At 50.9% G+C, this 112,420-nt stretch overlaps 1 protein-coding gene and 1 long non-coding RNA gene across 11 annotated transcripts in view; both read left to right on the top strand.

Moving 5' to 3' along the window:
- Positions 1–27,012: 27,012 nt before the first annotated feature.
- IL1RAP (interleukin 1 receptor accessory protein) lies at positions 27,013–106,917 on the top strand. 9 transcript variants are annotated; one of them, XM_088132365.1, is made up of 13 exons: positions 27,013–27,105; positions 27,652–27,784; positions 40,805–42,137; positions 55,938–56,008; positions 64,581–64,866; positions 69,903–70,095; positions 72,632–72,800; positions 75,842–75,913; positions 80,358–80,487; positions 81,902–82,050; positions 84,467–84,616; positions 87,177–87,320; positions 105,367–106,917. In XM_088132365.1, exons 4-13 carry the CDS (start codon positions 55,939–55,941, stop codon positions 106,104–106,106), a joined length of 2,103 nt encoding a protein of 700 aa, XP_087988491.1. In that variant the 5' UTR covers positions 27,013–27,105; positions 27,652–27,784; positions 40,805–42,137; position 55,938; the 3' UTR covers positions 106,107–106,917. The 9 variants fall into 9 exon arrangements, with proteins under 9 accessions (XP_087988491.1, XP_087988488.1, XP_087988496.1 ...); XM_088132362.1 differs by lacking the exon at positions 40,805–42,137 and having other exon boundaries at positions 105,367–106,916; XM_088132370.1 differs by lacking the exons at positions 40,805–42,137; positions 105,367–106,917 and adding an exon at positions 96,561–100,137.
- A 3,996-nt stretch (positions 106,918–110,913) lies between these two features.
- Positions 110,914–112,420, top strand: part of LOC148213492 (uncharacterized) — a 6,789-nt gene continuing 5,282 nt past the window's right edge. Inside the window, exon 1 of one of the 2 annotated variants that reach the window (XR_015794433.1) lies at positions 110,914–111,709. This is a non-coding gene — a long non-coding RNA (uncharacterized LOC148213492). The other variant, XR_015794434.1, reaches the window with a different exon arrangement.

Genomic DNA, 112,420 nt, shown 5'->3' with positions numbered 1-112,420 from the left:
ATCACTCGCTCTGGTTCTTGCAAAGGGAACACGGATAGTCTTCGCAACCCTCACGCTTAAAGGTAAATATTAAGCAGAACAGCATACTTCAGCCAATGATTGACTAATGGCCATAAACCAGGGCAGAATATTGCTCTCTTGATGATGGTTGAGGTCAGAAGCCTGTCTCCACTACCCCATCCTGGGCAAAATGGGTCACTACTTTTAGCTGGGTTCTCCTGATTCACACATGGCTTGGAGCACCTTGGTTCAGCGGCCCCATCAGGTAAAAACCTGGACTGACGAGGCAGCCAGCAAATTCAAAAAAATCAGAAAGTGACTGAGAGAAAGAGAGACCTGCATCAGAAAAACAATAAAATAAAACTGTTTTATTATTATTACTTTATTAAAAATTTACACCACCCAATTCCCAGTGACTCTGTCTTTACCCCTAAAGAAATAGGTATCTGAGTTTAAGACACCCCCACACCAAAGAAACTTGGGATGGGAAAAAAATCCTTCTTGTATTACCATAGATTCAGTGAACCGCAGGGTGACTGTTCTGACAGTAAAGTATGTTGGGGGAAAATGCGAAAATCTTTCATGCAAAAATAGTTCGAAGGTGATCTGCAAGCTTCTGTTCTTCTTCTGACCTTGCAGTGCTGAGCACCACAAAGAAGGCCCCCTTGCACTGCCCCGAACTGCTCCGGGTTCTGCTGCAAAAATGAAAACAGAAGAAAAGTGACCCCCTCCCTATCCGACATGCAAAAGGAAACTAACATTCTTTGCCAGCAAATGTGTAGACCAAGGTTTCTCAACCTTGGCCGCTTTAAGCGTTGTGGACTTCAACTCCCAGAATTCCCCAGCCAGACCCAACAAACAATAAACTCCCGGCGAACAGAAGATGGATAGACTGATGTGGATAGATAGGTAGTTTTCCTGCAAAGAAAGAAGTTACAGATATGCAGAATATGTGTTTCCTGCATTTGTCTGCCATCAAGGCGACCCTGTATGTCGACACTCCAAGGTTTCCGTCCCATGCTTTCCAAGTCAAAGATCAAGGCCAGAGGTGGGCTTGTGTCATGACACTCTCACACCTGCAAATTGTAGCTCCCAGCCTCGCCAGCTGCAGCTCTCGTGCCGTGAGAGGGAGCTGCCAAGCTGCCAAGCTGCCTTTCCCCTTAAGAGACCCATAGGAGACCAGGAGGCAGGATGAGGTGGGGTGGGGGGCTGCCAACAGCAAAGCTGCCACATTGCAAAACAAGAAGCTCCCTGCTTCGAAAGACGCCGCAGACGAGCCAGAAATTAACTGTTTCAGTTCCACAAGGCAGCCGGGGTTGGCGGATCACGGAGGTCGTTTTCCTCCATTCCATGCTGGCTGTGGAATTCTGGGAGTTGAAGTCCACACACCTTCCAGTGGCCAAGATTGAGAAAGGCTGCTGTAGGATATCTGGAAGTGCTACCAGGAAGGTATGTGTGTATGCATGTATACGTAATAGTCCGTGAGAATGACCTCGGGAGACAGGAGGGAGAGCCACAGACTGGACAACCAGCATGTAAAAGGTGTCTCAACCCACACAAGGAAAAGGGACGTGGGAAGCATCTCAGAAGGGACTCTCCCTAGTTTTCTGGAGAGTTACAATAAAGATAGAGCTAGTACTCTTGGTTGTGCTTCTTGCCTGGACTATCTCGCAGGGCTAACAATATTTATGTATTTAGAAAACGTATATGTTCGCCTACCTTACAGAAGATAATCCCAGGCGGCTCATAATAATATTAAATAAGAACAGAATAGATAAACCCCATGGTGACCACCACACATCCCAACCACGAGGCCACAACATCACATAAACTCTCCATCCTCCTACGTACAGTCCACCTTCCCGTAAGCCCTCAGAGCATAGGGTAGAGGTAGAGGGCTTGAACCTCTAACTGCCCAGAGTCACTGGGAGTCAGGCGGTATATAAATTTAATAAATTATGATTATTAACCCCATAGAAGAACATCTGGCTACCTGCATCTGATGGGTTCCAAGTAGGACAAAAGCAGTCCCATGGTGCCCCTGGTGGTCAATGGAGCTGAAAACACCATACAGGTAGTCTTCGTTTAGTGACTGCATTGTTTAGCGACCGTTTGCAGTTACGATGGTGATGAAAAAGTAACTTTACGGCCCATCCTCACATTTATGATCTTTGCAGGTCTGTAAAGCAAAGGAAAGCTGAAGCCAGATCGTAAGCACAATCATGGGTTCACTTAGCAACCACTTCGCTTAACGACCGAGTTGCCGGTCCCAATTGCGGTTGCTAAACGAAGACTACTTGTACCGGAGATACGTGGTGGAAAGAGGGGGGTGGAAGTCTTGTAAAACCCCGAACGTGGGGCCGTGACCTTATGCAACATCTGTATCTCTCTTCTGGGTCTTAAGGGTTAGCCCATTCTGAGACCTTCAGCATCCACCTTTCAGAAGCACCGCTGCCACCTGCCACCGCACACCTGCACAGGTGAGCAGGTTGAGGCTGCTCGCTTTCCACGCCGCTTGGCGTGTAAAGGGCCACCCCGGCCAAGCTCCCGGCCGAGAGCCGCCTGGCCGGAGGGGACGTGAAGGGGGCTGAAGGAAGCAGGAGGTGCAGCAGAGGAGGAGGAAACAGAGCGGGAGCGACCGAGGAAAGAGACAGGCGAGGCGCAGGCTGATCAGGCGAGCAGCGATTGGGGAGCCTCTGTGATCACGCTCCGGAAAGAGAGCAAGGCAACGGGGCTGCCGACAGACGCACCTGCGGAAGGGGGGCCGCGTTCCCATTCACAAGCCACGCACCGAGTCTGTGTCTTTCCCCCGCCGCAACCTGGGCTTTTCTTCCTAAATTAACTGTGGCACAAATCAAGCAGGGACCGGTGGGAAGATCGTGTTGCTGCCGAAATGTTTCTGCTTTTGGAAAAAGCCTGCCCGTCGTCAGCCAGATTCCAGATTGATTCTCCTCTTTTGCCATTATTTCTCTGCAAGCTGTCTCTGGGTTCTTCTGCAAGATATTGCTATCTGGGATGCCAGTAAACTCCTCTCTAAATTGCTTCAATTACAGGCAGCCCGTCCCATGCACCCTCTCGGCCATTGGTCCGCGGGCAAAACAGCGTCGGAAGCATCCAGAGCAGTTGCGGGCCGGCCCCCAGAAGCACATTTTACGAGCCGAACCCGACGGCTCCGACAGGCTTAGACTGCAGAAGAAGGCTGCGTCTTTGCTGTTAAGGGGCTGGAAACCCCAGCACAGCTCCCCACGTTCTCTGGGGCTTCTAGAGCAACCGCCCACAATCTGGGGAAGGCCACACGTGCTGAACTACCCTGCCCATCCTCCCCAGCTAGCACGGCAATGGCCTTGCTCTCATCCTTGGGGTTCCTTCCCACTCTACAATTCCAGGATAGTCGTGAAGGGGATTACCGTAACTCCGTCCAGCTGCATTCGCTCTCTTCTCGTGCCACCCGTCGCTTCGCCCCTCCAGCGCTGAAAAGCAACTTCGACACGAGTGCCGTTCTTTCTCGCTCGGGTAGCATCTTTAGAAGCCAGCCCAGCCAACACCTCCGCTGACGTGACGGCAAAGCTCCTAGAAAGGTGTGCGTAACAACGCTTCATCTTTCAAAGTGCCCCGAGGTCTTCCTCTGACTTGTGAGCAGAGATGATCGCTGGATCCCATTTTACAGCAGGGCGCTACTGAGGCTCTTCTGGCAGAACAGAGACCTGGGCCGACCCCGAGGCCCTTTCTCCTGCCTTGCCCCAGCCGGCCTCTTGGCGCCTTCGTGCCTTCCAGTCTTGCTAAGGGGGCCGAGGGACCCCGTCTGGCGAGGGACGTGATCGAGAGCAGGGAAGGCCAGAAGTCTCCAGGCTGCAGTTTTAGTCTGAGCCCATTCTTCACCAAAGACCCAAAGTGACCCGAGCCACACATTACATTCTGCCATACCAGCGACCAAGGGGGGTGGCGGGCAGCTGGCATCGTCCTGCCCCCAGCTGTCCCTGGGATCGAAGCCCAGACATTGAGAAATGGCGCAAGAAGGGGGCTGCCTGGTCGAGATTTCGAACTGGGCCGCCGAAAGCTCTCGCGCACCTGGCTGCCCCTTTATCCCTGGCATTCAGCCTTTGGACTGCTGGCCTATTTGCTTTCATTATTTAATAACGGCTCCTGGGCTTGGAGACCCCCGCAGGCTTTCCTAACATTTGCCTAGCCCTCTTCCGGAATACCCTAATTCTGCAAAGTATATTGCTCTGCCTGTTTATAAACTCTTCTCTGATATAGTCCATGCATGGGTTGTCTCTGTGTGTGTGTGTGTGTGTTACACAATTGACATGTCTTGGCTTAACACACACAGTTTTTCTACTGAGCCTGGTTTTGGGCTTTTATACCCTCGTAGGTGCCAACACCAACCTGGGCTGATTTTGAAAGCAAAGCAGGGTTGGGCCCAGTTGGGCCCTGGATGGGGGGCCACTAAGAAGTCCCAGGGCTATAGGCTAGACTGAGAAGCTGCGAAAACAGCCTGAAAGAAGAGGATGGCTACTGTGGTCAAGAATGCCACGTGGGCATATGACCGTGGAGCTTCACTCAGAGGAGATGGCCTTATCTAAGTCAGTGGCACCACCACATCTGGGATATTGGGCGTAGTTCTCATTAGGGATATCGTGGAGCCAGAGAAGGTTCAGAGGAGGGCAACTCAGAGGATCCGGGGGATGGAGCAGAGAAAGACTTTGACATTGGGGGAGGGCTTAGTCTAGAAAGGAGGTGAATGAGAAGGGACATGATGGAGGTGCATGCAGTTATGCATGATGTAGATCCAGTGGAAAAGGAGAAGCTGTTTTCCCCTTCCCCAAATATTAGAATCAGAGGTCACCCATTGACATGGAATCCTGCAAAAATCAGGGCAGACCAAAGGAAGATTTGTTTTAAACACAGCACATAATCAAACCTTGGAATTCGCTACCATGAGATGTGGTGCTGCCCGCCAGCTTGGCTTGTTCCCAAAAAGGGTTGGAGCACTTCATGGAAGTCCTGAGGACCAGTGGCTCTTAGCCTTGATGGCCTGGGTCTGCCCCTGAAGGCCATCTGCTCGGAGACCAGCGGGCTTCCTTGGGCAGTGGGTGGGCCACTGGGAGAACGGGCTGCTGGACCAGATGGGCCGGGGGTCCCATCCAGCGGGGCACGGCTGACGTTCTTATGATACTTTCATGGTTTTGTGTACCTTTCAAATTGCCATCCGTTCATTCTTTTCCATGAAGCTGCAACGGTCCTTTCAAAGGTCAGATTCACGGAGGGATGGCGGGAGACCTTCTCCGGCTAATGAGCATACAGGCGGGTCAACCTCCGGTGCGCCTGGTCTCTAGCCTGGAAGAGCAGGTTCTCTCTGACTCACGCAGCCGATGCCTGTGTCTAAGCTCCAGATGGTTGCCTTCGGATTTTAAATCAACTTGCAAAGTTTAATTGCAAATGTGATGTCTGAAACTGTTTCAAATTTAGCCCTGTGAAATTTGGCCAGATTTCAGGAAATTCAAGTACAATTGCTCCTCTAAATATTGTGCAATCTGCTTGATGGTTTTGAATGAGGTCTTTGTATAAAGTCCAGGACCTTGTGATCTTGATGTCACCATCTGATCTTGCAATCATGGAGGCTGCTTTTACTTGCTCTCTTGTTCTTAACGTGGCTGTATTGTCCGAACCTTGCCATTGTCTTAACACGTTTGTGACCTAGGCTATCATGCTAAGCCGGAATATGATTTGTTTATTCAGATTCCATGTGTTATAAGAACACAACAATCATGGTTACTTTAAAAATATTATATTGCCACTGAATGCAATGGAAGCTACATGAAAAACACTGTCATCTCTCTGTCAATCATAGCCCAGGAGCCACATGGTCATACTTAGCACTCAGCATTCAACTACCTTATTAGACTAAAATGGGGTTGGCTAGTAGATTTAATACAACACACTTAACCTGTTTCCGGAATTCACCAATTTCCTGGGTTTGCACAATATAGTGAAGCATAAACAATGGGGTAATTCAATAAACCATTGATTGATGAGGTGCCATCAAGTCGGTGTTGACTCTTGATGGTGTAAACTCTTGGCAACCACAAAGTTAGACCTTGTCCAAGACGATCTGTCCTCAGCCTGGCTTTTAGATCTCTGTTGTAATCAAATCCATCTACCACCTTGCCACTGGTTGTCCTCTCCTTCTCTTTCCTTCCACCTTTCCCAGCATTATAGCCTTCTCCACAGAGTTAGGTCTTCACATAATGTATCTGAAGGAGGATAATTTAAGCCTGGTCATTTGCGCCTCAAGTGAGATCTCTGAGTTGATTTGCTCAGTGATCCATCTATTTGTGTTCAGGGCTGTCCATGATCTTCTCAGGAGTCTTCTCCAACACCAAAGTTCAAAAGCATCAATACTCTTCCTAACCTGCTTCTTCAAAGTCCAACTTTCACTTCCATAGAGTGACACCAGCGCCTGCATGATTCTGATCTTTGTAGGGATAGACACATCGAAGCATCTGAATGTCTTTTCCAAGGTCTTCATGGCTGCTCTACCAAGTGCTTGTCCACAGCGTATTTCTGGACTGTTGATTCCTTTACTGTTGGTGGTTGATCCTAGAAGGCAGAAGCTGCCTGTCACTTCAGTGTCTTCAGGGCCAGTTCTAAAGCTACTTACCGCACCTGTCATCATTAGTTTGGACTTCTTTATATTTAATCATGTACTTAGACTTGAACTTACAGATAATTGACCTTTTCAACTATCAGAGTAGTAACATCAGCCTAGCATCAGTAAACCATGGTCAATAAGTACTATATTGTGTGAACGCAGCAAGAGAGGGAGAGCTGGTCTCTGAAGCCATAGGCTGCCCTTCTCCCCTGGACCCCAACTAGTATTATCTACTGGAACGGTGCTGCATAAATCCTGAAGTTCGTTAGATGGCAGTAAGAAAACGCAGCAACCTCTAAGTCTTTGCTGCCAGGTGTGGTCATCTGGCTTCTGGTAGCCGCAACAGAGTCACCCAAATTGCAGATCAGAGAAGCAGCGTCGGGAGGAATTTACCTTGTTGTGTGACTTCTGAGACTCCAAGACTGAAGTGCAACCCAGTGTCTGAGACTTCCAAAATAGCTTCTCCGGAAACGTCTCCTTCCCACTCAGTATCTGTAGTGTCTCCTTTTCACAGCCAGTTGGAGAAGATTTATCTCTCTGTCTGTCTGTCTACCTGTCATTGTTCATCTCCCTGCTGACATTCAGACTGTGTGTGTGTGTATGGGGGGGGGGGTTATGCAGAGTCCAAAGAGCGCCAGGCAGCCAGAGGAGGGAAGACTCCACGGGCAAGAGGGAAAGAACTCCCGTGTTTGCAAAGTCCAAAAAAGGAAAGGTGGTTTGGGGGCTGTGAAAGGCAGACTGGCCAGTGGGGGGGGGGGGGGGGAAGCCAGGTGGGGTTGGGATGGACAGGAGGGGCTGCCAGTAAGAACAAGGACCCCCACCTAGCAGTGTTGCATGGCAAGTCCCATTGGCTTCCTCAGGTCTAGGTTTCCTAGCCAAGGAAGGGGGCTGCCCCCTGCCTGGTTTCTCGGTTTCCTAAGGGCATCTCTGAGGCTACCCGGGCAAAGAAGAGGCTGGGCCCAAAGCCCTCCTCCCCTCCCCATCCGCAGGACTCCTCTTTCATCCTTCTTCCACCATCTGGACAAGCTCTAGGCCGGCCAAGAGACGCACGGCAGGGCGCCGGGACTGGGGTGCTTAATACGATTTATATCTAACTAAGAAATGAATGGCTGAAAATGTTGAGGCAAAGTCAACATTTGTCTGACTTCTTGCATGAGGAAGAGAGATGTTTTCATTGGTGAAGATTTAATACGCCACTGGTGCAGGGCTGGCCCGCCTGCCCTCCCTCCCTCCCTCCCTCTTTCCATCCATCCACCCACCCACCCCATTTCCAGATGAGTATTTGATCCTGCCACAGGCAAATCCATGGCAAGAGGCTGAAACTAACTGCTTATCAAACAGCGTAAGAATAATTGACTGTGATTAAAAGAGACGGGAAGAGTGGAAAGAAGGTCTCCTTGTACAATATCCTCAACAGCAACAAATGGACCCTAGATTAACATCCACTGAGCTTTGCAGGTCGTGTGAGCGCACTGGCTAGTTCTGTAACCGACCTGGTTCGGCTGTTGTGTGAACGCAGCCAGTGCAAGGCGAGCCCTGAGCTGGTTCAGCAGCTCCTTGGGGGTGTTTCTCTGGGCCAAAGCACACGTCCCAGACCCCCCCAGCCTTTGGAGGTTGGTGAGGCTGATCAACCCGCTCGGGATTTTGCTCGCTAGCCAGCAGCCAGAACGTCCGGAGGTCCAGGCTGGCTTCTCTGTAGCGAGAGCCGCCTCCCCGCCTGCCGAGGTCCAGAGGACCCCCACCCTCCTGCCCCTCCAGAAGGCCACGAAGACCCGGCCAGGAGGTGAGCTGAACCCAGCGCAGGTGTTACGGTGCCTGGGTCAGAGCGTGATGCGCTTTCGTTTGGGGGGTGGGCTGCATGTTCAAAATGTATTTATACTGGTCGATTGCGTAAGGTGGGTGGCCACGTACAATAAATCTTTTAAATAAATACATTTTAAATAAATAAGTAAAACACTGAGAAGGACTTGGGGGGTGGATTTTATAGCATCATCATCATCATCATCATCATCATCATCATCATCATCATCTGTGTAACAATACCAGGGAATAGTTGAATTGATGGAAAAGGAATGGAAAATGTAACAAAACGTCAGGATTTGCAAAGCTGACATCTTTGGAACAAAAAGTCAAGTGCAATAGCAATAGTTACTGGAGCTCTTGGATCCGTACCACCAAATATTTGGAATGGCTCTCCTCAAAAGAAAGACTTAAATAACATTTTTCATGATGCAAATGTGCTTGTCCAATCAACTGTGGCAAAACACTCAAAGAGACTAGTCAGCTCATGTCCAGCTTAGCACACACAATAACAACAGAGCTGGGTTATAAACTGAAAGCAAGCCGCCAAACCAAGATCAGATGCCAGAGGGGGAAATTGGATTGGAAAATGAAATAAATCTCTTTCAAAAAGAGCTTCGCCACCTAGGACATTTACAGCAACAAAACTGAAAAATGAGAAAATAAAAACAGGTGTGAAAAAGGGACACAATCTGGAGTGCAAAGTGATTGTAGAAGTCATGAAAGAGAGGCGGCAACTTCTAAGAAAATGGAATGACATGAAAGTAGGATCAAGCGATTCCAAGGAAATAGGCAATTTCAGTAAATCAACATTGGGATTTTCGTTAAGCTTAACTGAAGACACCAGACCAACTGAACTTCTAAAAATGAGGAAGAAATATATTGAATTTTGGAAAAATCGTTTGGGATAACTAGCCAAAACACAATGAAATGACCACAAAGATAGCTGATACAGAAAAAGAAGCAACGTTTGTACTCATGAAAAACACTGTACTAACGGCAGAAATTGTTGGAGGACAAACTAGGAAGATGAAAAACTGGATTGCCCCAGGAAAAGAGGAACATTGTGGATTTAATTTTATTTAAATGTTTCTTTGGGGTGTTGCATTCCCGTCTTGCAAATCGTTTCAATCAACTGTGGCAGCAAGACTGAACAGATGACTGTAGGCCGCGTGCTTCTGATCACGACAGACTGAACCAAGAAACGGCAACGTGTGAACAGTCATTGTGCACCCTCAACGGTCAAACTGCTGACAAGAATCGCCGTCAGTCACCTCCGCAAGCCCTGCACCCTGCAGAGCCAAAAGAGAATCTCAAACATCCCAGAGGTTGAAAAAAAGGACCAACTTTTGATTGGTAAAACAACATTTAAAAACCCCAGGAGGTGAAAAACAAGCCTTTATGTCTTGGATTAATTACAAAAAAGCATTTGATTCACTACCCTATAATCGGATTCAAACGAATGAGTAATTATAATTAAAATTAAGAAACTGAAAGCAACGGAGATGGTAAATACAGAAGAACTTGGAGAAATCAAAATCGAAAGAGGGGTTTTTTTTAAGGAGACTGTTTGTGTTGATTGCTTTTTAATATGGCTCTGATTCCTCTGACAATAATTCTGAATAAAATATTGTCAGACTATGAATTGCCCAAGCAAGCGGCAAATGTTTTGCATGTGCTCTACATGGATGATGGGTCCCTATAAGCAAAATCATCTGGAGAAGGAGAATCGCTTTCAGATGCAGCCCAAACCTCTGGGGATGACATCAGAACAGGATGTGGACTGGATACGTGGGCAGCCACGAGCAATCGAAAAAGGAAAAACTGAATAGATGGAATTGAGCTGTGGCACGCTAAAACCGGAGCCCCGTCCATGGAGGAAAGTTAGCAATATTTGGGCGCTTCAAAAGCAAAGAATACTTTGTGTGGCCAGGTTAAAAAGAAAAGCAGCACTGGACATATAAAGCAAGTCTGCGAAGTTTTGAAACTGAGGCTGAATGCTGATAATACGATCAACGCCATAAATGCTTGGGCTGTCCCTGTAATGCGCTCTACAGCAGATATGGCTGGATGCCCCCAAGCCGAACGAGGTGCTTTAGACTGCAAAACCAGAAAATGTACGGTAATATATCACGTGCTGCACCCAAAAAGCAACACAGATCTTTCAGGGCCATCTGAATCCATTTATTAACAAACTGTTAGAGGCTTTTGTAAGCCATGAATCAATCAGCTTCAGCAAGAGCTCTTCCCCGGCAATCACTTTGTCTGAGCTTTTGCTTGTGAAGAATCAGCACTTCCTTAACTTGCAAGCGGGGGCGAGAAACACTGACCACGCAGGCTTCGTAGGCTGACCGCACGGACTGGCTGGCTCTGACCCCTTGCCGAAGAAATGTTGTAAGGGAGCCCATGACTGGAGTAAGGAAAGGAGACGCGGCGTTCAGCTCCAGCTGCGGTTAGAGGGGTCCGGACAAGGGTCCGGAGGGGAACAAATGTTTACATCGTCAGCATGCTGAGAAGCACACCCAGAGGTGGAAATCTCATACGCTGATATGCCCCCCACTGGACTTCTATTATGGGATAGAATGCTTTTGTGTGCATGTCTAAGACGGGCACCAATCAGCTGATGACTTCCTTGCTTAAACTGTATAAAAGACGGTTTGGGCTTCATGAAGAGGCGCTCGATTTGGACTTGGGTCCTGAGCATGCCTCTTTGTTTCTGTGCAGAAATCAAGTGTCGGAATCCGCTTTCCTCAACTCTGCATGATTTATCGGCCCCTTGCGCTGGGTGACACAAACCCAGTGTTGGGATGGGCCAACAGACCGTTCCTACCAAGAAAAAACGATACTGGAGTTGTGGTTGGTTGCAAGTGGAGCAGAAGGCAGAGGATAAAGTCAGAGGCCTAAATGACTCCATAAAAGCAAGCAAAGAGAGGTTGCTAATAAATGTTGCATGGAAAACATTTGGAATGGAGTAGAATCAAAGGTGGAGTACGAAACTGAACAGTTCCAATAGCGAATGAAACATTGGACAGATACAGGTAATAGTCATGGAACTTGGCAATGGCTTCAGATTGGATCCATCAAGAAAGAAACAGAAGGCTTAATATCTGCAGCACCAGAGCAAAAACTAGCAACAAATGTCATAAAAATGAAAATTCAAAAAATTGGAAACAACAGCAAATGTGGTTTATGCAAAGAGAAAGATGAAATTGTTGACCATCTGATCCAGTGGGCCTTAAACTGTTTGACCCAATTACCCCTTTTCCCTGCCTGACCATGTAAAAACATTATGGGATGTCCAAATTCAGATGGACCAATATTTAGAACACAACATGCCAGACATCAGAGTAGCTAAAAGAAAGCATGTTTCACTCACGGATGTGGCACTCAAGACACCGGGTGACTAAGTGACCTAAGTCCTCAACTTCAATTGGAAAAGATTGTAAACAATGGGAACTTCACTGAAATACAGAGATTATGGAATAAACCAGCAAAAAGTTGTTCCCATAGTAATTGGGGCACTAGGAGTTATAACAATGGACAAAGATGACAGAATTAGAATTATTTGACCTCACAACATTTGGTTTAAAAAAAAATGCTTTGCTTGGAATAACTATATATTACAGCTGTATCTGGACCATTTTAAAGCTTTGGGATAAAGCTTGAATTGATCCTAAACTACCAGCACGTGCTGAGTATTCTTCAGAAAAGATGACATAATAAAATATATATTCGTGACCATGAGACATGGTGTTGGCCACTGCGTTAGATGGCTCTCAAAGGAAATCCATGGAGGACAAATTTGTTGAAGGCTGTTGGCCTTGAAGACTCCATGCCACCTTCAGGTTGGAGGAAACCTGGCAACAAATCCCAGGTGCAGAGGAACAACGGTGGGAACGGAGACGGTCTCCATCACCTGGTTGGCCGCTGTGAGAATCGAAATGCTGGACCAAGATGGCCTGTCCCGATCCTGCAGGGCTGTTTTTGAATTTTATTCTTCCCAGCAGTGTGTCAGTCAGCAGGACCACCCTCTGAAAACAGAATAGGAAGGGACCAAATGTGGTGTGGTGGGAGAATCTGGCAAAGACTGAGCTCGAAAGTGGGGGTTGCAGAGAAAAAATATTGCCCTTGGCCCCCAATGCATCTCTCAGAAGAACATCTGGGCAGCATCTGGGGAGGATGGCGACTGCTCCATTGCAATTCCCCGCCTGGTCATATCACCCGGAGTGGAGGGTGTGCAGCCTGCTCTGAACGTCCCGGTCCATATATACCCACAAATACACACGAATGAAGCAGGTTATGTCATTACACAGGAGACAGTGCAGGACCGCTGCTTGTAACGAGGTTGGAAAGCATTCCAGAAGCCAAGTTTTTGAGCTTGTTATGTTACTGTAGTTGTTGAGCTCTGATTTGTTTAAAAAATTGAACCTCTTGGAATAATTAGTAAATGTCACGTCCATATTCCTTTAGGTCAGTGTTTCTCCACCTTGGCAGCTTTAAGATGGGTGGACTTCAACTCCCAGAATTCCCAACGCTGGCTGGGGAATTCTGGGAGTTGAAGTCCACCCATCTTAAAGCTGCCAAGGTGGAGAAACACGGCCTTAAATTTAATGCCCTTGATTATTATGTATGATGCTTTCCCCTCCCTTTAGCCATCCCTCTTTCTACTTAACAGGGATGATGGGAGTTGGAGTCTAGAGGGCACTGGCTGTGAGAAGGGAGTCCTCCAACTTGGATCCCTTCCCCTTTCTCCAGAAGCTGCAGCCTGGGGCAGGCATGCCCCAATTTCCACCTCTGGAAAAGTGTCCCCTTCCTCCCCTCTCCGCTCTCCTTTTTGAACATTCCCCCCTTCCTTGCAAATATATCAAGGCTGCAGGCTTCGATGGGGCTTGCAAAAGCTCACATTTTGCCCTTCAGTCAAGTTGCTATGGCACTGCTTTGGTCTTTGTTTTCCTCCTTTGATTTCGGCAGATTAATCAGCAGGTGCACCTTTTGGGTTCTGGGCAAGGTGAGAAGCCCCTTCCGTATTTCAATGACCGCCCCCCCGGACTCGCCTCCATTACTGGCCTGCAAGACGGCCCCGTTGAGCTCTCCGACAGGAAACCCGTCAGCACTCAAGCAGGTTGCCAGGCATTAAAAGCTACGAAGGGGGCAAGGAGGTCCGTTTTAAGCTTCTTGGCTGCACAAACCCAGCCGTTGCAAGGAATTATGCCGGTTGCCTGACCCAGAACCTGCTTTGCACTTTCTATTAAGCACCTCTTTCGGCCCGTCTCTTAAGGCTTCTCGCTTGCCGAATGTCGAGCCCCTCCTGAATTCAGCCTTGACAATTAATCTCCCCGTTTCATGTTTTTGCAGGGGCCATTTATCAGCTGCATTTTTAGCATGCCTTGGGCCGCTGCCGGTTGAGGTAAGGAGCCCGCGAGAAAGGCCGTTGGGCCACGGAGCCGAGGGACGGGATGGGGAAGGCCTGGGCGTCTCCAGGTCAGGCGGGGGAGAGGCTTCCCCAGCCAAGAGCCGAAGGGGCAGAGGCCTGGCGGGGAGAGAGGGGTGAACCCAGCTGCCTCACAAAAAAAAGGGGACCAGGGTCCCTCCAGGGTATGGTCAAGAGGTCAAGATGGCGGCCACGAAGGTGCACTGGAAGCACATAAAAAATAGGCGATTCTGCCTCCTTCCACAGAGAAAACTGAAGTCCAGCAGCTGAGCATTTTTTTCCTTGCGGATGCCCACACGCACGCACACGCACGCACACGTGCACTCCAGCGTGACAAATGGGCTGGGTTCCCGAGCGCTGCTCGCCCTCCTCGCATCGGACGAGCTGCCCGCAGGCAAAACAAATCTTTCCCCTTTTCCTGTCACGGCAAACCTTTTCGAAAAGGTTGTGCGGGGAAGGGGGCTAAATCGCCGCGGCGCCACGAGGGGCAGCCGAGATTCGTGCCGTCTCCCTGGTCAGCTGCTGGAAGGAAGAAGCCGCCACGGACAGTCTGCCTGCGCTCTCACAACGCGGCATCCAGAGGAGGGCCAAATCCAGGGGTTACCTTCCGACACGCGAAGCCTGGATAGGATGAAACTTGGTAGGTTTCTTTGCAGTCTCATGGATCGTGCACACTTGACCCCCCTTGCTCAGCTCATGGTTCAGTGCCCTGCAGGAGCCCAGAACGTGGCTTGATTCATCAAAGAGGTTAGGCGTGTGGTGTAAATGCGTCAGAAGATGGTCCGTGCGAACCTTCCTGCGTGTCCTTCGGCTTTCTGCCCACCCAATTTTCTTTTGCAAAAATCCCTGTGGGTAGAATCCACTTTACTCCCAAGAACTCCTCTGAATTCAAGGAGGGCCCAGAGGCACCCCTGGAAAACTAGGACCGCCGTGCAGAAGACAAAGGTAACGTGGGACGCATCTGCAAGCTGGAAGAGCTTCTTTAGCATCCGTGCCCGCCTTGCGGAGGTTTTGAGAAGACCCCTTCAAAATTCCAAACCTGAATCCCAAAGGCTGGCAACCTTCATCGATGGGCAGATACCAGCTCTCCCAGTTCAGAGGGAAGGTCCTGCTACAAAGCTTCACTCCATTCCGACCCTGTGACATAAATAGCTATTATTACTACTATTAATATCAGTTATGGCTTTGCTCCCTGTATGCCCACTTACACATGTACATAAATGCAAGGGAACTGCAAGAGATGGAAACCTTCCATAAAAGTGTAGCACACACTCATGCACACTCAATAGCTTAGACCAGTGTTTCTCAACTTTGGCCACTTGAAGACGTGTGGACTTCAACTCCCAGAATTCCCCAGCCAGCCAGTTGAAGTCCACACGTCTTCAAGTGGCCACGGTTAAGAAATACTGGCTTAGACACTGTATTAGCAGAAGCATGGGAGAGTGCGAAGAGTCCCCAGTCCTTGCATTTTATAGCAGTGATGCAGTGAAGGAAGGTGGAGGGAAATGGAGAGGCTATGCAAGGGCCACACACAATGAAGGGCCTCAGCTTCCAATACAGGGAGTCCTTGTTTAGCCACTGCCTCATTTAGCGACCACGCACAGTCACGACAGGAATGAAAAAGTAACTTTGCAACCCATCCTCGCATTCATGACCTTTGCAGGTCTGTAAAGCAAAGGAAAGCAGAAGTCAGATGGTAAGCACCATTGCGGTTTCATTGAGCAACCACTTCACTTAATAACCGAGTTGCTGGTCCCAATTGTGGTCGCTCAACGAGGACTCCCTGTAGCATCGAGCGGCTGCATCCAGACAACACCCTTTACCAGGTCAGAGGGAAACTTAGCAGACAACATGCCCAGTTTGGTTAATGTTGATCTTAGTTTTTATGCAGCTTAGTGTTATGGGAACCCAGCACTATGATTCCAGAGAGTGGATTAATTTTGTATCTAAGTTAAGCAGGCTGTGTGACTGCAGCCAAGGAAGATGGTTATTCCTTCCCCAAATAATTGCATTACCCCGTTTGCCTTCTCCAGGAGAAGGGGAGCCAGCTTTATGACTCTGGATCAGCCTGTGGTCATCAAGAGGGGATTAGAAATCAGGAGCTGCTGGTGAGTCGTCACATCAGAGGAAATTGGTTCGGTTTTTCCATCTGAATTTAAAAGTGCTTCTGGCATTGGTAGTAGAACAACATCTGTGCCCATCCTGGGGCTGTTTTTTTTAATGCCTTTGAATTTGTTTTTTCAGTTTTGGTTCTACGTTCGAGGGTCTGGATTTTAACAGGAGAGCTGCTCTATGTGTAGGAAGGGTTTTTTAAATATATATTTTTAATGTCTACCATTGTGTAAGCCACCCAAAATCTTGGGATGGGGTGATAATAAATGCACCACCCTGGGCAGATATAATGGAGCCTTGATTCTTGGCTTGGGAACCTCGGGATGTGGCTCCCTTTCTGCTGGACCCCAAGGGACCCTCTTTTTTCCCTCTCCCAAGGGAGAAACGCCGTGCATGAACAAGGAACGTGCTGCTCACCCCTTTATGTGCCCCCACCCAACCCCAGTGCTGCTTTCATCTCCAGCTCCAGAAGAAGAACAGGGACGGAGCAAATTACAGGACACGTCCTGGCCGATTGCTTTGTCCGCTCAGGGAGGCTTCTGGCTGGTCCAGAAGCAGCTATCACTGAGCGCCACCATTTGTCACGAGGTGAATTGGGCAGAGGTCCTCTGGAGGCCACCTGAAGCCCTCTGCCTTCTCCTCCAAGCAGAGACCCCCACCAACAAGGCATCCTCTGCAAATAATATGTCTAAGTGATTGAATTACAACTGAAGGAATCAGGGAGAAGGACTTGCACCCCCTCCCCCCATTTCTTTTCAAAGTGGCACCGGGGTCCTTGGATCCTCCACTGCAGCCTTTTTCCTGGGCATGCAGTGCCCACCATTAACCCCAGAACAATCTCCCTCTTCTCTCTTCCTTGCTCTGCTGCATTGATTGATTGATTGATTGATTGATTGATTGATTGATTTTCCTGCAGGGCAGAAATCCCCTCTCGGCATTCAATTGCTAGCCCAGGGAAGAAGCCCCCATTTCTCTGTTTCCGTGCTGGTTTTCTTTAATGCTCTGGATGACAGACCCCTTCATGGATCACTGCCTTGTCGTGGCGAAGGGGCTTGCGTAACTCAGTGAAGCCATGAGCTATACCGTGCAGGGCCACCCAAGACGGACAGGTCATGACAGAGAGTTCTGACAAAATGTGGTCCACTGGAGAAGGAAATGGCAACCCACTCCAGGATCCTTGCCAAGAAAACCCCATGGACAATGTCAAAAGGCTAAAGGATATGATGCCGGAAGATGAGCCCCTCAGGTCGGAAGGTGTCCAGTATGCTACTGGGGAAGAGCGGAGGGCAATTCCAAGTAGCTCCAGAAAGAGTGAAGCGGCTGGGCCAAAGCCGAAAGGACGTTCAGCTGTGGATGTATCTGGAAGCGAAAAGAAGGTCCGATGCTGTAAAGAACAATATTGTATAGGTACCTGGAATGTAAGATCTATGAACCAAGGCAAGCTGGATGTGGTCAAACATGAGATGGCAAGACTGAACGTCGACATCTTGGGAATCAGCGAACTGAAATGGACGGGAATGGGTGAATTTAATTCGGGTGACCATTATATCTACTACTGTGGGCACGAAACCCTTAGAAGAAATGGAGTTGCACTCATAGTCAATAAGAGAGTGGGAAAGGCAGTAATGGGGTACAACCTCAAAAACGACAGAATGATCTCAGTGCGAATCCAAGGCAAACCATTCAACATCACAGTCATCCAAGTCTATGCCCCAACCACTGATGCTGAAGAAGCTGAAGTTGACCGGTTCTATGAAGACCTACAGCACCTTCTAGAACTAGCACCAAAAAAAGATGTCCTTTTCATCATAGGGGATTGGAATGCTAAAGTAGGAAGTCAAGGAGTAATCGGAATAACAGGCAAGTTTGGCCTTGGAGCACAAAACGAAGCAGGGCAAAGGCTAATAGAGTTCTGTCAAGAGAACAAGCTAGTCATAGCAAACACTCTTTTCCAACAACACAAGAGACGACTCTCCACATGGACATCACCAGATGGTCAAAACCGAAACCAGATTGATTATATACTTTGCAGCCAAAGATGGAGAAGCTCTATACAGACAGCAAAAACAAGACCAGGAGCTGACTGTGGCTCAGATCATGAGCTTCTTACTGCAAAATTTAGGCTTAAATTGAAGAATGTAGGGAAAACCACTAGACCACTCAGGTATGACTTAGATCATATTCCTTGTGAGTACACAGTGAAGGTGATGAATAGATTTAGAGGATTAGATTTGGTAGACAGAGTGCCTGAAGAACTATGGACGGAGGTCCGTAACATTGTACAGGAGGCAGCAACTAAAACCATCCCAAAGAAAAAGAAATGCAAGAAAGCAAAATGGCTGTCTGATGAGGCTTTACAAATAGCTGTGGAAAGAAGGAATGCGAAAAGCAAGGGTGAAAGGGAAAGATATAAGCAACTGAATGCAGATTTCCAGAGAATAGCCAGGAGAGATAAGAAGGCCTTCTTAAATGAACAATGCAAAGAAATTGAGGAAAACAATAGAATGGGGAAGACTAGAGATCTCTACAAGAAAATTGGAGATATGAAAGGAACGTTTAGTGCAAAGATGGGCATGATAAAGGACAAAAAAGGCAGGGACCTAACAGAAGCAGAAGAGATTAAGAAGAGGTGGCAAGAATACACAGAAGAACTATACAAGAAAGATCTTGATGTCCTTGATGTCCATGCTGGTGTGATCACTGACCTTGAGCCAGACATCCTAGAGAGCAAAGTCAAGTGGGCCTTAGGAAGCATTGCTAACAACAAAGCTAGTGGAGATGACAGTATTCCAGCTGAGTTATTTAAAATACTTTATTTAAAATTTATTTAAAATTTAAATAAATATTTAAAATGAAAGATGATGCTGTTAAAGTGCTGCACTCAATATGCCAGCAAGTTTGGAAAACGCAACAGTGGCCACGGGATTGGAAAAGGTCAGTTTATGTTCCAATTCCAAAGAAGGGCAATGCCAAAGAATGCTCAAACTATCGCACAATTGCAGTCATTTCACATGCTAGCAAGGTTATGCTCAAAATCCTACAAGCTAGGCTTCAGCAGTACGTGAACCGAGAACTACCGGATGTACAAGCTGGGTTTCGAAGAGGCAGAGGAACTAGAGATCAAATCGCCAACATTCGCTGGATCATGGAGAAAGCACGAGAGTTCCAGAAAAATATCTACTTCTGCTTCATTGACTATGCAAAAGCCTTTGATTGTGTGGATCACAACAAACTATGGCAAATTCTTCAAGAGATGGGAGTACCAGACCACCTTACCTGTCTCCTGAGAAATCTGTATGCGGGCCAAGAAGCAACAGTTAGAACCGGTCACGGAACAACCGATTGGTTCAAAATAGGGAAAGGAGTACGACAAGGCTGTATACTGTCACCCTGCTTATTTAACCTATATGCAGAGTACATCATGAGAAATGCCAGGCTGGAAGAATCACAAGCCGGAATTAAGATTGCAGGGAGAATCATCAACAACCTCAGATATGCGGACGATACCACCCTAATGGCAGAAAGTGAAGAAGAACTAAAGGGCCTCTTGATGAGGGTGAAAGAGGAGAGTGCGAAAGCTGGCTTGAAACTCAACATTAAAAAAACTAAGATCATGGCATCTGGACCCATCAGTTCCTGGCAAATAGAAGGGGTAGAAATGGAAGCAGTAACAGACTTCATTTATCTGGGCTCCAAGATCACCGCAGACGGAGACTGCAGCCATGAAATTAAAAGACGCTTGCTCCTTGGGAGGAAAGCTATGGCAAGCCTAGATAGCATATTAAAAAGCAGAGACGTCACCTTGCCGACAAAGATCCGCATAGTCAAAGCTATGGTTTTTCCAGTAGTAATGTATGGCTGTGAGAGCTGGACCATAAAGAAGGCTGAGCGCCGAAGAATTGATGCCTTTGAACTGTGGTGCTGGAGAAGACTCTTGAGAGTCCCCTGGACTGCTAGGAGGTCAAACCAGTCAATCTTAAAGGAAATCAACCCTGATTGCTCATTGGAAGGACTGATAATGAAGCTCAAGCTCAGATACTTTGGTCACCTAATGCGAAGAGAGGAGTCTTTGGAAAAGACCCTGATGCTGGGAAAGATTGAAGGCAAAAGGAGAAGAGGACGGCAGAGGATGAGATGGTTAGATAGCATCACTGAAGCAATGAGCGTGTAACTGAGCAAACTCAGGGAGGCAGTGAAGGACAGGAAGGCCTGGCGCGATGTGGCTCATGGGGTCACGAAGAGTCGGACACGACTTAACGACTAAACAACAACAACTGGATGACAGAAACCCTTTCCGTGCCCAGGGGGTCTGAAGGGGAACAGGACAGAGCAACCGCTCTCAAGCAGCCAAGTTTTCCACTCCGGAAGAAGTCCTTAGGAAACGAGGGAGCACCCTGAGCGTGTCCGGAGCAGATTTTCTGTGTGGAGTGGATCACTTGGGGCTTAATTGGAGGAAAAGGTGAAAGGATCTGGAGGGAACAACAGTTCCTGAGTGAGAACAGGCAACTAGCCAAAGGAACACATTAATTAGCACAGAAATATAGAAGGGGTCTGTTTGAGGCAAGCAGGCTGTAACAAGCACACCCAAGTTTTGTTTTCTGTGTTTTAAAAAATCCAAGGGGCCCTCTTTGAAAAGTTTATACTTCGTCAGTCCAAATGTTATTCCAATTCCCCAGGGGGCTGGATGTCCAATTTTAATCCAGAGGCACCTTTTGTTCCAAAACGGAGCACAAAAGCAGTGGCGGTGCAGAAATTGCGTCTTGTGTGACGCAGCTTTGCAACCACGTAAGCAAAGATCGGCAGGGGTGTCCGCAGAGGGTGGTCAAAGCAGTCAAGACGACAGCCACAAGAGCGCCATTGGAGCACTGCCTGTTTTTTATGTGTGACACACACAAAAACCAGGCAGCGCTTTGATTCCACTGTTGCGGCATCTGCCTTGACCTTTTTGACCACACCCTGGGGACACTCCTGCCGGTCTCCCATCCCCTTGCAGGCCAGTCAGGAGATGCCACGATGGCCCAGTTCAATTTCCTCTACTGCAGTGCGCTAAGAGATCTTCTTAAGATGCGAGAACAACGTTTGGAGCCTTTCCTGCAAACATCCTGCCTGGGCTCCTTCAGACCAGGCCAGCCCCGGGCAAAGGTTCAGGGCTGAGGTGGCCTTGGGTGTTGCGCGCACTGTCTGGTACATTTATGCTTCTGAACCCAGACAATGGGTTAATGCAATCACCAGATCAATTAAACCCATTGGGTGAATGCAGAGCTTGCGTGCTGCAGCATATCCACTCAGCGTTGAGATGGTCATCTGAATATTGAGATGAACGGAATCCCACTAAGTCGTTGCATGCATTTGGTGGTCTTGAGCATCTTTCGCTCCTCTCTCTCTTCTCACCGGTCAGCATACTCAACTTCACGGGGAGGTTATGCAGGGGTTAAGTCGACGAGCCTTGCTTTTAGGACCTTGGGAAAAGGGCAACATAAAATATTCATGGTTTGGAAAATGTTGGTTGAGAGCTGGGCCACACGCAAGCTCCAAATGTCCCCTTTTTGGCCTCCCCCAGTCCAGTTTCTGAACACTGGTGGAGCAGCTGACTACCTCTTTGGGACAGCAAACCTATCAACATGAGCATAGATTAAAAAGTCAACCCCCCTGCCCAAGCAAGAGGAATCCTCCCCTTTCAGCCCAGACTCCCAAATGAGAAAGCCCTGCCCCACCCATCTCCCCCTGCCCACCCCTGACCTTACGACCATCCCAGTCTGATGTTCTTCAGAAGGTTTGAACTTCAGTTCCTATTCAGCCCAGCCAGCACGGCCAGTGACCAGGGATGGTGAGAACTGCCCTACAAAACCCCAGGAGGGCAGCAGGTTGCCAAGGCCAGGCTCTGGTTTGACCCTTAGCCCACCAAAGCTCCTTGCCCACCCACCCCCACTTCAAATCACATGGATGAGCAGTGCAAAAAGAAAGCAGGCTTTGGGCACCAGAGGGTGCCATTGCATCTCAAAGCGTCTCACCCCTTCCACGCCCTTCCTCCTACTCTTCCCAAATTCCAGGAATAAGAAATGTGGGAGCTAAAGACTTTGCTTCCTGAGGATTGTTTCTGCTGGGCCTTCTTGTATTAAGCTCTTTAATAAAGTTAATTCTGCGGTGGGGGAGGACAGCTTTTTTAAAAAACTGGGGGAGGGGGGAGTTAGGCAGCTCGCCCCTGTTTTTCTCAGAAAAGGACAATCAGGTCAGTCAATGGGGACAAAGAGATGAAATCAGATCCCTGGCATTGCGCTGGGAATGTGCCTTCATGTCCTTTCTCTGAATCAGTGTTTCTCAACCTTGGGAAGTTTAAGATGGGTGGACTTCAACTCCCAGAATTCCCCAGCCTGCCATGCTGGCTGGGGAATTCTGGGAGTTGAAGTCCACGCATCTTAAACTCCCCAAGGTTGAGAAACAGTGCTCTGAATTTTGAGCTCTCCATGCTGCAAAGTGAGGATGGAAATTTGCACATCCCTTCCCCCAAGCAGGCAGAAGTGCTGCCTAAAAATGGCACAGGATCATTGATCTGCCCAGATGCCAGTTTAGAAGGCTTTATTACATTCTGAGCAGAAAAGCCAAACTCATCATCCTAATGCAGAAAACTGGACCCGCTGGCTGTTTCCACCCTGCTGCATCACCCCAGGGTTGGGATGGGACATCCCCTCCAGCAGAGGAGCCTTGGAGCACCCCCTTGCTATAGGCACAGCACCCTAAAAGTGGATGGTATCCAAGGGGAGCTCTTTTGGGGTATGGAGCTGGTCTCCACGGACTGTGTCCGAAACCTCTAGTTTGGCTTGCCCGTTCTGAATTAGCTTCAGGGCTGGGTCCTGGGAGGGTGCTTAGCACCCATATGCAACCAACCAGAGTGGGAGAAGGGGAATCTTAACACTAATGGGTCTGGATATCATTTAATATAATTTTGGACATCCATAGCAGTGCAGAGAGGTTTGCAAGATCTTGCTCAACTCCTGGTGTGTTTTCTGGCTGTGAAAGCTGGACCGTCTGAAAGACTGAAGGAAGAAAAGTCCCGGCCTCTGCATTGGGGTGCTGGAGAAAACAGCTGAAGACCCCTTGGTGGGAGGAAGGAGGAGCAGGACGCTCGCTGGCAGCCCCAAAGAAGACCCTTGATGTCACTGGAGAAGACGCCGACGCTTGGAAGCACCGAAGGCACTCGAGGAAGAGGTGGGCAGAAGACAAGGGGGCCTGGAAACCCACCGCTGGTGACCCAAGCAGGAGCTCCACGAAGCTGTTCCTGAGAGGGAGTCCTGGGGACGTGCGGTCTGTTGGGCCACAGACTCAGGAGAGACTGAACCACAACAAAGTCAGGCTCAGTTCTCGGTGAGGACAAGGTCACAGCCATGTACGATACTGAAGTGGTTTCCATTGCCTTCTTCCGGGAAGTTTGATTTCCCAGTCTGGCTTAGAGCCCTGGGATGTCCTTGTGGTCTTCCATCCAAGGACTGATCCAGACCAATCCTGTTCGGGTTGGCTGGGAGCAGCCACAAGTGGCTAATGGATGTTTGAGCATCCAGAAGAACACGGCATTTGCACCACTGCCTTTTCCTGCAGGGTTTTCTGAGTTACATCCTACCAAGTTCAACTGCTTTTGTTTAGATGTGGGGGGGGGGGGGGACCCAATATGGAGCTTGGATTGTTTTTCCTTCTTTTCTCAAACCCATGCTGCAAAATCTTGCCTTGTTTCCATTTCATTTTTTTAATTGCTCTCTTCAATTTAAGGCTCTGGGCATTTTTAAAAAAGAACTCTTGACACTGAATTTTGCCACGTGAAAGCTGCATCCGAAACTGTTGAGCTCACAGGTTTAATTCCAGCGAGCCTGGCCCTTGAGAATCGAGCTAGTCTCATCGCAGGACCGGAAGACGGTATCACTGGCACATCTAAGGTGCATTTATAACAGCGTAACTCATTAGTGGATTCATCAAAGTACAAAGTCAATGTTCTACCTTACCTTCCAAATCAGAAGTTGGGAATTTTGAGGCCTCAATATTTATTTCTTGGTTGGGGAGGAGGAGGAATGTTTAATTTAAAATAATGTGGGCTCCTTGAGTTTGCTCTTCCCATTAATCTCAGCAGGGGTGCTGAAATGAGAAAGCGGAGTAAATAACTGATGGGATTTTAATTGCACTTATTTCCCATTCTTTAATCTTCTACTTTACATGATTGAAACCACAGAGATTCACGACCAACACCAAACTCCAAGGAGACCTATGGAGCTGATACGATTGCAACGTTGCTGTTGAAGAACAAGCCTGAACAGGTTGCATGAAGGTCCCGGAGCTGGCCGGGGTGGGTTAAGCCTCAGAAAGGTCATTCTCCTAGCATGGGGTGCACAATCAGCAACCCTTGGAGTCCAGGGAGCCCCCAAATCCATGGGTATGTTCCTCCCAAGCTGCTGCTGTGTTGCAAGGAGAGGCTGGGGTGAATTTAATACATCTGGGCGCATTGTGTAAAGGTCTATTCTTTGTAAGAGATGAGTTTATCACTGTGTGGGTGTGTATGTATTTCCTTCCTGCGCTCAGTTCTTTGAATTAGTTTTCTCCCCGCTTGGCTGCACTGCCAGAAGTGTGACAGTGATAGAGCCATGGAATGTGAAAGGTGGAGGGCGATCATCTACTTCAACCCATTGCCAGGGCAGGAAACCAAGAGGACAGCGGCCCTGGCAGAGGGCCTCCGGCCTCTCTTTCCACACGTCTAGCACAGGAGAGCCAGCTGCCTCCAGAGATGTCTCTTTCATGGATGAACAACTCTGCTGGGAAGTTCTTCCCGAGGTCCAGCTGAAATCGACTTCCTTGTAATTTAAATCCCTTGCTTTTGTCCTGTTTGCTGGAACAGCACTGAACGGGTCTACCTCAACTTCTGCAGTTACTTGGAGATAGCCTTCATACCTCCTGCAGTCTTCTCTTCTCCAGGCTAAACCACCGACCCAAAGCCTTCTGGGGTTCCATGTCAGTCTTTCCTTCCAGGCCTGCTACCATCTTGATTGCTCCTCTCTGGGCATGGTCCAGCTTCACAGAGTGAAAGGTTGGAGAGGGCCTTTGACATGGTCTTGCATAGCCCTCCTCAGTGCAATGATCCACAGCTAGAGAATCCTCAAAATACGGCCATCCCGTCTTCGTCTGCGTCCTTCCTAAAACAGGCCACACCGATACGACCTTCTAGAGGTGACTGAGCAAGGGCGAATAGAGGGGAAAGGCGACTTCTCTTGATTCTGACACCTGACAGGTTACAGGTGGGATACAGCCACTCTTGGCTTATGTTCAGCTTGTGATCCACCAAAGACACCCTGATGAGGTTTGCATGTTTTCCTCCCCAAGATGATCCTATGGCCCACCCGATACTCGGGCGGTTGATTTTTCAACCGAAGTGCAGGACTTTGCATTTTTGTCCCTGTGGAAATTCATCTTGCTGGTTCCTGCCTATTGTTCCAAGTTGTCAAGATGTGTCTGGACCAGTGTTGCTCAACCTTGGCTTTGCTGGCTGGGGAATTCTGGGAGTTGAAGTCCACCCATCTTCAAGCGGCCAAGGTTGAGCAACACTGGTCCAGACTGACCTCCTCCTGTTTGCTCTTCTCCCTACCTTTCTGCTGCCTGCGAATGTGATCATCTGAATTTCTAACTCCTCATCCACGTCACCGATAAAGATGCTGACGAGAAGAGGACCCAGAATGGAGCTTTGCAGGACTTCACTTCAACCCTTCCTTCCAGCTCGGTGCAGAACCATTGACGCAGAACAGTGGGATACGATTTTTGACCAGCTCTGCACTCGGTAGCCTAATCCAGCCCCCATTTTGCCCTATTCTCTAGCAGGGGCTCTGGGAAAGCTTTGTCCCCTGCATTCCCCCCATGGGCACTTGATCAGCAGAGCTCATGTTGCTTTGGCATGGCTGATCCGAGCCCAGCTCGCCTGTGTTGCTCACTGCAAAAAGCCACACGTACGGGAAGGAGCCTGTTTGGACCGCGAAGGTGAGCGGGGTCCCCCCCCCAGCTCGGGGCTCTTCTGCAGCCCACCTCGTGTTTTGGCTTAGCACCTTCCCAAAGCAAACGTTTCCAACGCCTCCAACAAGAGGGGTGTCCACGGGGCATGGTCAAAAAAGCGTGGCAGGCGCGGTGCAATGGCAGCTCCTCATTATGGGTGTGGCACATAAGACCCAGGCAGAGCTTGGAAGACACCATCATGGCTGCCATTTTGACTTTTCTGACCATAGCCTGTGGGCACCCCTGAGCCTGGATGGAAGCAATAGACTTCTGGCCTTTCAGCGCATAGAAAGGGACGCTTTTCCGGGCGAGAAGTCGGACCCAGCGAGGGGCGGCCGGGCTCCGCGCCGCCTGCTTCTTCGACCCGGCGCTCCCCCGCGCGCTCCCCCGGGCAAGATGCCGCAGGCTCCGGGGGCTGGGCCGGCAACTTCGCGGCCGGTTCTTCTTTCGGGGGCCAAAGGGAGCAGCTCTTTGATCCCCGGAGGTGCGGCCGGCGGGGGGCGCGTTGCGCAAACGCCGGAAGGCGGGGCTGTTCCGCGGCCAGGCGGGGGAGGCCGGCGCCCCCCCCCGGCAGCGTACCTGGGACGGCGCCTCAGGGCGAAGCAGTCCGGACGTGGCCCGCCGCACGCCGCGCTGCTCCCCGGGCAAGTCGCCCCCCGCGCCCGCCCAGGGAGAGATGCTCGGAGTCGGACCCCGGCCGGGGGCCCCGAGCGCTCCAGGTACCCTCCCGCGTCACCCACGTCCGCTCTTGCAGGCGCCGGGAGCCCGGGTCTGCCGGACGCGGCATCGCCCCGACAGTCCCGCCGCCCCGCCGCCGCCGCGACTCCTCTGCTGTGGACGATGGGCGTCGTAGTCCACGCGCCGGCCCTTCCCCGCGAGGACTTGGCGAGCGCGCGGGGCTCGCGGCTGGCCGGCCGGCTAGCCCGGCCCGGGAGCCGCGGGGGAGGCGGCGCGGGCTCGCCTTCGCCGGCGCCTCCGCCAATCAGCGCGCCCGAGGCGGGGCCGGGCGGCGGGGAAGTGGGGAAATTTCGGAAGCGGCCGAGCCGGTGGTCGGTCGGTCGGTCGGTCGGTCGGTGGCTGGGCGCCTGGCAGGGTAAGCGGGCGCGCCCGCTGCCGGGGATCCGAGCTGCGGGCAGGCGAGGCGGCCGCCGGCCTGCCGCTCGGCTCTCGGCGGAAGGGCAGGGAAGGGCGGGGAAGGGGCCGAGGGCGGGGGCTCTTCCTCCGGGAGCAGCGTCCTGGAAGGCGGCGGCGGCGGCGGCCGTGCAAACGGGCGGGGCGGGGCGCGGAGTCGTCGGCCAGGAGGGCTTCGGAGCCCGGCTTCGCCGCCCCCGCCGCCGCCGGAGCGCCTTCCCCAGAGACCGGCGGCGGGAGGCAAAGTCCGAAAGTGAGCGGCGGGGCAGCGCCAGGCTCGCCGGCTCTCCGGCGGCGCGGCGCGGCGCGGCTGAGGCGGGGCAGCTGAGCCGCCGCCGCCGGCTGGGGATGCGCGGCACGGCTCGCGCTCTCGGAGCGCCGGTGCCCGCAGGAAGTTCCCCGAGCGCCCGGCGGGGAGACCGAGCCGCCCCCGCCGGGCCCCTTCCGCGCGGCGCCGGGGCGGGCCGGCGAGGAGCGCTAACCGGCCTGCCGCTTGCCTTCCCCGCAGGCTGGAGCCCGGAGCCCGCGGGGATGGCGCAGCCGCGCGGGCGCTGACCGCCGCCTCGTGCCCGGCGCTCGCGCAGGAGGGAGCCGCGGCCTTCGCCTTCGCCCGTCCGGCGGCCCGACGACAGCTCTGCGAGGTAGGTCGGCAGCTCTGGCGGGTGGGGCAGATGGGAGCTGTGGTCAGCCCGCGGCTAGCAGCCGCTCGGGAGAGGATTCCGTCGGCGCGGTTGCCCGGCAGGCAGAGGCGGCTGCGCTGACCTGGCTGGGTCACTGTGGCTGGCTGCTGCGTGGACGAGCTCCGCCGGGGCGGCCGGCGTGGGGGGCCGCGAGACGGGCCGCGCGGGAGCTGGACTGGGGGCGGTTGAATTGCCGGCGGCCCCCTGCCCGGGCGGTCTCGCGGCACTTTCTTTTCCCTCTCCGCTCAGCCTGGTCAACCTCACAGGGCTGGCATGTGTGGCTAGCGGGGGATCAACCAGCACTCCTGGCTGTAGGATCTTTGGGACAAGGGCAAGATTGCAGCCGGGAAGAGTCGCGCATTCGTGGGTTTGACCAGCTGGTTGTGAAGCAGGCCACCCTCGCCCGCCCAGAGCCCCCTGGTTGGCTGCCCCCAGTGAAGTCTGGGGTTGCACAATGGGCTGAACCGCAGAGCAGCCCCAAGGGATGGGCTCGCCTGCCGCGTAAGGCCCCCTCCATCCTCTCCCCGGTTAGCCTGTTGTGTGAATGTGGCCCTGAGCTCTTTAACTGACCTCATTAGCAGGCAGCCTCCTCATATGGTGGGCCTTCTCAGCCCTCGGTGTGTGGTGTGTGTCCCTGCTGAAGGCTTCCCTTCCCTTCCCTTCCCTTCCCTTCCCTTCCCTTCCCTTCCCTTCCCTTCCCTTCCCTTCCCTTCCCTTCCCTTCCCTTCCCTTCCCTTCCCATCCGGGCTGCTTCACTTCTCCTGATCTGGGCGGTGGGATGCTGCTGCTGCTGCTGCTGCTGCTGCTGCTGCTGCTGCTGCTGCTGCTGCTGCTGCTGCTGCTGCTGCTGCTGCTGCTGCTGGGGGCCACCCCCTTGTTCTGCTGGGCTTGTGGCTAAAACGGGCCTTCCTGGTTCGGCCTTTCCAGGGCTGCCACATTGGTCTCTGGGCGAATTGCCCGGAGCATCTGGGCCCTGAAGTTGGGGAAATAACCAAACCTCCCGCCACATTAGTTGGCTGCCGGAAGGCACACTGTGCCCAACCGTCGCTTTTGGAAACGATAAGGAAAAAGATGAGCCGAAGGAAAGGAGAGAGCAAAGAGGGAAAAGAAAATAAATCCGCCTCTGCTGGGTTGTGGATTTGATTCGGGTGCCGATGGAAGCAGCTGCCTTCCCAGGAGATGCCCGCTGTCCTGGCATCCAGCTGCCTTCCTTTCAGATGAATCTTTTGCCCGCTGCCTTCCTCCTGGCTGATCTTCCTCCTGCTCTGCCTGGATTTTATTTTGGAGGGCGCGCCTGCCAGCTGGGCCAGCGGCGCTTGGTGCTGCTCTGTACTTTGGTCCAAGGCAAATCCTTCCGGGAAACCTGAGCCAAAGAGATGAATGTTGGAAAGGAGCTCCTCCATTGGGAATTGGTTCTTCTCCCCTAAGACGGACTCCTGGCTTCCCAGCCGAGGCCTCTCCACGTGAGCGGCAGGTCCTGCTCCGTAGCGGCCAATCCCATTTACTCCCTGGGGTGTTTGGACTCGACTGCTCGTTGCATGAGATTTGGGTCTGCAGTCAGAACTGCCGTGCACCGTGTCAGTTATGCGAGTTATGACGACGACATTTTTTTCTGGCACTCCTGTGATGCTTTTTGAATATGCAAAGAACCTCGCCTACCTTATTTCGGGTTTGGGGAAGGCAAAAATCAAGCGAATTACAATGTTGGGACCTGTGCCTAAATTTTTCCTTCCTTCCTTCCTTCCTTCCTTCCTTCCTTCCTTCCTTCCTTCCTTCCTTCCTTCCTTCCTTCCTTCCTTCCTTCCTTCCTTCCTTCCTTTTACCAGCACCTGTGGTTGGAAGCGGGTCACGTGCACGCAATTCAGTGTTGTTCCCTGAGTCAGGCTTTGTGTTGGCTTGTCCTCTTGTGACACACCTGCTGCGCTTGTGGCTCTTGCCTCTGGCTTTGTGCCCTGTTGACCTCTTGCATTCTCAGCTTAGGATGTCCCATCTCAAGAATTCCTGCCTGGCAACTTCCCGCACATCGGTCGGGTCAGCTGTTCGTTGTCAACCCATCGTCTCTTGAATGGCTCTGTGGGTGATGTTTGTGTCTTTTTCTTGTGGCTGTTAATGCGAGAATGGGTCTGTTCCTTTTCAAAATGGACAGGGAGAGGCTGCCCTTTTAAGGGATGTTTCAACATGGCCCATCTTTGCTGAGGAAGACCCTGCCTGGGGGGCAAGGAGGCATCGCAGGCAGAACAATGTCGTGATGCATGAGATGTCGTTGTGAGCTGTGCCAGGTGGCGGCGTCCGGTGTTCACTGCTGTTGCTTGTAGAGGCCCATCATAGAGCTGTGGAGCCGGAGCCATAAGAGAAGCCAAAGATCATCTAGCCTGACCCTCTGAAGGGCGCAGGAGAAACAGTTAAACCCTCCATGAAAGGTGGCTCTCCAGCCTCTCCTTAAAAGCCTCCAGACATGGAGAACCCACGACACTTGTCCCCAGGCTCTTGCACGGATTTTATTGTTGGGAAGTTTTTTCTAATATTTGAAGAAAATGTAGGTAGCTGCAACTTAATACTCATTATTTCTTGTCCTAGTTTCTGTAGCCATGGAAAAGAGTTCTTGACTGTCTTCCCTGGAGCTTTCTTTTATGTACCTGAATCGGCTATAATTTCTCGGCTCAATTTTCTTTTCCCCAGCTGAACATTCCCAGTCCCTCGGCTCCCTGCACCGTCTTTGTGGCCCTCCACGGAACCTCTCCTAACCTGTCCATAGGGTAACTCTCTGGACACGGGTGCCCCAAATCGCACACAGGACTCCAGGTGTAGCCTCACTAGCAGGAGAAGAGGCATAATGACGTCACGTGTCTTGGATGCAAGCCCAGAACTGGGTTAGCCGTTCTGGCAGCTGTCTCACACTCTGTCTGTTGTCAGCGACCGCACCCAAGTCCTTCTCAGAGGTAGCATTTCCATGCCATGAGTCCCCCATCTTGGACGCGGCCCCTACATTTTCCTTCCCTAGATATGATGCCTTCCATTTCTCCCTCTCCTTTCAGCCCAGCCTCCCAGCCTGTCCAGATCAGCTTGGTTGCCAGGCTCCCAATTTTGTGTCCTCTGCACATTTGATAAGCAGCCCGTCAATCCTGTTGCTCAGATCATTGATGAAAATGTTGAATGATACTGCCCCCCCCCAAGACAGATCCCTGCAGGACCCCACTGGCTTCCGTGCTCCCGTTCGACCCAGGACCATGAATGTTGGCTCTCTGTGGTCAGCCAGCCAGCTCTATGCCATGCAAGCTGCACTCAGTGGAACCTTGTTGAAAGCTTCGCTGAAACCACGTCCTCCTGCGGATGTAGGTCCAGCTTCCAGTGTCCTGATGGAGGCAAGGGAGAGACAAGAGCAGGGAAGGAGAATGAGTTGTGTTTCTAGAGCGTCTGCTAACTGCCGTTTCCTGAGAGAATGCAAAGCATTCATGCATCGTGCTTGACTTACTGGATTAACCTATTTTTCTCGGTTTGTGCAATATGTAAAACCCTAAATTAACCAAGCTGGCTGGGTTCACACCACACGAAAAAACAAGCTCAGCCCTAACCCAGCTTAGCGTGTTATGGAAATGCAGCGGTTAGGTTTGTAGCTGGTCTGGCTACGCTTGTGGTTTGGACAGAGCTATTCTAAAAGGGTTGTAAAAGAAAGAGAAGAGGGAGATAAAAACAATTTTAGCAAAGGCTACGACGTACGAAGCACGGTATGCAAATGCCCTTTCTAGTTCCGGGTGAATCAAAATAAATCAGAACTTCATTTTTAAACCCATTTTAATGATTTTGAAATGACCTGTCTTTTGATGTGCCACTCTGCGCATTGAGAAAAAAAACTGAAGGGGAGGTGGCAAAGGGTGAAAAGGCCTTGACTGTGTGTCAAATCAACAGAGGTGGAACTGGGAATCTGATAACTCTTTGGCCTTTTACAAAGTTGGCCCATTACATTAAAATGTACTTATAGCCTATGAGAGACAGAAATCTTATCTGTGGGGGAGGGGGGGAGCCACCCCCTCCCAAAAGTTGTTTTAAAGAATCCCCTTCACGTGGAGGGCTCTATCTGCAGAAGCCAGATTTGTGTGTTTTGCTACTCAGATTCCCTTCCAAAAATACGCCGTTCTGTGTGCTAAAATTAGCAGAGCAGACAACTTACAGATAAGATTTAGGAAAACCCTGTTTTCATTTTTGGTGGCTTAGTGTGTATCGACATGTGTGAACCCAGCCCTTTTGTTAAAGTTATGATTCAGTGCATTAGGCAAACCCAGAAAATAGATTAATTCTATATGCTGAAGACCTGATGGAACTTGAACAGCCTGGGCTTGGTGAAGGGTAGGGTGTGGTCACGTGGGGCACAGCCCCAGTGGAATCCCCCCTTATAAATCAAAGGGGTTCAGTTCTACATAGCAGGAAAATTGTTCCTTGCCCTGCACCGGCTGGTTGGCTTTTCTGCCCAGAAACGTTTAAGGTTTGGAAGGTGTTGCATTAAAGGAAAACCCGAGAGGTGCGTGGATCAGCCCAGAGGCCGCGGCAGCCCCCCGCTTTCCCCAGCATCTCCAACAGGCTCCTCTGTGTAATCTTGCCTTTTGCAGCCGCTGGGACAGGAATCCAATCTTCGCTTATAGGTTATCGTCCGTTTCCGTCACGCATGTTTGAAGCATCTGGACAGCGTGTTGCTTTCCCGCAGAAAGAAGGCTCACGGAGTGTGTGTGTGTGTGTGTGTGTGTGTGTAGAAACTGCATGCACCGCTCAGGGATTTTTTCTCACTCATCAGAACAGAGGCTGGGTTTACACAATGTGGCAAAGCCTGAATCTGGGTGAATGAAACAGCATGGCTGTGTTCATGCAATATGTTGTGCCCAAACAAACTATAGTTAGATGCCATTGGGTCTACTGCAACTGCTCACCATCTTTACCTGTGTGCCTACTGCCTTATCTTCAGTCTTTTTCTCCTCCTCCTCCTCCTCCTCCTCCTCCTCCTCCTCCTCCAACCTTGCCCAGCATAAATATTGTTTCTAGTTTATCTTCTCCTTGCATCCTGTCCCCAAAGTAGGTGAGTTTCTGCTTGCTGGTCATTGTCCCGAGGGAAAGTCGGCTTCCGTTTGGTTCAGAGCTGCGATGATGGCCTGCTTCACGTGACACGCTAAGACATGTTGGACATAGGGATCAGCTCCCCTGAGCCAGGGGGAAGGAGGTGGTTGGAGAGGTGAAAGCAGTGGGAGCTTGGAGAGGAAATGTCCATGTTTTCTTGGGAGTCAGGATGCTGCGGGAGGAGAAATTGGAGCACAGCACTGGATTTCAGGAGAGCTTCCTTCAGCAAGGAGGGATCCCATGGAGACAATTCTCTGGTCAGAAGAAGCAAGGGATGGTTGAAAACGTCTTAAAACCAGGATACTGGAAGTACAATCGCACCCTATTTCAATGAGATGAAAAGCGTAGGTCAACTTGGAAAGCTCTTGTAGATACATAAGGAGTTTTTGACTGAGCTAAGAGGTGAAAGGGACATGCCTTGGAAATGAAAGCTGGGTTTTCCCTTCCTTCCGTTATATACTCCAGGGAGTTAATGTGGAGTCATTTTGAGTTCTTTTCTAAAGTTTGTTCATTTCCTGGCTTAAAACAGGTTTTTGTTTTCGTCACTGTATGGTGTCATCACGATCATCCCTGTGGTCCTCCACAAAGGCACAAAACAACTTAGGTGTGCAGGGGAAGCTAAAAGCAGCCATTTATGGCTAAGCCAATAGTAAAAGGAAGGAGAAGGAGTGGAGGTGGTGGAAGAGGGAAGAAGGAGGATGAGAAGGAAGAGAAGGAGTGGGACAAGAAGATGGATATAGAGAAGAGAAGGGGAAGGAATGGGGTTGGTGAAGAAGGAGAAGAAGTGGTGGAGGAGAAAAGGAGGATGAGGAGGAAAAGAAGAATAGGACAAGAAGAAGTTTGAAGAGAAGGAGAAGGATAGGATGGGCCAGGCCAGACTGGGCTGGGCTGACCCTGCCCCACCTAGAAGATTAAGGAAGCTTAGGGACCCCCTCCAGGGCCACAGCAATGACATCTGAGAGCCTTGAAGGAGCTTCTGGATGTCATCGTGGAGCTCTTTTTCTGTTCCCTGCTGGTGTAGTTTGTTCTGCAAACCCAGCCCATCATATTAGATCGTGGGAAGGTATATTGTACAAACCTGGAAAATGGATTGAATGTGTTGTGTGAAAGCTGCCAATGCGTTAGGTCAACCGGCGCCCTCCAAATACGTTGGGATTGTAACCTAGAGCATCCTTCCAGCTGTCCTGTGGGAGACCTCTTTGTGCACACTTGAGCACTGTCCAAGCACTTGTCTGAAATGTCAGAGGGTCAAAGGGGTCAGGGAGACTTACTTGGCACTCTCCCTGCAGTCTTCAGTCGGGAGAATCTTGATGCATTTTGAATTCTTTACTGTTTTCAAATATGTGAAAGGATTTAGCCGCTGCGATTTTCCTTGGCTCCCTGAACCTAGGGCCTCTGAATGCATTGGATTCCAATTCCCATTGTTCCCAGCCCAATGTGCACTTCCGGTGGCTTTCAGGTTGGGAGAGGCTGTTCCAGAAGGTGGTGATGGCAACAGATGTGTGCAAATGGCAGGGAAGGGAATCTTGATTAAGCGTGTGGAAAACAACAACTCCTGATCCTGGTAACTCCTTGACAGTGGAATAAAGCAAAAGGACTTTCTTTGCTGATCATCTTTCAGGCATCCAGAAACTACACTAGATTTCTTGTGTTCTTGGGGCGGCGCGGGGCGGGGGCGGTCACGAACTTCGAAGCACCTTTGCAGTAACTCACCAGAGCCGGGTGGCCAATAAATTTAAACAAATAATATATTAAAACTAGCCAACATGAAGTTGAAGGCAAATTTTCTGAGTAGTGTTAGATGCAGTGTAGACAGCTAAACCAATGAATTTTGCAGTTCAAGCCTCAGCGGCTTGGGATATATTTAGGGGCAATTCATGGCATCTGCAAGGGCCGTTGGATGGAAGAAGCTGGTCACGGATTCGGCTAGAAGAACAGTGCTGGCTGTTTGCATTTTGGAAAATGGTTTCTTTGGCCTAGTGACTTGGCAGGCATGAAGAAAGCTTAGAAACTCAGTTGAGTCATTGCTCTGGCTTTTAAGATAATACGTTCATTTGCTGTTTCCTTTTTTTGTTTGGGTTTCTTTCCCCCTGCAATTCATTAAACTGATTTCACAAGAAAAGAACAGAAAACAGCAAGCTCAATTGTCCCTCAACGGGTCTTTCTGGGAGGGTGCCAAGTCCTTGTGAAAGGGTGACACACATTCCTTCTAGCAAAAATCAGGAAGCACCTTTTCCAGTGAAAAGAGACACGCCTGCAGAAGAAGCATGAGAACTAACGCAGAACGAGGCTCCTGAGATCCAGCGCTGCTCAGTGGCCCAGAAGGTTGTCGTAGCTGATGATCCAAGAGAACTATCGAGGTGGCCCTCCGTGCGTCTGTGTTCCAGCACAGGTTATCTGCCCAGAAGACCAAGGCTGTCTCCCTGATACAGCCTTCAAGAAACCCTGGCCCAGAAAGTCAGCTTCACTGAGGTGCATCCAGAGCTGTGAGCTCACCAGTTTCAAGTCACCTTACTCATATCTGAGACTGGCCTATAATTAGGAAGAGATCTTGGGTCTAGGAAGCCTTGTTAAGGAGGGGTCTTATAAGTGCCTCCTGGGAGGATGTGCATACAGAGACATCAATCGCTTCCATTAACTCAGCTGGGAGAAGTGAGGGTTTGAGATGTGTAAGATGAAAAGGACACATTGGCACGCGATAAGCAGTTGCTGAGGTGGCCTGGGACGTGCCCCGATTCTGGAATCCCGGTTGAGGCCAATCCCACTGGCTTTGCCTGCAAGGAACCATCAAAATTGCTCCTAGCAAACCCCGGCTCTTCCGGCTCCTGTCTTCCAGCATCTTGATGGAGAAACGCCGCATGGTATGAGAGAGAGTTTGTTGCTGGCCTGTTTTATGTCCAGTTAAAAACAAAATAACCAAGCGAAAATTATGGGTCTGAAAGAAGGGCCTGCTTGATGCCCAGTTCAATTTGTTGAGGGAGTTTCTCTGATAGTGCTGCAACCCACTTTGCCTTATAGCAAGGCTGGCTGGGGAGTTCTGGGAGTTGAAGTCCACGCAGCTTAAACTTGTCAAGGTTGAGGAACACCGTCTTATCATGTTTTGTGCAGCTTGCTAGCCTGAATGCAGCCTGGCTCATCTCTGCCTGCCTAATGCACCATCTTGGTTTCTTGACCAGGCACAGGAGGTGACATGGTGACTTCCTTCCAGCTTGCTGGAGACCCTGTTGGTGGAAAGCTGCGGGAGAGATTTTCTGGCCTGCGTTGCGGCCAGAGACTCTTGGAAGCCTGGTGGTACCATCTGTCACCCAGGGATTGCCATCCCTGCCCACTGGCCACAGATTTGTCCCAGGTGGGGTGAGCCAATCTTCTTGGCAAGGGTACCTCGGCCAGATCCAGGGGGATGAGGTCATGCTTCCACCTGCGTTTTGGCTTCTCTTCTGGGTCTCAGTGTGATTTTGGATTTAGGCTGCAGAGCTGGGAAATGGTTAGCAGAGCGGGCCAGGAAGGTTGGTTGCAATGACCTTGACGCTCTAGGCTGGCCACCAACTTCTGCTGCTTGCAATGGAGGCCTGTACCGTGCAGATTGGCTGCGTGCAACCCGCCGCACGTAAGGACCTGGTTTAAATTGGCTCGCATAGACCCACCCTGCAAAGCCCTTCCAGAGGCTGCGCTTGAGGATCGGACTCTGGTGCAGGGCCTAAGACTTGAAAAAGTTAAAAAAAAAACCCAACGTGCGACCACCAACCCCAGTCCCTTCCAAACGTTACCACCCAATTTTAATTTTGAATGGGACAGAAAGGAAAACAAATATGTGGGAGGTCCTAGTGTGAACTGCCTTGAATGAATGAAATGCAACATTTTAATTTGAAGAGGGAAAGAACCCCTCCAGTTGAGCTTGACCCCAGGATCTTTAAGACCATGTCGTTTTCTTGACTGCAGTGTGGAAGAGCCTTGGCATTGAAATGTCCTGGTGGCGTCCCATCCAGCAGGCCTACCAGGCAGGAGTGTCCCTACTGCAACATTTCTCAACCTTGGCATGCTGGCTGGGGAATCCTGGGAATTGAAGTCCACACCTCTTCAAGCTGCCAAGGTTGAGAAACGCTGCTCTGTTGACTTTGCAGGGCTGGGCCCAAAGTCATCTAAGTCTGTCATTTGCTGTGACTTGAATATGCCTTCTGCCTGTCCTGCCTGTGTGGACTTTTTGGCAAGCGATCCCTGCTCTCTCATGTGGAAACTCTGGCCTAGGACCGGTTTGCCAACCTTCCGAGCTGCTTTGACTTTGGCTTGAACAGTTTTTCTTCTCTGGCGCCCCGCGTTCTCCTCTGAATTTTAATTGTAGGAGGAGAGCTGGGTTAATCTATGGTGGCCGAAAAACAGAAGGCGTCTGGTTGCACCGCTTCCGACTGGCCGACTTTATTCCAAGGCAGAAGCTTTCGTGAACAGCAGCTGCAGCTTATGAAATCTTCAGCCTTGGAATAAAATTGGCCAGTCGGAAGCGGTGCAACCAGACTTCTCCTGAGCATTTGAATGTTAATGTACGCCTGACTATGATGACTTGAGCCGGCGATTCATTAAAAGATCTCGGATGACAGTTCTGAGGGTGCATGAATTTTTATTTCGTGCGCCACGGTGCGCTGTCCTTTGTAGGCACCCGTAGAAAAAAGCAGAATATTCATTCGGGAGACAGCTGGATGGGTCCGTCAGCTTGGAGTGAAAATGGTTTTGCAGACTTCGCCTTCTGGTTCAGAGCTGGAACACGGTGTGCCAGGTTAGGCACGTTTGCTCCCTCGCAATAATTCCCTACAAAGTTTTCCCAGGTCTTCTCGGTGCGTGAGTTGGTTGTGGCATTTGCAGCAACCCGGTAGGGTAGGGGAGCATCATTGCCCTGGTCTGCGATGTGGCAGGTGGGGGGGAGGGAAAGGGATCTGCTGAGGTCAGCTGCTGAATCCTTGGCCGCAGGGAGGTTCGGAGCAAGGACTTCTGATCCCTCAATCCTTGCCTTCTCAGCTCGATTAAGGCAAAATATACGGCAGGCTGATCTTTTCCAGGAGTGGATTTACAGCTCTCAGCAGAAATTGCTGAAATATTTTGGATTCCGGAGGCCGGAATGGAAGATCGATGCCTGCAGATGAACAGGAATTCCTCAGTTCTAACTGGGGGGCAGTAAATATTCCAAGCAATGCCTCCTTTTTCCTCTTCTGTCTCCTCCGGAGGAATGGGACGGGTGTCTGTTTCGTTTGGCTTGATGCGCTGCTATCGAGGCAGGGGTCAGGACAAAAGCCGTTCATCAGTTTCCTGCGCTCTTCCTGTTAGTTGCCAGCTTGGAAACCGGTCTGTTAGTGCAAAGGGCCCAACGCTTGATAGGAAAACCAGACTGGCCACCCTCGGGGTGCTGGATTCCCTGCTGGAATAAAAGGGTGCTTTGAGTTTCTGAGTATCGTAGGAAGGGCTTGATTTATTTTGAAACTGCAGACGCGCCCACTCCCTTCGTGGCTCTGGATGGCTCACAAAGGTACCATTAAAAACATCCATAAAAAAAAAAATTAAAGGCACAGTGTGTAGAAAACACAAACCAACGCGGTAGCAAGAAAAAGGGTGGGTAAATAAATATATTTTAAGCCTTCTCATAAAGCATAATAAGGAGAGAGCTTGCCTCATTTCCAGCCGTGATTTGTTCCGCAATAAAGGCCCCGCTGTGCAAAGGCAGAATTTACCGTGGACGAGGCAGATGCCGCCGCAGAGGTCTACGTGGCCCTGGCTGAGTTCCTGATCCCCCGCCTGTCCTGAACTCCCCGCAAGGGAGGAAATGATTCCCACCTGCGTGCGCCAGCGGGACCTTATTTTACTTGCACACTTGCCTTGTGATTCGGAGGGAGGCCCAAACTTTGAAGGCTGGAATACTTTTGCACCATTCAGCCATTTGTTTGTTTTTTCCAAAAAAGTTTTAAAACTCGCTCTTTGACCCCCACGTTCCTCCATGTCCGACGTCATAGATTGTGACGCTTCTCCTGCACGGACTTCTGTACAGGGGAGAGCTGGATCTCGCACGTGCACCCCTGTTGCAGTGCCTCACGCGGCGTCCCCTTCATCTGCCGGGACTGCTGGCGGGGCGGGCTGCGTGCCTGAAGCACGTGGACGGATCCAGTTCGGATCCTGTCCCTTCCGCCTAGGAGGCCGGACGGGAGAGCCGCCCCGTCACGGGCAAGGCTGGGCTGGTCAGCAGGAGAGCGAGCCGAGCACCGGCAGCGTCTGGGCCCTCCAAGTCGCCGGAATGACGGGCGGCTCGGCCTCAGGAGGACGGGCAGCGGCTGTTCCGGGCAGTGAGACTGGGGGACCAGCGTGGGGAGGCGGGAGGGTGCTGTGGGGGGCGGGGCTTCAGTTTCCTGGGAAACCTCCGCGCAAATGCATCGCCAGCGGGGCTGGTCCCCCGGAGGCTGCTCCCTTGTCGGGGGTTGGGTGGGGGCCCAGGATGGGAGGCCGGAGGCGAAAGAGTGGAAGGAGGGGTTCCCTGGCCTGAGCGTTGCTTCTGCTCCGTTCGTGCATCAGAGAAGCCACGATTTGTATTTGATTTTGTTTATTATTGCATTTGTACGCCGCCCATCTCCCCCACAGGGTGACTCTGGGCGGCTTACAGTTAGAATGGAGACAGTAAGAACTATAAAGATACTGTATAAGTATCCGCACTTGAAATAACGAGTAACAATTTTGTATAAAAAGCCAAATACAATTCAAGATGATGGGGGCAGCAGTGCCGATCATCCCACCAACAATTCCAACGATGTGAGCCCCCATCGGACCCCCAGGCCTTCTGGCACAGCCGTGTTCTCACACTTTTTTGCTGGTTTGTTTCATGCTGGTTTAGCACGCAGTAACCCAGCCAGCGTGGTTATAATGTGGTTTGTTTCATGCTGGTTTAGCACACAGTAACCCAGCCAGCGTGGTTATAATGTGGTTTGTTTCATGCTGGTTTAGCACGCAGTAACCCAGCCAGCGTGGTTATAATGTGGTTTGTTTCATGCTGGTTTAGCACGCAGTAACCCAGCCAGCGTGGTTATAATGTGGTTTGTTTCATGCTGGTTTAGCACGCAGTAACCCAGCCAGCGTGGTTATAATGTGGTTTGTTTCATGCTGGTTTAGCACGCAGTAACCCAGCCAGCCTGGTTATAATGTGGTTTGTTTCATGCTGGTTTAGCACGCAGTAACCCAGCCAGCGTGGTTATAATGTGGTTTGTTTCATGCTGGTTTAGCACGCAGTAACCCAGCCAGCCTGGTTCATTCCATGTTGTGAAGCAAACAAGCAAATAATACTGAGCAGGGGTAAAATTATGCATATCAAGTGTTTCCGATGCTTGAAAGCATCACACAGATGTTTTGTTGTTGTAAGTGATATAACATTTATAGAAATTATTTCCCCTTTTCGCATTAATATTACTAATTATATTTCTCAAAAGTCTGGCGGTTGCTTCTCAACAGATTTGCGTAACACAGGGCCCTCTGCAAGAGTCTGCATAACCACAAATCTCTGGAAATTCTGGTAACCCAGCCACTATCTTGGTATGTTGGCAAGCCAGGTTGCTAAACTGTCATATAGTTTCTAATGCAGTGTTTCTCAACCTTGGCAACTTTAAGATGGGTGGACTTCAACTCCCAGAATTCCCCAGCCAGCCTTGCTGGCTGGGGAATTCTGGGAGTTGAAGTCCACCCATCTTAAAGTTGCCAAGGTTGAGAAACACTGTCCTGATGTAAACGCGGCCACTGCGTTTTGCTAACCCAGGTTCCCCATGCTGTGTGAATGCCTCTTCTGAGCGTATGAGCTTTATTCCATGGTTCTGAGCACTTGAAACAGGGAATCTCTAATTTGACTCCCACGTTGTGCAGAAGCAGCTGATGGTAAAGCTGGACCTTTGGATTTCTGAAAGTCAGGATGCAGCTAAAGGCACAAGAGCAGCGTGGGCCAGATTCTGATAAGCTGGCAAACCTGGATGTATCCTGCTGCCCCAAAGTGGCTGACGTGATACCAGAACAGCTTTCCCAAGCGTTGGATTTGTTGAACGTGTTGGATTTCTGGTCCGTAGCCTCACACCTAGCCTGGCCTTTCGGGAGCTCTGTGTGAACGTTCTTCCCTCGTGACTGCTGCTGACCTGAGATTGGGTCCTGCGCGTCCTTCCTTGGTCTTGTCCCCGTGAGCACATCAGCCATTTGACCTAAGTGGCAAGGCTTGGACGCTGGCCAGCGCTCCCTCTGATGTACTGCTTTGGGTGCCTTTTCTGAGAGGAAGTTTGATTGCTCAAACATTTGTCTGTCCCCTTGGCTGTGAGAAATTAGGGGAGAGATTCATCACGGAGAACTTAATGAACCATCCTTAATGAAATCATCTGGAGAAAACTCGCATGACATTATTAAACCAGAAATGTTGAATCTATCCTTCCCAAAGTTCTCCTTGGCTGTCTCTCCGTAGTTGATCTGTATCTTGCAGGCGTTATGATGTATCCCTGAGCCATCCTCTTCCTAGACCTTGGTTTCTGCAGAGATCCAGTAGTGTTTGGCATGGATGAGGTGGCACCTCACCCTTGACCTATGAAACACAGGCATTCTGATGCCACCTTAGCCACCCAGGGTCTCCCAGATGTTTGTCGCATACGATTTGAATTGGCTCTATATTGCCTTACCTTTGGCCATTGGGAAGGGCTCTAGGCAACACATTTAGAGGGTCCCCAGCTGGCCAAGGCTGCTCGGCTCCATGGCCTCATGAAAATGGCGACATCAGGGTGATGCTGCTTTCTTGCAGTTGTCTCATGGTCAGGAGGAACTGAATCCTGTTTGAGTCTTCAGGCAGAGAGAACAAGGGCAGACAATGTGCCGGGGCCTTATCCCAAAACCTAGGCAGGGTCCAGACAAAGATACCAGTGCAAAGATATGGGTGTGGGAAAGGCAAAAATTGAATTGTCTTTTTTAAATGCTATCATTCTAATTAAATAAGCTACTATGATTTCATTGTTTTTCTTTCTATTACAATTTTGGGCCAAACTTTGGAGAGGATCTGAGAGTTATGTGGGGCTCATGTTGTCAAATTATGTCCTTCAACTCCCTCCCCCGCCCCCACAATACATCCCTCCTGGTGTCCTGCTGCTTCCCCACGAGGGAGAAGAAGGTCTTCAAGTGTCCTTTCTAGGGTCTGGTGTGGCTGTTGACCAACCAAGTGGCACTGAAGGTCAGTAACCCACCACAAATCCAAAGCTAGGCAGACATTCACCCATGAGGGTCCAACAGAAGCTACCCACCAGCAAAGAACTATAAAAGTAGAGTCAGTAAAAGAATGGAGGTCAAGCATAAGTTAGAAGCTGATGCCAAGGTATGACGAACAGAAGCTGCCAGCAAAAGGCTTTTAGTGCTGAACTCCCACCCAAGGTTTACCTGTGGATCATTAGAGAGACTCTTGCAGATGTCAGAAAGAAGAACAAGATCTCATGCCTGAACAGATCTTTACTTACAAAAATGTCTTCTTGGAATCTGAGGGGAACTCTTGGATCTGTGTAAACAATCCCAAGCATGCTTCCAAGGGAGTATTTCCCAGAGGCTACGTCCTAGAAGCAGAATTATAGATCCAGCCAGATAACCATTTATGGTCTGCAAACATGGATAATGATTATTCCTCCTCCTCCTCCTCCTCCTCCTCCTCCTCCTCCTCCTCCTCCTCCTCCTCCTCCTCCCTTCTTCATGCTTATGCTTCATTCTAGTCACAGTTAACTGGTGGAGTTCATAGACAAATGACCATAAGCGGCTTTTTAGGTACTGCATCAACTCTGCTGAGTTTCTTCATGTAGTGATGAGTTCCTGGAAATCGAATTTAATTTGCTGGAATAGGAAGCTGAAAGCCAAGATTTCACAGTTGTGCTTTTCTCTGGCAGGCCATAACTTGCTGGAATGTGTTACTAGGTGTCATGATGGCCACCAATTAGGATGGCTTTAAAACTGGCTTTTCACAGTTAAGCATTCCTAATTTCCTGTGGTCCGTCTTTGTCAGTCTAATGACTGAACCAAAATTGGAATTGAGTAGCTCTGCTTTTTCTTTGTTACCTGTGAGTATTTTGGCATCTTCACTGAGCAGCTGGTGCCCTGATTTCTTGCTCTTAATGTTATTTTGAACTTATCTGAAGAGGTCCTTTTTGCTGCTCTTAGCATCCGTGGCTAACCTCAGCTGACTGTGAAGTTTCTCTTTCCTGATAAAAAGTTCTACAGTTCTGTGTCTGTACTCTTCCTTTCTAACCTAACATCTCTCCATTTCCTGTAAGTTTCCTTTTATATCTTCATTTTTCATGCAGCTACAGAGGCTCGTTTTGAAGTCCTCCATTTGTCATCCTCCCTGAAATTATCTGCAATTTTACTTTAATATCTCCTTCCTTAGGAACTCCCCCCATCTTGCGCTTCTTTTCCAATTAACTTCTCCTGCTATGAGCTCCTACTTAGCATTCCTCTGAGTTAATTAAAATCTGGTTTCCTGAAATCCAAGATACAGATGCAACTACACTCAGTTTGACTTCACTTCTAATAGCCACAATTGCAGGAGTGCTAAGAAGCCTAAGTTCCATGTAGGATCAGATCTGAGGTTCTTCAAGCCCAGCGTCTTATGATGGACCACCAGAATGTCTCTGGAAAGCCCACAAGCAGGGTGTGAAAGATACAAACCTCCCATTGCTTGACCCAGCATCTTTCTTCTACCTCTGTATGTAGGAGCTCATATTATTTTTGTTGTGAGGACAAGCATGACAAAGGTAATAAATGCCTCTTTGTGCATTAGAAAGTTCTCTTTAGCTCTGGACACTTAGTTGTGTCCAGAGACAGAAACTTTCCCATTTCCAACCTACGTTGGTTGAGTTTTTGCCCACAGCTGCCATGATGTTTACACCACATTGCCATGTAGACTAACAGTGGAGGCGTTGACCTTGCCTGATCAGTGGAATGCTTCCTCCACAAGTAGTAAATATTGATGAAGGACATTCTGCCCCAACCTCCTTTTCTTTGTAGGTATGAGTTGTTGCATACTGAATGTTCTTCATATACGGGCTTTGTAGGGAGAGTCTGTCGCTTCATGCTAGGCATGTAGTGTGCATACAGATGCTTTCAGGTTTAGTCTCTAGCTAGCTGGGTTGGGAGTAGTGGTTGTTCTTCTAAGGCTGGGGTGCAGCTTAAGACTTTTATATTATATCCCTCACATATGCTCAAATTGGGAATTGACAAACTGGTGGCAACAGGAACTTATAATATCAGTAGAAGAGAATATGTGTAGCTCAGAGTTGCATTCTGGAGTCCTTGGGGTTCTCTGAGCCTGGTTGCTTTCTTGCAGACGTTTCGTTAGCCGGCTAGGTCACGTCTTCAGTGCTGGAAGGGAGTGGGGTTTGCTCCCTGCTCATGTGCAATAGCTTGCCCTGCCAGTGTTGGTGGGGGTGAGGCTTTCTCACTGGCAGTGCCTGGATTAGGCTGCTGTTGGCTGCTTGATTGTCTGCCTGAGTTGGTAGTTCCTTGATCAGGGTATTGTTCACTGCTTGCTTGTTTGTCTGGACCACCAACTCAGGCAGACAAGCAAGCAGCCAACAGCAGCCTAATCCAGGCACTGCCAGTGAGAAAGCCTCACCCCCACCAACACTGGCAGGGCAAGCTATTGCACATGAGCAGGGAGCAAACCCCACTCCCTTCCAGCACTGAAGACGTGACCTAGCCGGCTAACGAAACGTCTGCAAGAAAACAACCAGGCTCAGAGAACCCCGAGGACTCCACAATTTATAATATGTTTGCGTACATGTAAAAAGCTCTTTAAACAGGGTCAGTGTGTTGGTCCGTTCAAGACTGGTGATCTGGCCATGTGCCGTGTAAAGCTGATAACCAGCATATTGAACTGGACACAGAAGCTCACCAGAAGCCAGTGTAGCTCACTGGTGTTATACAGTCATGTGAAAAAGAAAGTCCACCCTCTTTGAGTTCTATGGTTTTATGTATCAGGACATAATAAAAATCATCTGGTCCTTAGCAGTTCTCAAAAGTAGGTAAATACAACCTCCGATGAACAACAACACATGACATATTACACCATGTCATCATTTATTTTACAAAAAGAAAGCCACAATGGAGAAGCCATGCATGAAAAACTAAGTGCACCCTTGCTGCTTCCATCAGTATGAAGAGGCTGAGTAGCAGCCAGGCGCTGCTAATCAAATGCCCTTGATCAATTGGTCATCAGCAAGTGTGACTACCTCTATAAAAGCTGAAGTTTTGGGAGTTTGCTGGTCTCCAGTATTAAGGTGTGTGTTAACACAATGCCAAAGAGTCAAGACATCAGCAATGATCTTAGAGAAGCAGTTGTTACTGCCCATCAATCTGGGAAGGGTTGTAAGGCCATTTCCAAACAATTGAAAGTCTCTCATTCTACAGTGAGGAAGATGATTCACAAGTGGAAAACATTCAAGACAGTTGCCAGTCTTCCCAGGAGTGGACGTCCTAGCAAATTTACCCCAAGGTCAGACCGTGCAATGCTCAGAGAAATTGCAAAAAATCCAAGAGTGACATCTCAGACTCTACGGGCCTCAATTAGCATGTTAAATGTTAAAGTTCATGACAGTACAATTAGAAGAAGACTGAACAAGTATGGTTTGTTTGGAAGGGTTGCCAGGAGAAAGCCTCTTCCCTCTAAAAAGAAGATGGCAGCACGGCTTAGGCTTGCAAAGTTGCATCTGAACAAATCACAAGACTTCTGGAACACCGTCCTTTGGACAGACGAGACCAAAGTGGAGATGTTTGGCCATAATGCACAGCACCACGTTTGACGAAAACCAAACACAGCATATCAGCACAAACATCTCATACCAACCGTCAAGCACGGTGGTGGAGGGGTGATGATTTGGGCTTGTTTTGCAGCCACAGGACCTGGGCACCTTGCAGTCATTGAGTCCTCTGTATAAGTATTCTAGAGTCAAATGTGAGGCCATCTGTCCGACAGCTAAAGCGTGGCCGACATTGGGTCATGCCACGGGACAATGATCCCAAGCACACCAGCACATCGACAACAGAAAGGCTGAAAAAGAAAAGAATCAGAGTGCTGCAACGGCCCAGTCAAAGTCCAGACCTCAACCCGACTGGAATGCTGTGGCGGGACCTCAAGAGAGCTGTGCATAAACAAATGCCTGCAAACCTCAATGAACTGAAGCAATGTTGTCAAGAAGAGTGGGCCAAAATTCCTCCACAATGATGTGAGAAACTGATAAAGTCATACAGAAAACGATGACTTCACGTTATTGCTGCTCAAGGTGGTTCTACAAGCTATTGAATCATAAAGCATACTTAGTTTTTCACACATGGCTTCTCCGTTGTGGCTTTCTTTTTGTAAATAAATGATGACATGGTGTAATATGTCATGTGCTGTTGTTCATCAAAGGTTGTATTTACCTACTTTTGAGAACTGCTAAGGACCGGATGATTTTTATTATGTCCTGATACGTAAAACCACAGAACTCAAAGAGGGTGGACTTCCTTTTTCACACGACTGTATGTCGGTATTGTGAAACACCCAGAACTGCCTGTACCACCACATTCTGGACCTGTTGCAGCTTCCAAGTGCTCTTCAAGGGCAGTTCTCATCTTGCCCACAATTATGTGTGCTCATTGCATGCCATGAGTGCCAAAGGCCTTACACACATTGCAACACTTTCAGGAAAGACAGAGGGTTCACTGATTTAACACATTAACATGCATACATCTGAAGAGTTTTCTTCAAAGGGCATAAATGCTTTGCTGTGATTTATAGTCCCAGGAATTCCTTATCTGCTTTCTGCATTTGGGACTTCTGCTTAGTGATTTCGACTGCAAAATTAGAAGCCAGAATGATTAATCGCAGCATATAGTCTATAAAAGTGTTATTTTTGCAATGCGACCTTGAGAGGTTGCCTCCTTCTGTTTTATGTGCTTTTGTAAATGCACAAGGCTGATCACTGCTTGGAGAGGTTTCTGCACTGATTGCTCTGTCCTTTGAGTTTGTGGCTGCGAAAGGAAGCTCCCTCTTTGCACTGGAAATTCCCAGTGAACTTTAATAAAATGGGGGCGTCCATCGGAGTTGCCCCTGGAAGAGCCATCCAGCTGAGCAGAAGGCGCTTTATAGTCCCTCGCTCAGTGGAGCCCAAATGGAGCTGCGGCAATTTTCTCCTTTGTCCATTTCCCCCCAGAATGAAAAGCAGAAACGTTTCCTGAAAGGGCTGGAGAACTTTTTCTCAGCGTTCATTACATCCAGGAAAGCTCTGTGTCCCTCTCGCTTGCACAACTGTTCTTGCTCGCAAAAATTACTTTCTTTCCCAGTTTCAGTTCCTCCAGTTCTCTGGTTTCAAGGGTTTAGCCAAGACTTGGGTTCAGTTGCAGTGCTGTTCTAAGGAGATTTGACCTGAATTGTGGAGCAGGAAGTCTTGCCAGTATTTGTACACCCGAGAGAAAATAAGAGGAGATTATTCTTGGTCCTTGTGGAAGAGAGGCCCAGAAAGGCATTCTTTGGGTCAGTCTAAGATCTGCGTGCGTGTGTGTGCGCGTGCACACACACACACACACACACACACTGCTGTCATCTTGAGCTAGGTCTGTCTAAGTTGAGATCTACCACAATTCCATAAAAACCTGGAGACCGGATTAGCTCCAAAGCCGGTCCCGCCGCACATTTTGTTCTCACGGTTGCTGAAATTGTTCAATGGAAGTTTCATCAGGAAGTGGTGAATATAATGGCACCCTCTCCCCCAGGTTCCTATTTCTGACAGTGAAAGCTCTTGAGGACTTTGAATCCAGGCCCCACCTCAGGGCCGAAATCCAATTCAGGAACCCAGGACTGTGCAGGAACTTGCATGCAGACACGGGTCCGGACAAGCGTAGGAACAAGGGGACCTTTCCAGAGATGCAGCGAGCACAGCAAACAGTTATGCAACGTGTTCGGTCAAGTGGGGAGTGGCAACTAGTGAAAGGGGAGGGGTGATAGTTTAAACTAATTCTTGTTTAGAATTGCAGGCGTCATGTTGAATATGCCATCTGCATAGAAAAAAGGAAGGAAGGTGGCTTGATCAGTATAGCGACTCCTTAGCTCTTGGGATCCTGCTTTTCTTCAAATAGTCTTCACCTTCACACACACAGAGAGGCAGAGAGAGAGAGAGATTGAGAAAGTTCATTTTAGATCCAATAATGGAGAATTGGAAAAAAGGGACTGTGACAGTACTGTGACCAAGGGAAGTGTGTGCTGGCTGGGGAATTCTGGGAGTTGACATCCACATATCTCAAAGTTGCCAAGGCTGAGAAACCCTGGCATAAGCTGTGACCCTTGAACCCTGAGTCAGTGCGCCCTGGGAACCCCGCAGGAAATGAAGAGAAGTAAAACCGCAATGATTGTTATTGTACCAGAGGAGGAAAACACAAAGCCCTTGGCTTCGGTTCCAGGATGGTTACGGAGGGGTGGCGTAATCCTGGAGTGAGACAAGTGCTCGAGGTGGCACAAGGCGGAAGAATGAAGAGCCTGATCTTGGGGAATGAAAAGCAACCCCAGGAGGCCGCGAAGTACGTGGTTGGCTCAAAATGAGCCGTGCCAACTCTCTGGAGAAGAAGGAAGTAGAAAAGATGCAGGAGTCCAATTTGACTTCTGGGCAAGCGCATGGATGTGCTAGTGGCCGTTCCTCTTTCTCCTCCTCCAGCCTGCGACCCTTGTCTTTTCTTGGGATCTCTCCCCCAAACAGTAACCAGGTTCAGTTGTGGTTTGCTTTGGGAGATCGTCCCTTGACTAGGTGTGAGCAAGAAGGATTTTGACTTGAGAATCCTGCTCAAGCCTCTTCATCCCCCAAAAGGCTTCATTTTGCATATGCGTGCCAAGGAAGAAGGAAGGTGGCTTGTTCATCCGTGGAACGTGGCTCTCCGCTCTCCTGCTTGTGGAGCCACGAGCGGGTTCTCCCAGTTCTCAAGCCAAACTTAGGCCCACCGAGGCAGAGTTTGTGCCAAAATGGCTAGTCTGTGGAGGGATTTGATTTTAGCAGGAGCCCTTTTAGCAGAGTGGTAAAATAATATTGAGTAATTGACTAACAGAAAAATAAACACTTATAATGGGGCTGTCTTGGGTGCAGGCTATAAACTTGGCTTAGACATTAATTCCATATAAAGTTAAAACTAGACGGATTAGGAAATACATGAGGATGGGAGCCTCCCATCTAAACCACCTCTTGAGGAGAGAGAAGAAGGCCCCATTTTTGTCTCTTAAACCCAGAACTTCCTGGAACAAACAGCTGGCCAGGTGAGAAACAGATCCAGGCCAGGGTGTGAAGACCCTTCTCCTCATCTCTCTCTCGTTTGCTCTTTGCCCTCGTGGTCCAAACAGCTCCAAGGGGCAAAGAGGAGATGTCTCCTCTGCCACAGGCATGGAAAATGAGAAGGGTCACCGGGTGCCCAGACGGTCCGCTTGAAGGAGGGAGACGCTTCTGGATTCAGCCATCTCTCTCTGGTGTTGTTTGGCCAGAACGCAGATACTCCTGGGGCTTAGCTGACCGAGTGATGACCCCTTGGGATAGCCAAGGACACTAACCAGTGGCCTTGGACCACTCTGGCCACCCTCAGGCTTCTCCCATGCCTCCCTCTGCTGCTTTATCCAGAGCAAAACAGGTCGCCGGCCCAACTGGAAAGCCTCTGCGTGCAGCCCCCGCGGCTGCTGCTTTCATACAGTTCAGGGGCCAAGTGGGGAGTGCGCTCTGGCCACGGCTGGGGGCCCATAAAGGTCTGGGCCAAACCTGCTGTTTTTTCTGCCAGTCTCTAACTGCCAAACGGGGATAGATTCTCCAGTGCTTTAAAGCTCCCCAATGAAACCTGCACGGCCCGCAGCTTCATGGGCCAGCAGCCAGCGTAACCGTGCAATTTATTTCTTGATTAGAGCATTTTATATCCCTCTTCTTTTCCGAGCTCAAAATAGCAGAGGCGGGGACTCCCCGTGTTATCCCCAGGAGGGGCTTGGGCTCCCTGTGGGTCACCCAATTAACGGAGGGGGCTGCTGGGTGGAATTGCCCTTCTGCCATCCCAGGAAAGCCTTCCAGCTGCTGCAGGAACAGCCAGCCACGGAGAACAAAAACACGGAGGACGGAGTTTCCTTGCAAGTTTCTCTGAAAGCAGTTCGAGCTGGTGCCCTTCCAGGCCAGCGGCTTGCTCCTTCCAGAAGTGCCCAGGCGCGGCCAGTCTTTGCGTGAGCAGAGGCCGCTCCCAAATCTCCTAGCCCTTGTGGTGGGCTTGGCAGACTCTCTTCTCCCTTTACGCTAATTGAGCTGCGATGATCGAGGCGTGAAAAAAAGCCGAGGGTTGCCAACTGTGGGAGAACGTATTGCTCAGTCGCATTTTATGCATGCGTCGGATCGGGGGTGTTGGCAGGTGGGGTGGAAGAGGTCAACATGACGCCACCCCCGTGCACTCGATGCCCACCCTTTTTGATGGGCAGGGCTTTGATGGCCACCGTGGATAGCCCTGGCTTAGATGAAAATAGAAGGGGCGACACGGTTGGTCTTCCCCTTGAATTCAGATGACCGATTCCTGCAAGGTGGCTAACGTATGGCTGAACTGGCTTCACCCCCTGAACAGATCAGCTGAGAGACCTGGGGCCAAATTTGCATGGCGTCCTAAACTTGGTTCTTGTTAAGCCAACCCAGTTAGCTGATTCCTGATTGAGTGTCCTGAGTGAACCCAGAAAATGGACCAGAACAGGTCAAGCGTGTTGTGTGAATGCAACCTGAACACACTGTCCCTTCTTGAGAATGGGCAGGGACAAGAGGGGCTTGGGTGGCGCCTGGGTGGGACCCTTTTCCATTGCCCGGCTCATGGAGGTCTGGCTGCAAATGGACTCTGTCTCTGTACCCCAAAGGTTAGCTCTTCTGCTTCTTGGGGAATAAACCCACGTCTCAAATCGAGAGGGCTGTTAAAGGGATGGGACAGAGGATCTGATGTCAACTTCTGAGCTACGTAGAACTCTTAAAAGAGCAATTCGGAGGGCCCTATTTTGATTAGGGAGCACTAACCGCTCTGCGCCACAGTTCTCCGCCACGTAGAGAGCCCCAACGGCGCCTGGAGGGCCGGGTGTCGCTGGGTCCAGAGCCACCTCGAAGCTGGTGCGGAGGGCCCAAACCGCCTCTTTTGGTCCAGGGCACGTGCAGATGTTTTGGGCCCCTCTGTGGCGTCCTCGTCGGCGAGAGCCGCTCAAAACAAAATTGAAATAGATTTCCCGTGTTTAGGCTGAGGGCTGGTTGCCAGGGCATTTGGCTCTGGTTGCTAAGGGCTTGTTTGCTGAATGACAAATTGTCGTCAGGCCTTGCCCAGAGAAGGCTCGAGGTGCTTCGGGCTGCGCCAGGCCCTTGAGAAACAAAGGGACCCGGGGGGGGCGAGCGAGGGGAGGAGGGGTCGCGGGGCCCGTGGCCCAGGGAGGCCCTCCCCAGCACAGGTCTTCCCCAGGGTCCTGGGGTGGGTAGGGGGACGCCACGTCTAAATGGTGCAAAGGCGTGAGGGCAGATGACTGCTGGATGCTCCCCGTGGGAACGTCTCCCTGGACAATGGAGAGGCACCTGCCGCATTGCAGGAGGAGCCCGTGGGGAGAGGGCCTCGGGGCCTCCTGAAGTGGGGGGCCGGGAAAGCTTCGGGGCATCTTCTCCCAGCCTGGAGAAGGTGGTGCTGGAGGCCTCCTGGCCGATCGCAGCGGAGGCGGGGGGTGAACAGCTGCCCCAGCCTGGAGAAGGGAGACGAGAGGCTGGGGAGCTCGAAAGAAAACCCGTCCACTTATTTGCCGAAACGCTCCAGCTTCTCGTGCCTGGTCCGAGCAGCCGCGAGCCTTTGTTCCAGGCCGTTGTCGGCCCTTCTCCAGCAAGAGGGCTGCTCGGGCGCTTTGAAGAGGTTGCCGGTAAATAATGAGGCCGCCATTTCCTTCTGCTTCTGCCGTCCCCGTTTGCATTCGTGTTTGCTGTTGCTCTGGCCCTGCTCCCCTTTCAGAGGATCCCGGGTGGGACGGAGATCTGGATCTGCTTTCAATACTTCTGCTTCTCCTTGACATCGCCGCAACCCAGGGCCTTGCGTGACTCAGGGCCCCTGGTTAAATAATCTTCCCCACTTGCAGAAACCTAGCATGTCAGGGAGAAAGCCTACTCCCTGAGGTGATGGTTTTCTGCGTGCGGGGGCCTGCCTTACGCTTTCCCTGGCGAGGGAGCATCCCATCTTGAGCTTCCAGGACCAGAGATGGCGTTTCCTAGACTTGATGGTTGCTCAGCAGAGAAGACCTGGCTTGCCAGAAAAGTGCCGGGGGTTATACGGGGACCCGACAGAGTCCCCTCCATTTAGCCATCCGAGCTCTTTCCCGGGGTTATCCTTGTCCCCAGCGCGAGGGGAGGACGGGTGATCCAGTCCTCCCCAGCCCCAGGTTGTAGGGACTGGAGCCCCTAACTCTTCCCCGAGAGCCTTGGTTGGAGCGAAGGCCCCGTCCAGGCTGGTCCAGAGCGGAAAGTCCAGCTGAGACGCGTCCGTCCCTGCGTTAAGGGCCGGGGCTCCTGGGCTCTCGCCCAGTGGTGTGGCAGCCTCCGGCTCCCCTGGGCTGCCTTTGGGCAGGCGTTGAGCAGAGCTGCCCTGGTCTTTCGGCAGAGGCAGGCTGCGCTGCGCTGCTTGCCCCCCTCCCTCCCTCCCTCCCTCCCTCCCTCCCTTAATGAGCTGCCGGCATCAAGGGAAGATGGAGCTCGTTAGAGAGTCTGGGGGCTGCAGGGCCGACAGGGGCGTCTTTCACACGGAGCGCTCTGGAAGAGAGTGTCGGATGTGCAACCCGGGCCGTTCCCTTGCTGGAGCTGTCAGCTCCGGAAGGAAATCCTGGAGCAAAACATCCGGGCGGTTGCGCAGCAGAGACCCAGCTGGAGCCCCCGCCCAGCATCAGCCCGTGGGCGTCCGCAGGCAGGCGGGGGCGACTGAGTTAGTCCACCTTCTGCCCTGGCCCGGGACGTTGCGTCAAGCAGGCTGGGTTCAGACAACATGCTCAGTCCCCGGAGGGAAACGCCTCCCGCTGCGGAGGAGCCGAGCTGGGCCAAGGCCTCTGTAGCCCCCTTCCTGGAGCTGGTTGAGCTTGGTGTTCAGAAAGTTAATCTCGCCTCCTCTCTCTGGCTTAAGGGGGGAAATGGGGAAAATTCCCCCCATGGGCTGGTGGGGACAAGAAGGGGAAGCATCTGTATGCGTGCGGTGGCACAAATCTAGGATGGGGAGACCCAGCTTGGCAGAAAGACAAGCAAAAGGTCATCCTAGTCTGCCACACGGGAAACGTGAGTCAGCAGTGTGACGCCGCTGCTAAAAAGGCCAACCCCATCTCACGGTGCATTAGCAGGAGCGCAGCCTCTGGGGAAGCCGTGGGTATTTATTTATATATTTATTTATTAAGCACGTATACCACCCGACTCCTGGCGACGTGACTCTGCCTGTGGAGACCTGCGTCCAGTTCAGGAAGGCCAGCGACAATGGGGAGCAAGTTCAGAGCAGGGACGGAAAGGATCTGGGAATGTTCAAGTTCCAGAAAAAAAGACGGAGAGGGGTATTGAAGCAGCCTTCCGGCATCTGAAGGTGGACCCAAAGAAGCAATGGGTTTGTTCTCGATGGCTCCCAAAAGAATAGAACCAGGGGGCTGAAACTACAGGAAAGGAGATCCAGGTGTGATATTTGGAGGGATTCCCCGATGTTAGCCATGGAGTAGCAGCCTCGGGAAGCGCTGCGCAGCCCTTCCAGGAGGCCTTGAAACAGGCTGGTTGGCCATCCGAAAAGTTTCAGCAGAGCCTCCGCCAGGCAGAGGCTGGACTAGATGACTCCGAGGTCCCTTCCCGGTCAACAGTCGGAGTGTATTTTAATTCACATGGTCTTAGTTTCTGAATGCCTGTTTGGCCATGGACTCGCTTATATAGTGTCTTTATTTTACATTTGATTTGATGTTACCGTATCCGCTTTTCTTGGAATGGCGTTTTTTAGTGTGTTTTATTGTCCACAGCTCGGAGCGCTTTGGATACGAGGTAGTTTAAACATTTTAATCACGACATGGTTTTATCACTCTGTTCTGGGCAACCGAGGGCAGCCGCGGAGGGCCACACGCTACAGGGAAGAAGCTTCAGGGTAGAGATTGGGAGGAACCTCTTGATGGCTGGATTTTGGTCGGTCAGAGATGCTCCGGTGGAGCCTGTGCTGAGCAGGGGGTTGGACTCATCCAGGGCTTTTCAACCTTGGCAGCTTTCAGACGGGTGGACTTCAACTCCCAGAATTCCCCAGCCAGCTTGAGTTGAAGTCCACCCGTCTGAAAGCTGCCAAGGTTGAGAAACCCTGGACTAGTTGCCCTCTAAGGTCTGTTTCAGCTCTGTCTGCTTTTGTGATTCTCTCATGTAAACCCAGACAGTGGGTTAATTCAGTAACGCGTCACATGGACAAACAGCCTTCCCGTCGCAAAATGGGTACGCTCAGCCTCCTCTCAGCCTTTTTTCAGAATGCGTGCGCTTCTCCAGCTACACAATATAGGAGAAGAGGAAGTCCAGAATAGACACCCTTATAAATTTTACGACCACGCTGATGATTTCTTCTGTCGGCAACCCTTCCGGCCTGCCTGCTCTTCCTAGACAAGATGAAAATAGGCGACCCTCCTTGAAATTCAACGGCTTATTGCTTCCAACAATACGTAAAACATTCCCGAGTAAATTCAATCTATCGGGGCATTGCCTGAACGAGCAACGTTTTTCAGTTTCCCACCCCCCTCCCCAACATGTACTCTTATGAGCAATCCAAATTATACACCGTACTGTATATCTAATAAACCCCTTCCCTTTGGGTATCTGTAAAGAATGCTAAAATGAGGATTGCGTATCTTTTGGTAGCGTTTCCTTGGGTTTTCCCCAAAGAGGACAAAAAAATGCCCCCAGGGTGGGTGGGTTGTTTTTCTGCTGCTTAAAAACAAATTCAGAAATGTTGCGTCACTACCCCTGGCTGAATGAAGTGAGGGAGAGTTACGATTAAGCTTTGAAGCAGGGTGCCCAGCCTGCCCCTCGTTTAACGCAGCGCTCTTGCAGACCTGGCAGTTGGTGGGTTTCGCCCAGCACCCTCCGCATCAGCATCAGTGGCCTGCTTCCCCCGTCAGGGCTTGCGGTTTCGACTCAGGCACCGCCTGGCTCTGGCTCTGGCTCTGGCTCGCCCTCTGGGCATAATTTCGGCCCGGGAAACGGGAAGGACACGGGGGTAGCTCCACAGGAGGCAGCGAGGTGGGGCCGTGTTTCCAGACTGGGAAAGCTGGGCCTGGGATGGCGACGCTGGGGCAGGACTCTCGGGCCGAGGGGCGCTTAAGTTTGCTCCCTCCGCTACGGCATTTGTGGCAGTTCTGTTGGCGTTTAAGTCCTTCGCTGGTGGTGTTCGTATTTTACAGTGCTGGCTTTGTTTTTGAGTGTTGTGCTGGGCTTTGCTAAGGGGACGGTGGATATCTTTGCAAAAGCGCTCCCAGTGAGACAAATAAGGAAGGAAGGAAGGCTCAGGTGGGAATCAGGCCATACCTGCAAAGTCTAGGAAGGATTGAGGAACAACAAGGAGGTTTCCTAAGGACTCACCCCACGGGGAGAGGCCCCGATCCCCTGCTCCTGAATCTCTCTTGCTGGCATTCCCTCCTTCTTCTCCTTCTCCTTCTCCTTCTCCTTCTCCTTCTCCTTCTCCTTCTCCTTCTCCTTCTCCTTCTCCTTCTCCTTCTCCTTCTCCTTCTCCTTCTCCTTCTCCTTCTCCTTCTCCTTCTCCTTCTCCTTCTCCTTCTCCTTCTCCTTCTCCTCCCCCTCCTCCCCCCATCCCCTTTTCCACGTTGGACTTGGGGTGGATATCTGGCTGGCCTTGCAAGAGACCTCATGTCTGCTGCATGTTCAGTTTGTACACAGCCACAAGGAACGAGGGATGGCAAAGTCTCTGGACAAATGCTCTACACACCTGTCTATTCTTGTTTTCTGTACAGGATGAAGGTCCACCACGTTGTCCTGCTCGCTCTCTGCCTCCACGCGCCTGACCTGCTCGTCAGCACCTCTGGTGAGTGAGCCACAGATTTCGGCTTGTGCAGAGCAGGGTGGGGCTGCATTCACACAGCACACTGAACCTGGGTACCGAATGAGCCCGTAGAACCAAAGATTATTCAAAGGGCTGAGTTGAGCCTCCAGAAGACTAAGCAGCAGACCTTTCGCTGACCTGGTCACGGGTGTTGTGTGAACACAGCCAACAGAGATAGCAAAATTCTCCTTTCCCCCCTGGCTACCAGTTTTCATTCAGTTTGAAGGAGAGATTGGAATAGTGGGGAGAAGATCTCTAGCTCAGGCTGAGTGGCTGTTTGAGCCTGGTTTTCTGCCTTTGGACATTTCATGACCAGTCTAGAGCCACATATGTGAGCTGGGAGGCCACATACATTTAAACAATAATAACAATAATATAATAGCCTCCTCAGTGCTCTGACACGGTGGCTGTTGAGATGTAGCCGCTTGTCCTACCAGCCGTGGGTGGCTTTGGGCAGGAAGCATTGATGGATGGCGCTGTTTCTTCATGGATCGGACTTCGCTTTGCCTGGCGCTCACTGCAGCAGTCGGGTGGTGCTTCTCGCTGACCTGGGCGCGGGTCAATAGGTGTGTGAGGAGGGAGAACGTATTCAAGGCTGTCTGTTCTTTCTTTCACCTTTGGATGTTCCTCTTCGATGGTTCATAAGAGTGGCTCTTTCTGTGTGCCTGTGGTTGGCTCACTTGTCAGAGCGGCAAGTTCTCTCGGGTGCTTGGTCTTGGCTCAGTCTAAAACAGTGTTTCTCAACCTTGGCAGCTTTAAGACGCGTGGACTTCAACTCCCAGAATTCCCCAGCCAGCCAAGTCCACACGTCTTGAAGTTCCCAAGGTTGAGAAATGCTGCTCTAGATGTTTTGGAATGCAACTCCTCACATTCCCAGTCTTCATGTTGGGTGGGTAATTCTGACAGTTGCCATCCCCAAAGTCCTGGAGGGCCCCACATTGTGGAAGGCTGGATGGGTGATCCCTAAGGTCTCCCTCACCCCTTGATGCCATGAAAAACATCCGTGAGGGGTGCTGATGATCTCTTGTCAGTGCAGAGGCGGTGCGGATTCCCCTGAAGAAGGGAGATGCGTTAGAGCGGTGCTGGAAGTGGGCACCTTAGAGGCCTAACTAAGAAGTTAGTACAGAGATATAAGAGCATTACATGTTGTCCTTGTTTACTGACAGCTCATTCAGTGACCGTTTCAAGTTACGACGGTGCTGAAAAACTAGCTGTACGGCCAATTTACGACCATTTTCGACCTTCGCAGCGTCCCTCAGTTACACGATTGCCATTGCAGTCAATATGCGTTGTCCTGTGCCTCATCTGTGGGTTTTCTGTCTTCCTCCCTCGCTGAGCAGAGAGATTGGAGGGGAGGGGATTGCAAGAGATTACAATTGAAAACAATGTGCTGGTCCCTCCTGCACCTGGCAGCAGCCACTTACCTGCCTGCTGGCCTGCTTGCGAGCCACTTGGGACTTGCAACTTCCTGCTGGTTTCCCCACTGGCTTTGGTTGTTGGAAGCCGGCAAGAAATTGTGAGGAAGGCCTCGCTTAATGACCTGTGAACCTCGCTTAATGACGGCAACGGGGAGCGCAGGGACTGCTATGCTTTACAGTGGAAATTCCGGTCCTAATGCCATCGTTAACCGAGGACTACCTGTACCAGAGAGCAAGCAGGCAGACAATGGGGCATACGCTGGCTGTTTACGTAGCACACTCACAGCTCTGGCACCAGCGCATTGCTTTTGGTGTGTATCCCCATTGTGTGCCTGCTTACTCATTTGTAATCCCTTCCTCTCTAATGAATGTAAACACAGACAGTAATTCCCTCCTTGTTAATTATCCCAGCATTCCAAAGGGCGGGGTGGGTGGGTAGGAGGCAGACAAAAGCCAAAGCTGTGAAACTGATTACAGTAGTTTTGTCACTTTCCAGCCAGAAAGCCCCGTCGCAGTCACGCAATTTCCCACTTAGCAGCCGCTTCGCTTAGCAGCGGAGTTACCGGTCCCCCTTGTGGTCGCTAAACGAGGACTCCCTGTATTGAGAAGATGCTGCCTCTTATGCTCGCCATCCGAGCTGCTCTCTCAAACACAACAAAGATCTACTTTTTCCTCCTGCAGATGCCTGGGAAAAGCTTTGCGCACTGTGACACAGGAATCTGTAGGATGGTGGATTTCATCCCCTTACGGGAGCTCTCATTGTCTGCGGTGGGGCATAGGATGCAAATGCAAATTACGATTAGCACCGCTTTTCCTGAAAAAGGTGCTCCTGCAAATGGCTGTCTGTTTCTTGCTAAAAGCTGCCTCGCTGCTTCTTGGAACTTCGGCATCTGCCCAAGTGTGCAAACCAGGCGTCATATTTTGCATGGGTGTCATGGCAACTTGCACATTCAACTAGGGTAGTCTTGGGCCACTTCAAAGCGTGTGGACTTCAGCTCCCAGAACTCTCCCCAACGGCTAGAGTTAGGGTTGGGGTTGGGGGATCCTGAGAGTCGAAGTCCACCCAGCTGGAAGTTGCCTGGGTTAGAAACAGCTGAACTAAACTATGATGTTGCACCTGCGTGCTTCTCCAGGGCAGTTTACGGATCAGAACGTGTTCATGTATTCTTCTGGATGAGTGGGTAAAAGCTTTCAGCTTTGTGATTGCGTAGCATAGCCTGGACCCTTGCGCCCTTTTAGTTGGCGTGCTCAGTGTGGAAAGCCTCCTGTTTTGGCCTGTAGAAACCGCCTCTGCTCCCCTCGTTTCCAAGGGCTGGAGCGTTTCCTCTTCTGCAGTTCTGGCCGAGGCCCTGCTGCTCCAATGCGCACGGTGTTCTGCCTTCTGGAAGGACAATGCTCGGGATGTCACAGATGAGGCAAGGTGGGCTCTTCCAGCTCAACTGCTCTCAGCACTTCCTGCCCTGCCAGCCAATCAGAGGCCGATGACGCTGTTGGCTTGGACGACAGGGAAGAGTGTCCACCTTGGAGGAAACAGTGCGAAGGCAGAGACCAAGCCAAGCCTGATGCCCAGTTGGGCATAACCCTCTCCCTCCTCATACCCATGGAGGGATTCTGGTAACCCCGTTTCCAACTAACAAATTTTATTAAAAGGCATCAGCTTTTATGCTGCTACCACACAGCTTCTGATTTTTTGCTGCTGTACCCTAGCACGGCTCTCTTCCTACAAAGAATCACAATTGGTCACTCCAGGGATTCCTGGGATTCATATTATAAACTCAGAAGCAGCCCAAGGAAAAGAAGGCGCTGGGCTTTTCTGCAGAAATGTTCTATGGGGAGGACAAGGAAGGGGGGAACCTGAGCGGTGGAGATGGTATCTTTCTGTGCATCAGACAAATTGGAAGCATCAGGAGGGTCAGAGTCTTCGATAAAATTGCTGGACAATGAGAACGTGGTGTTGCTCAGGGTAATCTCGAAATGGGAGATGAAATAATGGAGAAAGTCTTGCACAAGTGGGTAACTTCAGTTATCCCCAGGTAGTGTGCTACATTTTAAAGTAATGAGATAAAATGTTGAGGTTCCCTCAGCGATGGTTCCCTGGAAACGTTGGCCATCGAAAGCAGTACCTTTGGGGCTTTATCTGAAGTGTTGCCCGGAACGTAATGCAAGAAAGAAATGTTATTGAACAAACTGGAAACAGCGATCAAATTTAATTTATCTAATTGGAAAATTGACAGAAATGTCTAGCGCAGTTGGTCTTGGCTTCTAAAGTGAACATTTCTTTAAAATGAAAGAGTTGATAAAGAGGAGATTAAAGGGGAAAGTAAAGATATATTGATACAATCCTTGGATATCATAAAAAGGTTGCTTTTGAGTCCAGGAGCACAGAAGGACAATTAGTGAGCAGTCGTTAAAGGGGGACAGCAGGCTTCCTTTGGAAAATGGGAGGATTGCCCAAAGCAGCAGAGCCAAAAGAACACATCTTGCACTTCCCTTAATGAGTCTGGTGCAAAATGGCTCCGTGCAATCGTTTCTTTTCCCATCAGCCTGCTGCCCAGAGAAGACTAGAAGGAAGAGTGAACGGGGCTCTGTTTGTTAGCCATTGGCTGGGATTTATGGATATTGTAGTCTGACTCAACTGACAACATTGCATGCAGCTGGAGAACCTCCTTTGCTGGGAGAACCATGCCCCATCGTGGAGTTGCAGTTGCTCAACAAGGTGTTGTGGGTAGACTTTTCCTCCTGTGGCCACGCTTGGAGGTCCAGTGGGAACTCTCCAGGGTCCTGGGCCAGCTCTTCCTCAGATCCCTCTGCCTGCCTTGGTGCCTTCTTTCTACAGCTGAGTGCCTTTTCTAGGCCCTTCTCTTTCTCCAGCCCAATAATGCACAGAAAACCGAGACCACCTAGAAAGTGCTGAGGCTGGCTGGTGAAGCTTTCCTTTCTGTTGGCAAAGGGAGACTCATGGACAGTGGGGTGCAGAAGAGTACGGAGGTAGCCTTGAGGATGGAATTCAACCCTTAGGAAAGCACCTACTTAACCCTGAAAGGGAGGAGTGAGTGAGAAAGAAACTCAAGATTGCACCTCCTTGATGCTCATGGGTATGAGAGAGAATCTGGCAGGCTTTCGAGATTCTGTTATTATACCCTTTAACATTAAAGGGTATAATAACAGAATCTTGAAAATCTGACAGGGATTCCAGTAATCCTTGTGGTGTCTCTTTCCTGACCTGGCCTACATTGAAGGTGACATAGGGTCTCCCTTTCCCAACAGAAAGTCTGGGAAATGGAAGGAGGCCCACCAAGCTCAAAGCGCCCTTTTTGGACCCAGAAGGGATCAAGATCAATGCTTCAGTGGTTAGTGGGGTTGAACGGACCCGTTGGCTTTTTCCCACCTTGGCTCTGTGGATGGTGAGCTTGTGAGTCCTGTATTGTCCCCCTGGAGAGACCAGGGGAGGGGAGCTGTTTGAACTCCAGATTGCCTCTCCCTCAGCAGCCAGCATACCCTTGGAGTGCTTTGGATTCTCTCCTCAATGCTGGTTTGCAATTTTAAGAAGAACATTGACCTCTTGGATGCTACCAGTGTAAACAACACGGTCAGTTGGCAGAATGTTCCAGAGTACATTATCACTGGTTTCTGGTGACAGCTCCTGTTTTCTCCACCTTCTTTTCTTCCTGCAGAAGATCCCCCCAGAGGCAAGGAGCAGGAGAGTGTCCAATGGGTACCTGTGAAGGGGGTGAGGAGGGAGGGGGAAGGAGTCCTTCTGCAGCCGCCCCTCATGCTGCATTTCCTGCTACAAAGCTGTTTTGCATGGTCCGCTGTTCCCAGACCTTCCAAGATCTGCTTAGAAAGCTGGTGCATCAGAATTTCATGCCGAAACCCGAAGACGATTTCTTCTGGTCTTCAGCCTTTCAGATACATCCCAACGGCCCTTCTCGGAATTCCCAGCTGCCCTGGCCGAGGGGTGTGGGGCTTAGACTTTGTAGCTCCAGCACATCTGGAAGGAGTCCTTTTGAGCAAGGAGGACTTGTCTGACTTCACTGGAAAATGGAGCATCAGCTGTTTGCACCCCAGCTCTTCCAAGTAGCCTGCGTTGGTTCAATGCTTAGTTTGGCTCCCGCTTTCAGATTTTTTGGCTTTTAAACCCTAAATTACCCAGCCAGGATAGGTTCCCAGAAAAGCAATGAACCACAATGTACCTACCAAGGTTACATGCTGGGTGATTGGAAACTTTAGGTCCTTAGTATTACGCACATAACTGTTGGGGGTTTTAAATCTCTCATTGCATTTATTTTCTGGATTGACCCAAGTAAACTGCTCAGATTGCTCAGGACATGAGATGGGATGATTGGAAGGTGAATTTCCCTTCCACTGGAAGGCCAAGAAATGACACAGAATTATGCTCCAGGAAGATTTTTTTTTTTAAAGAAGTCATCTTCAAATTGTGTTTGTGTGACTTCATGGACATATCCAGAGAGTTTTCTTGACAAAAATATGGAGTATGTGGCTATAGTCCTCTTCTGAGATTTTTTTTTTCAATTTACCAGTATAAATTGGGATTTCCTAGTGGTCTCCCATCCAAGGACAAACCCGCTGTAACTCTGCCGAATTTTTTTAAATCATCCAGGGTTGGCCAGGGAAGAACTGGGATCCACCAGTGGGGCTGTGCCAATTCTGTGAAAGACAGAGCAAAAAAGACCCCCCCCCCCAACTTTGGGATTGTTAAAGCAGCCATGTCTTTTTCCAGCTTCATGCAGCTGCTCTTCCTGGACAAAAGACACAGCTGCTTTAATGGGCTTCTCGTGTTCCACAGGTCCTTCTCCAAAGGATACCTGTCTCCCCCACAGCCAGGGTGCGGTGGGGGAAGGTGGGGAGTGACCTTCAGAAGCAGAGAAGCCCCCTCCCCGGGAGAGCAGGCACACCCCTCTGCAGCTCCTTTAAGCAGTTATCCCCAGCAGCCTCTTAATTGCGTCGTGAACTGGCTATTTCATTGGAACGAGTTGTTCTTCACTCCGGTGCTGGGACTATCTGTTTAACTAGAGGGTTTATGCTTCCCTGGCCCAGCTCTGCCCCATTCCTTTTCATTGCAGGGCCTGAATATAATGACAGCCCTGGGCAAGTTTGGGGAGGATGAGGATGAGGATGAGGATGACGGCCATTTGTTTGAAGCACTGTATTGAGTGGAGGAGCGGGTGGCGTGACTAATGTGGAGGATCCCGGTCCCTTGCTCCTTTCGGGACTGTGCAGTCAGAGGGACAGGAGAAATCAGGTGGGGGTGGGAAGGGGGCACCTCAGTTCTGCCCCCTCGCTACAGAGAGAAATCCTGGGGTCCCGTTTCCACCAATCTGAAGTGGGGTGCTTTACCTGGCAAGCTGAGTGTGAGCCTAAAGCAGTGTTTCTCAACCTTGGCCACTTGAAGATGGGTGGACTTCAACTCCCAGAATTCCCCAGCCAGCAAGAATTCTGGGAGTTGAAGTCCACCCATCTTCAAGTGGCCAAGGCTGAGAAACATTGGTCTAAAGGCTGCAAGTTGCCTCTCAGGGTGACCAACAGGAGGGTTGTTGACAGGAGGCTTTTTCGTGGCAGGTTAATCCTGGTTGTGAGGAAGGGAGTGAAACTTCAAGGATGTAGATACAGATGAGACCTGGGGAAGAACGTTTGGATGGGAAGAGCTGTCAGTCAGTGGAATAGGCTGCTGCATGGCGGGGTCTCTTCCCCTTCCCTGGGGTCTCCAGCAGAGGTTGGAGAGTCATCTATCGGGGATGGTGCAGTGACTCCTGCAGTGTGCAGGGGGTTGGGGTGGATGACCTCTGAGGTCCCTTCCAGCTGGAGGACTTGAAGGGCGTTCAGAGAGGCTGCAGCTGTCCCGAGGCCGTCTCCCAGCTCCCCTTCCAGCCTGACACACACCCTGCAGGGTCTTGGGGAGCGACACCTCGCGCTCTTCCCCTCTGAATTTCTCAGCATCTCGCCTGGGACTTGTGTGCGCAAAGCCCAGGCTGCTTTGCCTGGTCCCTGGCGTGGAATAAGCCGAGGGGGGATTTGCTTCTGAAAAACTCCCCTTCCTTTTTCCTCCAGGCTCACCACAAGATCCGTCTTTGGCAGAAGCATCCAAAGGAGGGATTAAGTATGTGCTTAGTTGCAGATGTGCTGCTAATTCCGTTTTTCTCTGATGTTTTTGGCTGGCTGGCTGGCTGGCTGGCTGTCTTGGAGGCTCAGAAGAGTGTGGAAAAACGGAGTAGCTTGAAATGCGCTGGGGAGAATCAATCACCTTTCTCCGCGGTGCGCGTGGCTGGGAACGAGAGCCGGGCCCTTCCTTCCGGGGCAGGTGGCCGCCACGGCTAAGCACCCTCTCTGTGTGGGGCTGCATATTCCCTTGGCTTCAGGCCACCTCCTGCCCAAGCGTGTGTGGGCTCGGCCTTTGTGCTCTGCGATGGCTATTTTTATTCTTTATCGGGCCTTTTAAAAAATGTTCCAAGTGCTGGCAACGCTCAGAGAGCAAAGGAAAGGATTGTGGAAATTCTGGGGAGGGGGTCTGCGTCTTTAAAAATGCATGTTGATGCCTGTCGAATGGCTTTTGTCATTTTAAACTTCACAATATTCTGTCACCGGCACCAGCTGTAATAAACGGGGAGGAAAGGGGGGGAAATAAAATGATGGGGTGACACTTCAAAGTATTAATAATTCTGCGCTCCTTCTGCGTCTTATCTGTAGAGGCCGTTGCCTAGTTCTGCCAAACTCAGGCACTTGATCTGCAGATTATGTAAAGCGATACGGAAAGGAATCACATGACGCCTCACGGTTACGCGTGAACCACGCTGCACGCCTGCTTGTTCGGGCGCCTGGGGCTGGGCTTCAACCCTTGGAGGAGTCTGCTGGGAGAGTGGAGCCGGTGCGAGTTTTACCCTGGCTAAGCAGAGCCCCCCTTACTTCCTGAGGCCTCAACCTCACTCTGATCCAGGCTGTCCAACTTCTCAGTGAGCGGACCTCACTGCCCAGCATGCCCCAGCCTGCAGGACCGTGGCTGAGAATTCTGGGAGGTGGTCTGCCTCTCTGGCTGTTGCCCAGGTTGGAAGGAGCAGGACTCTGAAGCAGAAGAGCCGCATTTAACCCTGTCTTTTTGGGGTGGGGGTGTGTGTTCCCAGAGCGCTGTGATGACTGGGGGGTCGACACCATGAAGCACAGGCCGGTGTACAGTGGCGAGCCAGCCAAGATCAAGTGCCCCCTCTTTGAGGCTTTCTTGAAGGACAACTACAGCACTGCCCACTCGGCCGGCTTGACCCTCATCTGGTACTGGATCGGCCGTGGCCAAGATCTGGAGGAGCCCATCAACTTCCGCCACCCCGACAACCACATCAGCAAAGAGAGGGACGTGCTCTGGTTCCGGCCCGCGCTACTCAACGACACGGGGAACTACACCTGCATGCTCAGGTACCCTTCTCCTGCTTTCTTGGAGGGACCTCGGCTTTTCCAGATGGGGCAGGTTCAGACGGGCAGCATTCCCGCCACTTGTTCAAGCCAGTCGCTGAATGACCCATGTCCTGGGTTTGCTCAGCGTATTGAACCCAGAGGAACCGGACCGGCTGGGTTTGCATAACATGTCCACCCAGGAAAAAAACTAGCCGAGATGAACACAAACTGACATTCAGAGGTTGTGCAGAGGCATCTGCTACTCCTTTCTGTGGCCAAATCAAGTGTGTTGGTGACCGTGTTTGGGGGTGTGTGTGTGTGTGTGCACGGAGCGTGTGGTCCGTTTTGAAGACCTCTGTTGAAGTGACGGGATGCCTGCCTCGGACTCGGAGAAGCCTTTTGGGCAGCTTGCAAACCGAATCAATAGATCAGGATCAGAAATGATCAGAAGGCAGGACCAGAGCCAGTGGGTTCAAACTACAAGGAAGGAGGAGCTTCCTGAGTGTGCAAGCTGTTGGCCAGTGGAAGAGGCTGCCACACGATGTGGGGAGTTCTTCAAGCAGAGGTTGGAGGGTCATCTGTCAAAGATGCTCTAGCAGATGCTACACTGTCTAGGGCAGGGTTTCTCAACCTTGGCCACTTGAAGGTGCGTGGACTCCAACTCCCAGAATTCCCCAGCCAGCCATGTTGGCTGGGGAATTCTGGGAGTTGAAGTCCACCCATCTTCAAGTGGCCAAGGTTGAGAAACACTGGTCTAGAATGGATGACCTCTAAGATCCGTTCCAATTCTGTACATGTTATGATTTTATAAAACTAGCTGTGGGAGGAGAAGCTACAAATGCCCAGATCTAGCCATAAGCTGGGTGATTGGGACAAGAACCCGACCAGTGGTGCCTACAGAGAGCTGTGGTGGTTCCCCATTCCTCTTCAGAGAGAGATACAGGAGGAACTCCAGCAAGGGTTAGGGTTAGGGCTGCCATTTTGACTTGTTTGACCTCACCTTGCTGACGCTCTCGCATTAGAGCAGCGTTTCCTGGCTGAGGAATTCGGGGAGTTGGAGCCCACCCATCTTAAAGTTGCCAAGGTTGAGAAACGCTGCATTAGAGAGTGCCACAGAAGGGTGTGGGGTTCTGCTAACGGGAAGCATGGAAATGGGTGCTTGGAGGAATGACGGAGTGGAAGCGGCTGGAATGAGCAAAGACAGATGTTCCCAAAGAGGCTTAGAAACGCCAAGATTAAAAGAGGCAGAGAAAATGCAGAGCAATTTGGAGGGAAGTGAAAATGGTTTAGAAGGGGGGGGGAGGGCGAAGCCAAGGGCCTCCAGCAGAGTGAATGGGAGGGAAATGAAAGCCATGACATGACAGGGACGAAACCGAGATTTGGGAGAGCTGGAAGGAGTATTTGTATGGAAATGAGAGCGGCACGTCGAAGAGTGGAATCGAAATGAACACTATAAATTTTAGCGTCCAGGAAAAACATTGATTAAGAGGAAGTCATAAATGCAGTGAGAAGGTTGAAAGATGGTAAGGCTGCAAGTTAGACGGTGTAATTGGGGTAAATGTTAAAATATGGAGGTGGCTTCCTTACGGGGTGACTTATTTCACGGGTGTGCAAGGCTGCGCCTGCGCTGGACGACGGGAAGAACCCTGTTCGCATTCCTCCATCCGGAGGGAATGAAAGCAAGAAGGTGTGCAAAAAGGCTACAGGGAAATGCGTTTGTTGAGCGTGCTGGCGAATCTCTGGCCGAATTCTGACTGAAAGGGTACGAGAGGAGGCTATGAGCAAAATTTGGGAACTGCACTGTGGTTTTATGCCAGAGCTGTGCAGACCAGATTTTTGCTCTTCAGCAGATCACTGAGAAATGTATGGGTGCCAGAAAACGTATTTATGTATTTGGTGATTGAGAGAAGGCACAGGACCGTCTTAATAGGGCTGAATGATGGAACGTTTGGGATGAATGCAGGGTTGAAATTTGATTGCTGAATGCAGTTAAGTCCAGAATAATGGAAAGGAAAGCAGGCATGAAAATGAATGGAATAATTAGCAAATGATTTGACACCGAACAGGGAGTAGAACAAGGGTGCGTGATGTCCCCTTGGTGGATAAAATGTAGGAGGAATGCTTGTGGATAGGTTAGAGGCGTGCTTGTTAGAGACACGAATGTGCATATACTTTTATGTGCAGAGAACGCCATGTGGTTGGCTGAGGACCCAAATGATTTGCAGCAAATGTTAGATTATATGGAGTATGGATTTGAAAATTAACATTTCAAAGACCAAGGTAATTGTGTTTGACAGAGACTATGGAGTGAATGATTGCGAGTTATACACCAATGGCGAAAAGCTAGAGCTGTAGATTAATTTGCGTACCTTGATAGAATATTTACTTGTAATTATGGAGAAACGGATGGAGAAAATTTAAGATGTGCAAGTGCTTGTAGAAAAGTAGTGGGTGGGATGTGGCCTGTTGTGAGCAATGAATGTTTATTGAAAGAAGCAGAAAGAGTTGGGGGTAAGAATGCGCTTCTGCCCTCTGTATGTCAGGAGAAATGGACAAGTATGTTGGGTTCAGTAGGAATGAAGTACTTAAGTGTGCATGGAAAAACAAGAAAGAGATATTTATTTATTACAGAGCTTGCAACCATCCTGACACACCAGTCAAAGCTGGACAAAGGCTGCCCTGAACACCGTTTCTGCCTGGTGCTCAAACAGGGTTAGGGTTAGGGTCCTGGAGAAGTCCCAGGCTGCAGACCATTTTTGGTTGAGTGTGACCTTGTCCAGAGCTAACCTGAGACCGTGAAAAGGGGCAGATCATTCAGTTACAAACATCGCCTTCATCTTTCTGGGGTTCGCTCTAAGCTCGTTTTATCCTATCCAGTTCTTCACAGGCTTCCAGACCCCAAGTAAGGGCCTCCTGCATCTCAGGTCTAGCCTGGGATGGCCGTGCCTATAGTGGCTCTTACCAATGTACTGAAGAAACCTTATCCAGCCTGTTTCACACACATGTAGAATAACATGAGGAAGGACACCAAACTCAGCTGGGCTTTCCCCATGACCACTGATTATCTACCCAAGGAGTGCAACTCACTGCAGAATGATATCCCCAGTTCTCACAGGCAATCTAGAGGATGCCATGGGTGATGGTATCATGGGATCCCTTGATCCTCTGAAACTTCTTGGTGGCCTTTGATACCATCACCCCATGGTATCCCTCTAGACTGGGGTCATCCACTACAGTGACCAATGAAGTCTGGTCCTGTGTCCAGGTCTGAGCCCTGACTGGAAGGATAACATCCTTCTCTGGGTCCCTCTGTATCATCTCTACAATCTTCTCCCACAAGAGAAGATTGGAGACTGGGCAGAAGTTGTCCAATGTGGCCGGATTGAGACACGGTCTCATCAGGAGTGGGCTCACCCTGCCTCCAAGAGCCATCAATCACTCCATGAATCCACTGACCCCTGCCTAAGCTGCCTGAAGGAGCCAGATGGAGTCTGGGTCCATAGAAGGCCAAGTTCCTGTTACATAGAACCTTCTCCACTTTCTCAAATTCCACAAGTGCAGAAAAGTTCTAGGGCATAACACCAGGGGTTGGCTCAGTCTTTCCACTAAATTCTGGCCAAGAAGCATCTACCCTGGAGCAAAGTAATCTTCTCCAACATGAAAATCAAGTTCAGCGTGTGACTGCCTATCTGTACTGGGCTTTAGGTCACTTTGGGCAAACCCATAATTTCCAAAGAGGCAGGGAAATACTGAGCACAGTGGGATCCCACATCTAAGACATGGAGACTGAAATCCTACAGGGCTCATATCCTGGGAGAAACCAGCACCAGCCCAGTTCTGAGGTCCATGAGCTCATGCAGGGCTGCTTCCAAATAAACAGGTGGATGGGGCATCACCACCAGCAGCCCAGGCGTGTCCCTCTGGCCCAGCTTCATGGCTGGGCACACCCCATTGGTCATCTGTGCAGCAGCCCATCTGGTCACTGTGGAGGACTCTCAGAATATTATCACACACACCCTCCCTGGCCTTGGTCCAGAAGGTGTTGGAGTATCTGCAGCCAGAGAAGATAAATCGTGGGCAGAGGTCCATCCCCATTCTGACTCCACCAAGCTTCCAAGATATGGGCCAAGTCTGTGGGTGGATACGATCTTAATGTCCTAACCTGAAGGTGCCTGGCAATGTGGTCTCTGGAGCCAGGGATGAGGCTGATGGGCTACAAGCAGGCACCAACCCCCAATTCCTGGTCTCCCCTCTCTTGGAATAGTACCAACCAACAACATACCTCTCTCTGCCCATCACAGGGAGTATTTGTGCCCCACTGCTGCCATCTCACCAAGACCTCCCATGCTCCCCCCCATCCCACAAAAAATTCCATGCCACGGGGTCAAGAATGAACGGGTGCTGCATGAACATGGACCAAATACTGAAACCTGGAGTCACCGTGAACGAAGCCCCTTGATACGGTTTGGTCCTGTTGAGAGGATCAGATCGCAAAACCAAACGGCAAAGGAGGAGTGAAGGGGTCGAGACGAAGGGAAATACGGAGAAAGTCACGGCCAGGTGGAGTTGGTGGGTTCCAGCAGAGAGAATTGAGAAGATGAAGGGGAAAAAGGGAATATGTGAGGGGGTGGGCGCACGTGGGAAAGCAAGGACAGTTCCTGTGGAGGGAGCAGCGTAGAGAGACAGACAAAGGGTGAGCGGTGTTGGTGTCTTTAGTTTTGGCTCTGTTCCTTTTTCATTTTCTTAAATTTCGTTGACTTCCCATTTCTTACCCTTTTGCTTACTCTGAAAGGGAATACCACTGTGTGTGTGTGTGTGTGTGTGTGTGTGTAAGTCCGCCATCCGTAAACATAACATTTTGAAAAGCCATTTCTGCTAGTTTCCCTTGCAGGGTCTCGTGGCCCGGCATTCCACAGGCTTCCTGGGGCGATATTTTGCACCGTTCCACTTGGTTTTGCGTGAACGGCTGTTACTGTTGCGTGTCTTCGGTCTGGATTTCCACGCTCCTCTGTGGCCTGAGCAGTGACAACCCTTTTGCTTGCCTGCCTTCCTCACAGAAATACCACCTACTGTAGCAAGGTTGCCGTCCCCTTGGAGGTTGTCAACAAAGACCCCGGCTCCTGCGTCAGCCAAGCGGTCAAGCCGGATGACGTGCTCATGTATTCAAACGCGGTCAAGCAGAACCTCTCCTGCCCAGATGTGGAAAGCTTTTACCCCCCTGGCCTTAAACCAAAGGTCCGCTGGTACATGGTGAGTGAGAAAGATCTGGAGGACAGAGCGGGATCTTGGTTGTGGAAGGAGACGTCAGGAGGAGGCCTCCATCTCAGGCCAGCCTGCCAGCATTAGCAAGACCGGGTGGTCCGGGGGGGCGGGGGATCCTGCTGGATGTGGGTCTGCACTGATGGTTTAGGTGATCCGTGGTTTTCCAAGGAGTCAGCCAGAGACAGGCCTGTCCGGCCACTTAGCCAAGATCCATTTCCTTGGTGGCCATCCAGTGGTGGGGGAGTCCCAAAGACCTGTTTTCCCAGCTCTTGCCCCTTTGTCGCTTGAACTGGAAAGGGGGCCTTTTTCTGGATTCTTGCCCAGGCCAAACGGATGAGGGCAGGGCATAGCTGCATCGTCTTGTGCTCTTCCCAGCCCCTAAATTTGTCCCTGGTTTACTTTCTCAGTGCTGGAGATTTTTGGAAAGAGAAGGCTTCTCAGGTCCTCCCAGTCCCCCGATGTCCAGTGGGGCATCAGAGCTGAGCCACTGCCTGCCTCTCCATTAATTGAAGGCCAGTTCTGGCCGCCCTCTCATTTCCATCAATTGCAGAGGTTGGACTTTGTCTCTGGCATGAGTTCCCAGATCCGGTCCCCAAGCAGGAGATGTTCTCCAGGATTCTCCGAGGTTGCAGATTTTATTGATTGATTGACTTGCTGGGCTTAAATGCTACTCCAATCACGCCTGACTCTTGAGCACTTAGTCCAAAACAGTAATAGGATTAAAAACAGAAGCGTAATGCTGTAGCATTAACATTTCCCAGCGCTGAGCGACAATGAAACCTAGATAAAGGCAGCCCGCGGGAGAGACCGGAACAATCCTGTAGCTCCCTAAAACAGCCAGCCCTTGGTGGCTTGATGACCAGCCAGCAGCCTGGGGCCCACTGTCCATCTCAGGGCAAAGCTGGTCCAGAGAAGAGGGGACAGTGAGGGGCAAGTACGGGAACCTCTCCTTTGCTTCTGGAGAGGTTGAAACTTGGCATGGCTTGGAGCTGTCTCCTTGTGATCCTGGCATTGGAGAAGAAGCAGATACATTGAGATGCACATCAATCATCAACATGTCCAAATGTTCCTCTGCTCTGGGGAGCAGCCACTCCGACCCTTCTGCTACTGCGACTCCGGCCGTGTTGAAAGCTGTTTATCTTTTGATCCATCCCCCCCTTGCCCACTTTTCTCCCGAGAGGAAAGAGGAATTACCTCATTAGACTGAAGGGCATCATCCATTAAAATTCAAATCTCAACCATCTATTAGCCAAACGAAACTGAATCCCCAGTGGAAATCAATTTGCAGATGGCAGCTCGTTTATCCGGCTAATAAAACTCTATCAGGAACGGTATATAGCCTCTGTCTTAAATTGCCCCGCAGAGATGGATGTGACGGGGTAATGCTCACCAGTAATCATGGCCAAATGGTGCACAATGTGAACATTTGGGACCGAGGAGAGGCTGCCCCCGCGCCTCCCTTCCTCCCCTGGCCCTCTCCTTGCAGAAATGTCAGAAAAGACAGCGTAGGAAAAGAGCGGTTTGGCTCGGCTGAGCGGCCAGAAATATTTTTGCGCAAAGCCTGGAGGGTTTGCTAGCATCCGGGACCTCAGAGGCCTGCTCCTCGGCTCCGTGGGAAACTCCCGGATTTGGAAGAAAGAAACTAGGAACGGAAGCTGGGGTGTTCCGAAATCCTGCGTGTGCTAAGAGGTCTTGAGTGTTATTAAGCTGTTGATCTCAATTACTTTCCAATTTGCAATGCAAGGATGACCACAAGATGATAGCGCAGTGCTTCTCAACCTTGGCAGCTTGAAGATGTGTGCGAGTTGAAGTCCACACGTCTTCAAGCTGCCAAGTTGAGAAACACTGTGATAGAGATTGACAGGTTGTTGTAGAGATGGCACTAAAGGGCACGGTGTCTTTACTAAGGTAGATAAATCGTTTATCCAACCAAGTGCTACAATGCCTTCTTGGGAAGAACTTCGGAACTGGCGCTTTTGCCTTCAAAGGGTGGTGGCTTCTGTTGAGCGACAACCTGGTCCCAATTCTGCCTTGGTGCCACTGTGCTAGGACTTAACACACAGGCTGGGCATCCTGCCAACCTCAGGATTTCTTTCAAGGGAAGGATCTGGATGAGTCTCTGACTCTTGCTGTTAGAAGACGAACTTGACAGTGCCTCCAGAAATTGGGAGGTGCGTTTGGAAATCCTGGTGGCTGCATTCACTTAAAGGTCTTCACCTGAGCGACTGAATTGACCTGTTTTTAGAGTTGTGGGATCCCTTGAATCTGGAAGTCACGGGTGAGCTTCACACCACCTGCTAGCCTACATGAAACTAATCAGAGTGAAATCTGAACAAGCCTTGCATCTTGTGGGAATGCAGCCGTTCAGTCTTGACCAAACTTGGTTCATCCGGTTGTACGAACGCCGTGCCAGGATCCAGTGCATACGCTTCGGTTTTCTAGCCAACGGCTGCCCCGAAAATTTGTCTTCCCCCCAAGAGGTGCATGTGTGCATGACCTGTGTGCCATTCTCTCCCTCTTCCAGAACTGCGACCTCATAACAAATCGGTATTTTGAGCGAATCCCCAACGGCCTCAACCTCACTTTCACCATTGTCAGCGAGGTATACAACGGCGAGTACACGTGTGTGGCAAGTTTCCACGAGAATGGCCGGGAGTTTGCTCTGACCCGGACTTTGAGAGTCAAGGTGGTAGGTAAGGAGGGTCTAGGAAGAAACGCAAGAGGGCAAGGGGGAGATGGGGGTGAAGAAAGAGGGTTCGGGGTGATTGCCAGGGCTCAGCCTTGCTGCACGTCAGCCTCACCCTCTCCCCAGCTCAGACCCCACACAAGAGGCGTGCATTCCCACGACTGGCCGTTAGAAGCCAGGTTCTTGGTCTTTCTCTTTGCCTCTCCTGGCACAAATTGGGGATTGCATGTTTTAATGAACTGGCAGAGCTGGCCTTTCCGATGCCAGCGTCTTGCTTGGCACGGGGATGCTGTTGGTGGTGACACAGCCACGAGAAAGTGGTTTGCCATAGAAAGGAAAAGGACTTGGGCCTGGAGAAGGGCAGGGCGCCGCTCTTTGCCTTTCATGGGCTGAAGTGGGTGTGGGGACCGGGATCTACTGTGACCCATAACCCAGGATCTGGTAGGACCAACCAAAGCCTGAAATCCTGAGGTTGCTGAAAGTGTGAAAACAGCTCTTGTGCTTTCCTGGGTTTGCAATTTGGCTGCTTACCCTTATGGCAAGTTCGAGATGTTATGCTCCAACACGCATCATTTGCTGGAATGATGTGCAGTAATGCAAGGGCAGGCCTGGCATTTGCTTTGCTTTGCATTGGGTGGGTGGGGGGTGCTGGAGATCACTTCTGGTCAGAGAAAGTAGCTTTTCTCTTAATCTGGGAAGAGCGGACAGGGTAAACAACAGGGGCCTTGTTATCCTGTGGGTGGACCCCCCACATTTTTGCAGAAATGTAGTCAATTGTGAGTAAGCTGAGATACACCTAGTAAACTTCAATGGGGCTTGTTCTGCCTTGAAATCCTGATTTGATTTGACTTTTGCTAAGCCTTTGGTGCAAGCCTCTGCCTGCTTCACCAGCTTGGTGCCCTCCAGTTCCAACACATCTGGAACATCCCAGCTGGCAGGAAGTTGGTTGTGTCTGGGGGTGTCATGGCAATTTTGCACCCTTGGGAGATTGTTGCTAAGGTGCAGTGCAGAAGGATACAGCATCAACCAGTTTAATAACCAAAGCCAGGACTTGCGAATCCAGCCCCCTTGAATGGATGCTTACAAAACAGGGTTAAATTTTAACAAATGATATTCAAGCAGCAGAAATGCCATGTTTAGCTTCCTATTGGAAATGCAAATAATCTTGAAAAGAAACGCTATTTAAATTGCAGGTATGGAGTAGGAAGCACATTAGAGAAAATAAAATTCCAGGCTGGGCTTGATTGCTTTTCTTGTTCTCTAATTTCTGCTATTCTTTTTCAAGTTGCATTGAAAGTTACCACTTTTTGCACAGAGGAAACATAAATTTGCCTTGATGCCCTGACAGATAACATCGTTACTCCCAGCCTGAATAGTGATGTTACCAGCCTCCTTCCTTCCTTCCTTCCTTCCTTCCTTCCTTCCTTCCTTCCTTCCTTCCTTCCTTCCTTCCTTCCTTCCTTCCATCCATCCATCCATCCATCCATCCATCCATCCATCCATTTCCCTTTATTTCCAGATGAAAGCAAAAACTTGTTGACTCCTTTCTCTCCTTGTCATCCCACCCAACCTTTTTTTCCTAAGGAGCTGTCTTTTAGCTGAATCCTTCTGTCCAGTATGCCAAATGTTATTAATCCCACTGTGTAAATACCGCTGCTCCTACTAATAATGATGATTGATGTTGCTGTATCCCGTGACAGTAAGGATGAAACATTTTGGAATTTCCTGTAACAGTGCTAGAAATTTGTGGGGAACATAAACTTGATGATGATAATCATCACCATCATCTTTTTCTTCTTCATCATCATCTCAGAACAAAACAGGACAGAAACGATATGATTATAATATTTCGTAGAGGTTTGGTATACATTTTTTTAAAAAGATGCTCCTACCACCACCGCTGATAGTGGTCACCCGTCCTGTTAGAGTGCGTGGGATGGCAGGCACCCCTGGGGACAAGGGGTCCTGCAAATAATCTGACCCTGTGCCATGGACGGCCACGTAGCTTTTTCTGCCACCCACATTTGCCATCCGCGTGTCTTTCAAGGGACACACAGTTGTGTTCATGCTTGGCCACCGCAGATCCCATTTTGATCAGGCGCTGAGCTTAAGCACCCCTGCTGCATTGGCCGATACACCAGGAGGGTTGGAAAGGTGGTGAGAAGGGAGAACAAACACCTTTTAGAAGAAGACCAAGATCCCCAAAGAAGAAGATGGCAGAGAAGGAGGAGGAGAGGGTTGGGTCAGCTCTGCAAGAAACAAACTCCACGAAAGACTGAAGACTACTTTTATTTAGATTGGCTAGTCACATAATTGTGCAAATCTGAACCTGCTCCCTGTCCTCTTTCTTTTATCACCGCGTGAATTAGAGAGGCGTCTGACTGAGATGTGTGCACACGCTTTCTACATCCCAGACTTAATCTGTGTTTTCCTTCTCATCTCTTTGGTAACGCTTCTCCCCCCACTCCCTCAAGGCCGTCCTCTTTACTCTCTGCAGGTTGTGTGCAAATGAGCAAATAAAAGAGTTGGCAGGCAGGTTGCGGTCTTAGGAAATCTGACGTCTGAAGTAGCACTGAGGTGGTGGAATCCTGCTTTGATTTTTCTACAGTCCATTTAGCACGCCCACGTAATGACAAAGATGCACCATCTGGAGCTTCCTCCGGGCCCTTGAGTTGTGTGGCAGTTCTTATCCTCTCTGAACTGCAGTTCTGTAGAGAGGGGTGGTTGGGGCTGAGAATGGGCCAAGGCAGGAGACTCCCGTGGAAGTAGAAGGTGGCCGGATGCGGTTCTTCTGGAGGTTTATCGGTTGAGTTGAGCTGTAGGATTTCTGATCTGCCCAACGACTAGGTTCATTCTAAAGCTGCGAACGCCCCAGAAAACAAACCAGTGAGCGGAGACACAGAAAACTGTATATCCCGTCTTTGCACCCATTCAGGACCCAGATCTGTTCAGCCCCTGGATCTAAAGGCTAAACAGGTAATTTAGCCTGCAGAAAGAAATGAATTCCACAAACCTCTTCATGGGCTTTATTTTTTACTTGGTTTGCAGGATCGCCAGAAAAATCAAAGCCCCCATTGATCATCTCCCCAACTGAGCAGATCTTCTATGAACTCAAACCAGGTAATGATCCAGCCATGGCCACCTGTTCTTCACATTCAAAGTCCCAGCTGTCAAAGTCTGCCTCCACCACATAAAGCTGGATTGCGGAGATCGGGAGCAGGTCTTGGAATGCCTATACAAAGTTAGAGGTGGGTTCAGGCAGCTTCCTTCTCCCAGACAGCCTCTTCCTCCATCCCTTTCCAGACTGCTGCCCTCCAGCAGTTCTTGCTTTTCACAGCCCACACTGGAATTGCTGGGGGACCAAACCCAGAATCTACGGTGGCAAAATGCAGGTCTCTAGCCCATCTCCTCATGTTAGCATTGTCCTTCGTTGACATGATGGACACCTTGACGTGGTGGCTGCCACTGTGGTTTAACTACTGTGAGTCTGGTGTCTCTGACTTAAGTAATGCAGCCTCAAACCACCTTCTGTAGTTTGTTTTCGTAGAATCGTAGAACATTCTATGCTGCAGCAGTCCATCGGACCACTCCTAACTGTTCAGGCCCCTCTGGAAAGCCTTCGGCCTTCCAGGCAGAATGTTCCACTGCTCTGCAGCTCTTAACATCTGGAAAGTCATCCTAAGATTCAGCCTGAAAGAGCCAGATCTGCCAGCTGTGTGCTGCTGGTCCTGCCCGTTGCAGATTTTTTGGCTGCTTGTGCTGAGATGAGTTTTCACATGGCAAAGCTTTCTACTGTGTTTGTTCCTGGTGGTGGTGATGATGGCACCACCTAGCCCAGTGTTGTCCAAACTTGGCCACTTTAAGATGAGTGGACTTCAACTCCCAGAATTCCCCAGCCAGCATGTCTGGCTGGGGAATTCTGGGAATTGAAGTCCACTCATCTTAAAGTGGCCAAGTTTGGACAACACTGACCTAGCCCATGGCAATGACCTCTTGGGTTCTCCATGGAGGTCATCATGTTGACAGCAGTCCCTGGCTGCCAGCACAATGGTTCTTTGTGATGATTTGGGATGTGCTGACATTGATAAGAGTTCTGACAATTTATATTTATATTTTATATATATTTTTTATATTTTATATTTATATATTATATTTATAGAGAAGTGGCCGGGGCCTTGGACAGGATCGCGCCTTTGCGACCTCTCTTGCCACGTCGGCCCCGACACTCCCCGTGGTTTACGGAGGAGTTGAGGGTGCTGAAGAGGGTTAAGAGACGTCTAGAGCGCCGCTGGAGGAAGACACGGACTGAATCCGACTGAACACATGTTAGAGCCACTATTAAGGCCTACATTGTGGCGATAAGGGCGGCGAAGCGCCAATACTTCTCTGCCCTTGTTGCGTCTGCAGAGTACCGCCCGGCAGTCCTGTTTGGGATCACCAGGTCCCTCCTTGGTAAGGGGGATGTGGTGGTTCATTTGCAGGGCCGCACGGAGGAATTTGCAGAGCACCTGCAGGATAAAATCACTCGGATTCATTCCAAGTTGGACTCCGAGCGTGGTGCAGGGTCTGGGGAGATATCAGGGGATCGTCCTTGCCTAGTTAGCTGGGAACGGTTTGATCCTGTTGTTCCTGAGGAAGTGGACAGGATCCTTCAGTCTGTGAGGGCCACCACTTGCCATCTGGACCCATGCCCCTCCTGGCTGGTGAAAGCAGCTCGGCAGGTGACATGTGGTTGGATCCAGGCGATGGTGACTACATCCTTGCAGGAGGGAGTGTTTCCGGCCGCCTTCAAGGAGGTGTTGGTGCACCCCCTCCTCAAGAAACCCTCCCTGGATCCTACCATACTGGACAACTTTCGTCCAGTCTCCCACCTCCCCTTTTTGGGGAAGGTGGTTGAGGAAGTGGTGGCTTCACAGCTCCAAAGGGTTCTGGAGGAAACGGATTATCTGGACCCCTTCCAGTCAGTTTTCAGGCCCGGTTATGGAATGGAAACGGCATTGGTCGCACTTATGGATGACCTCTGGCGGGAGCAGGATGGTGGAAGTGCGGCCATCCCTGCTCTCCTTGATCTCTCAGCGGCATTCGATACCGTCGACCACGGTATCCTGTTGGGACGACTCAGGGAATTGAGGGTGGACGGCATGGTATTGTGCTGGTTCACCTCCTTTCTCCAGGGCCAATCCCAATCGGTGGTGATGGGGGGCGAGAGGTCCCATCCTCGGCCCCTCCTTTGTGGGGTGCCTCAGGGTTCGGTTCTCTCTCCGTTCCTTTTCAACATCTATATGAAGCCGCTGGGCGAGATCATCCGTCATCATGGGGTGAGGTATCATCAGTATGCTGATGATACGCAGCTATACATCTCCATCCCTGGTGAAGTAAGTGATGCTGTGGCCGCCCTTTCGCGGTGCCTGGAGGCTGTGAGGGTCTGGATGGGGAACAACAGGCTCCAGCTGAACCCTGGTAAAACGGAGTGGCTGTGGGTTATGGCTCCTCTGTATCCAGGACGTTATCATCTTTGGTGCTGGATGGGGTGGCACTGCCCCAGACAGACCCAGTGCGTAATCTGGGGGGACCTCCTAGACTTACGGCTCCTGCTTGAAGAGCAGGTGGCAGCCGTGGCAAGGAGGGCCTTTGCACAACTTTGGGTTGTGCATCAGTTACGCCCTTTCCTGGATCGGGATGCCCTTCAAACAGTCACTCATGCCCTTGTTATCTCCCAGATAGACTACTGCAAGGCGCTCTATATGGGGCTACCCTTGAAGAGTATCCGGAAGCTACAGCTGGTCCAGAATGTGGCCGCGCAAGCTATTGTTGGAGCCCCAAGGAGGGCCCATGTAACGCCTCTGCTCCGCGAGCTGCATTGGGTGCCAGTTTGCTTCCGGGTCCAATTCTAGGTGTTGGTTATCACCTTTAAAGCCCTACATGGCATGGGGCCAGGCTACCTGAAGGACTGCCTTGCCCCCACGATCTCAACCCGTCCCACCCGAACTCACAGAGAGAGCATGCTTCGGATCCCCGCGGTAAAAGAACTTCGTTTAGCGGGATCCAGAAGGCGGGCCTTCTCTGCGGTGGCCCCCGCCCTCTGGAACATCCTGCCCCCGGAGGTGAGACAGGCCCCCTCACCCCAGGCCTTTCGGACGGATTTGAAGGCCTGGCTCTGCCATCTGGCCTGGGGCGGGGAGGGAGGATATCAGAAATGGGGTTGGCTGGCCCCTTAGCGGCCTGGTATGGCCCCCATCGGCCTCTTGGATTTTTTAGCTTTTTTATTTTTTAATGCTTGGTTTTTATAACTTTTAATTGTATTTATGTTTTTAGTGTGTTGTAAGCCGCCCAGAGTCCCCCATTGTGGGGAGATGGGCGGGGACAAGTTAAATAAATAAAATAAATAAATAAATATTGTGAGGAGCAGGTCACTGATGCTCCTCACAATCCCTCCATTGTATCTATGACTTGTCACTTGACCTATTTCTGAATACCATCTACCAGCCTTCTGTGGTAGACCCATGTCCAAAATTAACCCGGCCGACAGGTCAGTGGGGTGAAGGTCCTGTCAGCTGGTTACTTTGGGAACAGTGTTTCTCAACCTTGGCAACGTGAAGATGGGTGGACTTCAACTCCCAGAATTCCCCCAGCCACCATCTTTAAGTCCATATATCTTAAAGCTGCTAAGAGTGAGAAACACTACTCCAGAAACGTGAAAGTGGCTGAGGTCTCCATCCCCAGTCCCTGGTCGTATGGATCCAGTCCTGTCCCACCATCCTTTAAGGACCATGACTAGGGGTGATTTCTCTTGCCGGCTTGCAATACTGGCTGGTAGAGGAAATGAAGCCAGGGAAATCCTCCAGGTGTTACCCTTAAATTATCCCATGTGAAGCTATAAAGATAACATCATTTGTGGGACTCATAGCCGAGGCAGATTGTAGCTTCTCTTTCAGAACAGAGCATAATTTTGGAATGTGCATGTACACGACCGTAATAAATAGCCAGGCAGACAAATGCAGCCCCAAACCCCAAGTTACAATTTCGTAAACCCTTCTTATGCTGTGCCGTTATAATTTTTTCCTGTAGCTCAAGCACTTCACCTTCCCATTCAGCAAAATCCTGTACAGGGTATAACCACATAGCATTTTCCTCCGAGCGTCAATGTTAGTAGGAAGAGGTTCTCGGGAAAATACTGCTTCAGCACCAGGCTGGCTCGTTCTGCCCTCTGCAGATGCCCACCTGGCCCAAAGACCCTGTTTCCATGATCAGAACCACTCGTGTGCTGCAGGGAAACCCTGCTCCCACGACAGTCCTGCTGAGAGTCTGTTTGGGAGTGGTGGTGTAGGAATGCAGCTTCTGCTTGCCCGAAAGGTGATGTTTAGAAGAAGACCTTCATCCACAGGAGCTTCTGAAGCTGGATGCCTGGGTTGGGAATTGCAACATGCTAGACGGGGATGATGGATGGGGCAGTCCCAACACCCTTGGAGATGCCAGACTGGTCTAAGAGGGCATCTTTCAGCACTTGGTTCTTATTCCATGTGGACACTGTGAGTAATAACCTTCCTGCTGTTTCCCATGCTAGGACAAGAACTGCTTCTTCTTTGCGAGGTCTCTTTTACATTCCTGAAAGACTCTCCCCAGGACGTCTGGTGGGTCATTGATGGAAAACCCACGGATGACATCACTGACCTCAAGTTCAACATATCCCATGAGTAAGAGTCAAGGACTGTCCTGTTGGCTAAAAGGGGAACATCATGGCTTCATCCAGGTTCTCAATGGTGGATGGGAAAAGTGCAGCCAAAAATGGGTAGATGGAGTGTGCTGCTTGGGGAGGGAGTCAGGGTTCCTCCTCCAAAGGTGCAAGACCCTCATGTTCCCCCAGTCTCTCTTTTCCAGCCCAGCCTACCTCACAGGGTCATTGTTGTACAGAAAACCCTGAAGAAAGGCATGGAGCATATAAAAGTTTTAAAGGCGTTTGGGTGGCAGACTCCAGGCTTTCAGCCCGATCCCAAATTGCACACTCCTAAACTATGCCCTGTACCCTGGCCTGTAGTGCGGGGTGAGGCTTTAACCCGAGTTGACATTCCCGATGCCCAAAGGAGATGAAACAAGAGGTGTCTTTTGGCACCCCTGGTGAGGAGCAGTTGGCTCCAGGCGAAGGAGGAGGGGTGGATAGAGCAATCCCCTTGCCTCTGCTCCCAGCACAGCCCCAGGCCAGCTCCTAGAGGAAGAAGGTCAGCTCGTTCACTTCCAGCCCAGGAATTGCCAGCAAGCTCTGGGTTGGCTTTTCCTTCAGGCTGAGGGATGCTGTGCAGAGCACCTCTGGCCTCTGCTGGAGCCTGCAACATCTGGGCTCAAGTGTGTGCTCTGGCTGAGGGTGCTGGGAGCCACAGAGCAATGCAAGGCCTCTCCAGGAGGCCAGGGTGAGGAAGGTGCCTGACAGCCAGGCAGAACAGAGCCCGCTGATTTGGGGTAAGCTTGAAAGAACCTAGGAGAACTGGGATCAAGCTGGCTCCTATTGTCGGTCAAAAACAGCTCACAGCTGCAGGGATTGTGTATTGGAAGATAGACGCCCCTTTCTCACTCATTTAATTTGCATCGCGCACCTAACCTGGTGCCTGAGTTGCTGGGTTCACGCAGCATGCAAAGCCATAAGCCGATCCAGGTTTGTTGACATGTGACCCCGGGGTCTTTAGCAGACTTGGGGGACTGCACTGTGTGAACGCAGCTGCAGGGAAAAGTGGCATGTAGGGCATGCATCTGGATCTACATTTTTTGCTCTGCATTCAACTCAGCCAGTGGCTCTTGAACACGAGAAGCTCCAGGGGCCTTATGTCCGTTTAGTGACCAACGTTATAGTTTAGCCGGCGTTCCAAAGACAGGCCCAGCTAGAGCAAGGCACGTTTTCAGGGTGGGCAGCTGCAGTGAGCCACACGCACCGGCCAGCCTTTCTCAACCGGGGTCTTTCCTGATGCGTTGGGAATGCAACTCTGAGACTTCCCAAAGAGCTGTACATCCTGAGGCTCACCTGGGCACCAGGAAGTGTTTCCACTAGGAACGCACACATTTTTTGCTGGTGGACCAAGCTTCTATTTCTGTTTTCTTTCTCTTCTTGGCCTTTTCTAGGGAAATCCCCTTGGCGATCGGAGGCACGACAATCAAAAAGATTCTGGTTGTGCCCCGCGTGACGGAGAAGGATTTGAAAAAAAATTACACTTGCTTTGCCCAGAACAACAAAGGCACTGTTCAGGTCCAGGCCATCGTGCGGATGAAACGTAAGGAAGCCGAGTGCAACCACCGGCCTTTCTGGAAACTCTGGGATCCAGGCAGGGAAGGAGTCGGGGGTTTTTATTCTCTCTGTTTTTGCGACTTCTGCGCTGCCGGTGTCTGCTGCAAAGGTCCACCATGGGAGGAAGCTTGTTCTCTTGCTTTCTCCAGCAGAAAGGTCTCTCCAGAGAGGAAGAGGGGGAAGGAGCCGAGTTCAGACTTAAGTAAAGCCAGGGTTTGCCTCTGTGGAGTGGTTTCCGCTTAGCCTCTCCTGAGTCAGTGCCTTCAGATGTGTTGGGCTTCCACTTCACGTTGTCTACGAATTATGAGAGCCCAGAGCCAACGTATCTGGACGGCACCAGTTGGGGGACGTTGTTTCTGCATCAGAACCTCTTTTGGCTGCCAGCGTAGGTAGAACTGATACAAGAATTCCTGGGGCGCATTTACACTGAGGTTGATTGCAGCTGGGTTGTTCTCCCCAGAACGTTGTTGATTTATTGTTTCATACTGGTTTATTTTAGATGGTCTGTTTTTAATGGATTTGTGCGCTGCCCAGGGAATACTGCTGGGAAGTCTGGAAATTTTAGAAATAAATCAGTGGAAATGCCAGGTTTTGTTTGCTTGCTTGACCACAACCTTGCTTAACCTAACGAGAAACAGGTGGCCTGCTAGGCGCCAGACCAGAGAACCTGTCCCTGGATGCTGAGCTCCATTTAGTTTTTAGGGAACGGGCCCCTCTCTAGCCCTCAAGTCCTTTGAAGCCACTTGTTGATTAATCTCTTTGGGGAGCATTTCCATCTTGCCCTAAAGCTAAACTTTGGGCAGCGGTTGAAAAGCTGAATTCTCCTTGGACTCTAGCTCGACTCATGATGACTGTCCAGGCACTTCACAGTAATACCGAAGTGGTTGGTCACTGTCTTCTTTCGGATGCATGATCTGCATCCCAGCTTAGCCTGTTTACTGTGCCCCTCCTCCCCAGCCAGATGGTTGTCACTAAATGGTGGCACAAACAGGTGGGTGCTTCCCTTGATTTTTCACGTTTTGGGCTCTTCTGCAGCTCAACCCCTTGGCTTGAAGAGACAGTGGAAGCTGTGAGATGTTAAGTCCTTCACGAGGCCGGAACTCTTGGTTGGGTATAATCAGCATCTGCAGCGGATGTCCTCAGAAACCTCTGGTTCTGGCAGGGAGCGTCAGAGGCTGAGCAGGGGCAAAGTTATTAAAAGCCCTCCTCTGGGCCTCAGGGCATCCATCTTGTCCAAATGTCTCTGACTTCTTCCCCATCACTTGCTGCCCTCTGCTGCTTCTTAAACTCGAGAAGCTGAACTGAAGCTGAGCCATGCTGGACGCAGAGCCAGAAGCTCCCTCGGGAGCTGGGATCCTGGGATGGAAGGGAGAATCCATGGCTGGATGGAGCTCACCTTCCCCACTTCTCTATCTCTGAATCCTTCCTGGCAGCTACATCAAGGGGCTTTCCTCAGGGGTTCGAGCTGGCATAAAGTACAAATGGTACCATCTGTATTGTGGGCCAGGTTCAGGAACATATTCTGGAGTCTTCAGGCTTTGCTTCCCTCCCATCAAGTATCACCGGTCACTCTTCTTGGTTTTTTGGGAAGGAGTTTAGGCAATGCTTAGATGGTGGGTTTAGCTACCTGTCCAGTGCCCAAATAACTGGTAGCAGACATTAAACAGGGTGCTGGGTGAAATGGAGAAGCTCTCTTGATGCTTCTTGCTACCTGTTCTTCAGCACCTGTCTGTCCAGCTCTTTCTGAACTCAGGTCTGGAGAGCACTACACTGGTGTTCAGAATTAGCTTAGCTGACAGACAAGACACGTGGTGGGGCCCAGGGGGAAGGGGAAATGCTGTGAGGGAACGGCAGTGTTGGCCATCAGTGACCAGAGACACCAGTTCTGACCTTGGAAGTAGCCAGGGAATGTCCATGGAGAACACATGTGCTAGAGCCAGCTTCCAGATTGGCTCTCCCATCATAACAATAATCACATTGGCATGTAGTGCCACCCAAGCAAGAATGGGGTGGGCTTTGGGGGCAGTCCTGGATGATTTGTACTCCTTATTTGTCCCAGCCCTGAAACTGATGGGGAATGCCTGGAATCAGAAGCAGGAAGCCCTTTCTTGCAGGTGTTCCATCCAGGTGACCGTGCACCTCTCAGGTGTCCCCGTTTCTCCCCAACCATCCATGTCCACCTCATGACTTTGGGGAGAGCTCTTCCTCCAGGGGAATTATTTCTTGTTTTAAAAGTCACGATATAGCCGGGATGCCTCTGAACATCCAGAAACTGCCATCCTCAGTGTTTTGCCTTTGCTATGAAAGAAAGAGAATCCCCCCCTTTTTTTCCTGTCCTGAAAAAAAGAATCCCATTTTTCTTCTTCTTCTTCTTCTTCTCCTTTTGTGCTGCCTCCCTTCAGCCCCAGTTACGAGATACACCGTGGAGCTCGCTTGTGGCTTGGGGGCAACCGTGATGCTTGTGGTCATCCTGACGGTCGTTTACCACGTCTACTGGCTGGAACTGGTCCTCTTCTACCGCACTCATTTTGGGACCGACGAAACCATCCTTGGTAAGGGAGATTCACCCGTTGGCCTTCTGCACCGTTGGCCCTTGGCCTCCAGAGCCGCTGAGGCTGATTCTCCACCGCAGGGGTTTCTGGTTGGACTGCGGCCTTCTTGCTCTCTGGGGTCTTCAAGCTGTGCCTTGCTTTGCTTTCCCTGCCTTTGCTGTGCCCGCTGCTGTGCCCCCAGGCAGCTTCCCTGTCTCCACATGGAGGCTTTGCTTTTCCCAGCTCTTCAGTCTGGTATCCATGTGCTTGGCATTGCGTCTTCTCTGCCACCGTCACCACCACCCCCGCGCCTCCTCCTCCTCTTGGCAATTTCTTCTCTTTCATGCCTCCTACCTTTTCCCTCTCCCCCTTTCTCTAGAATGCACTGCCTCCCACCCTCCACATTTCCCTTCCCTTCCCTTCCCTTCCCTTCCCTTCCCTTCCCTTCCCTTCCCTTCCCTTCCCTTCCCTTCCCTTCCCTTCCCTTCCCTTCCCTTCCCTTCCCTTCCCTTCCCTTCAAGCGCTTTGGGCCCTGAACCTCTGCCCCCATTTCCTTTCCCCATTCTGGGACTGCCTCTCTTCTAACCTCTACAGCAGCGTTTCTCAACCTTGGCAACTTGAAGATGGGTGGACTTCAACTCCCAGAATTCCCCAGCCAGCAAAGCTTCTTGTTGTGCAACTGCGTCTGAGTGCCGAGGTGGCCCTTGGCTCTTCTTCCAAAGCGTTTTCGCCAGGCTGGGTGGACTGGAGTGGCCGCTTTCGGCAGGCCAGCCCAAGAGAGACTCCGGCAGGGAGCAGGTCCTTTTCTTGCCCAAGACAACGCATGATGAAATCCTTTCTTTTTTTATCTCAGCCTGCCCCTAATCAGTTTGATTGGGGGATCGCAAATGTTTTGTGTGTCTGAATGATTTGTTTGACTCCCTTTAGAGCAGTGTTTCTTAACCTTGGCACCTTTAAGATGTGAGGACTTCAACTCCCAGAATTCCCCAGCCAGCAATGCTGGCTGGGGAATTCTGGGAGTTGAAGTCCTCACATCTTAAAGGTGCCAACGTTGAGAAACACTGCTCTGGAGTTAGGAGCCCTCCTGAAGCCAGACGTCTTTGGGTATCAAGATACATGTGCGGCGGACGGCATTTCTCTCTGCTTCCGGCTGTTGCCTTTGTGGGATTTCATTTGTGGCCTGTTCCTGGCCTTTGAAAATGAAGATGGTTCCTTAAGGTGCAGGAGGGCATGAGGAAGAAGACCTCTAGAAACACCTCTGGCCAGCCATCTTCCAAACATGCATCTGGAAGGGGAGTCAAAACACATCTGATAATGTAATTTGCATGCTTTGCCGGGCTGGGGGATTCTGGGAGTTGAAGTCCACGCGTCTTAAAGTTGCCGAGGTTGAGAGACACTGCTCTAGAGACAATTCCTTTCCTTTTGGGTCCTAGCCCCATCTTCTACACCAAGGGGCATTTTTTCCATGGCATGGAGGGCTCTTAAAATTATTCTGCTTGCTTTTGGCAAGGGTGCACACAGTACTTACAGAAAGAGTGAAGTTTTTTCCTGGGGGGTGGCAGAAAGGGAGGGGACCCAGCGTCTTAAGCCAGCTGTTTGGTGTTCATTTTATGCAAGCGACTGGTGCCCAAGCCCCAAGACGGTGGTCTTCGTGGAGGCCCCTGGCTGGTCTCTGCTGGGAGAGGAGAGAGGAATTTGGCCTGTCCAGCTCCTCCTTTGCTTAGCTTGAAATGAAGCCAGCTTCACCTCTGCCCTGAACGCCCTGGCTGAGCTTTACTTGGGGTTCTCCTCTCCCCCAACCCACCTGCAATGGGGGGGGGTTAAGAATCGGGCCCCTCCTGCGGGATTCTGGCTTAAGGCTCCGTCCACGCCAGCACACAGAGCACATCCAACAATTGGGCATGAGGTTTGCTGAGTTGCTGCTGGTGCCCTTTGTCCAGCTATGGTTATTGCATTTTAATTGTCATGCAAATTGGCCGTGGCCGCTTCAGCGGATTATCGCACATCTCTGTCTGCTTTAATAATGCGCCTTCTTAACTTCTCCCTGAAGGCTGCACGTCGAGATTTCATTTGACGTGAACCAGAAACTTCATGGAGAGATCATGCTGTTTTCTTGGCGATGATACAGAAATGCTTTGTTCCAGGATGTGGTTCTTTGTTTTTTCGGTTTTACTTCCCAGTCTAGTTCATAGCGGTGGGATTTACTGGTGGTTCCCCATCCGCTTATTAACGGATGCTCGGCCGTTTCAGGATCGGCCAGCTGCTGCCAGCATTAAATTCTACAATGCACGAGGCAATAGATACATTAACAAAATATATTCATTAATGCCTATGGAGATATTAAAAAGTAGGAGTTACCAAGTGCTCCCCGGTCTCCTTTTAAAAGGAAGGCAGCTTTTTCTGGCTTGAGTTTCTTTCGGGCCCCTTGCGTTTTGCTCTGGCATCCCTCCAGGGCTCTGCAGCGCTGCATCTGCAGCCCCAGCGATGCAGACTTAGGGAGCGGACAAGCGAGGTCCAAAGGCCCCTAATTCTTTCGGCACCCCTAATTCCTTCTGCTTCTCTCTCTCCCTGCGGCCATCAGACGGGAAGGAGTACGACATCTACGTCTCCTACGCGAGGAACACGGAGGAGGAGGACTTCGTGCTGCTGACCCTTCGGGGCGTCCTGGAGAACGAGTACGGCTACAAGCTGTGCATTTTTGACCGAGACAGTCTCCCCGGGGGAAGTGAGTATCCCAAACAGGGTGCCTCTTGGCTCTCCATGGGGGGCCGGGCTGCCTCCCTCTTTGTTGCTCCCTCCTGCGCCCCGGGTGCCTGCGCAGCTCCAGCCGATGGGGCAAGAGAAGGGCCCTGGCGCGGCTCCCCCCAGAAGGGAAGTTGTGGGCTCCGCGGGCGCGTTGGATTGGAACGTCGCTGCCTGCGGCTTTTGAAATGCCAGATGTTGCTCTTTTCCCAACAGAGCGGCTTTTGATCGCGTTAGGCTTCCTTCCCTGGGGGAAGAGCTGAGGATGCTCACAAGGAGCTTCTGCAAAGATAGCGTAGGCCAAGAGGGAGAGCGGGGTGGGCGACTCAGGGCCCTGTGCAAACCACGGGCCTCCTTGGGGGGATAAGGAGCCCAGGGAAGCTGTGACCTAAACCCTAAAAACGGCATGGCAGTTTTGAAAAAGGGAATCCAACCTGCTTTCCAAGGGGAAAACGGGAACCTCAGTTGATGCTCATTTTGCATTATTGCCAATTCTTCTTTTGTGTCCAAACCATTCCTGGCCAGCCACAGATGCCAAAGGCTGCCCACCTTTGGCTTAAAGCAGTGTTTCTCAACCTCAGGAACTTTAAGATGGGTGGACTTCAATTCCCAGAATTCCCCAGCCAGCATTGCTGGCTGGGGAATTCTGGGAGTTGAAGTCCACCCATCTTAAAGTTCCTGAGGTTGAGAAATGCTAGCTTAAAGTACAGGGAGTCCCCAGTTTAAGACCGAGTTCCATTCCCAAGGTCTGTCCTTAAGTCGAATTTGTATGTAAGTCAAAGCAGTATGATTGTATAGTACTGTATAAGTAGTATTGTCATGAACTTGAACCATTGTGTATTTAACTTGAATTCTGCTACAGTAGGCTCCGTTTTTAACTATGGGCCGTCCTTAAACCGGGCATTCTTAAACCTGGGGACTATTATAGCAATTTCCTTGTGGAGTGACCTTGGTTTAAATGCTCAACATATTTTTTCCAGCTTATGCTGCAGGGAAATTATGGGGCCGAAGGTAACAGGAGACCCGTTTGGTTCCAGATGTTCAGATTTTCTGAGTTGGGGTTTGTTTCTCCAAGGTCTAGGCCCAGAGGGGTTCCAGGGGTACACTAAAGTCAGAGATAGAACTGCCAATCTTGAAGCAATGTTTCTTCAGCTCTGTGTCTAAAGACAGCCCAGGTTAAGAGCACACGGCAGATATGGAGTTCTAGAGAAGGATTCCATTGGGACACCAACTCCCATGGTTCTCAGCAGCAGAGGCAAACAGTTGGCTGTTGGACTGGAGATGCCAGTGTTAGCACCCAGCACATCTGGACAGGAGTCATGTTGGGGAAAGGGGAGAAACCCAGCAGCCTGGTTCTCCTGCCAATGTTTACATGACTGCAGATTCTGATAATCTTTTAGCAAGTTACGCAAGCTTGATAATCCTTAAGCGAGTCCATATAGGAGGGGTCAAAAAAATCAGGATGCAACCACACGATCAAAGCCCCACCCCTTTTCACATGTGTAAAAGAGACACCACCTTGACTTTTTTGACCTCCCCTGTGAATACTCCTGAAGTCACAGGGCGGCATATCGGGGACAAAGAAGTCAGCACGGAGAGGAGGTCACTTGTGGAAGGGATGAGGGCCAGGGCCACACAGCTGTCTTCTGCTCCGCACATTTGGTGGTGGGGCTGAGAGAAGCTGCTTCGTGGAAGGGAGAGGAGCTAACGTGGTAGGTCGGTAGGACTGTGGCACTGGCACATTCTGACCTCCTCGTGTCCTTTGTCCTGCATTTTAAGATGGGAAAGGTTCAGAGAAGGGCAGCAAGACAGACCAGGAGCCCAGAAGCTGTAATGGGAGGAACCGGGCAGGATCAGCTGGAGGAGATAAATGGGATAGGAAGGCCTTTTCCCAGTGTTGGACAGGAGGCCATGCAGAAGATGGCCAAGAGCTGTTCTCGTGTTCCCAAGTGCAGATCTCTGAACAATGGGTTTAAGCTACAGGAGGGCAGATCCTGATGGAATTTTAGAAAGAACTTCAAGGTGGGACTGAAGACCCAGGGAGGGGTGGGCTCCTCTTCATTGGCTTCTACAGTTGCTGGACAGCCATCTGTCTAGAATATTTGAACTTGGATTCCTGCACTGAGCAGGTGGCTGGACTTCACAGCCTCAAGACTCCCTTCCAGTGCTATCCTGGCCTGGTTCCTTCCTTCATCATTTCTCTCAGTCCCACCTTGAAAGGTTCAGGGAAGTCCAGTCCAAACTTCCAATGAGCGAAAAGAGCTTTTTTAGTTTTCCTGGCCTTGGACTATTCTTGAAGAAGGGGAGACAGTGATCTGGACGCATGTCCACAGGCCAGATACACGTCTGGTCTTTGGAGGAGTTCCAGGGGTTGTTTGCATGCCCAGGGGCAGGGGGGTTTCACCAAAGTGCTTTTGGACCCATTCTCAGATTCTCGGAGAGGCTATTGGCAAAGGGCTTGTGTTCTGGAGCTGCACTCAAGTTTCATTTTCTTTAATGCCCCACATGTTGTTCTAGTTTTGACACACCTTCAGTTGTTTGTGCCCAGAAGCATCTCTGGAAAAAATGGGACCTCTTTGTTTGCAGGACTTTCTAACTTGCAGCCAGAACAACCCTGTCCTGAAAAGTGCTCCCCTGTCCTCTCCTGCTTCCCCTTCTCCTGCTGTCCACTCTTCTGCTCTCTACTCTTTCCATTCTCCTGCTTTCCACTCTTGGCCTTTTGCAGGAACCCCCAAGAGCTGAGGGTCTCTTTCTCTGCTTGCTTTCTGCATCAGCAAGCACGTTTGGCACCTGGTACATAGCATGGAGTGTTTAAATGGCCCCACCTCTGAGCTCCTGTTATGCAGCCGCCCATCCCAGGTCCTCCAGACCATTCCTCAGTCCACTTCTGCCTGAATTCTGTGAAGCGTGGCGTTTGTCAAGGCTTGCACCAGTTACATCAGTCATTGGTGTGATTTTGCTTGGAGGCTTTTCTCTCTGGGGATGTGGAGTAGCTGACACCTGCCACGTGAAATGCTGGTATTCCAAGCTGAGGGGTCAGAAAAGGGCTCCCGGTATCCTGGATCATGCTGGCTTGAAGCGGTGTGGCATTATTGTCCGTGCTCCTGAATGCCACCCATCTGGAGAAAGGTGCTTTGATTAGGGAGGTGGCATTCACACAAGCCACTCAGTTTGTGAAAGATCTAGCAGCTGCATTCCCACGACATGCTGAGCTTGGCTAGGGTTAACCTTAGTTAGGTTTTTCTGCAGCGTAGCATGGTCTCCAACCCATACCGTTTGGTTCATTTACGGGTTAAGCGTGTTGTGTGAACGCAGCTTATGCACATGAACTATCCAGGCTCTGTCTTCCCTTCCGTGCTTTAAGTTGGTCACCTGCCCTGCAATTCCCACAACTCCTCGCCCTCGGCTTCCTTCTCTGCCACGGATAGTCCGATCTCCAGGTCGGCTCTTCCTGCCTTGGATAGGAGAGCCGTTTGCAGGCCCCAAGAAGATGCTTGGAAAGCAGGATTGGAAAGTCCCTGTGACAGGAAGGTCCGAGCAAGGAGTGTGCACGGGCAGTGCCCCCCAAGAATCCAAAACCACTCCCTAAAGGATTAGGTCTCATGTACAGCAAAGGATCCCAGTCGTGAGATCCCTGCTGGTGCTCTCTGCATTCCATTCCCACCTTGGAAAGCTGACCACAATTTTCCCCTAACGGATTTGCCAAAGCTGCCATGGTTGAGGATGCACCAGGACACAAAATGTCACTGGAAGGAGATTGTGTGTCCAGCATAGGCTTCACCCGAAACCCAGGTTGACAGAACCCCATGGCTGCATTTACATGCCTCATGGCCCCAAAGCCAATAGCCCCTTGATGTGTATCTGCCAGGAGGCAGCAGCCTTGCTCACCCAAAGTCTCCACCACACGTGGTCTGCTGCAATTGCAAGCCCTGCGTGGAGCCAGGAGGAGGGGCATGGAGCCAAGCCGAATCCAACACCCAGGAAGGGGGCATGGTTGGCTGCTGGCAAGGGCTCCGTTCCTGTGGGTTTTATCCACCTGGAAGGCCTCTTCGTCCTTCTTGGGCTGTGATGCTCATCCTGCCCAGAGTCGTTCCGGGACTGCCTGCAACAGAGGCTCTTGTTCTCTGCCAGAGCACGAGCCCTGACTTGATTCTTCCTTTGGCTGGGTTTGCCCAGTTCACTGAACCGGATTAGTTAAACCTGCTGCGGCTGTTTTCAGACCACACACTAATCTTGGTTTACTTGCGCCTTAGAGTGTTGTGTAGACCAGCCCGTTGGCTTAGTTCATGGCTCAGCAGCCGTGTTCACCCGACCCACTCGCCTGATTCCAGAATTAACTCATTTCCAGGGCTCACTTGCTCAGCTGAACCCTAACTCTCAGAACAAGCGGGGTTGGCCCCGGGCAGTGCGTCTCAAGAACTCTAACCGAGCTTAATACTAACCATGCTTAGCATGCCGGGCACATGCAACTGCAAGGTTTTGACTTGACCGGGTTAAACAGGTGGTATGAACTCAGCCAATTATGTGGCAAACCCAGAGAGCCAATTAATCTACAGCAAGGTTCTTCAACCTTGGCCACTTTAAGACGGGTGGACTTCAACTCCCAGAATTCCTTGCTGGTTGGGGAATTCTGGGAGTTGAAGTCCACCCATCTTAAAGTTGCCAAGGTTGAGGAACCCTGATCTACAGACTGCATGGAAATGTGTTTGGTGCAAGAGAGGCAGGGGACGCAGTCGAGGCCTTGAGCGAAGGGATGTGGGGAGGCGTCTTTTCCCTGGCTGGGATTTGAATTTGCTCACTGTTCTGGGCAGGTGCTGCTTCTGGTGGAGCTGATGTATAATTTGGGTGTGCCTTGGCATCCACTTTCGTCCCTGGAGCCCAGCTGTTCTGCAGTGGGTAGGACCGCAGTGAAGGATGTGTTCCTGAGCAAAGGCCATCCCTCTGCCCATCCCACCGCAGAGAGCCTTGCTGCCCTCCACCCCTAGCTTCTTCACCCAGTTGCTGGCTCCTTGCTTGTCCCCCTTCCCCAGAAGAGCCACCCACCGCTCCCCAAAGCTTTTCCACCTGGCGAGGGGGGCGTGGGGATGGCTCCCTTGGCTGAGATCCTGCTCCAGGCGAAGGGGTGTCTGTTCCCTTCCCTTGAACCGGCTGTGGCTCTGGGGCTTGCCAGGTTTGCTGGGGTTGGATCCTCGGCCCTTTATCCAGGGTCTCTGATCCCCCAAAGGTGTCATCAGCTATCAGCCCATCTCCCTTTCCTGTCCCTTCTTAATGCTGGGCAGCGAAAAAGAAATCGGGCACTGACCGTCTTGGGGTCCCTTGGTGGTTTTGCTCCCATCTGGGACCCGCGGGTGGTTGGGGGCAGCCCTAAGGAGCGCTCCTGCCCAGCCTGCAAGCGAATGTGAGGAGTCCAACCCTGGGAAGGCACCCTGGCTCTGCCGGTTGTGGGGAGCGGCTGGGGTGCCAGCCCCTCTGCTGCCTGTGCTGCCAAGGGCCTTCGACAGATCTGGAAGACCTTCTCCAGGAAAAATGCCAGCATGGGTCTTGCTAGTCCTGCTTCTTGGCCATTCCAGCATTCCAGATGCTTTGTCTCTTTACCCAAGTAACCCATTTTCCGGGTTCTGCATGCTACACGAGACTAGCTCGGCCTTTGGGTTTGCCCTGCAGTGGTAAGCCCCAGAATCATAACACAGAGGAATCTTAGCCCAGCTGGGGTTGTTGTGCAGGTGGATCTGCTGGGACATGACCTGCCCTGCTTCAGCGCGTGGTGTGAACCCAGCCTCAGTCTAGCCGCACAAAGCCCCTCGCCAGGATAGCCAAGAGGTTTCTTCCTTCCTTCCTTTCCTTAGGCACCAGCCGGACTCTGTGCGGCACTTGCTTGCCGAAGTTTGCTAACCTGTTTACGAAATGCCCATAGGATCTCTCAGTTCCGTCTGTTGCTGGTGGAAGATGAAGCCGTATTGGATGAGCCGGGAGCAGGAGCGAGATCCCCCCGCCGCTCCTGCAGCACCGAAGCATCCCCCTTTCCTTACGCTGCCCGGTTCCCTTTGACAAGCTCAGCCAGGAGGCCACCAAGATCAATCAGTGCCAGGCTTTGCCCGCTTCCCTTTGTGAGAGCCTGCCTCCCTCGGCCCCAGCCTTGCGCTCAGTCAGCCCAGCTTCCGGCGCCGTTTGCATTCAGGGTGGAAACGCAGCTGCCAAATTTCTCTTAGGAGAAGGAGGCAGGCCCAGCTGACCTGCCTGCAGTTGGCGCACAGCAGCACGTAGGGCCAACTCGCTTTGGCTCGCGTCTGCACCGGGCGTGGGAGGGCCCTCCTCTCCCCCCAGCGCCCTTCCACAAAGCAGGCCCTCAAGCAGCCCCCTCCAGCCTGTGGGAGCCTGCACCCCTCACGGTTTTCACGGCATCCATCCTTGCCGTTCCTCCTCTAGATGGGGGCCAGAGGTCTGTCCCAAATCCCTGTGTCGTGGTGGTGCTTTGGAGAGGAAAAGGCATGGCTTTGCAACAGGGATTGTGGAAGGGGGCATGACACCCAAATTCCCTTGGACCACCCTTATTTCTCATTAAAGAGCCACGGCGGTGGAAAAGAGGAACCATTAATGTGGCTGAGACACGCTTCCATTTAATTTGGATGCCAAGGAGGACTACAGTCAAGATGGTGCCCGCAATAGTGCAGCTGAAACTCTGGCTGTTTTTTATGTGCATGGCAGCCGTGACACAGATAAAAAAGACGTAGAGCTGCTATTGCATCATTGGGGCACCATCGTGACTCTTTTGACCACACCCTGCAGACACCCCCGACTCTAACCATCCTGAGGTCCAGACTCTCCACTGTGAGGAGCTTTGGAGTTGTGCATTTCCATGGCTCTGCGTGGCTGCTGCACATTTCCAAAGCAGGTGGTTTATGGCGGAGGGTGGGCACAGAGGAACACCGCTGTAATGCACCCCATTAGACCGCAGTTGGTGAAGAGAAAGGCAGGGAAGGGCGGGCGGGCGGGGCTGGCTTTAAATCGGGATATGGCTGAGTTGCGCTTGGTGCAAGGAGGGAAGGCAGCCCGTGGCACAGGATCCCCCTTCCCGACTCCTGGGACTTGGGGACATCCTATGTGACGCAGGGTGGGAGAGGGAAGGGCCCACACCTGCACAGGAGGTCCCAAATCCAATCAGCTGGACAGGGTTCATAAGGGATTTCAGAAAACCATCCGGGATAATTCATACCTGTTGTCAAGATAGCCACAGATATTTGCTGGGTGCCTGTAAAGCACTTGACCATCCTTCACTAGAGGCTGCATTCGCACGACATGCACAGTTAATTATTTTTGTGTCTTTTTATGTTGGGAGCAACCCATTGCGTTCACGTGTGGTTCTGTGTATCATGCAGAACCCAGAATGTGGCTTAGTTATTGAATCAGGACTAGCATTTTGCACGAAGACAGCCATGATGTCTGACATCCGAGTCAGCCTGCCTCTTTATAGAGTTGATGGGGAGCAGGAGTTCAAGGGACCTGCCTCTGGGCCTGGCTGCTAGAGACCCCAGAGGCTGGGCATGGTGGGATTTAGGTTCATTTCTTAACTATGCGCATCAGGGTTACCATGTGAATACACCTTGCCTGTGTCTCCCTATAACTGCAGCCGGTGCCTGAGTTTTACATCTCTCCCACGGGCTGAAGGGGGCTAATAAGCTCCTTAAAGCAGCTGTCCCAGCTGGGGTGTCCAGCAGATGTGTGGACTCCAACTCCCAAAATTCCCAGCCAGCTTTGCTGCTGCTGAGCATTCTGGGTGCCGAAGTCTGCATATCTAGAGGCCATCCGAGTGGCGTGAGGCTAGCCTAGGGTAGGGATCATGGACAGTGGAGCTTTTTCTCACCAGCTCTCCTTAAAAGCAGGGGGAACTGTTGCCACTCCCAGTTCTCCACCAGGCAGCCTCACCCTTTCACTCCCCAGAATTGGTGCCAATAGAGCGTATTGATACTGCACAGTTTATTTCCAAGAATCTAGATATTTGATCAGCTGAATTTCTCCACTAGCAGCTGAGGAAAAGAGAGAGAGAAAGTGTGGGAAGCAGGAGCGCACAGCAACGAGTTGTGTCTCTAGACCATTGTTTCCAGCTGGGCAATTTCTGGGAGTGTGGACTTCAGCTCCCAGAATTCCCCAGCCAGCACGGCCCTGCTGAGTATTCTGGGTGCTAAGTTGCCAGGTTGGGAAACGTGGGCAAGAGACATCTTCTGCTCTCCCATTCAGCCTCGGGGTCACCCCAAGGATTTTCCTTGGAGCCAAGCTTGATTCCTGGTGACATCCTGGGCCCACCCATGGAGCGTTCTTGGCAACGATGTGGAAACGTTTTGCCCCTGCCCTATCTTGGGAAGTTCCATCAACTTTCCAGTCTAGCCCACCACCCTGGGGACTCCTGGCGGTCTCCCACCAAGGACCAGCCCCATTAACCCTGCTTAGCTTTTTGAGATCAGTCAGACGCTGCCACCTAGCTGGCTTTAAAAACCAAAATTAAAACTGGTTGAAAAAGAAAAGGCAGGAGCAGAACAGCATTAGATAAAGAACGGCGTCTTACAAAAGCAGGCAGGCGACTCTCCTACTCAAGTAAAGTTGAGAGGGAATCGCAGATTCCTCCTGAAATAGGGAGGTTTGCCCACTTGGCAAACGCAGTCAGAGTTCCAGAAGATCTGCGTGGGCCAGCTGGGAAGGGAAGAAGGCCTCTTCCTCAGATCCTGCGGCTCACTTGGGCTGCCCCCTCTTAACACATTGGAAGCGGAACGATGGGTTGGAGATGGGCAGTCGGCAGTCCAGGAGTTCAAGGAAGGGCCTTTCTCAATCGTCGCAAACACGCAAGCCCGAAGCAGATAGCTTTGAACGGCAGCAACTATTACAATCGTCCGACGTATAAACCAGTCTCTCTTTTCTCTGGGCTGGCCCCGTTTCCCCGTTGGGCATCTCTGAGAAAGCTCTGGTCCAAGTTGGGAGGGGAAGAAACGAGGCTGTGGCACGTCGGCAGCCGAGCTGAGAGCAGGTGCCGTGATGAAAAGAGGCGCCCACGGGGAGTGGCGGGCTTGTTCGGTGCAGCTTCTGGCTTCACCGAGCTTCCCTTGCTCTCGAGAAGGCAGCGTCTGGGATGTGAGAAGCGTGGAGTCCTGTGCTGGGCCCTCGGACTTCCTCGCTGACGGCTCCGGGAGGGCTATAGCACACTCGCCCCTAACGTGCCTGTTTTCTCTCCCAGTTGTCACGGATGAGACTCTGAGCTTCATCCAGAGAAGTCGCCGCCTCTTGGTTGTGCTGAGCCCAAACTATGTCCTTCGGGGCACCCAGGCTTTGCTGGAGTTTAAGGCGGGCCTGGAGAACATGGCTTCCAAGGGCACCATCAAGGTGATCCTGGTCCAGTACAAGCCCATCAAGAAGAGCAAGGTGAAGGAGCTCCGCCGAGCCAAGACGGTGCTCACCGTCATTAAGTGGAAGGGCGAGAAGTCGCGTTACCCCTGGGGAAAGTTTTGGAAGCAGCTGCTGGTCGAGTTGCCGCTGAAGAGCAAGCCCAAGAGCCTTGTGGGTGAACGAGATCTCATCACCCTTTCTCCAAAAAGCACCTAAAAAGGGGAAGACCGGGAAGCCAAAGCTGGGCTGGGGAGGAAAGCTGTGGGCTTGGCCTGGAGTCTCTGGGAACAACCAGTTCCGTCTCCGGCACGGCCACCTGAGACGCCCACCTGAACTCGGCCGGTTTTGAAGGTGCAGCGTCCGCACTGGATGCGTAGGCGTCCATCGTGTCTCGTGCAAATCACACAGCCTAGTTTGCATCAGACTGAGGCAAATTGCGTCATTTGTGTCATTTGTGCAACGACAGCAGGGTGCACCTAATGTCATTTGCCCCCTCCCCTGTGGACAGCCATGCTTTCTCTGTGTGGTTGCCCCCACGTTCTTTGTCCAGAGACAAAAGAACAGAAGTCGTCCTGGGGCATTTTCATCGCGGTCAAAAGTGGTTGGTGGAGAACTGATACCAGCCTTCCTCAACCTGTGTTTCCCAGGTGTGTGGCATTTCACTTCCCACAATCACCTGTCACTGTGGACTTTGCAATCCACACATCGGCAGGGCTCCCGGCTGGGGAGGGCGGTCCCTTCCTTGCAGTTGGCCTCATGATGGCATTTGTACTCATCGTGCACCGAGACGGCCTCTTGCGCCGAGTGCAGAAAAGCAGGAGGCAGCCTCTTTGCTGCCTGCACCAGCCTGCCAAGGAAGGAGGGGCCTGGGGGCTTCTGCCCCCATTTTCCCAGATTTCACGTGGGCAACATGCCACGATAAGAATCTTTTCACCAGAGGGACTTAACAGCAGTGAAGTTTGGAAGATTCTCAAGGAAGAAGCGGCCAGTTGTAAGTCATGCAGTGGGAAAACAGCATTTCTTGAGCTCGCAGGATGAAGTATTCCTCGTGTTCATCTTTCCTTCAAGATGGAGACATCAAGTCAAGGGCATTTCACCAGTTATGGGCGTGCAACAGTGCACAAAATGGATCAGTTTCGAGCCGTTGTGAATTCTGAAATGCTTTGTTTAATGTTTGGGATACTTTTGAGGGCAGAGCAAGTGTTCACTTCCTTTGGACACTGAAACAGCTATTTTGCCTCCAAAGTTTTCCAAAATGACCAGAGACACCTGCTTTGAATGGGCAATAGCCTCTTTCCATTGGAAACTGCTGTTTCCAGCTGTTTGAGATGACTAAGTTGGCATGCTCGCATTCCTTGCACCCCTTCTCAGTGGTCAGTCAACATAGGAAGGGCCTGTCATGCCCCCAAGCTTGTGCCCTGAACTTCTGCCATGGTTGCACCCAGCCTTGTCAGAACTTCAGGGCTTGCACAAAGGGAGGGGCTGGTGAAGATTTCTCGGGAGCCTGGCAGGGAGGCAAGGGATTAACCCAGCTGCAGAATGTCAGAAGCGGTCTCCGTGGAGGATCTCCTCTTTTGTTCAGCCAACTCCTAGTCTCCGTACTGTAGCATTAGCAGATTAGCTGTGGGATGGTGGCAGATCTGGACAGCCGTGTGTGTGTGTGTGCGTGTGTGTGTGCATGCATCAGAGTCAGTTCATAATCCAAAGTGCTTATTTGGCTCACTGGGGTTCACTACCGCTTACACCACCTACTGTATCCTAATGGCCAGCCCCAGAGGATTGTTGGGGTGTGCAAAGAGAGGTGGATGCCATTCAAGGAAATATGGCTGATTCCACTCAGATTTGTGAATCAATGAGGATCGACCTGCTTTAGGGCCATCTGACTCATCCAGAATCCATTGAAGCCTCTTCCCGGACCCTTGGGATTGCTTTGGGGCTTCGCTTGAATGGAAACTCCAAATCAAAACTTGACATGACCCTTCCAGACAGGTTTCCTTGATAAAAAGCTCCTAGCCAAATACAGGTAGTCCTCACTTAATGACCACAGTAGGGACTGGAAACTTTGTTGTTAAGCAGGGCAGTTGTTAAGCAAGTTGCGCCCAATTTTATGACCTTTTTTGCAGCGGTCATTAGATGAATCACCACAGCCATTAAGCAAATCACAGAGTTGTTAAGCAAATCATGCAGTTCCCCATTGATTTTGCTTGCCGGAGGCCGGCTGGGAAGGTTGCAAATGGCAATCACGTGACCCCGGGACGCTGCAACCATCATAAGTGCGAGCTGGTTGCCAAGTGCCCAGATTGCGATTGCGTGACTGCGGGGATGCTGCGACGGTTGTAAGTGCAAGGACTGGTGGTACGTCCCTTTGTTCAGCACCACTGTAACTTTGGTCACTAAGCGAATGGTTGCAAAGTGAGGACTACCTGTGCACGTCTCACGAACATGAGTCGGCCTTCTTCCCCCGCCAAATGCGATGGGTGGAGGGGTGCTGGGGGCAGGCAGAATGGAGCCATGCACGGTTGTCTGCCTAGGAGCTTTGTCTTTCCCTCTTCCAGATGTTTGACTTTAATTTGCTTTCTGTTCTCCGTGGCAGGTGAGCAACTCACGAGAGATGGGTGGTTTCCTTTTCCCCAGATGTTCAGTATCATTCCCTAGACCAGCGTTTCTCAGCCGTGGCAACTTTAAGATGCGTGGACTTCAACTCCCGAATTCGCAGCAATCTTAAAGTTGCTGAGGTTGGGAATCGCTGCCCTAGACTATTGTCCCCATTCTGTCCACCAGCCCTTGGCCCTCTTTCTCATCCCCACCATCATGGTGCCACAGGGAAAGCAACTTCATAGCGTGCAGACAACAGGGAATGTGCAGAGAGAGAGATCGAGAGGGGGGTCACAGATCTGATTGAGGCTGTTGCACCTCGGTAAAGCAATACCCGAGGGATTTAAATCTGGAGAATAAATCCCGCCCAGTGCATCTTCCCCCGTGAGCCTTGACTGGGCGCCTTTTTCCTGGGCACTCTGGCCAGGGAGCCCACCTTGCTCCCTTGGCATGCACAGCTTGCAGGTTCCTGGCCACCAATCCGGAGGGTCCAGCTCTGCCCCCATCGTGTGGAAGGTCTCCACGCTGGCATCCCCACTGCACGGAGATGGGGCAGGCAGGGGCCAATCCGAGGTACGTTCTGGCAGGGTGGGGCCCTGTGGCTCTGGGGCCCTCCCGTGAGCAAAGTTTGAGCCGAGTTGCTGAAGGTCGGGGCCAAGGGGGTTCTTGGCGTTGCTCGTTCATGTTTTTCCATTCTCGTCCTGTCCCGTCCCACCCTAACCCTAACCCCACACCTTCATGTATTTCCTGATGTCATCTGCTTTGGAGGGTGATGATGTTGTCTTATTTTGATTCTTTTTGGTTTGTATTTTAATAAAACACTTATTTTGATACTTTCCTCTATTGTTTCAGTTGCTTCGCCATTTCCCTTCCATGAGTGCGTGTGTGTGCCTGTGTGCGTTGCAGGAGCGTCCATGGGGCATGGTGGGGGTCAAAAAGCCAAGATGGTGACTGCAACTAGGCCATTAAACCCCTCCCCTTTTTATGTGTGTTGCGCATGTAGAAGGAGGGGGCTCTGACCTCATGGTTGTGGTGGCCATCTTGACTTTTCCTACCTCCCCACTCCCACCCACAGATGCCACGGAACTGCTTTATTCCATTGTTCGCTCCCCCTTCCAAATAGGATCTTCATTAACCATGTCCCAAGATGCCATTGGCATGGGAGGCTGGACTGAATGCCGGCTGAGGATTTGGGGGGCTGTAGGACAACCCACCTGAAGGGTCCAGTTGGAAGAAGCAGAAATGTGGTCAGTAGCTGGTGAAGAACCCCAGGGCTGGCTTGGAGCCGAGAACCTGGTTGGTGTTCTGTGGAAGGCATCTTTCTGTCCAAGGGTTGGGGCCACTGTGGATGGACCTAGAGCAGTGTCCCACAGGCAGTATTCTCCTCAGAGTAAAGGGAAGACATGTATTGCTCTCCTAAGCACAACCACCCCGAAACAAGTCCTGTTGAGTGCAGCAAGGACGAGATTCCAGATGGCATTTCTCACCCTGAACTCTGATCCAAAGGTGCCTTGGCCCCCTCTGTCTTCTGCTGTGCCCCCTCCATGTCGCCTCTCTCAGCTCCAGCTGAGGAGTGGGAGAAGCTTAAGTTGCCCAGAGCTCTACCAGGGTTTAAGCCACCTTTCCCCCTTCTTGGGTGACACCATCCAAGGGAGCCTCAGGATGGGGAACATCTCTTAGGCTTTCTGCCTGTTACCTTGGAGGACGGAGGGGCTGGGAACAGAGGCAGGAGAGGGATCAACAATGGGGCAGCCCACTGCATGCCTGAGAAGGCCTTTCCTCCCTTGCACCTGCTGGCAGCCAAACCATGCCCTGGCACAGCCTCTTTTGTTCCACTTTGTCCTCAAGATGTTGACTTCCTCTGATTTCCTGTCCTCATATGAGGCAGCCTTCAGTTACCTCTAGCCCATTCAAGGGTTAACGTGCTTCCCTCCTAACCCAACACCAGCTTTCCTGTGGTTACGGTGTGGTGTGCTTCACCGGCTGGTGGCTGAGATGGTCCTAGGACAGGGTTTCTCAACCTTGGTCTCTTGAAGATGTGTGGACTTCAACTCCCAGAATTCCCCAGCCAGCTGGGAGTTGAAGTCCACACACCTTCAAGAGGCCAAGGTTGAGAAACCCTGTCCTAGGAGCTGGGTTCAACCAGATTTAGGCTGGATTAGATGTGATCCCTCCAGTCTCTCCTTTGGGCAGCTGAAGAGTGATTCCTTCAAGGTGCTGCCCCATAACCCCTGGATCTCCAAATTGGGGGTCATGAACAGCAGCTGAGCAGCAGCAGTGGTGGGAGGGTCTGCCTGGTAAAGGGGGAGAGACAACTGACTTTTGGCGGCTTCATGGTGCAACTCTTGCCGGGCCTATCTGTGGCTGCTTTGGAATGTGGGTTTAACTCTCTTCTGGCACAGCGCTACTCAAAGGTTAGTACACGGACCCTGAATTATTTACAAAACGTGTAAGAGTACAAACACTATACGTATAATTCAGGGTTCATGCCTTAAAATTTATGAGGACAAGACTTAAAACCCCTAAAAGTCAAGATTGGGGAACATTTAGGTAATTAAAAAAAAAAAAACTTTAGTAAAACATTTTATGAGCTATGGTTTGGGGCTATAGATCAAAAAATAATAAGAAGGAAACAGCATTATTAAGGAAAGAAATAAATGGATATTGTCACTAAGTACCTTAATCCCCAGTGGATTAAATGAAGACACTCAAATTTACTATTTATTCGATTCTTAGTATTTGCCCCAGGAAAATGCATTTACTCTTTTCCCAAGTTTATTATTCTGCTCATCCAGATATATTGAGTTTGATGCCCTTTAAGAATAGAACAATCCTTTTCCATTAAGATTAGAAATTAAACCAACTGTTCTTTCTCATTGACTAGTAGCTTCTAATTGACAAGTTTTAGCTCATAAACACCACTAAGATTAATCTATTACGTGAAACCCTTTTCCTCTGGCTTTATTCTTAATAATTAGGAAAAGCAAAAATATTGGGGCATTTTTGAGCTGTTAGAGAATTTGTGAGTTCATTTCGTTTTATATCAGAATATGAATCACGAAAAAGTAAAAAAGGAGTAGAAGAAAATGAGCTTTTAAGATATTATAAAACATGGATTTAATTAGTTTAGCCTTTTCCTCTCTAGAACAGGACATTTTTCACTGGTGCTTCTTTGTATTCTGATGTGCTCGCAAAGGAGAGGAGGGGGTGTCCCCAGCCACGGCTCCTGGCTTCAGAATGGCAGGCGTGGCTGGGCGGACAAAGCCCTGCTCCCCTCTAATGCGTGCGGCACGCATCACATGCGCATAAAAAGGGATCCCCTGGTCATGCTTGCCCTTCCGAGGCCAAAGGCTGTCCCTGCAGACGCCCCTGGGCAGAGGCCTGTTCCCACCCCCACCCCCCGCGGTTTCTCAGCCACCAGGACGGAGGTCTGCTGCCCCTAACTGGCGAGTAACGTGGAGCCTTCAAGACCAGTAGCCTTGGATGGACCACGGATGAGCCTAACCCCTGGAAAGCCATCCACGTTAGCAGCCATCGCTGGTCTTCTGGCAACGAATCTTGCAGGGATTGGAGAAAGGATGGAAAATGTTTCTCTGCCCACTTTCTTAGGCCGTGCATGGTTCTGGTCCTGTGCCCCTCAGCCGTCTTTTGCCAGACTAAAAATGCCAAACCTTCTAGTCTTTTCTTGCAGAGAAAGTGTTTTAGACCCCTGGTCCTTTTGTTTGCCATCTTCTTCATTTTTTTTTTTAGACCTATTGTATTATTTTTCAGATGTTACCACCAGAACTGTATGCAATGTTCCACGTGCAGAAGTACCCTGGATCTGTATGGTGGCATTACCAAGTTGGCGGTCTTACTCTCGCCTCATTTGCTAGGTATCCAAGTACGGAATTTGCCTTCTGTAGGGCTGCCAACCAGAACCAGCATCTTTATTGTGCTGTACGCGGTGACCCAAGATTTATCCTGGTTAATTACAGACAGCTCAGACCTACCTTGAGCAGGGCACAGGCTTGAGAGCCTCAATGGCCTCTTCCAAGTCTGTGATTCCTTGATCCCGCCAGAGAGAGCTCATCCTCACGTCCCACCAGCCATGGCCCAGCCTACCATTTTTAAAGGACATGTTCCGATGAGTTGATGAAGCCTCTCGGTCATCCGGGTGGAATTATCTGGAGGTTGAGTCACAGCAACTGGACTTCTTTTCTTTGGCTTTGATATGTTGCGCTGCTTGTCCAAGCAGCTTCTTCAGGGTTAGCGAAACATATCACACCAAAAGAAAAGAAGTCCAGTTGCCATGACTCAGCCTCCAGATATCCAGAGGAGGTCACCTTCGTTTCATCCCCAGCTCACACTGGAGACGGCTGAATCCGTCTTTAGCTTGTTCAGCGTCAAAGTAGTGCTTCCCCTCTTCTCCTGACACAGGCCTTGCTGTGGGGACTGTCAGCGGTTCCTCATTGACAACGTTGCTGACGTCACGGCCAGGAGCTGGGGTCTGCCCCATTTCTGTTGGCCATTTCAGGCCATTTCAGGCCGCTGCAGGCACACCCCTCTCCTCCAGGTTTTTGGGATTGATCCAACTTCCATTCTGAATCAAACGGACTTTTCAAACTGAAAAGAAAACAAAGCAAAAATCCAATGGGAGCCTGTGTCACACGCTGCCTGTGAGGAAGCACACGGGGACACCACTGTGGGCTTTGCTGCGGGCCCCAGAGCAGCCCGCTGTCTTCCTGCATGGTGGAGGACAGTAGGCAAATGCCAGCTTTATACACAGCTCTCCTGCAAGAGCCCCGTGCCAGTCTGGTTGGCGGCAGGGAAACTGGCTGTGTCAAGAAGTCAGCAGATGGACACAACTTGACGTTAGATCAGTCCACTACTAAAACAAGAGACTCAGAAGAGAATGGCTGTTAGTCCAGCACATTGTGCAAGTGGGAAAAAGAGGCTCAAGAACTGGAACTTGGGTGTCACTATAAATGGGGCTCCTATTTAACACCCAGCAGCGGCTGGAATTCTTCCCCAAACGCTCCATTAGCCTGTCTGTAGTAACCCTACTTACTGGAAGCCCTTGTGTTCGTATATGCCTGCTTATCTGTTTCCAGGCTAGCTTTCCAAGAGAAGCCTGACACATATTGCCTTTTGCTTCTGGTCACAAAATGCCTGGGGCTGGCACGGGCCATGCCAATCCAGTTAGATAGGTGGGACAGCAAGAATATTCCATGCCCAGGTTGTGCCCCTTTAGCCTGCTCAGTGGGACAGTATGATGGCATTCTCCTCCACACAGTCAGGAGATCACTTAATCCCTTCACACAGAAAGCAGGCAGGCAGGCAGGCAGGCAGGCAGGCAGGAGAAGGCACTTCACCCCTCCTCCTTGGCATCTAGTTTTCTACGTACAGAGATCTTAGACAGCAACAACAATTTGGGGTGTGCAAGAAGCAGACCGCTTCAGTTGGAGGTGGGACCTTGAGAAATGGGTTGATCTCCATGCAGGCCTGGTGCACAGTCAGTGGCAGACCCAGAACCACAAGCTTCAAAACAGGCATTGCGGGGTCTTTCCCCACAGAGAGCTACAAAGGGTTTCCCCCAGAAGACCATGCGCTCACTAGGGGGCACATAACGCAGTGGTAGCGTTCTATATGCACAAACTTCTTTGGGCCCCAGATTCTTTGTGGTTCTTCTGCCAGGCACAACAGATGAGATGGGGACGGGTGGCAGGAATCGGCTGAGGACAAGGCGGCTTTTGCAGAAGAACCAGAGGCTGGACCACCCACCTTCTTTGCAGAGAATCAGTTGCAGCCTCTTCATCACTGACAGATTTGTTGGAGGGTTCCGAGAAGGAATCTTGTGACTCCTTATGGAGCAATAGATTCGTTCTGGCATCTGTTTTCACCGGCTGGATCATCCCTGTGGCTGAATCTTTATCTGACCTCTGCCCATAAGGGCAAAGCAACCTTCTTCAACTGCTTGGGGGTTGTAGTCCAAGGTGGTTGAAGAGCCTATGGCTTGGAAAGGCTGGTGTGGAGATTTTGGCCCAACCACTCTAACCACTGTCTTGTCCTCTTCTGGCTAGATACCACGGAAGCCATCTTTGACTTCATCCACAAAAGCCGGAAGATGATTGTGGTCTTGAGCCCCGACTACTTCCTGGAGAAGAGCATCAGCCTCCTGGAGTTCAAGCTTGGCCTCCTGTGCCAGAACAACATTGCCACCCAGCTGGTGGTGGTGGAGTACCAGCCCCTCCCGCACGCCCACCCGAGCGTCCAGCAGCTGAAGGAGTCCGTGGCCTTCCTGGCCTGGAAGGGGGAGAGGTCCAAGCACACGGGCTCCAAGTTCTGGAAGGCCTTGCGCCTGGCCCTGCCCCTCCGGAGCCTGAGCACCGGTGCCAACGCCGCCTGGAACGAGAGCTGCTCCTCCCACTCGGACACCAGCTTGGACCAGGCCCAGAAGAAGCGGAGCCGGTGGAAAGGGCCAGCCCCGAGGCCCAAGGATGTCCCCGTCCAAAGGGGGCTGGCCTCGTCGCCCAGGTGGAAGGCCAAACAGGCTCCCAAGCCGCTCCTGGCCTGCCGCTGCTGCGTGGCGTACTGCAACAAGGACCGCAAACTCAGGAGCCCCGGCCAAGCCGCGCCCAAGCCCAAGCCCAAGCCCAAGCCCAAGCAGGAGGTGCAGTGCCAGCGGCCGCTGCTGGGCGACCCCGCGGGGCGCCACCTCCAGAATAACAGCAAGATGCAGCCTCTGGAGTCCCAGGTGGCAGCCCTCGGCCTCCAGCGCTTTGCAGACGTGTCCAACAACAATGACTTCTATGTACTTTAACCAGCCAGCGGTGGGGCCAGCTGCAGACCCCCAGGCTCTGAGAAGAAGAAGGGAAGGCCTTCCCGGTGAGGACCGGGAGCTCCTGGAAGCAATGGGACCAGCAGACCAGGGTTCTAGGTGCGCGTGCGTGGGGCGGGGGAGACTGCCTGGGAAGGAGTGGGGGGCTTGGGAACTGCCCCGGGTTCTCGCTCCATGGACCAAGGTGGAGGTTTAAATTCTCTGGAAACCGAGTACATTTCCTAAGAGCAGGCTCTGAGAGAAGTGCCGGGGAGATGCGTCCACCCTAGCAGGTCCACCTCGTGGAGAATGAGCAGCCCTAGGTGAGGCCTCTTTCTTCCCTGTGTTAGTGGTCAGTTCCCCCCACCTCTCTCATTCCCGGTGCGTTGGGACTCCACCTCCCAGAACGTCCAGCCAACAGGATCTTTGGGCATGCTGGCTGGGAACTCTGGGTCTCGCAGTCCCAGCAGAAAGGCAGGTGGTGAATGAGGGAGAACGTCACGCAGGTGGCCTCGTCCGTCCTTCTGCTGTAACGTCAGAGCCGCAGCCAGGCGAGGGGGCCCAGGTGTCTGAACTGAAAGACAGCAACAGCAACCCCGCCCTGCTTGGCGTCATTCGGAAAGGTTTCTGGGGAGAATTTCAGATGAAAAAAAAATCCCCTGTTTTTATTGTTGCTTTATTTGAACAAGAAGGTTCCAACTCCCTTTGGCACTGTGGCCATATACCCAAAGACATTTTAATCATTTTTAAAGCACTCCCTTTTCTTCCTTTTTTTTTTTTTAGGGGCTGTATTTTTGAACAAAAAGGAATGAGCTATTTGCAACCAAGTTGTTTAGAATTAAATTTTCATTTCTGTGAATGGTTTTTAAAGCATCTGCGTTTGTGGGTTGCCGTTCATGCGTGGTTGTTCCACACTTCACACAGCACATTCCTCTCCAGGTTGGATTTATCCCAGCCTAAAGCTGCAGCAGATTGCATTCCCCACAAAGTCATCAGACAAGAAACAGGATGTACCCTGAACCCCCACTCCCTTCCCCAACCTGCCTCCCTTCTTCTGGCCTCTTCATGCACCCAACATCTGCACCAGCTGTGACGAGGAGGCGCCTCCCTCCACCCTGAGAAAACTGGGGGTCGGGCTACCCGATATGAACTGCAAAATGAAATGACCACAGGATGGAAGCAAAGAGGGTCTGCATATACTCAGGGAGAAAACCCCGCCCTCCCCTCGCACTGATGAGGTTGCCAAGTTGGGTAATGAAACGTCTGCAGGCGGAACCACCAAGCTCAGAGACGACCAAAGAGGGTCTGTTTAATCCTCTTTGCTGCTACCTCGTGGTGTTGTGTAGTTTAGCAGCCTATAGATGGTAGTCCTGGGGGTCACCAAGTGCCTCTGTCTCTTGGCTGTCGTCCTGCGCCAAACTCAGGGATGGGAGGGACACCCGTGGCTCAACGCCTCTGAATTAGGTGTCTCAGTAGATCTCTATGGTCCCAGGAAGGGGTTCTCCCAGCCCTACCTGGAAAGCCAGTCTGGGAACTCGGGGAGGCAGAAGAGAGATCTCGTCTCTGAGCCACAGGTACGGATTGGCTTGAGGGACAGGAGGGTGAGGGACTTGATCTTCTCTTCAGATTAAAGCCCAAACCAGAGGGGAAGTTTGGGGTCTGCAGGGTTTTGCTTGGATTTGAGGTGGCCATAATGAAACAATGAGTCCAACATCTGAGCTCTAAACTGCAAGACTCAAGGGCTCTTTCCTATAATATGCTTAATTGGTTGGCGGTTAAACATTGAAGGAAAACCAGAAAGGGATCAACTGGCTCAATCAACTAACCTCAGGAAATGAAATAAAATCCTAAAGTCACCCAGTCATGGACAGGATTAAACGAATGAATCATGGAGACCTATCAAAACCCACTCAATCTGTTGCCCGTCTAGTCCTCCAAGAAAAAGAGCTGGAGAGCTAGAGGGGCTGAAAAGCAAGTTTATCTCTCAGTGTTTCTCAACCTTGGGAACTTTAAGAGGTGTGGACTTCAGCTCCCAGAATTCCCCAGCCAGCCATGCTGGCTGGGGAATTCTGGGAGTTGAAGTCCACGCCTCTTAAAGTTCCCAAGGTTGAGAAACACTGTTCTATAATACAAGACTGCCAAGGCCTGGCAGGACACAACTTGCCCTGATCATGGCTGTTGTGTGCTTGGCCCGAGTTGAAAGGAGCTAAACAAGAAGCCCTCGCCTGGCCCAAGGGCTTGTGGGGTACCAGGCATTTTCTGGAGAAGGTGGGTTGACAGTGATTCTTGACCCAATTTGTGTGGCTGTGGGCTGCCATCATCCACAGGCTGCTGCTTGTAGATACAACCCCCCCCCCCCATGTCTTTGAAGACATTCTCCAGCACCAGCACCACCCCTTGCTTGAACGCTGTTCTCTTTCAGACTTCCCCTGCAAATGGGAGAAATGAAGATTCCTGGATCATCTGGGAGCTTCTGCTAACATTCATCTTGTCTCGTGCACAGCCTCAGAGAACATCTCTTTAGATTGGCAGAGCCACAAATAGTCCAGGGTCCCACCAACTGGGAGGTTCAAGAGTACCTTTCTGTTTCTGTTCCCCAACAAAACAATTTGTTTTCTGAGACTTGCTCATCTCTGAGGGGCTTCATAGCCAGGAGCTGTGCATTTGATTCCAGGAATCTGAGGAATCCCCCACTTAAAGCGGTGCAACATGGAGGCCATCATGACATCTCGGTGAGGAAAAGTGACTCATAAAACAACGGAGGTGAGTCAAGTGGAAAAAGCTGCAGAGGAACCTTAAGTGGCGAGGGGTGAAGGGGGCTGCATTAATTCCATCCTTTCATAAAGTTCATAGGACTTCAGTTTTTACTCAGGGACAAAGGTACTTGGAGGAGCTTCACTAGGAGTCCCCCAAAGTATCATGGTGTCTGATCAACCCCTGTGAAACCAAGATGCTTGATCTTTGGACTGGGTCCACCTCAGAGCTCTTCTCCTGCTCCTGGATGCCAATGGGAGTTGCCCAAGTGCCCCACTTGGGCAGGAGGATGGAGGTCCAATCGGAAGGCTACAGAGCCATGTAGAGGTTTGGATTCAGTCTCCAAAAGTGCTTTGGATGGTGGCATCAGTGGTGGGGTTAAAGAAGGGAAGTTGGGGCTGTGATGGAAAGAATGGCTGAACTTCATTGGAATGAAATTCTCGCTACCAGATTCTTGGGAAGAAAAGCTTGTTTTATGTTAATGACAGCTGTAGAGGCGACCACAGCTAGTCCCCAAAAGGATTCAGAATCCGGACCAAATTCTATGTTAATGTGGGAGATCAGTGTTCAGACTTGGAGAGCAATTCTATTTTTGTTCGCATTTTTGGCATGGTTGTGGGGGCCGGTTCAGCTGGTTGCTCTGGGAGACTGCTGGCCTCCCCCCCCGCATTTCCAGATATTCCCATGAACTGAACTGAATCCCAGTTTTGCTATTCCCGTAAGAAAGTCCGGGTAAATAGGGAGGGCCTTTTCAGGCATAATTCCTCCAATTTAGGCATGCTCCGTCTGCAATCACACACAATCAACAGCTCTGAATATACTGATTGCTTGTGTTTGCTATTGTTGAAAAATAAATGGTAATTATAGAAACAACAAATACAGTGGGAGCTTTACTAGTTCTGATATTGTCATTAGAAAAGAGAGAGAAATGTGTTTTGTTTGCATTTGAATGTGAATGTATCTAATTTGGTATTTTCAAACCAACGCATGAGTCAAAATTTGCCCTTATTTCACTTTTGCAGATGCAGTTCTCCAATTAAAAAAGAAAAAGAAGTATGTTGGGGGAAAAGTCGGCACAAAAATGTATGTAGTCATGAAAATAATGTACAAAAGTGTGCTGTCTTTGTGGAAATTGCAGAAAGGTTTGTTAGACAGCATTGGAAATTAAAAGGCACATGTTGGGAGAAATGTGTACCAAAATACCAAAACATTTCAGTGAGAAATAAAAGAAGAAAGAGAAAAGGAAGGAAGGAAGGAAGGAAGGAAGGAAGGAAGGAAGGAAGGAAGGAAGGAAGGAAGGAAGGAAGGAAGGAAGGAAGGAAGGAAGTCTCAGCAGACTTGAAGATCCTTAGGAAAAGAAAACAGAAGTAATGGAAAGGAACTGAATTGATGTAAGCAACTGATTTGTTCTGGAGTGAGCTCTCATGGCGCACTTCAGCTGTTGTATGGAGTTCACCTTGCCGCTTGTCCTCCTCCTCCTCCTCCTCCTCTTCTTCACCCTTACCTTCTTCTATGACTATTTGTTTTTTTTAATTCATCAAGGAATTACATAATACAAAAAACAAGTAAAAATAATAACATCTCGGACCAGTGTTATTTGGCAATTTGAGTTCCAGCCAGGAATTGAGGGATGACCCAAGTAATGTCATAAAATATAACATGTAAATCTCAGTTGATATAGCTAAAATATTTAGTTCTTGTAAAAATGGTTGTACCAACAGAAGAGAATCTCTGTAGCTCAGGGCTGAACTGTGGAGTCTTGGGATTCTCTGAGCTTGGGGGTTTCTTGCAGACGTTTTGTTAGCCGTCTAGGTAACGTCTTCAGTGCTGGAAGGGAGTGGGGTTTGCAAAATGAAGCACTGAAGATGTTACCCAGCCGGATAATGAAACGTCTGCAAGAAAACCCCCAAGCTCAGAGAACCCCAAGGACTCCACAAAAGTGGTTGTTTCTACTGTTGTTAGCACACACTGGATAAAAATCAGGGGAGTTTTCAAAGTTCTGGAGAGAGCAAAAGTATTTTTTTTTAAATTAGAAACCGTACATCGAAGCATAACATTGAAGCTATTGGAGAGTCCCAGAAAAAGGTGGGGGAGAACTTCTGGGGAGATGGAAGTTATTTAAAAATAGGTCAGGGGAGGGCTGTCGGCCTGCAAGAGACTCTCCCTTGTCTGCAGGCTGGGCTGCCTCTGAGAATGACCCTCCGGATTTCTGGAAAAGCCTCTCCTTTGTCTTGGGGAGACCTCCTCGTTCAGTCCTTCCCTTGTTCCTGCTGCAAACACGATGAACAATTTCCTAAGCGGTTGCCGATAGACGGCCTTCCTCTGAATTGACAATGGATGCCCAAAGTCTTCCCCAACGTGTATTTTTGGACCAGAACGTGGAGCTGCTATATTTACCCCCTCCCTCCTCCACTCCTTTTCCCACAAAGCGCGTTTTCGCAGCCCCGGCACACGCGGGTGCTTGAAATAGCGCTGGTGCTCTGGCCAAGGGAACTGGGCTGAAGGCTGCAGCTGTTCGGCGGGTTAAAAAAAGATGCGAAAAGGCAGCCTTTTCAGAGCAGCCTCGGCCGCCTCTCTGGACGGTCACCTTTCCCCAGACTCTGTGCGCCCAAGGTCAGCACGCAGGGCGTGGGGCCTATGGAGGGCGGCCCCACATTTTTCAGCCTTGAATCATGCCGGATGGCCTGTGCCAAGATCCGTGGCGGGAGGGCTGGGGAGCCCGTGAAAGGAGGCTATTCTTCCAAGTTCAGACCTGCATTGGAGAAGGGAATTTCATCTGCCTCCCAGGAACGACCCTGGGGCTCTGGGCCGAGGTAGCCGATAAGGCCCCGGATCCCTGAGAAAGCGGTCAGGTGAGCGAGCCCACGCTGGGTTTCCAGGTCACAGTATGATGGTGGCCAGACTGGAAAGAGGTGGAAGAAAAGAGGGACGGGTGACCCCTGGACACCCAGATGATGCAACTCTTGCAAATTATAATCCATGGCATTTGGGCAGCGACCTCACGATGCTTGTGGCTTCTTTGCGGCTTTTCTAGATGTCTCTGAGGTGGCCTTTGCAGAGAACAGCCCGATAGCCTGGACGTTTCCAATGATATTCAGAAAGCAAACGCTCAGAATAAGCCAGAGCTGGTGAAGGATGCAAACAGCCACCTTTAAAAATGATTTCTTGACTATTTCTAAGTGGTGTGGTTTGCAAAAGTTACTTGGGTCAGTGAAAGCTCTCCTGACTGCATTCCTGTGACATGCAATGCCTGGACAATACTAGGTTTGGTTAAGGTTTGGGACTGAGATTATCTATGTTGCAACATATTGTGTGAATTGATTCAGGTGAGTTGATTCAGGAATGAGATTAACTGTGTTGTGTGAATGAAACCACGAGGTTCAGTAGGTGGCCTGGATAATCCCCCTCTGTGACCTGCACATGGGGCTTTCTACAGACTATTTTTTTTAAAAAAAGAAATGGATAAACTGCCCTGCAAAATAGGAGGACTGCCAAATTGCTCACAATAACTAAGTTGGTAGAAAAGCGTGAAACTGAAGAAGTTTGCAATCCGACGCAAATTA

Source organism: Python bivittatus, unplaced genomic scaffold (assembly GCF_059951505.1).
Source record: "Python bivittatus isolate LINGU-HERP-01145 unplaced genomic scaffold, Pbiv_v1 ctg000980_np1212, whole genome shotgun sequence".
Taxonomy (NCBI): Eukaryota; Metazoa; Chordata; class Lepidosauria; order Squamata; family Pythonidae; genus Python; species Python bivittatus.
This window is presented reverse-complemented; position numbering and strand designations above follow the sequence as displayed.

Excerpts from the sequence above, each read along its gene's own strand:
- IL1RAP (XM_088132365.1), top strand. The coding sequence starts at position 55,939 with ATGAAGGTCCACCACGTTGTCCTGCTCGCTCTCTGCCTCCACGCGCCT. Across the intron at positions 80,488-81,901 it reads AAGTTCAACATATCCCATGA|GGAAATCCCCTTGGCGATCG; the intron begins GTAAGAGTCAAG and ends GGCCTTTTCTAG. Across the intron at positions 82,051-84,466 it reads GGCCATCGTGCGGATGAAAC|CCCCAGTTACGAGATACACC; the intron begins GTAAGGAAGCCG and ends GCCTCCCTTCAG.